Source organism: Macrotis lagotis, chromosome 3, assembly GCF_037893015.1.
Source record: "Macrotis lagotis isolate mMagLag1 chromosome 3, bilby.v1.9.chrom.fasta, whole genome shotgun sequence".
Lineage (NCBI taxonomy): Eukaryota > Metazoa > Chordata > Mammalia > Peramelemorphia > Peramelidae > Macrotis > Macrotis lagotis.
In genome coordinates this window covers 269,133,957-269,278,135 of record NC_133660.1, presented here as the reverse complement: position 1 = coordinate 269,278,135, position 144,179 = coordinate 269,133,957, and the positions used below count along the sequence as shown (strand labels likewise).

Here is a 144,179-nt window from a genome sequence, read left to right as displayed (position 1 = left end):
TGAGGAGGAGGCAAGAGGGACCGGGAGGAGGAGAGGGAGTGGGGAGGGAGTCTACAGCTCAGGAACAGAAGAGCCCCCCCCCAGGACAAAAGGTTCAATAGGTTGAGACTGAACCCAAAGATTCTTCTCCTCCTAGATTAACCTTGCCAGGAAGAAGGTGGAGGGGAGAAAGTAGATGCCCATTCCTAGTGACTGGGAAAGCAGAATCCTGGCAAGCAGAGCATCTGCAAATCCCCTCTCCCCTCTTACCACAGCAGCCCAGGAAAAGGAGGAATATGATCACAGGCATCTTTTGAGACTGATGGGAGAGTTAAGTTCAGGCCCATAGATATTCAATCATCCCTTCTGTAAAGTTATTACACATCCAGCCCAATTGAGTGGCTTTCATTTTCTCTCTTTTTTCTTTCTCTTTTTGGATTTTATTCTGTCCAGATGCTTTCTCAGCTTACAGAGCTAGATAATTATCCTACATTTGGTCCATCCAAAGTTCTTTTTTTTGTTTGTTTGTTTGGGGTATTTATTTTTTATGCTTGTCTCCTGAATTTGATAACTGGATTACTGGGTGTGTGTGTGTGTGAATCACAGTTTTTGTGGATGACAGCAGAAAACATCCATGACTAGGAGGAATAAGTCCATATAAACAAACTAAAGAGCACCAAGTTTCCTCAGGGAGAGTGCTAAAAGTCAGACTTGCTCCAATTCCTAGAGAGCCCCTCCCTCCCAGGCTAAATCTGGGGGAGCTGTCCCCCAGGTCCTGCCTAAGATCTCCCCACATGACCTTGGTAGAGGTTCTCAAAGGTATCTAGAGAGAAAGGAGGTCTTTCCTCTCATTCAGTGTCTAATGCCAGATTTATCTCTTTGCTCACTTTGCTCTCCCTCCCTCCTCTCACAAATGCCTACTTTGCTTCAAGCTGCCAGCTCTGTGGGAGAGGAAGAAACACTCACATTCCAAATCTCCTTAGTGGGATGTTTCTAAGTCATAGGGAGAAAGAGGGGATTGCGGAGTCCCCATATGCCACAAGACATTCTTGTCCTTTATTTTTTCTTCCTTTCTTTATAATAATATTATAACAATGATCATTATAAATATAATTATAAAGAAAAATTATAATTTAATGTATTATAAATAAATTATTATAATTCATTTGGACCTATGATTTCATCAGGATGGAGAACTCCCATATAAAAACTCTCCTCCACTAATTCAGATCACTCACTTGTCTACCTTATAGTCTTAGGAAATTGCCTGAAAGACTATATCCCAGTTTAGACTTGAATTTAGGTCTTCCTAATTCCATCACATTTCATTTGTAATACTATGCCTATCCACTAATATCTGTCTCCCACTTGGCTCCACTCCAGACTTCTCCATTTTGTCTCCACTAGGAACATTTTTTCCCCCTGAAAGATTACATAATCCCTATAACTCATATCTCAATAGTACTTTCTGCCCTTGGGGTGCCATTGATTGGAGGGTGGAGTGAAGACTTCTCCCCTAGGATCTCCATTTAAAGACAATGCCCAAGTTATCTCTCTTCCTTTCCTCCATTTCAGCTTCCTTTTCTGTCTTGTCTTCCTTCATTAAACTGTAAACTCCTTGAAAGCAGGGGCTCTCTTGCTTCTGTATTACCAAGCTTATCACATTGACTAACAAATGTTAATTTACTGACAATGGCTTCCTATGGTCTCTATGATCAAAAATTACTCCCCTTTTAGTTTTTAAAGCTTTTTGCAGAATGGTACCAACCTATTTTTCAAGCCTTGTTAGATATTAGTCCCTTTCCTGGTTTCTATGGATTTAACCCAACTGACCATCTTGCTGTGCTTCATACACATTTTTTCCCCACCTGTGGCTCTTTGTATTTGCCATCCTCCCTGAACATAATATACTTTGTTCTTTTCTTCCTTTCTTAGTATGCCTTATTGCCTTCATCTAGTCTGTCATTCTTTTTCATTTAATTGGATTGTTTAATTTATATACATTTAAAGTTGTGAGTTAAATGATTATATATGTATAATATTTCATATTCTTGTTGTTGGGAAAGAGTGAGAAAAGGGAAGGAGGAACAAACATTTGAAACTCAGAATCTTCCAAAAATGAATGGGGAATGCCATCTTTACATGTAATTGGAAAAAATAAAATAGCAAAGTGCAAAAAAATTTAATCAAGTTATGACATAGGTTTATATTTTCTTCTGTCTTTTATTTTTTAACAAATTAGTTTTTTCTGTATGTACAATATTTTATTTCATCAGTTATTTTAGCTTAATTTATTTTAAGGAAGATTTAATTCCAGTAACTTCTCTTTTTCTCATCCTCAAACCTCTTCCCTTCTTTGTTACCCCTTTCCCTAATATTGGAGTTTTGTTTTATTTATTTTTTGCTTTCTTCCTCTCAGTTAAAGAATCAGGTAAAATAGCCCTTCAACTTCTATGATTTGTTAGTTTTAAAATTTATTTCCTTTCCCTCATTCTTATTATTTCTCTTCCCTTTTGGTTTGAGACTTTTTCTTTGCTTCATGACTCTTAGATTTATTTAATCTTGCTTTAATCTTTGATTCTTCATGAAATTAAATACCCATTTTGAATTCCCTCTTTTAAACTTATGGGTTATTGATATATTCTTTGCTCTGTGGTAGCTCCCTCTTAAAAATATCAGCCCTTACAAGTGATAGAGAGGATAGAGATATTATACCATTTTTTTTTTTAGTTTTTGCAAATGGGGTTAAGTGACTTGCCCAAGGCCACACAGCTAGGTAATTATTCAGTCTGAGGCCAGATTTGAACTCAAGTACTCCTGACTCCAGGGCCAGTGCTCCATCCACTGAGCCACCTAGCTGCCCAATTATTGAAATTTTCTTGTGTCCTTGATTGGACAATTCTTTACTCCCTTTTGTGTTTCCTATGATAATGACTCCCTTCCCACCATTTGCCATGAAATCGCCTTTATGGGGTCCATGACTTCCCACTCTTGGAGCTACCAGTTATACCTAGAATCTTCTCCTGAGGTGGGATGAGGAATCTAAGCACTAAATCCTTGCTGATTATCTCCCTTGTAAAGTGCCTGTCTCTGTTTATAGAATTTCTCTTTCATCCCTCAGGATCCTTCTTCAGTGATATGAATGAGATTTTTCTCCCTTTCCTTTCCCCTGTTTGTATCCTTCAACCATTCTTCTGTAGATTTTCTTCTCTCTGAGTTATGTTGCTGAGATATTTTCCCTTCATTGTTAACCATTTACCTGATTCAGGTACATCACACATTGTCTTCTATCTTATTTCTCTCTTCTTTTCTTTTATGTGCTAGAACCACACACACACACACACACATACAGAGAGAGAGAGAGAGAGAGAGAGAGAGAGAGAGAGAGAGAGAGAGAACAAAACAAAACAAACCAGATAAACCTGATTCACCTGATAGGCAGGTGATGACTGGTTTAATCGATAATGTTTCAGGTCTGTTCCTCCACCACAATTTTCTCTATTTGACTTCTACTCTCTCCCTTGTCTCCATATGTACTTTTAGAGAGAAATCTCTTAACAGTCTCTTTGTTATTGCTATTGTCATATTTTGTTTTCAATTTCATAGGTATCTTTCTTTTTTTCTTATTTTCTGGAATAACTAATTTCATTACCTCTGCTTTTCTTGGTTACTGTATTTGTTTACTCTTCTTATATATTTCTATTGACTGGGAAGACTGCAAAACAAATAATCTGACCAGCTTTGGCTTCCTTTATAGGAATGCTTCAAATACCTCTATTTTATTGAAGATCCATCTTTTTTTCATTAATAGTTAAGCTCAGGTTTAGAGCGTAGGTCACTGTAGTCCACACACTGAGTTTCTATTTTCTTTAGAACACATTATTCCAACCCCTCTTGCAGTTTCTGGTGGGTGTTATTTGAATTTCTTTTCCTTTATTTATTTGAATGTCTTTCTTCTGGTGACCTATACAATTTATTGTTTGTGATTGAAATGATTAAATTTAATTACTTTGTGGCTTATAGGCATCACTACACACTTGGGTTATTGTGGTAGCCTGCTGCTATGTCTGCCTGCTCCAAGTCTCTCCCCACTCCAATCCCTTCTCCACTACACTGTCAAAGTGAATTTCTTTAAGACCAGAACTGACCAGGTCACCCTTATAACTTAATAAACTCTAGTGACTTCCTATCGCTTCCAGGATCAAGTATAAACCCTTCTGCTTGGTGTCCAAAGTCATTTATTACCTAGCCTTCTCTTATCTTTACCATCTTTTTTACATTGTTTACCATTCTTTCTATTTTCAATAGAGTAACCCTGCTTCTTTGCTATTCCTACACTAGCACTCCATCCTCCTTCCAGGCATTTTCACATTCATAAAATACTATCTTTCTTCTTTTCTCCTTCCTAGCTTTACTTGCTTTTTTCAAATCCCAACCAAAATCCCCACTTCTTCAGGAAGCCTTCCCCAACCCTTCATAATTCCAGGACCTTCTCTCTGTTGATTATTTCTATTTCCAATTTATCCTGGATATAGATTATTTCTACATAATTATTTGCATGTTGTCTCTCCCACTAGATTATGAGCTCTTTGGGAACAGAGACCATCCTTTACCCTTCTTTGTAGCCTCAGGGCTTAGTATAGGATCTGGCACATAGAAGACACCTAATAAATGTTTACTAACTGACTGCTTAGAGTGAATTTGTGAAGTCTTTAGACTGACATTTTTAACAAATTCCATGTTCAGAAGTTATGGACCCTTTTCTTGTATTATTTCCTTCATTGTGGTAGTTAGACTTTTTTGATTTGTCATTTTCCTCTGGAAGGGCTATGATTCTTATTTTATTTTTATACAGCCTATCTTCAAGATCAAGGTTTTGCTTGTATAAGAGATCATATTTTCTTTTAATGTTCCTGATTTTTACTTATCCCTTTCCAGATTGTTCTTCATTTCAGTATTTTTTTACCTTTCCAATCCATAGTTCTCTTTTTTGTTTCTTTGGTGAGATTTGCTAACTGTGGATTCAAGTTTCTCTATTCTGCCAGTTATTTCTGATATAAAGGGAATTTCTGATTTTACAAACCCTATTTCTCTCACTAATCAGTAACATACTGATGTGGTTTCTTGGTCTTTCAGTTATCCACAGGATCCCTTGCCTCATTGGTTTTCCAGTTTATTTATAGATGTTTGGAATTGTTTAAATGATCTGGAGGCCATCTTCCCTTTTGCTTTTCACACCTTTTAGTATCTTTCCAATTGGTTTATCTGCTTGGTGTCAAGGTCTTTAACTAATCTTAGGTAATTTCAACCTTTTTTTTCCTTTTGGGTTCCCTGATAACTCACTTTCTGACTCCTTCCTATTTGCATGTGGTTTCTAGGCAGTGCTGGTGTGTACAACTGCCTCAGCTACCTTTCACACTAACCAATCCATATTTCATCAGCCTTGAACTCTGTTCTAAATGACTAGAAGAACTGACCCCAGATGAATGTCATTCCCCTTTATTTCAAGCCCAGTGGTTCCATACCTGCAGGACTAGATAATCCAGAAGGTCCCTTCTAGCACTGTGTGTCTGTTTTGTGATTGCTTATAATCAATATCTTTGTCAAGAATGGAGACCTGAGGGGCAGCTAGGTGGTGCAGTGAATAGAGCACCGGCCTTGGAGTCAGGAGTACCTGAGTTCAAATCCGATAATTACCTAGCCGTGAGGCCTTGGGCAAGCCACTTAACCCCATTTGCCTTGCAAAAACCTAAAAAAACAAAACAAAACAAAACAAAAAGAATGGAAACCTGAACCCCATTCAGAGGCAACTAAAACAATTGCTTAATTGATTGATGTATACTATATCTGGTGGGGGAAGCTTTATCTCTGTGATTGCATCTTTCAGAGAAGCTTGGGTTATTTTAATCTAGCTAAGGGAGACTCACATGCTGAAGGAAAAACTTTAAGGAGGCAAGTTTCTAGACCATGATGGACACTTCTTTGCCATCTATAATTCTTCATTGATTTCATCAATAGGGCCTCTGTGATACCATGCTAGGTACTGGAAATACAAAGACCAAAATGAAAGTCCCTGACCCAAGAAAGCTTACAGTCTGTTAAGGGAGATAAGATGTACACAGGTATCAGTGGAGTGGTTGCTGGGTGACTCAGTGGAGGGAGGAGGATCTGAGTTCAATCAAATTTAGCCTCAGACTGTGTGACCCTGAGTAAGTCCCTTCACCTCTGCTTGCTTTAATCCCCTGGAAAGGGAAATGGTGACCTGTAGAATCTTTGTCAAGAACACCCCATCCTGGGGTCATAAAGAATCAGACAGGACTGAATGACTGAACAGCAACCGTGGATTAGCACATTCACAAATGTTATTCTCCTCTTCTGGAGTCTTGATTGCATGTAATGGAAGGGTCTTGGAGAAATATTGGTGCACGTGTATCCACTCTGTAACTGGTTCTGGTCTGTTAACACTGTGATGAATGGAAGCCTCTTTGACTGATTGTATAACTGGGGGATCTTAAAAGGTATTACCAGAACAGAGCTTTGACCATTCTCAGCTGCTCTTGTTGGGTGGATCTCTACTGATGGTGTGACTCCTTCAGGACTGTCATCTTGTGAGGGAACAATATGTCTAAAGGAGAGGGATTGATGGCAGATGAGGAAAGAACCCCAAAGAGGGAGAGTAATTCATCTTGGGTCACCCAGTAAGTGACAGAGTCATCCAACACTCCCCAGGATCCCTATGTGCATTCATTCCCATTTAAAACCAATGTCTACCTCAGGAGCCAAAAGACACAAAGAGCAAAGAAGGGAGAAGGCTAGACTTCAAATTCCCCTGTTTTTTTTCCCAGGGCCCCCAAGCACACTCCACATTGGAAGCTGAGAATCAGTTCTGGTATGGTTCCATCTGACAAGACTAGAGGCTATAGGGAGGGTCTTGTCCTGGGTTCTCTCAAGAGACCAAGCTGTCAAGTTTGTCCACTGGCCCTGCCCCATTCCCATAACCCATAAGAAAAGACCCTCTTGGAGGCCCCATCCCTCCCTTGCCTCTGCTTCTCTCTCTTCCACAGGAGGTGGTGAAAGCAGACAGAGGGAAATATCTTGTACAGACTCTCCCTCCTCCTCCTGCTCTGACTCCCTCAAGAGGGAAGGTTGGAACATTTGTGGCAGTCTTATACATAATTCAAAAAAAGGGGAGTGGACTCCCCTTCTCTGTCCCAATTTCCCAGAGTTTCCCTCATAACTGGCCCTCCTCACCCTCAGCCTCAAGGCTAGACTCTCTCAGAGACCGTAATCCTAGGAGAGACCTTAAGGAACACCTCAATCAACACCGTCATTTTTGTGATGAGGAATTAGAGATGAAGAATCTGTGGCCCAGGGAAGATAAAGTAACAAGTGGACCACTGAGTGTAGATTAAAACCTAGGCCCTCTGATTGCAAATCCAGTGCCCTTTCTCCCCTCCCTCCCACCCCACCCAGGAACCATGTCCCTTGCATCAATGACCTCTTATGTTCCATAAAAATAATATAGACGGGAAAGCCCTGGGTTTGGTCTCTTCACTAACCTGAAGTGTGACCTTATATAAAGCACATTGAGGCAGCTAGGATGAATAGTAGATAGCACACTAGGCTTGGCTTCGGGAAGCTTAGAGTTCAGATTCTTTCTCAGACCCTTTCTGTTTTTGTGGCTGTGGGAGAGTCATTTAATCTCTTTGTAAAATACTTTGCAAATCTTAAAGTGCTAGGTAAATGCCAGTTATTATCCTCCTCATCCTCATCAAATTTAGAACTGGAGAGAACTGAGAAGCATGGAAACTGAGGCATGGAGAGATTTGTGACTTACCCAAGGTCCCATAGATAGAGTTGTAGAGTCAGGCAACATTTGAATCCAGGTCTTCTGATTCTAAATCCTGAGCTTCTCCTGTATCACAATGCCTCTCAATGCTCAGTTTCCCCATTTATAAGATAAGGACTAGAGTCTAGACTATACAATCCTTTAAGATTCATTCTAGTTGTAGCATTCTATGGTCAGTGATTCCAGAGATCCCCCAGGCATTGATTTCTTCCATCCTAATTGTAACCTAGTGGAAGCCCTGCTTAAAAGACAGAACAAAGGAGAGCTGAGACAGAGACTGTGTGAAATGCTACTCTACCAGGAGCTAAGTCCCCCTCTATCATCTCTCCTTGTTTCATGGAAAGAAACTCTCTACGACAGTGCCTACTGACCACGGAGGGTTAAATGTAGAACACTGGATTTACTAATCAGAAGATCGGTTTGAGTCCTAGAGTGCTGTGAGTCTATATGCATTGGGTTCATTTATTTTGTGGAGCGGCTAAAGTGCCTTAGTGAATAGAACATGGGGCCTGGAGTCAGAAAGACATCTTTCTGAGTTCCAATTTGCCCTCAAACAATTACAAGCTGTGTGACCATGGACAAGTCATCTACTCTGTTTGCCTCAGTTGCCTCAGCTATAAAGTGAGGTGTAGAGGGAAGTGGCAAACCACTTCATTATCTCTACCAAGAAAACCCTCAGTGATGTCATGAAGAGTCAGACACAACTGAAATGGCTAAATAAAATTTTTCATTGTCCTCAGAATACAAGCAGCCTAGCCAGGGTTCTATTAGAGAAGCTAGAAGACAATTTAGATGTATAGTGGAACTAACAAGGGGGAGCAGAGAGACAGGCCACAGATAAACTATTGTATTTGCAGTCAGGAAGACTTTGGCTCAGATCCTGCCTCAGGCATTTGCTAGTGATGTAATCCTGGATAAATCACTTAGTTGCTTTCTGCCTCAGTTTCCTCATAATGTATTCATATCTTCCAAATGTGGAAATGTTATTTATATGATTGGACATGTATAATATATATCACGTTGCTTGCTGTTTTAAGGAGGGGAGAGAAAAATGTACAACTCAAAATTGTATAAAAAGTGACTGTTAATAGATCTATGTGTAGCATGATTATACATGTAGACCTTATGTTGGATTGCTTTCATCTGGGGAAGGGGAGAGTGAGGGAAGGAGAAAAATGGAAAACTCAAAACCTTGCAGAAAAATGCTTGTTGAAAGCTGTGGTCAGAAAAATAAATACATAAATATTTTTTTGAAAAAGTAAATGTTAAAAACTATCTTTACATGTATTTGGGGAAAAAGTACTATTAAGTGGGGAAAAATGTATTCATGGCTTCTAAGTTATATTTCAACTCCAAAACCTACTGAAAGTGCCTTCTCAGGTTTCTTTTACTGGGGTAAAATTTAATATTACATAAATATAAAATTATATCAAATTGAAAAGTATATACACAATTCTATTATCTATATATTTAGATATAAAATTATAACAAATTGAAAGATGTTTCATAGAACATAGCTTAAACAAACTTGAGAAAAGAAGACTTAGAAGGGCGAATAGGCCTACAAAGGCTGACCTTCAGGAGAAGAAAGCTCAGGTTTGTTCTGCTTGGTCTCAGGGGACAGAACAATAAATAATGAAAAAATATAAAGGGGTGGATATAGACTTGAAATAGAGAAAAAATACAGTCAAGTGATCAAGCAAAGACCAATAGACTGGCGAGGCTAGGTGGTGCAGTGGATAGAGCACTGGAGTCAGGAGGACCTGAGTCCAAACCTCAGACACTAAATAATTACCTAGCTGTATGGCTTTGGGCAAGCCATTTAACCCTATTGCCTTGCAAAAAAAAAAAAAAAAACCAAAACCCAACAGGCTGCCCTGGGAGTCAACGAGTAGCACTAGAACCAGAGGGACATCCCATGTTACCACTGCTAAGATCCCTTCCTCTTTCATGCTTCTACCTTCCAAGGTATCACCCACCATCACTGGTGCTCTAGAGGAAGCCTGGACCATCTCCAGAGGGCTGATGGTCAATCTTCAGTGTGACACCTGAGGAAAAAAACTGACAAACATTACACAATCTAGGTTTCATTCATTGTCTTTTTGTCTAAACTTAAGAAAATGATGGAGAAAATATAAATGATGCTGATTTATGGGTCATGAAAGTCAGCTGTTAAATGTTAAGATACCCTGGCCTGTCACAGAGGTGGATGTTACAAATGGCTTTCTTGATGAGATGGTTTCTGTGATTCCGTGAAGTTAAGGGAGCTCATCACCTTCCAGGGACAGCCCTTCCTAATTTGGCAATCTGATTTGACAAACCGGCTTTCTTAGCATGGTGGAGCTGGAGAGAAAAAGATGGAAAATGACATAGTCCTAAAATGACACAGTTTACATTTTGCTCTAAATTCGAGCAGGTTCTTATGTAGTAAAATCTGAACTGCTTTGTTCCAAGATCTATGAGAGCTCTGTGGTTTCTTCCAGCTCTGAAATCCTATGATTCTAAGGAGCCAGATTTTTCAGCCTTGTGCCTTCCCAACCATCCTCTTTAGTTTTGCCCTCTGGGGAAACTAATCAACCAATCAATTGTTGGGCATTTTTTAAACATCTACTATAGCCCTAGGACTATGCTAGGCAATTGGAACACAGAGAAAAATAAATAAAGCAAGGAGTATACATTCTGTAAGGAAGGGCAACATGTAGATATCTAAGTCTATTTAAAATAAATATAAGGCAAGATGGAGGAGTGAGGGAAGCATTGGCTTCAGGGCCAGAGTTGGGGGGGAGATTAGAAAAATCCTTACATAAAAAGTGATTCTTGAGTTGGGTCTTGAGATGTATAGGGAATGCATTTGAACATGGCAGACATCCTGTATAAAGGCATGGAGAGGGACTGTGCCTAATCCTTCCACAAGTACCCTAAAAAGATTTGAATATGGGAAAGTTTTTTCCAATAGTAAAGCCATGAGTACAAACAAGAGCTATCTATATTATTATTAGGTGAAGAAATCAGATAGGGGAGTCAGGGTTCTGGGGGACTGGATTGAATGCTCCCCCATTTCCCTTTGATCCTGTGACCACAGGCTTGCCTTGAACGCCTCCTCTTTTCCTTCAGAATCTTCCCTCACTTTGATTCAGCTGTTTTGGATTCAGAGAAACACATACTCAGCAAAACCTCCCCTTCTTCTTCAGCTCCCACTCCCCTCATTCTTGATTCCTTGAGCCCCATGGGAATATACACATGATAGGGTTATTGTGCTTGTAATTATACTGAGAGTGATGTCATAACAATGGCCTTCCTAGAAGCATGTCAACGTGTCCCTGTTGTTCATAAGCTTGCGTTCTATGAGGAAGGGTGATACTTGACCGTTCTCCCAATCACCCTCTTCCACAGCCCACCACTGACGGAGATGCTTCCTGGTCTGGGGACTAGCAGTTGGTGGTGGGCAGCTTTGGGAACTGGACCTTGTGGCCAAAGGCTCCAGATGGCTCCTTTTGCCTGGAGACAAGGGGATGAGAATAGGGGTGGAGAGAGATTTTGCATTGGGTCTTACTTTGTACAAGCTTTTCTGAACCATTAAAATACAATTGTCCCATGTCTGATGTAGCCCATGATGCATTTATTTTGTGATCTGGGGGATTTGGGGGAAATCTGATTATCTACATATTCCTCATAAAGATGAATGGCCCAGGAACCATGAGACTGATTTTTCTCCTGGTCCTGCCATAGTGAGTTGGTGTGAACTTGGACAAATATAAAATGAGATGGATTTAAACTAGAAGGTATGTCTCAACTAGTCCTATAATTTAAGGTCTCTTCTAGCTCTGACATTCTATATTGTAAGATCTTTCCAACTTCCACAGTCATTAGTTCCAAACATTCTCCCTATCTGTCAGAGAGGTCTATGATATGATTTCAAGAATGTAGATAAAGTCTCTCATTCCCTTCCCCCCAAGGTTAAAAAAATTAGCTTTCCCATTAACCTGTCAACTGAAGCCTGAAAATTCTGCCATTAGTGTTCATTCCTTTGGGGTTAGATTTTCCCCTCTCTTCTTGCGTGCCTCTTAAAAACAAAGGTCTCTAGGAAAATAACACATTCATTTTGTAACACCATCTGTCTAACATTCCGTGTTTGATATTCAAAGATTCCTTCTTGTTCTAATATCTTACCTTCTGAGATCCTCTCTAACGATAATATTCTGTTAGCCTTAGCACAACACAGAGTATAGGAGGCATTTAAAAATGTTTATTGACCAATTGATTAACTGTTTTCTAGGGGTCCTTCCAAGACTTAGTGGATTTTTCTAAGATTTCATCCTAAACTAATATTTTGTGAACTGGATTCTAACATCTCTTCCTGTTCTAAAATTCCAATATTCCATGTTCTAGTAGTAGTAGTAGTAGTAGCAGCAGTAGCAGTAGTAGTAGTAACAGTAGTAGTAGTAGTAGCAGCAGCAGTAGCAGTAGTAGTAGTAACAGTAGTAGTAGTAGTAGCAGCAGCAGTAGCAGTAGTAGTAGTAACAGTAGTAGTAGTAGTAACAGTAGTAGTAGTAGTGATAGTAGTGGTAATAGTAGTAGTAACAGTGGTAGTGGTAGTAGTAGTAAGAGTAGTACTAGTGATAGTAGTAGTGGTAGTAGTAGTAGTAGCAGCAGCAGCAGCAGTGGTAGTAGTAGTAGTAGTAGTGGTAGTAGTAGTAGTAGCAGCAGCAGCAGCAGCAGCAGTAGTAGTAGTAACAGTAGTAGTAGTAGTAGTAGTGATAGTAGTAGTGGTAGTAGTAGTAACAGTGGTAGTGGTAGTAGTAACAGTACTAATAGTAGTGATAGCAATAGTGGTGGTAGTAGTAGTAACAGTAGTAGTAGTAGTAGTAGTGGTAGTGGTAGTAGTAGTAGTAACAGTAGTAGTAGTAGTGGTGGTAGTAGTAGTAGCAGCAGCAGCAGCAGTAGTAGTAGTAACAGTAGTAGTGGTAGTAGTAACAGTACTAGTAGTAGTGATAGTAGTAGTGGTGGTAGTAGCAGTAGTAGTAGTAACAGTAGTAGTAGTAGTAACAGTAGTAGTAGTAGTAGTGGTAGTGGTAGTAGTAGTAGTAACAGTAGTAGTAGTAGTGGTGGTAGTAGTAGTAGCAGCAGCAGCAACAGTAGTAGTAGTAACAGTAGTAGTAGTAGTAGTAACAGTAGTAGTAGTAGTAGTGGTAGTGGTAGTAGTAGTAGTAACAGTAGTAGTAGTAGTGGTGGTAGTAGTAGTAGCAGCAGCAGCAGCAGTAGTAGTAGTAACAGTAGTAGTGGTAGTAGTAACAGTACTAGTAGTAGTGATAGTAGTAGTGGTGGTAGTAGCAGTAGTAGTAGTAACAGTAGTAGTAGTAGTAGTAGTAGTGGTAGTGGTAGTAGTAGTAGTAACAGTAGTAGTAGTGGTGGTAGTAGTAGTAGCAGCAGCAGCAACAGTAGTAGTAGTAGTAGTAGTAGTAGTAGTAGTAGTAGTAGTAGTAGTAGTAGTAGTAGTGGTAGTGGTAGTAGTAGTAGTAACAGTAGTAGTAGTAGTGGTGGTAGTAGTAGTAGCAGCAGCAGCAGCAGTAGTAGTAGTAGTAGTAGTAGCAGCAGCAGCAGCAGCAGTAATAGTAGTAGTAGTAGTAGTAACAGTAGTAGTAGTAGTAGTAGTAGTAACAGTAGTAGTAGTAGTAGTGATAGTAGTAGTGGTAGTAGTAGTAACAGTGGTAGTGGTAGTAGTAACAGTACTAGTAGTAGTGATAGTAGTAGTGGTGGTAGTAGTAGTAACAGTAGTAGTAGTGGTAGTAGTAGTAGCAGCAGTAGTAGTAGTAACAGTAGTAGTGGTAGTAGTAACAGTAGTAGTAGTGGTAGTAGTAGTAGTAACAGTAGTAGTAGTAGTGGTAGTGGTAGTAGTAGTAGTAACAGTAGTAGTAGTAGTAGTAGTAGTGGTGGTAGTAGTAGTAGTAGTAGTAGCAGCAGCAGCAGCAGCAGCAGTAGTAACAGTAGTAGTAGTGGTGGTAGTAGTAGCAGCAGCAGTAGCAGTAGTAGTAGTAACAGTAGTAGTGGTAGTAGTAACAGTACTAGTAGTAGTGATAGTAATAGTGGTGGTAGTAGTAACAGTAGTAGTAGTAGTAGTGGTAGTGGTAGTAGTAGTAACAGTAGTAGTAGTAGTGGTGGTAGTAGTAGTAGCAGCAGCAGTAGTAGTAGTAACAGTAGTAGTGGTAGTAGTAACAGTAGTAGTAGTGGTAATAGTAGTAGCAACAGTAGTAGTAGTGGTGGTAGTAGTAGCAACAGGAGTAGTAGTAGTAGTAGTAGTAGTAGAAGTAGTAATAGAAGTACTACTAAATAACCAGCACTTTAAGACTTAGAAAGAACTTTACAAATATCGTCTCCTCACAAAACCTCCATGACATAGGAGCTATCACATCCATTTTATAGATGAGGCAAATAGAGAATATATAACTTGCCCATGATCAGATAGGTAGCATTTTCTGAGCTGTATTTGAATTCAGGACTCCCCCAAGTCCAACACTCAGATGCCCGTGAGGTATTGAAAGAGAACTAGGAGGAACTGGTCAGTTTGTTTTCAGCTTCTTCTTGGACAAGTGACTTCACTTGTCGGACCATATGATGTCTGGGTGTTTTCCAGGCTTTATATCTGTGACTGTGTTTTCAAGTCCCGCCCAGCCCTAATTTTGATCATTTATAGACCAACCACAAATCACGGAGACCAGGGAATCTTCCTTGTTTGGGTGCCATCTTTAGCACTCAGGTAAAGTCTATGGATCCCACTTCACAATAGTATGTTTAATACCTAAAATAAAAAAATAAGATTAAGAAGAAAGAAATTATATTGAAATAAATATAAAATGTTTCCTCTTCTAAGTTCACAAGAACCCTGCAATCTCTTCACAGATCACTTGGGGGAGGAGGGGTTATCTGTGGATCCCAAGTTAAGAACCCTGCGTGCCCATAATCACAAAGCAAAAAAGGGCCTGCCAGTTCTCATTTTGCCTCATGCAAAGCACCTCCATAGAGCAGGGCTGTGGAGGGGCCTGAGGAGGAGAAAGGAGAAGCGAGGGGTGTGGGGATGGGGGCTGGAAGAGTGGGGAAGGTGGTTGCTGATTCATCACAGCTGTTCAAACAGCCAGTCACACTTCCCCTCCTCTTTTCCTTCCCAGTCCTGTACTCAGCATATCCCCAGCTGGCTCAGTGCCTCTGCCACCTCCCTTGATACCTGTGTTTCCCTACGTAAAAGTCTTCGAGCTTCTCCTCCCGTGGAGTCCTTGGGATTTGATAATGCTAGTAACCTTGGAGCCAGGTGGGGCTGGTGGCCATGCTGGCCAGGATTTGGATCTGGACGAGTTCATAGAAGTCACCAGGTGAAATTCTCTGATTTTACAGATGAAGGAAAGGATGAGGCCAAGAGAGCTGAAGCAGTTCCAGTCAAGGTCACACAGATGGGAGGAGCCGGCATTTGAACCCCAGACCCGACTCTAAATCCAGTGGGCTTTCCACTATGACAACAGACTTCCTTTCCAATTTGGCTCAGATCGACAAACACTCTGTCTAGGGCCTTGCTGGACAAGCAACAATGAATAATGGCTAGAGAGACGAACTTAGAACCAGGAAGTCTAGGACATAAATGCCACCTCAGACAATTACTAGTTGCATCTCCCTCGGCAAGTCATTGAACCTCCCTGAGCTCCTAAGACTCTAAGATTGGGAGGTTTTGTTCCCTTTACTGTTAAAGGTTGAAAGCAGGATCTTCCTTCCCTCTTGGGAAACTACAATTCTAGGAACACAGATTATTTCTCATCCCTTGAGGCTGCATCTTAAGATGAATGGCTGAGTGAGACTGAAGGGAATGACCTTCATGATCTATAAAAATGAGTTGTGACATCAGCTTTCTTTGTCTCTCTCTCTCTCGTTCTGTCTCTTTCTCCTTGCCTCTCTCTGTGCGTTTCTCTGTGTGTGTGTCTCTCTCTGTGTCTCTCTGTCTGTCTTTGCCCCCTCTGTCTCCCTGTCTCTGTCTGTCTGTCTATCCTTCTGTCTCTTTGCCTCTCTCTGTCTCCCTGTCTCTGTCTGTCTATGTCTGTCTCTGTCTCTCTCCCTCTTTCTGCCTCTCTCCGTTTCTTTCTGTCTCTCCATTTCTCTCTTTTTCTCTGTCTCTCTGTCAGTCTCTGCTTGTTTCTCCACCTCTCTCCATCTCTGTCTCTGTCTCTCTGTCTCTCTCTGTCTCTGTCTCTTTGCCTCTGTCTGTCTCTGTTAGTCTCTATCTCCATCTCTTTATCTCTCTCATTCACTCTATCTCTTGCTCTCAGACTAGTAGACTAGTCTGCAACAGAGAAGACGTGGATTCTGGAAGGTAGAATAGATTGGTAGCTAGAATCTATTCTCGTGCACAATGTCCTTCCTCCAGGAGTGAATGATGGAGACATGAAGCAGAAGCACGTGCAAAAGCTGGCATATGTTTATAGTCAATTAACTTGGCAGAAAAGTCAGTGGCCTTTTCCTAGTCCAAGACAAGGCAACAGATGGAGCAAAGATAGAGTTCCTGGAAAAGTACATGATAGAGGCAGACCCATGTGAATTTACTCAATCCAAGCTAAAAATGGTCTATTTTCCGAGTCCCCAAGTCTGAGAGTTCAGGGATCAGACCTTGTAAAGACTAAGAAAAGTCCTGATATTGGACACTTGACATGCACAAAGCCAATGAGTAACTTGGACAGTATAAATCCAGTGGAAAGGGGGATAGGTTTTATTTTATTTTCTTTTAGGTTTTTGCAAGGCAAACAGGGTTAAATGGCTTGCCCAAGGCCACACAGCTAGGTCATTATCTGAGACTGGATTTGAACCCAGGTACTCCTGACTCCAGGGCCAGTGCTTTATCCACTGCGCCACCTAGCCGCTCCAGGTTTTATTTTTTCAATCATGCCTCAGAGTATGTTGATTTTCCTGAGTGACTCTAGGGAGACTGTAGGACCCTTTGGGAAAGAGGGACTCACCGGGGTGTCAGGGTAGTTTCGTTGTTCGGTTGCATCTTTGTGAATGTGATGTGTCACACCAATACCGCCCATGGCAGATATACTGGAGTAGTATGCCATGTCCTTCAGAAGTGGATTAAGGTAAAAAAGAGGTTAAATTTCTTACATAGGGTCACACAGCTAAGAAGTGTCTGAAACCAGATTTGAACTCAGGTCTTCCTGGTTCTAGGTGCAGAATTCTATCCACTGAACCACCAAGCAGTTTCCTAGGCAAAGATTAAGTGACTTATCCAAGGTTCATATCTGAGGTTAGATTTGAACTCAAGTCTTCCTTACTCCAGGCTCAATTCTGTATCAATTAATCAAGCATTTATTAATTATCAATTATTCAATCTTCTATGTACCAGACACTTTTCAAGGTATTAGAATATAAAGACAAAATAAGAAATGACCCTGCCCTCAAGGAGCTTTCATTTTATAGGGCAAAGCTGACATCCTGGGGGTCCATAAACTTGACTTTAAAAAAAATTGGGGGGAACTAATAAATTTGATAACTAATAAAATTGATCACTAGATAAAATTTGATACCTAATAAAATAACTGATAATCTTTGATAAATATTTCAATTCATTATTTTTCTTCATAATATGTATATATTTTATTTTATGAATTTTCAAACATTAATCTGAAAAAGGGACAATCAAAGGGACTCATGAGCTAAAAAGGTGATAATAACACTTAATATAGGGAACATAACATTTAAATGTATCAATATATATCTAAAAGTAGCGTCTTGAGGAAGACACTAGCATCACAGAAGATAACAAAAGGTATCATCTGGAAGGTTTTTCATTGAGCTGAACACTGAAGAAAACTGGGGATCCTACAAGGTGAAAATGAGGAAGGAGAGCTTTCCAGGTTTGATGGAGAGTATTCTTTTCGTTAACTATGTCTTTGATTTCTCTATCTCTAATACTCTGATGCACCCCAATTAGAAATGTCATTTCCTTGCCCTCCCTCCAATTTCCATCATGAAATTCTCTAAAATATAATTCCATTTTTTTTTAGCATTTGTGATTTCATTGATGTAGGAAGCCCCACTCTCTATAGTTACCTAATCTTGATGATGATGATGATAATTATACTTAACTAATAATCCAAAGTAGGCCATGATCAGGACAAACAATCTTATTCTTTTAGGCGCAAGAAAGATTGACATGGTCTGGAATGGTCTATATGGAATGGAAAGGCTTCCTAGACTAGGAAAGAATTGAATGGAGCCATGAAGGTCAGAAAGGTTCTTTGCCCCAGAAAGTCAAAAATGCTGTTGTAATTAGAGAAGAATGTAGATGCTTCTTTGATCACTGGTCCCTTCTTGTCTCTCTCAGGGTCTCGGGATCATGGACAATCTTGGGCTATCCCCACAACTTTGACAGAAAATGGACCTTGTCTCAGAGGTCACATGGCCCTCTATGAAAATTCAGCATCAGGAAGCTAAGGGACTTATTCTTTCTCTCCTGGACAATAGACAGAGGAACCAGAAAGCATATGTCAAATTAGAGCAGTAAGATGGTAGGATTGAAAGACGCCCCAGGAGAGTGGGAAGGCCTGAGGACAAAGCCCAGCTCTGTTACCTTCTCCCACTGTCCTCAGGCCTTCCCACTCTCCTGGGGCATCTTTCGATCCTACCAGCTTACTGCTCTAATTTGACATATGCTTTCTGGATTTTCTGCCTATTGACCAGGAAAGAGAGAATCACATTCCTGGGAGTGACCAAGAATGAAGGGCGAACAAGGGACTCTTAGGGAGGGGCTGTCAAGCTGGAGGAGGGGCTGCCTGAGATGTTCTTGCCGATGGTGACCTTACCATCCCAGGGATGATGACATCATACCACTCTGCTCTGAAGTAATGTTTTGGCAGGTCCTGCTGATCCCACTTTAGGAGGGGAGAGGAAGGAGAGGAAAGAATTATGAGCCAGCAGATCAAATGCAATTGCTGTATAAATATGAGGAAAGGAATCTTGGTCCTGAGCACAAAGAGGTGAACGGTCAAGGAGAGGCCGAGGCCCAAGGAAGGAGGCTGCAGCCAGAGATTGAGGAGTCTGGGGCTGACCTAGGCCAACTCCGGACCTGGGACCCACAATTCTGTCCTTAAGGTTCCCCACCTTGTACTGCAGCGTCCACCTGTACCTTGGAAGCATGGACATGGAGACTCCTCTAGCTGAAAGGATACTTAGAGATTGCCTCACCCAGTTCTTACAGATGAAGAAACTGAGGCCCAAAGAGGTGAATCATCCTATTGTGTTGTTGTTGTAGTTGTTTTTTCTTTCATTCTCAAAGAAAAAGCACATGAATTGGATTTGAGAGGAGGGTTGGGGGAGGGGTGTGTCATCACCAGCTTCATTTCTTCTCTGGAGCCATCTGATTTCAGTGGTCAGATATGGATCAGGACAACTGATGGTCCAGGGTGTGAGGCAATCAGGGTTAAGTGACTTGTCCAAGGTCACACAACTAGTAAGTGGCAAGTATCTGAGATCAGATTTGAACTCAAGTCCTCTTAATTCCAGGTCCAGTACTCTATCTACTGCCCAACTTTCAATTGTAGCATAGTGGAAATGATGTGGAATTTAGAGTCAGATTTGGAGTCAAGGGACCTGGGGTCAAGTCTCACTCTAATTGAAAGAGAGAGAGAGAGAGAGAGAAAGAGAGAGAGAGAGAGAGAGAGACTTTGGGTAAGTTACTTAGGCACAAGGATAAGTATCTCTTCTCTGACTCTCTAATCCACACATGAGAAGATTGACTTAGAGAAGCTTTAAGGTCCTTCCAGCCTAAGACCCTCTGCACCTGTGACCAATAACGTAGAGGCCTCCAAATGCCAAGCCACTTTCCAACTCTAGACCTCCCGTCTCTAGGCCTCAGTTTATTCTCTTTTCCTTTCCAACCAACTATTAATATTCTATGCTTAAAAATGTGTTCTAGCTCTGAAATTCTGTGCTGTAAGGACCCTCCCAGCTCTAGCATTCTGGGTTCTGAGGCCCTCCCGGTTCCGACATTCTCTCCTTCTAGCCCTTACTTTCAACTCAGTTAATCAAAAACATTTATTAAACCCCAACTCTGTCCAGGGTGAGAGAAAGCACAAAAATGTTAGTTTGAGAGTCATGCTGACCCAGGTTCAAATCTTGTTTCTGATGCAGGCTTGCTGAGGCAAGTCACTTAATTGGTCTAAGTCACACGCAGCTTGTTAAATCGATCAGTCAGACTGAGGTCCCCATGTCTGGCCTCAGAACCACCATAACCAACCTCAAAGGCTCTCGGGGCAAATTCAGTCAAATGTTGTGGGGTTGGCAGGCAGGGCCAGTGGCCTATTTGTTTGCAGAAAATTTAATTATTGTTCCTGTTTGGAGTTGGGAGCAGGAAAGAAGAGCCAGGGAGGGGTAGGTTTGCTCATATGCCCCCCCCCCAGAGGACTGAAAAAGTGAAGTTTAAGGATCACACCTGTAATGGGAGAGGAAATGTATTCCATCTGTGGTGGTACCCTGAGACAAAGTCCTATTCCCTCTGGGCTAGTTGTGGCTATTCCTTGGAAGGGCATTCCCCAACTGATGAAATCATGATCTTTGCCATGGCTATTGGAGCCAGGCTCAGGTGCTGTGGTGGGTAGGCACTGAGGGATGCAAAGATAAAAACATCACAGGATCTCCTGCCCATAGGGTGCTTATAGTCTATTTTCTAAGATCATTTCCACCTTTAAACTTGGATGATTCCATTCCTTAAAACTTTACTCTTTCTTTTCCTCAGTTTCTTCATTTATATCATATTTTATATATATCAACAGAAACCAGATATATATATATAAATAGATTAGACATATTACAGATATATATGTGTATATATATATATATATGTGTATATAATTTTATAATATCCTCCTTTCTCCTCCCACCCTCCCCACTTTACCTAGAACCTTTTAGCCTTGGGGGTGGGGAGATCTTGAAGTCAGGGTTGGCTCCCGAGGCTTTCCAGCTTGGCCATCCCTTACTCTTTTCAGGAACGACCATTTCTGCAGACAACACTTTTCTCTCAATAGCACTTCTGGGCAGAGAGAGTCTCCTGGGCTGTCATACCAACCCAAACGGACGCTCATTCAGCACTGTTTCTGAGGGACTGCCCAGTTTACATTCCGCTTCAGCATGACTAACCCAGCTCTTGGCCATCCTCAGTGACCACTGCCCCTTTGTTGGATGGGAAGCATTCCTTTTCTATTTCTGGTCCTTGGGAGGAGGTGAGAAACTGAGTTAGGATCTCTGCTTGGCTTCTGTTGGGTTCCCAGTCCTGGCCTTGCCAACCTCCCTGAGCAGCCAGCCTGCTCCCCTTGGCAGCTGGACACTTACTCAGTTATTCAATGGTTGGTTAGCAATACTGGTTAAAAAATAAGGGGTTATTGTTGGAATCAATGAGAAATTAGGCCCGGTCCTGCCTCCTAGAGAGGTGCCCTCTGATTGGTGCAATATTCTGATAAGAGGAAGCTCACTCTACCCAGCTTAATTCAGTGCAGTTAGATTCAAACAATGTTTATTAAACACTTACTTGGGTCAGACAATGTTCCCAGGGAAATAAATTCTGGGAAAAAAATAAAGACGAATGCTTTCCTTCAGGGAAGGGGTGGGTGGAGAGAGTATGGATTATTCATAGATAATATTTTCAAAATGAGTAAAAAGAAGTTAAAATCTGGCATGAGGAACAGGATGAGGTGGCAAAGTCCAAGGCAGCCTATATCTGAAGTTTGTTCTTTATTTTTGAAGGAGAGCATGACATCAGGATAGTGATGCCATGGCATGCAAGTGAATTACATTTAAGGGAAGGGGCAGTTGTGCTAAGTCCCCAGCCCCACTTTCTCCTCCAAAGCCATCTGGATCCAGTGGCCAGATAGGAATCAGGAGGACTGGAGGTGGCCCTGGGTGCATGGATCCTACAAACAGAACTGGAAGGGAGGAGGATACTGGAGTCGAGAAAGGCTAAATGATGGCATAAGGTCATAGATTTAGAGTGAAAAGGGATCTTAGAGGCCATATACCTTCCCTCTCCATTGTACAAATGAGGAAACTTGAATCAGAGTTAGGTGACTTATTTAGGGTCACCCAACTGGCAAGTATCTGAGGCAGGATTTGACTGATGTCTGGCTCTTCCTGACCCCAAGTCTAGTGTCCTGTGACACCTGCACCAGACCAGGACAGATGAAGGAAGAAGAAGCAGCTCGGCTTGGTGGCTGGACTAGAACAATGAAGGGAGTCAAGGTTCTCTGCAGGAGTGGTTGGATAAGGGGGTATCTTTTCCCATTGCAACCTGGGAAACTGATCTTCAAAGAACCCTGACTCTTCCCTTGCCATGAAACAGGCTTCATTCATTTCCTCCAAGTTTGCTGATCGTCACTAGGCTTGTGGAAGATGTAAGGTAGACTCTCAAGCAGAGGATTTGGACTGTGTCGTGGAGATCATTTCCTCCCCGTCAGGCGAAGAAACTGAAATGCCTCAAGAGGACACACTTGGACAAGACCACCTGGGAGGTAAGTCCCAGAGTCAAAATTGGTGCTTGGGTCTTCTGAATCCAATTGCAGCTATCTTGCCATTACATTTGGATGACCTATTACATCCTGATCTAACTCATGGATTTGGATAGTGAACATTTGTTGTTCTTCACCTGATGGGTTTGATAGGGGCAGCTAGATGGTACAGTGGATAGAGCACTGGCCTTGGGTCAAGAGGACAGGAGTTCGAATCTAGCCTCAGACACTCACCACTTACTAGCTGTGTGACCTTGGTTAAGTATTTAACCCTGACTGCCTTGCAGCTAGAGCCATCTCCAGTCATCCTGATTCCTGTCTGGCCATTGGACCCAGATGACTGGAGGAGAAAGTGAGGCTGGGGACTTAGCACAGTGCCCCCCTCACTCAAATCCAATCCATGTGTCTGTCATGGCATCACCTTTCCGATGTTGTGGTCTTCTTTGAAAATGAAGGACAAACATTATTATTATTAGTGGTAGTTGTAGTACCAGGTTTGACAAACGAACTTGGGCAGGTGAACTTTGATGTTTCCATTAGTGTGTGAGAGGGGGCAGTAGTGATACCTATGACTCCTCTGCGGCGGAAATCAAATTTGGTCAACATTTATTAAGTTTGCACTGTGCTGAGTAATGTAAGCAAAAAAGAGGCCTCCATTCTCAGAAAGATAATATGTGAAAGCTGGGGGAAGAGGGGAGGGAGGTCCTTATGCAAGGCTTGATGGGAAAATCCTGAGTCAGAAGTGAAGCCAAATGGGGTCCACTAGAGAATCGCATTGCCATTTTCAGGAGAGGTTGGGGGGTCTTGGTAATAGTATGAAATATTTCCCCTAGATGGGTAAGTGCTGGGTCAATTGAAAATAAACTGAATGTGGCAGAACTGAAGGGTCCTTAGAGCACAGAACATAAAGTGCCAGACCTGGAAAGGTCCTTACAGCACAGAATGTCAGAGCTAGAAGGTTCCTTAGGATCTGGATCCCAGGATGTCAGGGCTGGGAGGATCCTTAGAACATTGAATGTGAGAGATCAGAAGAACCTTAGAACATAAAATCTCAATGCTAGATGTGACCTCAGAATAGATAAAGTTTTCTGGAAGGGACCTCATATAAAAGATGAGGAAACTGAGGTACAGTAAAGGGAAGTCCTTTGTTGAAGGTCATACAGAAATTAGATCAAATGTGTGACAAATAGCCCCAGATGTTTTTCTACAGGTATTAGTGACCCCCTATTTTATTGGGGGGAGGTTGTAAACAGAAGTCATCTTATATATTGTAATTATAAATTCATGCAAGAGGTGTGAATTTTGAAAGTGACTAAAACTATGGCTTGTCAGGAGAGAAGAGAAGGAGATCAGAGTTAATAATAGGAAACATGAGAGGAGGAGAAGGAGAAGGTAGAAAAGGTCCCCCAAACCCCTCCCTCTAAAAGATGCATTCCTTCCAAAGCTCCCCCTGCACAGGGCGATGAGTTCAATGGAGAACATGTGCAACACATGGGGCTTCCATTCTCCTTTTCAACATACAAGAGTGAGATCAGAAAAAGATCAGCAAGTCCTGGAATTTATCTCTCAGGCTAAGTCTATATGTCTATATGTCTATATGTCTATATGTCTATATGTCTATATGTCTATATGCCTATATGTCTATATGTCTGTCTATCTATTTATATCAATATGTATTTATATAAATATATATATGTGTTATATATATATGTATCTATGTACTTATGTATACATATACACCGTGTGTGTGTATGTGTGTGTATATATATATATATATATATATATATATATATATATATGGAGGGGGTGCCTTTGAAGATTACTGGGTTAAATGATATGGTTTTGAATCTCTCTTCTGTAGTATTAGCTTTGCAAGCATGACTAAATGAACCCTCAGTTTCTCCACATGCAAATGATGGTGTTGGCATTCCTCACATTACAGGATGTCTGTGCCAGTGGAATAAGATAACATATATGGTATTTAATAGAACCTTCTCATCCCCTCAGTATTTCCATCTGTAAAATGAGGGAGTTTGGAGCAGCTGACCTCCAATAGTCTATTTTCCATTTTCTAAGCCCCCTACCCATCTGTCATTTTCCATTTTACTGCCCCTTCTAGCTTTAACATTGTATGTTCCAAGGTCCTGTCCAGTTCTGACATTATACCTTTGAAGATGGCTCCCAGCTTTGCCACTCTATCATTCAAGGTCTAGTCATTTTTACTGGAACACAGAAATAACCGGAAAGGTCCTTGAGCTGCGTTTACTAGGACTCCCTCATTTTCCAGACCAGAAAATTTTCAGGCTTCAAATCTTTCTTGGTCCATGATTCTGGGCTCGTCTGGCCCTTGCCAGTCCTATCTGGGTCAATGTCACTTGCCATCCCTCCAGCATTTGTCCTCTGGATCAGTGCCTAAGGTTATTCCAAGCATATAACAGTAAGCAGCCATTGGCAGGAAGGCAGGACCATCCCTTCCCTTCTCTGGAGATTAAGCAACAGGCAGTTCTCCTCCATGTGGGCTGGATCCAGGAGTAAGGGGAGGAGGAGATCATAATTGGCACTGAACCGCTCTCGCCTTTTGGGAATGACTAGGGACATTCATGGCCCTGGGGGCTGCTGATGCTGGGGAGGAAAGGGCCTTCTGCTCCCTCTGGGTGGCATCTTCCCAGCAGCTAAGTGGAGGGGCGGGGAGGCTGCTTTGTTGAAGCATCCCTCCTACAATGGAGCAGAAGGGTCTTGCTTTAGGCTCCCTGAATATTTGAGTCCATCACAAGCCCTGAGTCATTCTTTATTCCTTCCTTGGCCCATTGCCTTGGAAAGCTCTGCCCAGTAGCTCCACACTGTAGAAGCTAGCCTGGGAGGGTCTGTTGATGAGGAGAAGTTATCCAAAGTGGCTTCCTCTTTGTCCTTTGACACCCAGTTTCTCTGATCCCTACAAACACAGAGATTCGGGGAAGTTTTCCATAAGTATGTATCAATGGTCCTACTGAGTCAGTGGAGCAAGTGAGCAGTCATCGATAGAAATTCTTTCCCTCTTATTGATGACAAAGATATTTGAGAAGGCGCACCAGACAATCTGATCATGAGTGGTAATCATACTGGAACAGAGGACTGTGTTCTAAAGGATCAAGTCACCCAGGTAGTAGGTATCAGAAGCAGGATTTGAATGCAGGTCCTGAGGCTCCAACTGCAGCTCTTACTGCACAAGTAATTTTAGTTTTAGCACTCCTTCATGGTAAGAAAATCTATATGGCATCTTACATGTTTTGTTTTGTTTTTCTTTTTGGAGGTATCTCAGATGAAGAGACTTTACCTAGGATCACACAGCTAGTGAATTTTGATGCCAGATTTGAACTCAGGTCCTCCTGACTCTCAAGGGTCAGGGCTCAATCCACTGTGTACTTTACAAATTTCAAAAGGATTTTCTGAATATTGGCTGTTTGGACCCCTGTGGTGAGATGTGGCTGTCTTCACTTTACACTTGGGGAAACTGAGGCTCGATGAGGTACAGGAACTTGTCCAAAGTCATACAGTGAAATGGGGTCACTAGCAAAGCTGGGCTTTGGACTTGGAGTCCACTGGGTTGGCCAAGTTCAAGGGTCCAAAGCTTCCTCCTTTCTCACCACGCTAGCCCTGCCCCACAGCCAGTGATGCAGAAGGAACCAGATCCTGGCTCGGCATCCCAGGCTGGGTGGCCAAGAGCCGCATTTTGAATTTTCATGAATTTGGAAATCTAGCCAAAACTCTTTCCTAAGCCAGCAGTGCAGCGTGACCCCAAGATTACAATTTACCCTCAAATGATGAAAATTGTTTCCCTTTAAGGAGAATTCAGGAACCCAGCTAACAGCTCCATCTAGTGACAAAATACACTTCCTACCCTTGTCGGGTTCTAAACTGCAGAATCAGAGACTCCAAGGCTGAAAGGGGGGCCATCCATGCAGTCCACCTGCCAGAGTTAAATGAAACAGGAGGCCTCTTTGCAACATCTGGGGTGACAATGGCATCCACCCTTTGTTTGCAGAGTTCTAGTGAAAGGGAATCCCCATCCTCAGAGGCATCACATCCTATTTAATGAGGGGGGTCAAGAATGAACAGGGGGTGGCAGATTGGATTAAAGGCAAGAAGACCTGTATATATGACTCAGATATATATTAGCTGTGTGGCTCTTGGCAAGTCCTTATCCTGTCTGCCTCAGTTTCCTCAACTGGCTAATAATAGGACCTCCTCATACCCAGGGTTGTTGCAAAGATTAAATGAGATAATATTTGCAAACCATCTAGCATCATGCCTCTGACATAGTAGAAGCATCTCCCTTTCTCTTCTTCCCTTCAGGTCCTAGCTAAATTCTCCCCATCTACAGAACACTGGAACTATTCAACCTTAAACTGGTTCCTGCACGCTAATGTTGTCCTGCCTAGAGTTTGTTTATACGGAGTTGTTTTACAAGTCTTCCCCGTTAAATTGTGAAATCTTGGAGAACAGAGACTGTTTTTTTTCCCTTTCTTCATATCAGAATCAGTCACCAGTTAATACATCTTATCAGTAGGGGCTTAATAAAATGTTTATTGATTGATAACCTTGATTTCCCTAGGCAACTCTACAAGATTGTAAGTTAAAAATAGGTTACCCATTCATTGGTGGAGGAAGTCCTCATTCTGGGAGTTCCCAATATGATGATATCAGTGATAGGGGTGGGGGGGGGAGAGGATAGAAGTTTTTTTCCTGCATCTATCTGAATCTTGTATCTAGTTCTGCCCTCTGGAGAAGGCCACATTGAATCCTTCTTTTCTGACAGTCTTTCAAATACTTGAAGACAGTCTGAATCCTTGTCTTGGCTAGATATCCTGATTGCCCTGGGCATGAGTTTAGGAGGCCTTTGCCAGTCTTGTCCCCCCCTCCTCCATACTCCTGCTTATCCAAACTCTTGCCAAAAGGCAGCATCCTGAATTAATTGCAAATCTCCAAACTGATCAGGACCAAGGACAGTGAGACTATGACCTCCCTCAACCTGGAGACATTGGAAACAGAGAAATATTGCTGTCACCATTTAGCAGTGACATAGTGATGTGGCAGTGATGAATGAAAATCTTTGGTCTTCGAGGAGGCAATGGGCTTGCACACCTCTGAGTTCTTGGTAGTGGAATCAAAGAATGTTGGACTTGGGGGTTAAAGACCAAGTCTTCATGTTCCTGATTCCTCAAGAGTGAGTCAGATCTGTCTCTACATTGAGTATCTGTAAAATGAGGCTGATACCACCTTAGAGCAGAGGTGTCAGATCAAGGCAACACTCTCAAACTGAGGCAACACTCTCATCTGCCCAAATCAGATTAAAATCTAATTTTGAAATATTTAATGAATACAATTGAATACAGATGATGTTAATATATGGTTTTTCTAAGTAAATATGTGACTGCAGATAGCTTTATGTAAGGTTCAATGACCCTTTTTCTATCTGAGTGTAACTTCCTCTCTGGATGCCTATCAATTGGGAAATGGCTGAACAAGTTATGTTATATGAATGCTATAGAAACCACGAATGGTCAGACTCTAGAAAAGCATGGAATGAATTACATGAACTGATGCTGAGCGAAGGGAGCAGAACCAAGAGAACACTGTACACATTAACAACAACCTTGTGAGTTGCTCAACTATGAAGGATGTAGCTCCTCTGAACTGCTCAGAGCTAGGCCAACCCTGGGAGAACTGTTATGGATGGCACACCATCCACATCCAGACAAAAAGCAAGACACCCATAGAATAGTGAACAAATTCTATGTTTGCTTTTAAAAAATTTCTCTTACATTTTTTCCTTCCTATCCCATGATTTTCTTTATTTTCCCTTAGTCTGGACTCCTTATACACAAAATGAGTAATATGTAAACATGTTAAGCACAAATGTACGTGTATAATGTTCACTAGACTGTTCACCAATGAGGGGAGTGGGGTGGGAAGGGAGAAGGGAAGAAAATTGTGTAACATATGATTATGCTGGTAGATGAATGTTGAAAAACTTTCATAATGGATTTGGAAAAATAAAATAAAATGTCAATAAAAAGCACCTCCCTCTGGCTACTCTTGACTTATGCATGTTGTCTCTCCTTATTATAATGTAAACTTCTTGAAGACACAGGCTATCTTCAATTTTATGTGTAAAAACTGTGGTACCTGACATGTAGTAAGCTGAATAGAGGAAAGGAATTCAAGTGGAAGACACTCAGGGAAGGAACCATATTGACGACTCTGTCTTTTCCTTGACCCTCTGAAGTAATCATCTGTCTTTCCAAGCCTTTAGGAGATTTGGTCTGAAGTTGGCATTAGTCTACAATTCCTTTGGAACCAGGATAAAAAGAGAGCAACTTTTAGGGAATACTCAGAGATGACTGCTCCAAAGCAGTACATGGGACATAGGACTGTCCATGAAAGGATGTAGACCAAAGCTATAGTTAGTATAAGGTCAATGGGGTTTTGCATCCAGGGAAAATTTTGCATCCAGGGAACAAAGCTTCCATTTCTGGTGGTTGGCATGCTTTCCCTCCTTCTCAACAACCATTTTCCCAGAGAGTCCCCATAATCCTCTATGGATTGTCCCTAGAGCCAAATCTCTTATGTCCTGGGACCATGATGCCTTTCTCTTGCGGCTACTTTTCTCCAGAACCTCTCTAGGACCAGACTAGCGTCCCTCCTGAGTACCAGTGTAAGCACATTGAAGGCAGGGACAGTTTCAGCTTTGCTCTTTGTATTTCTAATCCTTAGCCTTGTGCCTGTCCACAAATACTTGTTGAATCAATTCAAATGGAAAGGAAGCTGTGGGGCTATTCCCCAATCCCTCAACTACTTTTATCCATGTGAAAAAAAAAATCCTAATTATGGCTTCAGTGGAGATGCGGTATTGACACATTCAAAAGTATTTTCGCTTCAATGTTTACTCTCTAAAATGGTGTCCTTTGGTCCCCTGTGATGCTTCACTCTTTCCCTACGAATATACAATGATTTCTCTCAGTGCTAAATCTACAATGGAATAATGCTTTGTATGGGTTTGAAACCAAAGGATATCTGAAACATTCAAAGACTAATATTTAGAAAAAGGATACTTGGTATTTTGTATTTTATTATAAGAACTAATATTTTTCAGTTTATTTAACTGAATCATGCCGCTATGTATTTGGGGTATATACCAGGCGGGAACAAGGGGAATTGCTTGGTAAATAATCAACTAATACAGTAGATATAAAATTCCATACCTGGCTATACTTCCTACGACTACTGAATTTGCAAAATGTTATTCCTTGTTTAATAATAAAAGATATTAATTTTTTCTGACAATATTAATTTGTACAAACCAGAGCAAACTAAATATTAATTTGGATTTTGCAGTCAAATCTTATTGGGAGGCTTTCATTAGATTTCAAAAGATGCTTCACTTTTAAAACAATTTTTCTTTCATACTTCTTTCCCTTAATCCTAATTCCTCATACCAAAAATGACTAATCTATCACATGTTTAACACATATGTTCACCACTGAGGGAATGGGGGTGGGGAAAGGAAGAGTTGAAGGAAATTATGTAACTTAAAAATATATACATATAGATGAATGTTGAAAAACTTTCATAACATGGATTTGGAAAAATAAAATATCAATTAAAAAAAGATTTCAAAAGATAGCTATTTGTAGCTTTGTTTTCACTACTTTAACAGTAAAAAACAATATTTGAATTAAAATTTCTCATGCTCATTCTCAGACTAGATATGAAAAAATATGTTATGTCTGAATAAATTTTTCCTATTTTTAATTTTTAAAAAAGTGAATTCTGGTGTGTTGGCTAGAGTTCTGGGTTTTTAGTAGAAAGATATGATTTCTAAACCTTTTTTAGATGCGTATTGTTATGTGACTGGGTAAGTTACTTGACATCTATCTGCCTCAGTGTACTCATATGTAAAATGGGAATAAAAACAGCCCCTATCTCCCAGGGTTGTTGTTGAGATAATATTTGTAAATGGCTTAATATAATATAGAAATGATTATTCTTTTCTCTTCCCCTGGTCTTTCCTCCTGCCATCAGGTCTAGACTTAGATAACTGGCCTGGATTTTCCTTCTTGAATTTAGCTCCTGAGCTATCCATTACCCCCATCCCTCTTATGGAAGCTGGAAGGGCTGGAGGCAAACATTTAAGGCCCCTTCCCCAAAGTGTGGGGCCTCTCTTGGCCATGAATTTCCACCCATCAATTCCAGGTCCCCATGCTCCCTCTCTCCTTCCAGCTGCTGTTGCTTGCCCCATTCAGCCTCCTGCAGTCAGAGAGGAAACGGCCTTCCCTGGGGTCCCCCATTAGAGGCATCTGAGGAAAAGCCAGAGGTTTGCCTTGTTCATTCACACTTTTCTGGCTGAGGAGGCAGGTGCTGGGGATATGACCTCAGGAAGCAAGGGCAGGGGGCTGTAAAAGTGATACCTTTCCCCAGGCCCATTCATCCTGCCTCAAGCTTTGCTTCCTCTACTGTTTTCACCTGGACTAGAGTTGTTTCCCTTCCCTTCCCATCCACCCAACCCCCTCCCCACTGAGGATATAAACTATGTTTAATCACAGCTTTTTCCTCAGTGATGCGACATGGAGGTGCCTTCAGAGCACAAAGGAAACAGCCCGGTGTAATGAAATGAGCATTGGACCTCAAGTCAGAGATGGAGTTCAAATTCTGAGTCCATCACTATCTCTTCAGACCTCAGTTGTAAAATGAGGGAACCAGACTGATGTTTCTGAGGACTGTGTGATCCTAAAATTATGTGGTCTCTTGATTTAAGGAAAATTTGCGAACGAGTAGAACTATCCAAAAGTGAGCTACAACTTCTCATTCAAGGATTTTCAAACTTTCGGCCAGGGAATCAAGGCCTGGTGCATGTTGCTGTTCTTTGTGACTCATTTGGGGTTTTCTGGGCAAAGATGCCATTTCCTTCTACAGTTCCTTTTTTATCTGTTTTTTTTTTTAATTTTACAAGGCAATGGGAGTAAGATCACATAGCTAATAATGTTTGTCCTTCATTTTTGAAAAGACCATGACATCAGGGAGGTGATGGCATGACGAGCACATGAATTGAATGAGTGAGGGGAAGATGTGCTAAGTCACGAGCTTCACTTTCTCCTCCAGAATCTTATGGATCCAGTAGCCAGATAGGAATCAGGATGACTGGAGATGGCCCTGGATGTGAAGGCAGTCAGGGTTAAGTGACTTGCCCAAGATCACACAGCTAAGTATTAAGTATCTAAGGTCGAATTTGAACTCGGGTCCTCCTGACTCCAGGGCCTTTGCTTTATCCACTGTGCCACCTAGCTGCCCCTTCAGTTCATCTTACAGATAAGGAAACTGGGGAAAACAGGGTGAAGTGACTTGTCCAAGGTTGCAGAGCTAGAGGGTGTCTGAGGCCAAATTTGAATTCAGGTCTTCCTGTCCCCTGGTCTGGAGCTCTATCTCCTGTGCCACCTAGCCACCTTGTATAAAATAAATGGTCAATGAAAGATGACAGATTGATCAATTTTTCAGCAATCTAGAGATTTTCCCTCTTGGGATATGTTACAGGATTTCTTATTCAGTTAGAATTAGACTAGATACCTCTGAAGTCCTTCCTTCTCTGAAGCACTGTGATTCTACAGTTACCCTCTCTGAGACTCAGTTTCCTCATCTGTAAAGTGGGGGAATAAGATAAGTTGTCATAAATTCAAGGAGAATATGAGTTAATATCAACAAGGTAGTGAAGTATAAGTTCATATGGAAGCCCCCTAGATTCCTACCTAAATTAGTTTCTTAGTCATTAGTTCCAAATCAGGAATTCTCAAACTGGGGTCCATGGACAGATTTCAGGGAGTCTGGGAACTGGAATGAGGAAACAAAGTCTTTATTTCAATACAATTCATTTCCTTGGCAGTCCATTGCAAGTTATTTTATGCATTTAAAGACATTCTCTGAGAAAGGGTCCCTCGGCTTCAACAGACTGACCACCATGGGGGGCCACGTCACAGGGCAAGGTAGAGTTAATGCCTGAAGTAGGATCCGGACTTTTAAACTTTATCCCCGTCCAATTCTCCTGCATTTTTGGAGTCACAGGGAAGGTCCCCAGTAGCCCAAGAATTAAAAGGCAAGGGGAGGGTCAGGAAGGACGGAGATCAGTCACTGCACTTGTTCCCCAGGTTGAAGCCTTCCATTGACTGGAGCCCCCTCCTTTTTGTTGAAGACTGATATTAAGTCTCTCCATTAGATCAATGGTTCGGAACAGTGTGCTCCAGAGCCTTCTGACCAATGACTAGCTGCAGGTGCCAATCATTGAGTCAACCTGTTGACACGTGGTACGCTGTGAGTCAACTCTCACAGATGCCCAAGAACACCTGGGTTTGGAAAGCAACGTCAAGACAAGGAGAGAGGGAGGGGAGGACTGCAGAAATGACTGTGACTTGAGGAACACATGAAGTTTCTTTGGCAAAGGCACATTTCATAGAAACCAAGAATATCAGAACCAGGAAGAGCCTTAGATCATAGTACATAGAACATCTGACCCAGAGCAGGTCTTAGAACATAGTTCTTAAAACATCAAACCCAGAAGGGACCTTAGAACACAGCACATAGGATATCATATGCAGAAGGTTCTTTAGAACATAACACATAGAACATCAAAGCCAGAAGGGTTGTTTGTAAAGGTACAACCTGTTTAAGATTATTTGTTGCCATGGGGAGAAGGGAGAGTGGTAGAAAAATGTGAAACTCAAAAGAATAAATGTAGAAATGTAGAAAACTGCCTTTGCTCCAGTCTCAGACACTTAATAATTACCTAGCTCTGTGACCTTGGACAAGTCACTTTTGCCTTGCAAAAAAACAAACACTACCTTTGCATGTAATTGGAAAAAATCAGTACCAGAGGAACCTTACAACTTAGAACATAGGATATCAGACCTGAGGGGGAACTAAGAATCTAAAATATTGGTAATGGAAGGAACTTTAGAGATCCATTTAGTCCAATTTGTTTTATAAAACTGAAACCCAGGAGAGACTTTTCCAAGACCATAGGACTAGTTAGGAGTAAAACTTGGACAAACCTTACTGATTAGTCTTTTAATGTTATTAAATATTTCATATGTGTGCATCATGTTTCCCAAATGTGACAATGATTACTTGAGAAAAGGGTTCAGGTCATTTTTTAGTGTGTGTGCGTGTGTGTGTGTGTGTGTGTGTGTGTGTGTGTGTGTGTGTGGTCTGCCCTTTCCCTTCCCCATTCACCATATACTGCTTTAGATGGGGCAAAAATATGTTGATTTGCTTTGAGTCATAGTTGGTAATAGACTGGGGCAAGGAGCACAGCAGCCAGACTAAAGATACCATTTGGGGAGATGGGAAGTCTGTGTCAATGGGATGGGAGGGAAAGAGGATCTGAGTGATGAGTTATTCTAATTCTTTTCCTATTTGTTTAATTTCCTGTGTTTTCTTCTGATACTTCCTTTACCAGGATATGGCAGAGCAGAGGGGACAGGCCAGGAACTATAGAGCATCTCTCAGTCTAGTCTGTATATATATATATATTTGCATGGGGTCTCTTTGCTTGGTCCTCAGGTTTGGGTGGCTTTTCAAAGGAAATGAAAGAAGATTTGATACTATTGAAAGAATACTGGCTTAGGAGGGAGAGGTTCTGAGTTCAAATTACAGGTCTGACCTTACTGTGTGACCTTGAGAAATTCACATTATTCTCTGTACCTCAATATTCTTCTTTGTAAAATGAGAAGGCCTCCCATGGCCTCTTGCAGCCCTGGGTCTTTGATCCTAGGACCCTTTGTGTCTTTGTCTGGACCGTTTCCCTTTACCTCCACATCCTGGAACTTCTGATTTCCCTTGAAGACCAACTGGAGTGCCATCTTGTTCATGCCACCCCTAGTTGCTTGTGTCTTTCTTCACAAATCTATTTTGCAATTTTTTGTTATCACACTCAGACACACACACACACACACATACAGAGGTTAGATTGTGAATCCTGTGAGAATAGGGAGTATTTCATTTTGTGTTTTTATTTGTGTCTGGCAAATAATGGAGCTTAATAAATACATGGTAAATAGTCATTGTTTTCATTGATTTTCATCAATAGACTATTAAGACTTACAAAACACTTTCCTTTGAAATGACTCTTTGAAGGAGGTAGCTCAAGCATCATCATTCCCATTTTGCAGAGGAAGAAACTGAGCTTCAGCCCATGATCCCCCAGATAAAGCTACTAAGCTATAGAAAACCAGAAAGAATTCTTCCATCATTGTTATGGAAGAATTATTCCACTGAATAATGATGTTGCCAGGAATTTTTTCACTTTCCCTTGCATTAGAACTCGACGATCACATTCTTTATCCATCCACTTGGGCATTCCACAACAATGTTTATGGAGTCAGTAGCAGTAATGCAGAGAACCTCACAGACAAGGACAAATCATTTGTTATCTTTTACTTCATTACTTTCTGGGTCTATTTCTCTCCATTGAGGCCACATAGAAAGCAGGACTAAAACTAGGAATCTTTGTCTTCAAGGTAGGAACTACCAATAGCACCCAGAGCAAGCAGCTGGGAGAACATCCTCACTTGAGGAAGGGGAGACACCACTGGGTGGTGAGGGCATAGCACAATGGGGCAAACATAAGAGCTTACCTCAAACTGCCTCCTAATAGTATTCTATTTTTATCTAATTATTCTTATAAACATTGCTAAATTCTATTGTTTTTGTATTACTCAAGTATTATTGCACCCTTTGATTTTAGATGCCCTGAGACAAAGGTAGATTGCTCTACCCTAGTTAAACCTCTGATTGAGAGTAAGTTGAGGGGTGCCAAGGTGGCTCAGTGGATAAAACACTGGCTCTGGAGTCAGAAGGACCTGAGTTCAAATCTGGCCTCAGACACTTAATAATTACCTAGCTCTGTGGCCTTGGGCAAGCCACTTAACCCCATTGCCTTGCAGAGAGAGAGAGAGAGAGAGAGAGTTGGCCACTGTTCAGCTGTTTCCTTGTCTCACCAGGCCTAAATCAGTGCTCACTGTTGATGAGAGGGTCAGATGTTCTTCCCATTCTGCCTTATGCCCATTCTTATTTCTGCTTTTTGCATCTTATAATATGACCTGACAAAGATCTGCTGTAGACTAAAAAAATCATCTAAGATCCTCTATGAGGCTACACTTTGGGCTTTTCTTCAGGAATGGACCCCAGAAAGTTAATCATGAGAACAATCAAAGTGGACATAGAATGGATCTTTGAGTTCCATCTAACACTATTCCCTCATTTTTCAAATAAGAAAACTGAGACTGTCTTACTCTTAAAATAGCTCTGGGAGGTAGATATTATCCTTATTTTGCAGGTGAGAAAAATGAGGCACCAAGAGGTTACATGCCACCCAGCTTGTAAATGTCTAAGGCTGGATTTGAATTCAGGACTTCCAGCCCAACATTCTATTCTTTGGGTCATCTAACTGCCTGAACTAGATCTTTGATCATTCAGGACCTGATTAGCTAGATCTTTTCCTGACTCTAAGGGTTAACACCTTTAAATACCATAAAATTCAGCTTCCCTTCTTTAACAGAGGGAAAGATAATCCAGAGAGATTCAGGAATTTACCTTGACCTCGAGGTCATTCTGAAATCCCTAAGCTAATCACTATCTATTTTATCAAATTTTTTTATGCTTAGGAAAGAACCTAAAGTAAACCAATCCACTGTCCCAGAGCTGTCCAGGGAGAAGTCCAGTATGGCCAGAACAGATTAAGATTTAATTAGGAAGCATTAAAAATTAAATAAGTAAAAATACAATAGCACATAGATAATGTTAAGAAATGATTTTCTAAGTCAATATGGACCTCACAAGGATCTTTACATATGGTTTGGTTACTCCCATTGTTCTAAGGTACTTTCCGACTTCAGCATTCTAATTCTATGCTCCAGACATCCATAAAGTCCTAATGTCCAAATAGCTTTGCCATACTGTGTTCTATCTTCTAAAGTCCATTCTGGCTCTGACATTGTATGCTTTAAGGTTCCTCCTGACATTTAGTGATTTTTAAAAGTTCACACCCTTTCCTAATCAGGTGTCTCAACTCAGGATGGGCAGAGCTAACAGGAAATGGAGCTAAAGGTTAGGTTGATTGGTTGGTTGGTTGGTTGGTTGGTTGGTTGGTTGGTTGGTTGGTTGATCTTTATTCTTGATGTAGACCAATGGCATCATGAGGGAGATGTCTTGACTTGCGCATGAATTTGGATTTAAGTGAGGCAGAGCTGGGCAAAGTCATCAGCCTTATTGGATGGGAGTGAAGATGTCAGACAACATTATGTGGCTCAACCAACATAGGGTCATCACAGAGCTGCCATATTGGACCAGGATCAACTGAACTGAGTATGGGTATGGATATGGATGGATCTGTACACATCCATAAATATAAACCAGGCTTTGATGCTTCAGGAAGCATCTTGGGTGAGAAGGTCAACTGCTCTGTCCAGCAACCTGGGGAATTGGGATAAGACTTGACAGATAAGGTCATGGCTGACTGCAAATGGAACCCTTCTACCTCAGGTTCACTCCAATCATCATAGTTTTGCAGAAGACCAGAGAGTCTGCAATTGAAAGCTGGAAGAAAGAATCTTCCAAAGGGAAGTTTTAATACAGCAATGACTAGACAATATTTAAGAGGGGCTAGGAAAAGGGATTCCTGTGCAGGGAAGTGACCTCTTCTCAGCCCTGCTTCCAACAAAAATAAAGATCATCCTTCCTCTAGAGAGGACTCTAGAAACTTCTCTAAAAGTTTCTCTAGACTTCTTTTAGAAAAAAATATTCATAGACTATTTAACTAGAAGGATCTTTTTAGATGCTAGGATTAGAGTTTAGGGGTCATTCAATTCAACCTCTTAATTTATAGAGGAAGAAACTGAAACTGAATAAAGTGACTTGGCCCGGGCCCCACAGTAATCAAATGTCAGAGCTGGGATCTCTTAGTTGCTGATGGTCCTCTTCCCTTGATCTCATGTAACTCTCATGGTATGAGAAGAAACTTGGCCTAATGGAAAGAGTTTTTGGACTCAGAATCAGAAGATGTCATCCCTCCTCAATGCCTCATCTGAAAAAATGAGAAACATGGACCATATTGCTTCAAAGTTCCCTTCCTTGTCTATATATATGATCCATGAATTTATGATATTTGAGCCTATAAGTAATTCGCTTTCCTTCTCTAGTTTTCAGATTACTTATCTGTAAAATGGTGGTGGTGGGATAGATTAAATGATCTTTAAGGGTTTTTTTCCTTCTCCATTCTATGATTTAGTCATCTATCATTCTTCCTGGGTGTGTTCACTTTAATAAGGACCTTCTGGAGACAATCAATACCTTTACCCAATGGAGAGAGTTCAGTTTCAGGCAGGATAGAACATCAGTAGGACTTCAATTCATATGTTACGGGATTTGGGAGATAGGAGGATAGAGTACTGAGAAGATAATAACTATGATTAAGACTGGAATGGGAAAAGTAATGCTGTCTTCTTCAAGGTCCTGTGTTCCCCTAGGTGGGAAAGCTAAATGGGAGAGAAATCCTAAAGACCATCACCAAGCAGGGCCATAAGATATATTTCAGAGATCCTCAAATAAGAGCAGAATTGTGGGAGGGGTGGAACCAAGGGAGTGGAGGTAACATCTATCTTTTCCCAGTGGCTTTCCCAGGACATTGAATGGAATTTTGCAGCTGTGGGCACTGGACATTTTCAGAAAATCAGAATCACTTGACACGGAATAGGGTGAATGTGTTCTTAGTAACCTTGTTTCAAGTGGATAAAAGTGAGCCTAAAGACTCATAGAGTTATAAGAAGGCATAGTAACCACGAAATCTATGCTTTCCATTTTTCTTATTAGAAAACTGAAGCTCAGAGAAGCATCTCTTTGACTCTGTATTGATCTTACCATGCCACTCAGTGATGCTCAAGAAGTATCACTGGCTTCCTGTTGTCTCCTGAACCAAATGCAAACCTCTCCAATTGGCATTTAAGTCTTTTCACAATCTGCCAAACTACATTTCCAGTTTTATGGCATGCTCCTGCCCTGCATGCACTTGATGGTTATTGTCTCTTAGAATTCCTACCTTCCTGTAAAGCTAAGTTCAGTTCTAACACTATGTGGAAATTTGCATGATCTCCTTAGAAACTCCCTTTAGGGTCTTCCCAACCCTAAATTGCATTATGTTTATCTGATTTGGTATTTACTTATCTGACATTAATCATGTTTTACATATGTGTGTGGGGGGGTGGCTAGATGGTACAGTGGATAGAGCACTGGTCCTGGAGTTAAGAGGACCTGAGTTCAAATCTGGCCTCAGACACTTAATAATTACTTAGCTGTGTGACCTTGGGCAAGTCACTTAACTCCATTGCCTTGCAAAAAATAATAAAAAAGAATGTTTTATATATATATACATATACCTTATATATATATATACATACATATATATGTATGTATGTATGTATGTATGTATATGAAGAATCTCCCTTCTCCTATAAGTGACCTTTTTGTTCTAAACTGGATGATCTAATTCTGGATGAGCCAGATTTCTAATTGAAGGGGCATTAACCTTTGTTTTATTCTATTCTTCTGCTCACTAAATGTCTTCTAGGCATCCCGGGACATAATGTTTAAAATTTATGAAGTCATATTGAGGTAGGGAATAAAGGTTGCTTAATATCCAAAATAAATCGGGCATGGGACAGTTATTTATTTCACAACTAGGTCTTTCAAAGGTAGGGAATAAAGGATGCTTAATATATAAGGTAAATCGAACAAGGGACGGTAATTTATTTAATATCCGGGTCTCTCAAAGATAGGGAATGAAGCGTGCCTAATATAGAGAGTAAATTAGGTATGGGACAATTATTTATTTCATGACTAGGTCTCTCAAAAGGAGGGAATGTACAGTGTTCTATGGAACAATTATTTATTTCCTAAACACAAAAGAAATGCTCAAAGATTTTAATCACAGTATGATTCAAAACAGTCTTTGCTACATTTCATTTTGGTTCTTCATGGTTCCAAACAGCTCCTATTCCATAGCTTCTAGCAAAATGGGCCAGTTTTGTGACCACCTTCTGGCCACTCTTTGAAGTCTTTTTATCTACTCTAAGAACAACGGTATAAATGCCAGTCAGCTCTGAGCAAAAGGATCCAGGACTTCGAGACCTCTCAAATTCACCAGGTTTCCTCCAAACCTGGACATGTTTATCTCCAGAGAGACAGTCATTCATCTAAAGTCAGGAAAGAATGACTACAGAGGAAGGAGCCACAAACCCAGGCTCAGGTTGGTCCAGGAAGAGCATGTACTTTCACTCTCATGTGTTTATGATTTGGGAGACTGGTAAACAGGACAAGCCAGGGATGTGTGATTCCTGGTGGGGGGGGGGGTTCTCCTTAGGCTGTGCAGATGTTTAAATAAATGAATGAATGAAGCATTTATTAAGCACTTACTGTGTACTAAATACTGTTCAGTATTAGGGATACAATTTAAAAAGTAGGATAATACCTGCTCTCAAGGAGCTTAAATTTTATTTGGGAGAGGGAAGACAGCACATGTGGGTGATTTGGGGTACAAGCCCAGATGAAAAAGTCTGGCTATCTTTCCGTTATAGCAGCAAAGCAGATGGTGACTCTTTAAAGTCATGTATGAAAGTTCCTATTGGGGGGAGGTGTATGTGTGTGTGTGTGATTGTGTGTGTGTGTGTGTATGTGTGTGTGTGTATAAAAGGAACTGAGCCAGGAGGGAGCTGGTCATGGCCTCTGACCAGGGCAGTCCTGGGGAAGGAAACCAGTGGCAGTCACTCCCTCTGATCCCTTGAGTCTTCTATTTGTTTCCCCTTGCCTATCAGGGTGACCAGAGGCTCTCCCAGATCTGGGCAACAGTGGTTGCCTGAGAACTAGCTACCTGTCTGCCTCTCATCCTGGAGAAGAGGATATGTGACTGACATGATTTATGGACCCCTTCCACCTGTGGTTCAGCCTTCTGCTCACCTACCTGACCTCTTTCTCCTGGCCCCAGGGATGAAGAATTTCAGTGGAGGACAAACTTGGCTGGGTAATCCATAGCTAGCTGGGGTCAAGAGACATGCTTGTCCTCTCTTGGTGGAGCAGAGAAGAGAGAGACAGCAGGGTGTATGTGAGCTTAGCCTCTAGTCCCAGGATGAGGAGACCATAACAAGACACTTGAGTCACACGGAACTGGACCCTAGAAGTTGTCTGAAAGAAGCTGGGACCAGTCCTGGATTCAACTGAGAAAGAACAATGTGAAATTCTATCTTCTCTGTTCATTCTAGCCCCCTCTATACATCTTCTGTCCTAGACTGTGAACAACAAGTAATATTATCACCATACTACAGAGGAAGAAACTAAAACATAGAGACATAAAGTGACTTGCACATATCCATGAATCTAATAAGGGTAGAAAGCATGATTAGACCTCATTCACATATTCTTCATATTGTGCCACACTGCCTCTCTAAATGAATTTCATGTTAGACTTTTCTAGGAAAAGAGATAGGTTTCCGTGGATTTATCCATATTTCCTCATAGACAATCTCTGATAACCAACAGGGAAAATTCAAGATGTGTCTGACTGGTCAGGATCAGTAGTGTGGCATTGGGGGCATAGAACAAATTCTAGAATCTTAAAGATAGAAGGCACCATCTGGTTCAAAATGTACCTGAATAGGGATCTCCTCTACAACCATCCTGATGGGTGTCTTTGAGTTTCATACTGTTCATCTGTACCATCAAGTCAAAATCCTGGTAGTTATAGTCTTCCCTTTGTGTCCTCTTCTTCCTTAAGTTTGATACACGATCCACAAACTTTTTCTCCTCCACAGCTACTGCCCTTATACTAGGAGACTTGAATAGATATAGCCTTTCCCTCAAATACTCGAACCACTCGGTTCTTCAACCTACTCACTTTCTTTGATTTACTTTTCCATCCTTCCTCAGTCACACACAAAAACAATCATACCCATGATGATCTTGCCACATTATCCACAAATGCATCAACTTTATATTTAAGAATTCCAAAATCTTATCAGACCATGAGCTATTGACTTTCCACCTGTCCTTATATAACCCTACTTTTGATCCCCATCATGATCCTCTAATATCTTAACCCCTCAATTCTCTACCAGGCCATCTTTCCTACACCAGTTACTCTCTCCTCTTTTCCCTGTCTTGATTCCCTGATGAGCCAATTTAACTCTACACCATTCTTCCCTCTTGAATTCCTAATCCCTTTATAATTTTGTCAATTGTGCTCTGCCAAGCCTTAGCCTTGGATCACTCTCACCATCTGCTGCCTTTGCTCTATGATTGAATGAAGGTGGAGAAAAGAACCCCAAAATTCTGAATTGAGTCCACTATAAATTTCTGTTATGTTATTTTGATTGGGACTTCATTACTGCTAGGAAATCTCTATCTCCCTCATCAACTCTCAATCCCACTGACCCTAGCAACCCTTCCAAACCTCATCCCTCCTCAAATCGTCTATGGCTCTACCTCCCCATAGTCTCTTAGAGAAAAACCTTGCTGCATATTTTACAGAAAAAATTGAGGTCATTCATCATGACATCCCTCTTCTCCCCGGTTCCTCATCTCATTCATATCTCTCAGAAGTCTTCTGACATTATGCCTCCTTCACTCCTTTCTCAAATGAGGAGATAGTATTATCCTTTGCCAAAACCAGCCCTTACCTGCTCAACTGATCTCATTCTATCCCACTTCCTCTATCAGATGGTCTCCTTGGATCTTGTTCACTCTCTCATTTTCAATCTTTCCCTGTCTACTGGTACCTTTCTTCTGCCTACAAACAAGTTCAAGTTTTCCCTATTCTCAAAAAGCCTTGACCTGACCCTGATATCCCTGATATCGTCTAATATCTTGTCTACCTTTTTAGTTAAACTCTTTGAAGAGGCTGTTAACAACAGCTGCCTCCATTTCCCCCTCTCATTCTCTTTTGAACCCTTTGCAATTCATCTTCCAACCTATAACTGCTCTCTTCACAGTGATCTTTCTCAGAACCAATGACCTCTTCTCACTCCTCATTCTTCTCGACAACTCTGTAGCCTTCAACACTGTTGATCACTTTTCCTTGATACTGTTTTTCCCTCTAGGCTTTGGGGCTACCTGCCTCTCTCGGTACTCTCTCAACCTTCTCACTCCTCCTCAATATCCTTTACAGTATCCTTTTTGCATCATTGTCACCTAACTCTCAGTGTCCCAAAAAGATTCTATCCTTCACTTCTTCTGCTATTTCATTTTGCAGAATCGGAACATTATACACAGTAACGATAATACTGTAATGCTGATCAACTCCAAAAGAATTAAAGCTCTAGTTACTCTAGCTAATACATTGATCTGATCATTCCAAAGGATGAAAAATGCTGTCCAATCCCCAGAGAGAGAACTGATGAACTCTGAGTACAGATTGAAAAGGGCAGACTTTTTCCATTTTATTTTTCTTGGGGTTTTTTTTGCAACATGGTTAACATGGGAATATGTTTTGCATGACTTCACACGTATAATTGATATCATATTGCTTGCCTTTTCAATGTGGGGGAGGGGCTGGAGAATGGGAGAGAATTTGGAACTCAAAATGTCAAAGAAATGAGTGTTACAGTACTTCACTTAATGATCGCATCAGCTCCCATGGACTTAATTATCATTTCTCTGCTGATGTTTCTCAGATCTGCCTATTCAACACTAATCTTTGTTGACCTTCAGTATCATATCTCTAACTGCCTTTTAGACATCTTGAACTGGAAGTCCAGGAGACAGTATAAACTCATTATGTGTAAAACAGAACTCATTATCTTTCTCCCAATCCTACCCTACCCTTTTACATCATCCTTTCAGACCTCCAGGCTCAAAACCCAGGAGGCATCCTGGATTCCTCACTATCTCTCACTCCCCAAATCTGAACCATGGCCAAGGCCTGTTGATATGCCCCCCTTCTCTCCTCTGCCCCTGCCCCTACCCTAGCTCAGGGTCTCATCACCTTGCCATGGATTACTGAAATCATCTGCTGGGGGAGGGAGGGAGATCTATCAGCTTACTCTAACATCCTAAAGCATAATGTCAAACTTCATGGGCTTCCTGCCATCTCCAGGACCAAATACCAGCTCTTCTGTGTGACATTCAAATTCCTTCATAACCCAACTCCCTTTTACTTTTCCAGTCTTTTCACACCTTACTTACATACTTCATATACTCCGTTCCATCGATAATAACATCCTTTCTATTCCATAAACAAAACATTCTGTCTCCTGATTCTTGCATTTTCTCAAGTTATCTCCTATGCTTGGAATGTTCTCCCTCCTTTTCCTACTGGCTTCCCTGGTTTCTTTTAAGTCTCTCAATTAAAATCACATCTTCTATGGGAAATCTTTCCCAATCTCTTAATTCTAATGCTTCCCCTTTAAAAACTTAATTTCTTAAAGCATTGTACCTATTTTTCTGTATCATTAGATTATAAGCTTCTTTTTTTTGAAGGTGGGGCAAGGGGTTAAGTGGCTTGCCCAAGGTCACACAACTAGTATTTATCAAATGTCTGAGGATGAATTTGAACCCAGGTCCTCCTGTCTTCTGGATCAGAGCTCTATCCACTGCCACCTAGCTTCTTGAGGGTAGGGTCTGTCCTTTGCTTCTTTTTGTATCCCTGAAGTTTAGCACAGTATTTAGCACATAGTAGGTGCTTATAAATGTTGGCTATACATATTGCCCCCCTCCCAAGACCTCTAGATAACTTCTTACCTCCCAAGTCAACCCATTTTAAATTGGGGGCCTCTCAGACCTAAAGCTTCCACTCATGGCTCCTGGTTCCTCCCTTTAGAACCTTAGAATAAATCGAATTTCTCTTTTCATGACATCCCTTCAAATACTAGAAGACAATTATAATGTCCCCCTTCATTTTTTAATTTGGACAAATCATCCCCAGTCCCTTCATAGGGGAACAAACCTCCAGTCTGTATTGGTGTGATGCTGCCAAGACAACTGTGGGGAGGGAGTGTAGGGGGAAAAGGGGATGCAAAATTCAATAAATCTAACAGATTTTTAGGAATGAATCAACTGTTTGACCAAATGTAGATGTTATGAGAATGATGTTATAAATATCCAATTGGCAGAAAAAAGTTATTATATGACATGGATTCATATCTTCTTGTTCAGGTGATCCAGTTTCTCTCAGAGAGTGTGTGGGGGGGGGGGGAAGGAAAGAGGCAAATGATGGCAATCAAATTCTGACCTTGGCTTCACTAGCCTAAGCACTAACTGCCAAAGTACTCAGATAATCATCACTGTTGCCTACAACTGAACAGCAGAATCCTGAACCTGGAATAATCTCTTCTGTGTTGGTTCTTTCTGACCTTAGATAAATGAGCATCCAACTCCAAATGAACATGTCCCATATTTAAAGGCTACTTGTGAGCTCCATGTTCTCCATGATTCTGGGTTCTTTGGTCTGAGCCGACTAGCTGCAAGAAGTAACAACTTCCTACTCCAGTAATCTTGGAGCCTGTGTCCACCGCCGAGGAGATACAACCATATCTTAGCTGAGCTCATGAGAAGATATCTGGGAACTGTGCAAAGGTGAAATATAAAATCCCTACCAAAAATATGCCTGAAAAAATCTTTTCTGTTTAGATAAATTGAAATGTCAACATCCTGGGAGAGTGTAACGGAAATTATTGCTGCTCTTTGTTTAGGTTTATTTTTCATTTGGTTTAAGTTGATGTTCTGTGCTTCCTTCATGTGTAGAAAATAAATACTTAGCCCATATCTGATTCAAGTGTGTATTAGTATGTCTCCTTCTGAGAAAGTCCTAGCTTGGCATGAGCCAATATCTGAGCTTTAAATAAATCATCCTAGGACACCAGGGTATGAGTATAACAAGTCAGAGGTTGAGAAATAGAAGATCCATGATCCCCATTAGAAGTTAAGCTTCCACGGCAGCTAGGTGGCATAGTGGATAAAGCACCGGCCCTGGAGTCAGGAGTACCTGGGCTCAAATCTGGTCTCAGACACTTAATAATTACCTAGGTGTGGCCTTGGGCAAGCCACTTAACCCCATTGCCTTACAAAAAAAATTTGAACTTTCCCAGAACTAAACCAAGGCAGTAGGAGTGTGTGTGTGTGTGTGTGTGTGTGTGTGAAGGGAGTAGGTAGCATTCCGGCCCTTTGGGCCTAACAGTGGTGATGATTATCGGATCATTCACTCATGTTTTACAAAACTTCTATTTTCCAACCTGGGAGGGAGGCAGTGAAGACATCCTTATCCCAGATAAGCAATCTACAAGATTCAGAGAAGAAATAGTTTGTGTAAGTTAGTTATTCAATTGTTTTTCAGCTGTGCCTCACTCTTCATGACCCCATTGATGTTTTCTTGGCAGATAGAGTGGTTTACCATTTCCTTCTCCAGCTCATTTTACAGTTGAGGAAACTGAGGCAAACAGCTACTAAGTCTCTAAGGCTAGATTTGAACTCAGGGGACGAATCTGGCTGATTCCAGACCCAGGGCTTTGTCTACTTCTTCTCTTAGCTGCCCTTTGTAAGGTCATATAGCTAGTAACCAGCGAACTAGGTCTCTTGTGTTCTGTTGTCTCCCCCTAGACCTCAAGAGTATAAAGAAGTGACTTGGCTATTTCTAAGTTGAACAGAGATGGACATAATGTAGTAAGCGAAGGGTCCTACTGTCCCCTCACCCCAATCCTCAAAAACTCCATCTCCCTAGGATCAAGGAGGAAGTGTTCCTTCCCATAGTGAAGGGAGATGGAGCTAGACACAGACCATGAATAATTCAGGGGATATTCTCTGGAAGCCAACACATACTCTTCTCTGACTGTGAAGAAAATACCTTTGTTGAAAATCTTCCTGGGGGAAGTTTTCTGGCTTTATTTCTCTCCAGACCAGCCAGGCTAGTCATAGGCAAAGATCCAAGGTATGAGATCAATCTGTGTAGGAGAAAGAACCCTACCCTGCTTCACTCCCCTTCAGAATCCAGAGAGCCCCAGAACTCAAGGGGTGAGGGATGATTTCAGGCAAGAGAGATCTAAATCCAGTCCAAATTCATTTATCAAATGAAGGGATGGGTTAATTTTGTTGGGTTAGCTGGCACATAATTTGGAAGCACAAGCCAGGGAAGAATTATCTAAGAACCCAATTTATCCAATTCCATTCTTCTCGTGTTAGAATGTCATCAAGTTAGGATATTTCTAGCCTCTTGGGATGAGAATAGAATAGGATCCTAGAATTTGGAACTTGGCTTAAGGACAGGACTCTAGAGATCATCTAGCCAATCCTCTCATTTTACAGATGGTGCCCAGGGAGAGAGAAGACTTGGCCAAGGTCACATTTAGCTGGAACTAGAACCTTGGATCCTTTGAATTCCAAATCAAGGGCTCCTTCCATTCTATCAGACCAAAAGAGTGGAGATTTGTGCCCTCTCATATATACATTCCCACTCTCCTCACCTGACACACTTAGTACTCCCCTATCACGTAACATTTAAAATCAGCACGAATAATTCAATTTTGCTTTTACCTACCATTTTGGGAAGCTATTTTGACTGCTTTTAGTCACCTGATTTTAAATTTAAAGATTATCCTTTCCCCAAAGATCACTTGACTTAAGGAATGTCACAAAACTAATCCCTCTCCTTTCAACTTTAGAATCTCCAACCTCCTCTCTCCCCTCCACCAATGAAAGATCAGATGTCTCAATCCCTATAAGCCTGTGTTTCCTGTTTTTTCTATCCCTCCAAACTATATATTAACTGTGAAAAACCAAGTTTCTGGATCCTTGGCTGCTGAGAGATTTGGTTTAGTGTTTTTGGCAACCCTGTGCATTGCCAAATAAATCATTTGGATGAAATTTCTTTCTCCCCCTCCCCCCAGAACCACCACCCTTCTCCCTGTCAACCTTTTGTTCCATCCCCAAGCCTACTTCATTTTCCATTGCCAACAATACCCCTATGTCACTCTGCTTGGAACCCAGTCATTTCAAAACTAAACTGAGAAGAGTTGTTCATATTTTAATACTATCTTAAGTTCCCATTTTTTTTAAGAAATTAAGATGATTATCAAAATGGTTAAATAAGAAATTATTAATTATCATAACAATTATTAAGAAATACAAATAAAAATTATCCATATCTTTTGTTCTTACGTCACCTTCATTTCCAGATCAAGGTTGTTCCAATTGTTTAAAAACACAGTAAGACTTTTTGGATCCCCTGAATATCCCTCATCCTCCCCTACCCAGAGAGCCATCCTTCAAAGATAATGAAAAGGGGCAAGTAGGTCAGTCATATGAACCAACAGATCAGCAGAATTTTATAGGGTATGAAATGTTTACCCATCCATCTCCCTACCTCTGCAGGGAAGCTAGAGTGATGAGCTTTCTCATACCTTCTTTGAGAACAAATTGGGTCATCATTGTTACACTAGAGGGAACTCCTTTCTGTGGTACTTTACATTTTGCAAAATGCTTTTGTCAGAACAATACTTGTGAGTTCTGAAGTCCGGCCTCAGACACTTACTAGTTGTGTGACCTTGGGAAAGTCATTTAACCCTGATTGCTTCACATCCAGAACTATCTCCAGGGTCCTGATTCATATTTGACCACTGGACCCAGATGACTCTAGAGGAGAAAGTGAGGCTGGTGACTTAGCAAAGACCCTGCTCCCCACCCCACCCCCAATCCAATTCCTGTGCTTGTCATGGCATCACCTCCCTGATGTCAGGATTTTCAAGAAAGAAGGATAAGCATCCTCACTTAGGAGATAGATAGCAGAGATATGCTATCTCCAGTTTAATGGAAGAAGAAACTAAGGCTGGAAGGGACTCCAGAATATATCTAGTCAACTTTTCTGGAGCAAGAATTTCCTCTCCCACTCCTTGGTTATTTGGGACCTTGGTGGTCATTACGTCCACAGCCCTTATTTTACAGAAGAAACTAAAGCTAAAGATGTGAAAATAATAAATTATTATCAATGACTATAACTCTTTAAGGCTTACAAAGCAATTACCAATATTATCTCACTCTATCCTCACAACAACCCTGGGAGGCAGGCCCTATTATTAGCCCTGTTTTATAATTGAGGAAACTATGGAAGACAGTGACTGGCCAGGAAAACACAGATTGGATTTGAACTCTGGACTGTTTGACTGCAGGCCCAGTGCTCCATCCATCGTACCACCTACCTACCTCCAAAGTTGCCCAAGTAATAAGGGATGATATCAGATCTCAAACTTTGAGTCTGTTACCCTTTCCTCTACACAACTGCCTTGGGCTGTTGCCAAGGGGAATCCATGTTCTAGAATAGCCTGGATCTATAAATCTTATGGACATCCTTTTGGTGCCCAATGGAAATCTGACAGTTGATGGAATCTTTTCAATATTTCTGGACAGGGAAGAGAACTTGAGAACACTAATCTTCTGAGGAGTCATTAAATTCTGGGAACAATTTGTAAGGCAGAATTGTCACATTTTGGGTGAGATCCAGAAGCAGTTGCCCGAAGGGCCATGAACAACACAGAAGCATCCCTACATCCCTGACAAAGGCCAAAAATCCCAAGCAGTCTAATGCTGGTTCAGTCCCAAAATTATGCCTGAGGGGCCAAGCCCTGACCACCAGGGTTGGCTTTTCCTTTTCAAACCAACCCACTTTTTTGTTTTTGTTTTTTGTTTTCTGCAAGGCAGTAGGGTTAAGTGACTTGCCCAAGGTCACACAACTAGGTAATTATTAAGTGTCTGAGGTTGGATTTGAATTCAGGTCCTTCAGATTGTAGGACTGGTGCTCTATCTACTATGCCACCTAGCTGCCCCTCCATCCCAAGAGTAACTTCTAGTTCCATGAGGGCATCTTGCTTTTATGCTACCAGTCTTCTGACCAAGAGTCAAAATGCATCCATATCAGTCTCTTTACAAAGAACACCCTTGTTTGTTTTAAGAACTTCCTCTATTCAGCCCTTATGTTCATTCTTTTTTTTTGCAAGGCAAATGGGGTTAAGTGGCTTGCCCAAGGCCACATAGCTAGGTAATTATTAAGTGTCTGAGGCCGGATTTGAACCCAGGTACTCCTGACTTCAGGGCTGGCACTTTATCCACTACGCCACCTAGCCACCCTAGAAAGAACTTTTGAGGTCCTCTGAGACCACTAAATTCAACCTTTTCATTTTTACAGCTGAGGAAACTGAGGCTAAGAGTGATTTACCCAAGGTCAAAGTGGCAGATCCTCTTTGAACCTGAATTCCTGGCTTAATGTTCTCCATGAGATTTCCACTGTATACCAGGACCTAGAATAAACATGCCCAAGATCATATAGGTACTAAGTGGTAAAATTGGGTTTTGAACCCTGGTCCTCTGATCCCAAATTCAGCAAGATTTCCCCTGCACCAAACTTCCTTCCAGGGGCCTATCAAGAAAATTTCAACTTTGAGTCTAGAGATGACCATCATGGTACCTGCATTGTTGAAGAATTGCCTGTTCCCACCTTTTTTTATTTTTTTTTGGTATCCACTAAACACTCAGCACCTAGATTATTAGCTGGGGGCTTTACTTCCTGATTGTAATATTCTTTTCCAAGGAAGGATGGACCCTTACTTCTAGCTTGACCAAGGGAACAGTCTCATCTGCTGAACTCAAGACTGTAATATTGCTCATGATCATCTGATACCTCCCACCCCCAATCTCCCAAAGCTGTCTTGGGCCCTGATCAAAGATGGCAAGTGGTACCCAGTGAGAAGATCTCTGTCTTGAGTCTGAAGTCAAATTCCATCGCAGCTACTTACTACTTCGATAGGGCCAGTTATATAAAGTCTCTCACTCTCACTTCACCTCTATGTCAAAGGAAAGTCTTGGACTAAATCATCTCTCAATGTCTCTTCAGGCATGAGATCTATAACCTTATGTCTTGGTCTTAATATGAAAAGTTCCCATGTTTTTTGTGGCAGGGAGGAAACAGGACCAGGAATGGAGTCTAGTCTGTCTTCTAGGTCTCTATTTCCCCCACATACAGTGAAACAGTAAAAGAAACCAGCTATATAACCAGAGAGTTTGAACTAGAGGGGGACCTAAAGAAATTATTTCTATAGGCCTTTCTACAGGCCAGGTCAACGGAACCTGTTGGGGAGTGGAGTGGAGTGGGGTGGAGTGATGAATGACTTATCCAATGACAAAAATAGTGATTCTTTGGAGTGGCAATTGGAACCAAGCTCATGAGACTTTTAGTCTTTTGTGGCAAGGGCTTTGCCAGTTGAGTCTTCCGATTTTCCTCCCACATCTTACCTGTCTTTTAGCAGTGCCACATGGGCAAGTCTTTTGACTGCCAAGGCTCAGCCCTGATCATACAGCCGTGACCCCTCCTGGGTCTGAGCCAAAAGGAATTCTAGGAAGACTCCTCCATCATGTTCCATGTTTCCCAGGTAATAGTTTCCCAGGTAACAGATCTTCCAGCTTCAAAGCCCATAATCCAAGGAAGCCAGTTGTTCCTTCATTCCATCCAACCCCAAGGACCATACTGATATCCCAAGTGCCCAAGCATGCCACAACATCACCAAAGGCAATCAGATTTGTTACAAAGTCACTTTATTTGTGAGCTCTCTACCTTTTGTCTAGTCCTGAGTTTCTCAAATCTGAGAACTTCCCCACTCTTGCCTCCACCCCAAGACACTGTGCCTCTTCTCTAGGAAGTTGCCACCTGAAAAAAGGGACCTAACTTCTTAAAGAAGGAAGCCAATTTATTTCCTGCCTCCCCAGGAAGCTACTACTTATAGAAACTTCAGGCTAATTTTGTTGCCATACTACTTTTGAGACCCAAGGTCCATCCCTCCCCCTTTCCCTCCCTCCCTCCCTCTCATCATCCCTCTCCCCATACACATATGTACACACTCATAGCCAGCCACTACTGTCTTCCCAAGCACCCCCCTAAATAGTATTTGGAGTCCATATGAGGAAGACAGATTTCTCCCTGAAATCATGAACCTTCGCCGTCCTATTCTTATGGTTGGGGTACAAGGTTGGTGAGACCTGGTATTTAGCAGCACCAGGTAAGTAAGCCTTTTTTGGCTGCCCAGGCATATCCCTGATCACACAGCCTTGACCACCATTGGTTTTTTTACCAAGACTTGGCCAATGCCATCTTCCAACTGGGTGTCAGTTGGTAACCCAAATCTAGGCACTGAGCAGGGGGCTTTACAAAACAGTAGGGTTCTATTGGAGACGAGTGAGTCCATTCTTCCAAAAGTCACACCTGAGATAGTTGGAGATGGCCCTTTGGTGGCCCTAAACCACAAGCCCTATGTCCTAGTAGCCCCTCAGGGAAGAGGGGGAAAGGGGAAGGCAATGGGATTCCCATCTAACCTTAAGGAAGGAGAAAGGGATACCCATTCTTCTAAATAGCCCATGCCAAACTGTGGCTGGTTAGGAGTGTGAAGGAAATCAACTCTTTGCATTAATAAGAAAACTCTGAAAGGCAATAAAGGAGGAAGGGGACATGGGAAAGGGCAGTGAGGAAGGTCAAAAAGGGATAGAGATAAAAAATACAAGAAGACTCTCCATCTCCATCCAGAACTGAAAGGCAATACCTCTCCCAATGGTCATCTAAGCATTCTGAAAATAGGCCAGGCAGAAAGGGATCAATCATGCCAAGAAGAGCAAATGGAGTTTCTTCAGGGGGAACCTGGGGTCTGGAGCCTCCAGATTTGGGGGAAAGTGACAACAAGAAGAAGGAAAAAGTCACAAATGAGGGAGGGGGGGTGGAATATGATTTGCTGGGACTGTGGGGGCTCCTAAGAAAGCTAGACTGTCCGGAAACCTGCATAGCAGGAGGGTGGGGCAGGAGGTGGTCAGGGCCACCTCAGTACTTGGGGACCTTGCTGTAGTCTTCTGAGTGGACATGTCGGCACAGGCAGATGGACAGCATCATCCCCAGGAGCTGGAGAAACAGAAACACAGGGTCAGACCATGTGGAGAAGTCTAAGCTTCTCCAGGGACTTAAATCAGTCCAAATATTGGCTCAGGAGGCTGTGGCTCCTGTTGAACCAGTCTTTAAACCAGCATTCCCTTACAGCTGCTCTTTTCCTTTGGGAAGCAGGGTCCATTGGCCCTCTTAAAGGGAGTCTAGCAAGTGGATCTGAAGTCAAATGACTCACTTTTGAAACATTCTAAAGCTGAATGACCTTAAGCAAGTCACTTCACCTGGGGCTCAGTTTCCTCATCTGTAAAAGAAGGGGCTAAAGTCTCCTCCAGTTCCAAATCTATGATCTCTCTGTGGGAGTTGGACAAATAACCTCTATGTTCTCTTTTCCATTTTGAATCTCTGACCCCAAACTCTTCCTTTGAATTTAATTGAGAGTTTCGAGATTTCAAAAATGTTTTTGGTCAGTTAGTGAATGTGTCTCCCATGCGCAAAGAGAAAAAAAAACAAACAAATAACAAGCCATGCCCTCCTGGAAGTCATAGTCAAAAGTCTTCCTCCTGTGGGCAGCCTGGTGTTGGGTCTCTCAGAATGCCTATTGCCAGCCCTGTTCTTGAACCTTTCCTGACTGGCTAGGACTTGTCAGAGCTTACTCTCCTCTGGTACAGTCTCAGAGAGCCAAGGAGCACTTCCCTGCCACGATGAGCCAGAGGAGGCAACTCTTAGCGCCATCCATTTGATCATTAGAAAGATGGCATATATTTTGTTCAGATTCAAAGTGGTTGCTCTGGGGGGGGGGGGAGAAGTGGAATTTTAGTTATTTCTTTTTAAAATGTGTCTGTGCCAATCAATTAGCAAAGTTGGTTTTGGCATAGGGATCAGAGTGTGGTTCAAATTCCTGATTGCACTCCAGTCGCCATACTCCCTCCCCCGACTCCTTCCCATCAATAATGCCATCCCATATGTTCATTAAACACATCCTTTACAAAACACTTTCTACTTAATTATCTCACTGGATCCTCATAGCAACCAAGTGAGTCAGGGCAGGGCTGGGCTTATCCCAAAATTCACAGATAAAGAAACTGAGGCTCCCCGAGACTTTTCCAAGACTGTTAAGATTGTTTAGCCATAAAGCTGGACAAGACTTCAGGTCTTCTTATGATCAATTGGGAGCTCTTCCCAACACCATGCTTCCCCATTAGGATCTTATCCCAAGATGAACTGACTGGCTATATTGGCTAATTAAGAGCTTATAAGGGGTGAGAAGTGGGGAAATGGTAGGATTTCAAGCTGGAATGGGTTTTAGTTGCACCTAAATTCATTTTTCAGGATGCCCAAAGAGCAGTAGGGATTTGCCCAAGATCACACAGCAAGTGCACAAGAGAGCTGGGATCTGAACCTTGGTCCTCTGACCTCAAAATTCTTTTCTCTTATTGTTGCCACATGCTTTTCCTGGAGGCGTGAGCTTCAGATCCTCTGCCAAATCAGAACGTGGGAACAAATCAGGAATTCCAAGAATGAGCCAGGGCCAGGATGGTCAAGAATGCCAAAAAGAAAAGTGAAGTTGGGTAAATTCAGATAGCTCACAGACCACAGTGGCAAAAAGGATGAGTTTGGGAACAGAGATTCAAAGTGGGAAAGAGAACACAGAGCATTTTGGTGGAGGTGACACAGAAGGAGCAAGTTCTCTGACTCCAAAGCCAGGGTTCTTTTCCCTGGGCTACACTAGAGAAGGGCTGTTCTGTGAATCTTACCCCCCATCTTTTCCTTCTACCACTGCCACTGTATCAAGTGGGCATTCCTGGAGGTGGATGGGGCAAGAGAAACCAACCTCAATGACAGCCACTCCAATGCAGGCTCCAAGAATGATGCCAAGATTATCCTGTAGCCACTTCTGCACTTTCTCCATGCAACCCTGCATAGAGAAAATATAATTGCATCTCAGAGGAGGAAGAGAACATGGAGGGGAAGACCCATCACCTTAGAAAAATGAAGTCTTTCTCCCCCACTTTGAGGAAGAAGTGAGGGAAAAGAGGTGGCCACCAGGGCTCCACTGTCATTCAAACCCTTTACCCACCGTGGTGTAAACAGGCCAAGCCATGGGATCATTTTGGGTAGTGTTGACGAGGGTGCAGAAGCCACTCCTGACCAATTCCTCTGTGTTTACAAGAGGGGATTCCTCATCACTGCAGGAACAAGGGTAGGTGGTAACTGTCCTGTTCATCAGGTTCTCATTATTTGTCCAGTTTAAAGGGCTGGTCCAGCCACAGCATTTCACCTGTTACCAACACACACAAAGAAGGAATATGATGAGGCTAGAGGTCAGCTCTGTGATGTACAAGGTGTGAATGCACAATGTATGACTTCAGGGTGCAGTGTTTAAGACCAGGCTTTTAGTCTACAGTCTCCTTTGTAGTTCTAATGTTCTCTCTTCTAAGATCCTTTTCAGCTCTGACATTATGTTCTCCTGTCCCTTCAAACTCTGATATTCAATGTTCCCATCCCTCTCAGTTCTAATTCTAGGGTCCCTTTTAGTTTTGATAATTTATATCCTCAGAGCTTTGCCAGATGGAAATTCTGTGTTTAAACATCCTATGTGCTCAAGACCTTCCTAGTTCTTCCACTCTCTATTCTAAGATTCCTCTCAGCTCTGACATAGTGTTCCCTGTTCTTCCCAGCTCTGACATTCCCTGTTCTAAGGCTCCTTCAAGCTCTAACATTTTATCTTCTTCTGTCCTTCCCAGCTCTGACATTCCCTGTGCTAAGACTCCTTCTGGCTGTAACATTTTATGTTCTCCTGACCTTTCCAGTTCTGACATTTCCTTTTCTAAGGTCTCTTTCAGCTCAGACATTTTCCCTTCTCTAGGCCCTTCCTTCCAGTTCCATCATCCTATGTCAAAGATCAATGGCAGAGTCAGAACCATTCAGTCACCTCCTAAGGGGTTCCTCTCTCAGGGGAAAGGAGGAGTTTCCTGGTAGGTAGCAACAACCTTTCCCTCTTCAATGAGGAACTACGGACATCTCCCTGGCTATAGAGAACCAGAGCCTCTAGGAAATGACCCCAGGGACTGAAGCCATGTGAGCTCACTTCATTTTGGAGCCTGGTTCAACATCCACTGAGAGCTAGTGTCTAGATTAGACTGGCCAGGGCAGTGGTGGGCTCAGAGTCCCCTCACCAATCCAAGGAATGCCCAAGCCAGGAAGAATCCATGGACATCAAATACCTTTGGAACTCAGGGGTACTGCCAAATGAATCATAAAATACAGAGCAGGACGGAACCCTAGACATGATCTACGCCAGCCCTTTCATTTTACAGATAGGAAAACTGAGGATGAAAAAACAAGTGCCCTTTTCAAGAAGCAACAAAGCAGGAACAGAACCCTGAATTAAGGGCTCCCATTCTTTCTCTACTATTTAACAGTGCCTCACTAGAGAACCTTTAAGGATCCACTCCTGAGATTCTGTGCCTTACCTTGGATCAAACAGTGAGCACTCAGCTCCCTGTACTCTGCCTAAGAACTACAGCCAGTTTCCCTGGAGGAAGGAAACTGGAAAGAACCCCAGGTAATGGCCTAGGCCTCTTCCAGAGAAGGCATAGGCCTTATAAACAAAAAACTAAAGCCAAGAGACTTTTGCCTAAACCCTGACCCTTCAGAGAGACAAGCAGGGCTAGCCTAGCTAACTGCATTAGCTGCTCCCATATAAAAGGGTCACCATGTCCAGCTTATAGCGAGCACTTAATTACTGTTTTTTTATTCACTCATTTCTCATAATAAATACAGATGTTTTATATTTGCCATATAAAACCATTGGAAGAAAAGTTATTTAAAGCGCTAAATAGTACGTTGCCATTATTATTTCTTTATCCTGAATTTTTCTTTTAAAAAACATTTATATAACTGGTATACCTAGATTTAAAGTAAATCCCATAACTAAATAACCAAGTTGTTTCTTTAAAATGGAAATTAAGATGTGATTATTGTCTTCACAGGATTTGACCATACAAATTCCCTTAAATATCTAGGTCCTCTGATAGCTTTAAATGAATGAATAAGCAAGGGAATGAATGAATTAAAAATACAACGATGGTTTGACTTTCATTTTTGAAGAAGACCATGACATCGGGGATGTGATGCTATGACAAGCAAGTGAATCGTATTTGAGTGAGTGTGCTAAGATACTAGTCTCACTTTTTCCTTCTAAGCCATCTGGATCCAGTGGCCAGATAGGAATCAGGATGACTGGCGATGACATGGTATAGATGAAATAAATGAGGGAATGGATGGATGGATGAATTAATGAAAAGTCATTTATTTGTTAAGAACTTCGAATTCACCAAATACAGGAATCTTTACTCTTTCACCAAGCTTACATTTTTAAATGGGAAGAAAATGCATAGAGGCAAGTGATGATCAGGGAGGAGCATTCTGGAGGAGGAAATCCAACAGAATGGTGATTAGAGTAAAAGGTTAATTAATAAAGATGTCCATGTTGCTAGTGACAGTGTTGATTTATTCTTCTTACACACAGCTTTTTGCAAAGTCAAGGATAGGAGATTGTAAGCTGATGATGATGAAGTTAATTAGACTTGGTCTTTATTAACATACATCTCTTTCCTTATCTGTAAAATAGGGATAATAACCCCTATAGCTCTGACTTCACACACACACACACACACACACACACACACACACAGACACACACACACACACACACACACACACACACACACACACACACAGAATTTCAAATTAGCACTTTGCAAACTAAAATATCATTTTAGAAACAAACTCGATTGGCCTCAAATCTCAAATGAACTGTTCCCTAAACAATCCTAATAGTCTAGAAATGAGTGGTCTGCTTCAGGTGGTAGTGAGCTCCCCACCACTTGGAGATTTCTGGCAAAAACTGAATAATGACTTCTCAAGGATGCTGTAGTAGAGGAGGTTAATGCCTCCTCTGAGGGATGCACTCCCGTAGTCCCTTGCAAAGCTGAGTTTCTAAGTCTAAGCTGCTAATTGACCTTGGATGAATTGACTTATTATCTGGGCATTATTTTTGTCATTTGTAAAAATAAGGGGACTGGATTACAACGTCCCTAAGGTCAGTCAGCTGCGAAATTCACTGAATTAGACATTTCAATGATCATCCAAGGAGCATGCATTAACTCTTGGAGGCCAGCAGAGGGTGCCCTTAGGCTGTTAAATGTGGCCCAGGCTCCCCCACTTCCCTCAAAGCCGCAGAAGGAATCCACAGCTGCCTCCCCGAGATCCCTTCTGGGACTAGTTCTAGGATCTTCTGACCCTCAGAGTCTTGCCCAAAGTCACACAAAAAGGAGAGTCAGCATTCAAATCCAGGTCAGAACCCAGCTCTAATCTGAGAGTTTTCCCGACTGATCTGAGATAATTCTAAAGTTCAACCTTAGAGTTCCTATTCCAGTATTTTAATAGAGATGAGAGGGGAGATGACTTGTCCAAGGACACACAGATAATAGTGGTAGGACTGAGATAATAGCTAGTACAAGTTTCATTTCTAAAAAATATTAAGGTTTGCAAAATACTTTATAAATATCATCTCATTGATCCTCACAACAGATAAGGTAGCTACAGCTATCATTCCCATTTTGCAGCCTAAGAAACTGAGGTAGACAGGTTAAGTGACTCCTTAAGGGTCACACAGCTAGTGAAGTGGATTTTCACCACCCTGCTCCCAAACCCTACTTCCCCCCTCCAGTAAGCTTTCTAGATCACCCATCATAGATTTCATTCTTAAGTTGGACCTAACTCCTCTACTCACCCTCATGTCCCTCTTCTTTGCCTCATTTTTAAGGGGAGAGGGGCATGTGTCCTTATGTTCCTATGCTGGCCCACACACTTACCACCCATAATGTAAAAACAGTGCTCACCAAGACTCAAGAAGGTATTTCATGCATTTTTTTTATCAAGGTAATGGGGTTAAGTGGCTTGCCCAAGGCCACACAGCTAAGTAATTATTAAGTGTCTGAGGATGGATTTGAACTTAGGTCCTCCTGACTCCAGGGCTGGTGCTCTATCCACTGAACCACCTAGCCACCCCTATTTCATGCATTTTCAATTATTGTTATTCTCCAGTCCAGAGTGAAGAAAGATAAGACCTTCTTGTTGAAGCACTCCAATCTAAAAAATGGTGGTCATTCATGACTCAGATCCCCAAATCCAAAAGGTCCTGAGAATACGTGAAGTTCAGATGCCCAGTCCTGCTTCCCTCTCCCGTACCATCATACCTCTGTTTGGACATAATCCCAGGTATCCTGAACAGCTTTCTGTTCCTGGTTATCAGGGTCATAGTTCATCATCAGTTCAGTCACTATGGTGTTCATCTCCTCCTTCACCTGGGGAAGTGGGGCAAGGAAGTATGAGAATCAGATCTACTAAAACCCAAGTTTTGCTTCAAAATTCTCCTCCTCCCTAAATTCTAGTGGTGGGAACTATGGCAAAGACTTTCAGATGCAATGGGAAGAAGAGTCAATGTTATATAGAGACGGTACCAACCTTTCCAAATTGTACTGAAAAATCATCACCAGATCAGATGAACCTTCTCTTCCCATGTCTTCCCTCTTAACCCTCCTCTCCCTGGAAACCTTCCCTCAGCCTCCCACTTGGAATCACCCTCTCCCTTGGGCATCATTCGACACTGCCCCAAAGCTCTCAAGGATCTGTGATAGTATTGACACAAGTTCTTCCTCCACAAATGGATTCCCAGATTTGGAAAGAACTTTAGAAGCCGTCTAGTCTTAACCATATGGAGATCCCAGAGCTATTTCTATAATGTACCTAAGAGATGGTCATCCAGTCCCTCTTTGAAGGAAAAGCTACTACTGATCAGGGGAGTCCATTGCTTTTCTAATTTTCTAAGTTTTTCCATTCTCTCTCTCTCTACCTGCCACCCACTGCTCCTGGTTCTGCCTTCAGAGGCCAAGCAGAAAAAAATCTAACCCTTCTTTCACAGGATAGGAGTTTCCAAAATGCTTACTATTTCTTTTTGACATTTTCTTGGTTTAGCATCCCCAGTGCTTTTAACTCATCTTCATACAGGAATTGTGGTTTTAACACCTCCTCCCCATCTTGCCAACCACAAATGAGTGATCGATCCTCTGAGATTTTGACCCAATGGAAGGTTGAGTGATCATGGGCTATTATTTAATCTTTCAGTGTTCCAGAGAACTCTCTATGACAATAGATGAGTTTCCAATATGTTGCTATTGAGGGAGTTTCCATACAAGGAAATCACAGGTCTGAAGGGAAAACAGTAAGTTATGTATAAAAGATCTGACTCATTTTTCAATGCTATCCCAACTTTGTAGTAAATCTGATAAATGAAAATACTGAATTTTTAAAATGATACATCAGAGGGGGAATTTTGCCCCTTACAAAAGAATTCAACTCAGGAGGCTCTCCAAGTACCCTTAAAGTAGGACTCATACGCAACTTTTCAGGAACATATCCCTGTTAAGGGAAATAGATTTGCATGCAGATGGGTATCATTGTGAAGGGAGAAGCAGTGAGGGAAGTTCAATGTCTTTAGAACTACAGCTTTGTAAGAAAGTAGACTCTCCGGATGTTTTGGGGCCCCTCCAGTCTGAGGCCTCAGACTACCCTGCCTGGTCTCCTTGTTTATAGTAGAAACTAGCCCCCTGAGCATGCTGTAAAACCTTCCTGGCCTGAGGCTCTGGGGACTAGGGAATCCAAGGAAAGTGCCTCCCCCTACCATGGCTGCCTTTCCTTCATGAGAAGCACAAGGGGACAAGAAGAGAAGTTGAGGTTCCTGACTTGGGGAATTTCAGGACCCTGAAGAGAAAAAAAGTGTCTATATTTTCTAGTTCTGGGGTCAGGGTACTGAAATGAAGATTTCTTTCTTATTCAAGAATCTTTAACAGATTAAACACTGATAAATTGATCCAGGCTCATCCCACTCCCAAGAGGAAGCAGTTACAGAAAGAGTGGACTAGTTCAGGTCAGCCTCTCCTAGTGTGGACAGCTCCCTCTACCTTCCCCTGACTCCAGGACCTCCCCTCTCCTTCATGGTGCAGGTCTATACACCTTCCTACATTAAAGGGGTCTCTCAACTTTCTTTAGTTGCGATTGCTTTTTTTTATTGAAATGAATTTATATTTCCTTGTCTCTGTTTAAGTTTTTCATCCCAGGAAGATGTATATAAGGACAAGAGTGTTTCATTTTGTCTCTCTATCCTCACTCGCTGACGTAAGAATCTCCTCCAGTGAGGAAGCTCCTCAACAATGGGAATCAGTCCTTGTTCTGAACTCAGAGAGTCTTTGGGCACCTAAGGAATGAATGGTCTGCCCAAAGTCACCTAGTATCTGTCAGACACAGAACAGGAACCCACATCCTCCTGCTCTTTGTCGCTTTAGTAGGGTGCTTCTCCCAAACAATGAGAGTGGGGCCTCTATAGTGTGTCCCCTTTTGAGAATCCTTCCTACTTTTTCCATCTGATATTCCTGGGCTCACCCTTCCCTCCCATGCTCCATACACTGTTCAGGCCTTTAATCCTGATGTTCTAGACTAAATTCTCCATCTCCCAGGTGCAGTAAGCCCCTACTTCCCCATTTTACAGCTCCAGGGACCCTGAAACAACACAGGGTGATGGGAGCAGAACAGTTTCCACCAAAGGCTCTGCAACAGTCCATGGGCCACAAGAGGGGAGGGGTCAAGTCTCTCTGCCACCACTGGTCACTTTGGGCCTCTCTGGCTTCTTAAGAATCCAGGAATTAATGAGCAAAGGGATCATACATAACGTGGAATACTGCAATATGAGGGGGCTTATATTCACATAAACCCACTGAAGGGATTCTTAGGTGTGTCCATGAGGTGAGAAGAAATGGTCTACCGCTACCTTACTGTAGCCTTTGTTGACCATTCCAGCCTAACTGGTAGAGATCCCTCCCTCCCTCCTTTGCACTCTTATAGAACTAAGTAGCTTTAATAATCATAATAATCTGCATTTACATGGTGCTTTAAGGTTTGCAAAATACTTCACAAATCTTATTTCATTTTATCCTTACAAAAAACCCTTGGTGATAGATTCTGTTATTATCCTCATTTTATAGATGAGGAAACTGAGGTACACAGGAGTTATGTCCTTGCCAAGGATCATACAGCTACTAAGTATTTGAGTTTGGATTTGGACTCATGTCTTCTTTATTCCAGGTCCCTCGGGTAATCCATTCTATCATCTAGCTAACTGCAAAAGAAAAAAAAAGTTAAAAATTCTCTTTCTTCTCCTCCTTAAAGTCCTATTCCTCCTCTTTCTCTTCCTCCTCCTCCTTTCTTCTCCTCCTCTTCATGCTCCTATTCCTCTCTCTTTTCCTCTTCCCTCCTCCACATTCCTATAATGACTTGAGTTTCAACAACCCTGTGAAGGAGTTAATGCAAATGTGGTTATTTCTATTTTACAGATAAGGAAACTCAAGTTCAGAAGGTTGTATATGGTCAAAAAGCTAGTAAGTAGTAGAGTCAGAATTTGAGCCAGGTTTCCTTAACTTCTGATCTAGGGCTAGTTCCAATATACTATTTATGTATCACCTACTGCTGCAGCATCAGTTAATTTAGGAATACAGTTTAACTCACAAATAAGACTGTAACCTTTTTCCCCTGGATGGTCTTCTCCCCTCCATGTGCTCTACCATCCAGCCCCACTGACTCACTGGCTAGACCATGGACACGATGCTCTTTCTGCCATCTCTGTGTCTATGAATTGGCTGTGCTTATATCTGAGCCCCATCTCCACCTCTCAGAGTCACCTTCTGGACTGTCATTTCCTGATCTCATCAGCCCTCTTTTCTCGTGTCCTCCCTCCCTGAGTTTCCCATGCTTCCTTCAAGACCCTCCTCAAAAGTTTTTCCCAGCCTCCCTCTCCCTAAGAATGAATCTCTGGTTTGAGAACACCCTCTCTGGCTATAGTAATATGTTTTGTATATAAATTGTTGTCTAAGTATTGTCTCTCCCCTGACATTAGACACGAGTTCTATTTCCTCTGAGCCTAGTATTCAGTAGGTGCCCAAAAAAATGTTTTTTATTGACTGACTATACATTCTGCAATGTATGTATGTATGTATTGTGTATAATATACACACATACATGTTTACACATGTATAAGTATGTGTATATATTATACACAATACATACATTGCAGAATGTTCACACATGTATAAGTGTGTGTATGTATATGTGCATATTTCCTATCTCAGAGTTTATTTCTCACAGTTGACTGACTATACAATCTACACATATATTTGCACACATATATGCACAATACACTGCATTGCATGTGATAGATAGATAGATAGATAGATAGATAGATAGATAGATAGATATACATATAGATAGATATAGATGCAAGTTTCCCTGACTTCAGAGTTTATATTTCTTATAGGGGAGAAGCTATTTCCCCCAAAGAAATGAAAACCTCTTGTTGCAGTCAGGGAATGTTTCACTTTGGCCTTTGTTTTTCCATTCCCCGGTACCAACTAAATGTTTGATTGACTGAGGGCAAAGACATTGTCCTATTGGAAGCATGAAGAACAACAACTTTCTCTTTGTTGACATTACCCCCTACACCAAACACAAACACTCAACACACTCACACTCATACACATACTCACAAATACTCACAAAATCATACACATACACCAATACAGTCACACACATATGCATATATACCCATTCACACAAACACACTCACACCATACAAATACACACAGACACTCATGCACAACATGCACACACTTACAAACATAAACTTACATTAACTCACAATCATACACATACACCCCCCCACAAGTAGTCTTACAATGCACTCATTCACACTCAAACACACTAGACTCTCTCACACACACACACAACACACTCATGCACAAACATACCCACATTCATACACATAGTCACACACATACATACACACACACTCTCACTCACACAGCACACACTCACCAATACAGTCACGTTGAAACAAATTCAAAATCATACACATACACTCAAATACACAAATAAGAGTTGCACACATAGGACTAGTGAATAGTTATACACACTTATTCACACACAAACACATTCACACTCATACAAATACACATAAGCACTCATACACAAACACACACTCACACACATAGTCACACACAAACACTCACACTCATACACACACTGAAACATTCATTCACAAACATACACATACACTCACACACAAACACAATCATACACATACATCCCCCCACACAAATAGTCTTACACTCAAATACACTCACTCATATACTACACATAAACAATCATATACACACAGTCACACACATTCACTCACACACAAACACATTCATATTCATACACACTCACACTGAAACACTCACTGACAAACACACATATGCTCACACACAAACACAATCATACACATACACCGCCACACACAAACACATACACTCAAACTCACATACACACACACAATACACTCATGCACAAACATACTCATATTCATACACAAACACAGTCACAAGCACACACACACACACACACACACACACACACACACACACACAAAGCAGGAGTTTAAAAAAAGCCTTTTGGCCAGCTATTAAAGCCACATTCATAAACATAAAGGAAAGGGCTCTGAGTTTGGAATCAAGAGACCCAAGTTCAAATCTTGCCTATGATACCTCCTAGCAATGGGCCAATGGGAAGTTACCCTGAGCCTTAGTCCCCCTAGCTGTAAAAGATATGAATAAGATCCATGCATTCAGCCTCTTAGAGCTGCATCAGAAATGGAGATATTATTATCTCGGATCTCAGCCGCAGTTTCCTACTCTCACCCCAAAGGGGAACAGAAAGGATCCTACTTCTTCCTTTTGCTCACTCTCATTGCTGCCCCCTCCACGCCCCCTCCACCCCCGGGGACAGTACAGATGCAGAAACTTGAGGGGAGAGAGAGGTGACAGACTTTCCACTGCGATTCCCCATAGGTGTGAGAAAGATCCTCTCACAGAGGGTTGCTTTGTATTAGAAAAAACTCGTTTCACCACCTGTGGTATTATGATGCATGTATGTTAAGTAGGGCTTTTTGTGTTTTGATTTGGGAAGGGTTGAGAAAGTGAATTGGAAAGTGCCACCCCCACTGAGCAGGTTGTCCAGTTCTCTTTGATGCAAGTAAGTCCAGGAGGGAGAGGAAGGTCTTAAGCTCTTGGAATCAGAGATTCAGAATTGGAAACGATCTCAGAGGCCATCCATAGACCATTGCCTGCATTCTACACATGGGGAAACTGAGTCCTGAGGGAGATAAAATAACTTTCTCCAAGTCACCCAGGTGGTAAATACAAACTTCTCATTTTACAGATGGGGAAACTGAGGCAGAGAGGGATTAAATTGGCTCTTCTAAGTCATAAAATCATAAAGTTAGAGTGGGAAGGTACTTCAGAGGTCATCTAATCCAATCCATTTGTTTTACAGATGAGGGGCCAAGGAGGGAGGGAATTGGTGACCAAGGACAAATTCAAGTCTAGGTCTCCTGATTTCAGGCTCAGTATTTTGCAGGGTTTTTTGGTTTTGGTTTTGGTTTTTTTCATTATGCCATGCTGTTTTGTCTTCTTGTAAAGTCAGAAAAAGTTACTCTAATAAGGAAGAATAGAATTATAGAAAGAAGGCCACCATTTCTCCCTCCACCTACCCTTCCCTTGACCTCCCAAGCTCTGGGCTCTCTCTGCCTTCCAGTAGTGTGTCTAAACTCTGGCAGAGGCTAATAGAGGCCAGGCTGAGAGCATCTTCCTATCCTTTTTTTTTTTTAAGGTTTTTGCAAGGCAACCAGGGTTAAGTGGCTTGCCCAAGACACAGCTAGGTAATTATTAAGTCTGAGACCGGATTTGAACCCAGGTACTCCTGACTCCAGGGCTAGTGCTTTATCCACTGTGCCACCTAGCTTCCCCTTTCCTATCCTTTTCAAGGATTTTGCTTTACTGGGCTTTGCTTCAGCTCAGATTCTTTCTGACCACCAAATTTCCTGACCCCATTCCCAGAGACTCCTCCTATTTTCCACTGCATGGAGAAGAGATGGATATGGATATGCAGGAAAGGAATGGAAAGAGACTCTAGGGGATTTAGAGGCTGGACCAGAGCCTAGTTTAAGCTGGGGGTTAGGTGACCTGCGGTCAGCCAACACCTTCTTGCACCTTCTCCTCCTGGAAGATGCAGTTCTCATGCTCAGCCCTTTTCCTGGGGTGATTAGACAATGTCAACAAAGGCAATTGCAGGAACAGTTTGGGAAGTAAGACACAGATGACCTTCTTTCCTTCTCTATTTTAGTCTGGATTGTTCCAGAAGATAACATGGGAACTGGCAGATAGCAATTCATTAACAAAGAGCATTAATTAGTCACAGGTTACAAAACAATACAAAACAAACCAAACCAAACCAACCCCCCCCCCCCAAAAAAAAACACTCAGCTCCTGCCTTCAAAGAACTCACATTCTAATAGGGAACAAAAAGTCACATATAAGATATACTCAGGACAAATGGGAGGCAATCTCTGAGGAAAGGGACCAACTCTCAAGAAGATCAAGAAAGGTTTCTTGTGGGGGGGTTGGGGTGGGTTGAATTGAAGGAAGTCAGTGGAACTAAGCAGTGAGGATGAGAAGGGATTTGAGTTACAAGGAACAGCCAGGGGAAATGTATGGAGTCTAGAAGGAAAGTGTTGTATGTGAGGAGGTTATTGTCATTGGGTCACAGAGTATGTGGCAGGAGTAAAATGTATGTAGCCTGGAAAGGTAGGAAGGGGCAAAGTTTATGAAGGGTTCTAAAAGAGAATTTTATATCCTCTACCCTATAGGAAATAGTAGTTTAAATGGGAGAGGGCAGACAGTGTTCAGAGCTCAGTTTTAGTTTAACACTTGGATAGTTGAATGGAAAGTGGATTGAAGTAGGGAAAGACTAACCTGAAGGCTGTTACTAGTCTCTAAGATAGGGGTACAGCTGTAGGAATAGGCAATGCACATGAGATATGTTAGGAAGGTGCAAATCCCAAGTCCAAGCCAGAAGACTATGATACATGGAATGAAGGATAGAATGTGAGAAGTCATGGATGTCACCAAGATGGTGATCCTGGATCAAACAAGGTTCGATATTTAAAGAGTTTAAAGGGATCCTGAGACCAAATTTTGTTTAGATTAGCATAGCCAACTCAAAATTCTTCCCCAGAGGAAACGGAAGCAAAGGGGCCATTGTTGGTTTGGTCACGGGCTGTATCTGCTCACCCTCATTCTGGTCCATCTTTCTAGGCAACAGGATAGTACTTACCTCATCTGCATGGATGTAGACAAGGATTCCAGCTGTCACCTGAGCCACAAGAATCAGAAGGAGGACAGCAAAGTACTGGAAAGGTAAAGTAATGACTATGAGGAGTGGGGGATCCACAAAGAGCACCCCAGTAAGCACATGTAAAGTCATGGTCTATGGCATCTATGAAGATCTAGGACTAGAAGGAACTGAAAAACCCACCTAATTGTTCTTCTTCACTTTATAGGTGAAGAAACTGAGGCTAAGACAAGTTAAGTTCACAATGACAGGTCTGGCCTTGCCATGCTATCGATATGATCATTGTGTGTAGGGCATTATACTAGGTCTCATGAGACAAGTCAACCTAAATTCACAAGGAATCTCTCCCATGGCGGTAAGCACAGGACAATGGACAAAGACTAGTTCTGCAAATATCAGCATCTAGGCCCTCCAGGTTGGGATGTGGTAGAAGACAAAGGAGAAAGACAAGATTGACATCTTGGCTTGAAATCACTCACCATCCCCAAGAGGCATTGAATCTCATTGACTGCACCAATACAACCCAGGAAGCTCACAAGCATGGTCATGGCCCCAACCCCAATGAAGACATACGATGCAATCTTCAAGTTGCTTGAGGTCTCTGGGGAAAGAAGAAGAGGGTATGATCATTTCTTCCTTAGTTCAGCCCTAACCTTCAAGTTACTCCAGAGTCAAGAAATGGAAACCAAAGGAGAAACCCACCTGAAAAACCATATGCTTTCACTCGTAGAATGAGTTCTCTTCATGGCCAACATGGCCCCTACATGGATGTTATCATGCTTGGTTTTTGAAACACGGCACATGGTAGGAACTTAATAGGTGATTAGAGAATGAATGACTATCAATCAAAGCAACTTGCCCAAGAATACAATAACAATGATGGTAGCTGAATCTAGGTCTCCTAACTTCATAAAGAGGCAGGACCCTTCAAATTCTGAAATTCCAGGATCCTATGAAAACAATGAAAGGCAGACTGGCCTAGTGGATCAAAAGCAGGCCTCAAGGGTCAGGAAGATCTGGGTTCAATTCTCACCTCTGAGCCACCCTAAGTGACACCAGCCAAGTGCTTCAATTTTTCCGTGGTCTAGCAAATTAAGACACTGAGTTACCACATAGTTATCTATCTGCATGGAAGATATGGGTTAAATAATGAAAATGGACAGCTCTACAGAGGAAAGGACCCTGAGATGGGGAGTCAGTAACATAGAATCTGAGAGCAAAGAAGGACATCCTGTAGGATCTAGGCCATCCCACTCAAGGATATTATCCACATCATCCCAAATAAGTAGTGAACCAGGCTCTTATTGAAGACTTCCAGACAAGAAGAATCAACCATTGTGGAAGGCAAACCATTCTACCACTGGACAGCATTTATGTTTCATTTCTTTCTTTAAAAGATAGCTCTGAAGCTTTTCCATCACAATCAATTATTTTAATTAATTACTTGGGAAAGGGCATTCTCTGGCTATTTTATGGGTTTTTACACTTGTTAACTTTTATCTCCTGCCTATCAAACATCAATGACAGTCCCCTATGCCAAGAATGCTTTCTCTCCTCCATTTCCACCTCTCAAGTTCCCCTGACTTCCTTGAAGATTCAGCTCAAATTCCATCTTCTTCAGGAGGGCTTTCTCCATGCTTTCATACTCTTCATGTAGCTTGTGTGTGTTGATTTCTTTACATGTTGTTTCCCCCATTAGACTGTAAGCTCTTTGAGGACAGGGATTGGTTTTTGCCTTCCTTAGCTCCAGATTTCTCCATAACCTCCAGGTCCTGGTACACAGTAAGCACATAATAAATGCTTATCTATATATAAAGTGATTTCCTGATGGAACAACACCAAAACAAGTGTATTTAGCATGTACTATGGGTAGAATACTGTGCTGATCACTAGAAAAGAAGTCTTGGTGGTTACCCTCATAGGACCTTAGGATCATAGTTTTAAAGCAGGAAGGGATCCCTTAACTAAGTCCAACTTCATCATTTTACAATTGATATCACAAAGTTAGTAAATGATAGAGGCAGGACTTGAACCCAAGTTTTTTGATGAAAGTCTTCAGCTTTTTCCACTCAAGAAAATAAAATGCCAACACTTTATTACATGATTAAAAACTTCAGAAATATTTAAAACAAGGAAATTTGTGAGGTCAGAAGGGAAGGTCATTCCTGGATTTGGGGGGTGGGGTGGAGTCAGGGGAAGCTTTCTATAGAAGCTGACATCTAAGTTGGAATGGGTTGAGGTAGGAAGGGATGGAGAGAGGGCATGGAGACTAACATGAGCCAAGAGATCAAGGATGGAGAAGGAAGTGCATCTTCCACAGGCAGAGAGTTGACCAATTTAACTGGATCAGACAGGAGAAATTAATATGAGTTAGGATTGGAAAGATAGGGTGGCACATCAAATGGTTGAATATCAGGCAGCAAAGTTTGAACTCTATTCTAAAACAGTAGGGAACCATGAGGATTTGGAGTATTAGATCTGTATATAATGATCATAATTGCTAGCATCTATAGAGTACTTTAAAGTTTGTAAAAAGCCATACAAATGTTATCTCATTTGATATTCACAATCATCCTGGATTATACAGATGAGGAAACTGAGGCAGACAGAGGTGAAGTTACTTGTCCAGGTCACATAACTAGTAAATGTTTGAGGTCAGATTTAAATTCAGGTCTTCCCTACTCCAGATCCAGTGTTCTATCTACTATGAAACTTAATTGCTTCTAAAAAAGAGGGAGGAAAAGGTGAAAAATTGCCTTTGTAATTGGTGATGGACTTGTACTTGGATGATTCCAATGGGAATAGAGAAGGGGGATGAGTTTGAGAGTTGGTTTAGAGATAAAATCAACAGGACTTGGCAAATGATGCTAAGTGAGGGAGAGAACATCTCTTGGCCAATTGCATCAGGAATGCTGGGGTAGTCACAAGACACCCTTGGGGCAAATGATGCCATCACTAAGTTCCCCCAGTCCAGAATGAGGCCAGTCTCCATTAGTGACCACAAAGGGTAACTCCCTCCCCACTCATCAACTCGGCCCCAGGCTGGGCTGTTTAGCTGAGGATGACAAACTGCCTCTCTGCCACCCACCTAGCTCCCAGGAAGATCCATGAGGTAAGTACTTGTTTGAGATGCAAGAATCATCAGATGAAAGAGATTGAAGAGACTGGGAGGAGACAGAAAACTTAGGAGATGTGCCTGCCTCAGTTTCCCTATTTGTAAGCTATGGAAGAAGAGTCTTTAATGCCTTAAATCATTTGCCCCAGGTGAAGGGTTGATGAGCAGGTTCAAGGACCAGATGAAAGACTTTAGTGATATCACTTAATGAAGATGACAGGGCTTTTTCACCCCAAATGACCAGTTCAGGAAAGGGGGAGGCAAACCAGGAGAGGAAATGTCTACACAAAATAGACACAAATTGGTCACTTCCATTTTTCAGCAGATGGGATCTTGTCAGAATCAATTACTTCCCCTTGAATATGCCATATTATTTTAAAGGATAGCTCTCTGGAAAGGAGAGTGATGCATGGGAGAAATCAAATGATGCAGAAAATAACAAATACCAAGAGATTCTATTTTAAAAAATATTTTTTTTAAAAAAGAAAAGAAGAAATCCCAGCTACCGTATTCTGGTAAGGGCCAGGGCTCACTGGCCATGAAAGACTCATTGATCTTGCCCACTACACATGCTCAGAATCCTGTAAACCCACCAAAGAATAATTCCCAGAAGTTCCAGGGGGGAGGAAAGCATGGGCTGGGACCCAGAGCCCCTCACCTAGATAACTGCACTGACCTCTTGTTGGTCTCCTTTCCTCTGGTCTTCCCCCTCTCCTAGTCCTCCATCCATTCCAAAGGATGGGAAGAACCTTCTGACTCCAATGAGGGAAGTCACTTGGACAAGATAAATCATCTAATTTCTTCCTGTCTCAGTTTCCTTACTTATAAAATGAGATAAGGTTGTGGACCCTGGGTAAGTCACCTAACCCCTGTCTGCCTCAGTTTCCCCAACTGCAAAATGAGAATAATAATAATAGCCCCTCCTTCCAAGGGTTGTTAACCCTGGGTGAGTCACTTAACGTCTGCCTGTCTCAGTTTCCTCAACTGGAAAATGGAGATAAGGTTGTGGACTCTGAGTAAGTCATCCAATCTGCTGCCTCAGTTTCCTCACTTACAAAATGAGGATAATAATAACAATAATAGCACCTCCAAGGGCTTGTTGACCCTGGGTAAGTCATCTAAGAGCTGCCTGCCTGAGTTTCCCCGCCAGCAGAATGAAGATAATAGCAATAATATTAGCACCTCCTTCCATGGGTTGTGGATCCTGACTAAGTCGCCTAACCTCTGTCTGTCTCAGGTTCCCAACTGCAAAATGAAGATAATAATAGCACCCGGTTTATTGTGAAAATCAATGAAATAATATTTGCAAAGCACTCAGCACACTGGCTGGAAGTAGATATTATAAATTCTTATTCCCTCCCCCCCTGCACTGGTCAACCCAATACTTTGAATGCTCCCCTCCTTAAGTTTCTCTTCTCTCTTCAAGATTCAGTTCATCTTCTGCCTACTCCTCGAGGCCTTCCTGGGTGCCCTCGTGGCCAGTGTCTTACCCCTTCAGACTATCTTTCCTGAATTCTTCATCTATCTTGGATTGGCTAGATGGTTTCCATGTAGTCTACTTCATTCCAATGCATACTCCCGAAGGACTGGGACTGTCTTTTCATATTTCTTTCCTCTCTAACATTCAGCAAATTTGCTGACCTGAAAGAGTTCTGGATTTGAGATTAGAAGACTTGGTTTCAGATTCTGGCTCTGTTATTGATAATCACCTGCAAGGGACTTCACCCATCCGAGTGCAGGCTCTTCCAAACCATCAGGGTGATCCTTCACTCAGAACCTGATCAGTTGTCAAGCTGAGCTTGGCCCCCTCCTTCCAGGAGAAAGAAAATTCCTGGGAAACTCAGGGCTATTTCATTTCCCCCAGGTGCCTTCCGTAGAGTTGCGGCCTTCTAAGTGCTGGCCGAGAGCTCAAATTGAATGACAGTTAAATCAATAGACCTCATTAAGAGAATCGTGGTGGTCCAGGATGAGGGAGATGGCAATACTTGAGCAATGTCTTTGTCATTTGTCCCACCTGGAGGTCAGTTCTGGACATTAGAAGCATGTGAGCATCATTTCAAGGAGCTGGACCATTTTCTCCTGGAGGACATGATTCTGAACTCACCCCCCCCCACAAACACACACAAACACACAAACACACACACACACACACAAACCTCTGAAGATCTGACCTATAGAAGCAGAGCTGGGCTATTCTACTCAACCCCACAGGGCAGAAGCAGAGCAATGGAGGGGAAGACTATGGTGTAATATAAAAACAGAACAGAAAAGCTTAGCCCATGCATTATATATAGTACTGGGGATTCCAAGAGAAGCATGAGACAATCCCTGCTCTCACATAGCTCATGTTCTTAAGTAAGAGAGAGATCATTCAGAGGGGAATGCAGCCGCAGGGAAGGCAGCAAGGCCCCTGAGTCCTTGGAGGGTGCAGGGGCAGTACAGTGGAATGAATGGCCTTATCCATTCTGCAGTGAGATAATGGGAGATACCCGAGCCCCAAGTCATGGAAGGACTTCCAATAAGTATTTCTACAAGTGGGTCAAACTTCTTTAAAGATAGATTCCTCCATCATAGGTGCTGTTCAAACAAAGTCCATTTATGGAGATGTAGTATACAAGGCTCCTCATTAAGGAATAGGTTTAAGCTGAGGCAACTAGCTGCCTCAGAGGATAGAGGACTGAGTTCAGAATTAGGAAGACTGGGGCAGTGAGGTGGCACAATGGTTAGAGCATGGACTCTGGAGTCAGGAGGTGGACCTGAGTTCAAATCCAGCCTCAGACACTTGCCACTTGCTGGGCAAATCACTTAACACCGCCCCCCCCCCCCCCTGTTGCCTCATAAAAAAAAAGAATTAGGAAGATCTGTGTTCAATGTGGCCTTGAACACTTCCTAGCTGTCTGACCCTGGACAAGTCATTTAACCTCTGTTTGCTTCAGTTTCCTTTTCTGTAAAATGGCTATAAAAATGGCCCCTATCCCTCAGGGTGGTTGTGAGGATTAAATGGAAAACATATGTTTTACAAACCTTAAAGTGTTAGCTTTAATGTAAATAAATATAAAAGTTAGTGCTTATCATTGTTAGATGTCTTCAGCGTTATCTTCGAAATCTGATAGTTTAAGATTCTAAATGAGTTACTCAGGGTCATATAGCTGGTAATCAGATGAGCCTGGATTTGGAATTTTGATCTACTGAGTCAGAAGCCAGAATTTAACACTCTAATTTAAAAAAAAATGCCTATGTGCTCAGATAGTCCCTATCTTCAATCTAATAGGGAAAGCAAATTGCAAACAAATATGCATAAAGCAAGCTATATACATGGGACAAATAGGAAATAGAAAAGAAAGAAAACACTGGGATTGAGTGGTTAGGGAAGGCTTCTAGTAGAAAGGGGTTGGAGAATCTTTTTTTTTTTCCTGCCAAGGGTCATTTGGATATTTATAACATTATTCACAGGCCGTTCAAAATGATCAACTTAAAAATCCTAACCCTAAAAAGCTCCTAGTCCCATCTGTGGTCACCTTGGCAGAACCAGTGATTCTGGGGGCCTTCTATGGCTACAAGCTGGAGGTTCCCAGCCCCTGCTGAAGAAGGAGGGATTGCGGTAGAAGAAAGCCAGGAAGAACAGGAATCAAAAGAGAAAAGGGAGAACTTCCCAGGAAAGGGGGGAACAGCCTGAGGGAGATGCCCAGAGCCCAGGGATGGAGAGACTTGTTCCTGGAACCGCCAGGAGGCCAGGGTCACTGGATCAAAGGTGTTGGAGAATGAAGTTTAATAAGCCTGGAAAGGCAGGGGATAGAAAGAGCACTGAGAGAAACACCCCAGGCCCCCAACAAGGCATTATCTCAGGTCTACAGACCATAGGAACGTGAGAGTCAAGACAGGAACATGGGAGGGCTCGTTGGACCTTGCTCTGCTGGCCTGGTGCCTGGGAAGTCCAGGCAAGGGGCCAAGACCAGGGAGTGTTGTATTCTCCTTCCTCCCCTGCCCCCTTCCACCCTACCAGGCCCCAGCAGGAGAGTCCCTTGCAAAGGGCTCAGGTTACCAGAGGGTTGGGAGGAGATAGGGCGCAGCTGGGTGAGAGGGATCCGAGGTTGAGGCAGGAAATCTCCACCCCTTCCAACCCCCCGGAAGGAAGAAGAAAGCTAACCATTGAGAAGCTTGGGCCTGACCAGAATGGGGCCAACCTCCTCCCAGGGGAGCATTGGAGGCAGCTGGCACAGGATGGCCCTGGTTTCCTTGCCCCCTCTTTCGGAGGAGATGCGGCAACAGGTGTGAGCTACTCCCCACCCCTGGCTCAGTGGAGGTTCCACTTTATGCAAAAGCACAGCTGCTAGATCTTCCCTGGCCTGAACCTGTCTTGCAGCTGCTTGGGGAGGAGGGAAAGAAGTGAGAAACCCAACTCTCCGCTGCCTGGGGAGAGGGAGTGGGCTCCAGGGTAGAGGCTTGGAACCAGAACCGTGAAAGAAATGGATTAACTTGCATTATCTGAGCCCCACCTACATGTAGACAAAAATGGGCCTCAGGGTCATGGTTCCTTGGGAAGGACACTGATTCTAGAACCAGGGGACTTGTCTCTGACACATGAAATACCCTTTGGCCTTGGAAAGTCATTGAACTTTCCTGGGTCTTATTTTCTTCATGGGAGGATTGGAAAACTGCCTTCCAAGGTCTCTTTCAGTCCTAGCCATTATCCCTAACCTGTCATCTCTACCCTATGAAGAACAGTGGAAGGGACTTGGGATGTTCAGCCTACAGAAGGGGAGAGGAGGTCATAGAGGCAATTCAAATACTTGAATAATAATCCTACTGAACAGCGATGAAATCTGTCTCATTTATCTTCAGAGGGCTGAATTACAGACAAAAAGGAGATGCTTGAGGCTGAGGAACATTTGGGATCCGTGTCAAGAAAAACATGCTAACAATGAGAGCTGTCCAAAAGTGGGATGAGCCGCCTAGAGAAGTCCTCATTGGATGCATTCAGGAAGAGGAATGTGTATTCAATAAGAAAGGTGTGGTGGAAAGCCTTCACAGAGGCAGGGATGGCAGAACAAGATCTATGAACAGCCAGCAGTTCAATTTGTCTGAAATATAGAGGGCAATGAGGGGAGTCTATGTGACTTAAGATTGGAACCAGAGACTGGAGACAGATTATACCAAAACTGAGCATTCCAGATTTTAGCCCAATGGCCAAAGATAGGGAACCTCCAGGCCAAGGGTCATTTGGTCTGGCCCTGCCACAGCAATTGCAGGTGTATTTAAAATTCAATAACTCTAGAAGATTTTCAAGGGTGAATTAATTAAATGTTTGACCAATTAGAGCAGGCAAATGATGTTATAAATATCCAAATGGCCCTTGGTAGGAAAAGGGTTCCCCACCACCCCTGCTATAGGCAATTGGGAGCCCCAGAAGGTTTTTGACTAGAGGAGTAACTCAGCTGTCTAACTGGAAAAGACTGTGGTAGTTATGTACAAGGAAAGCAGTTAGAAGGCTAATATAGAAATGATGAATGTCAAACAAGAACAATATTGTTGCACATGGCAAATGGAGAAAAGATGGATTTCATGGGGGAAAGCTGACAGCGTAGAGAATGGATCACATATAGACAGTGAGGAAGAGGAAAGAGCCAAAGATGACTCCAGTGTCTCAGGTGTTGGTTACAGAAAAGATGGTAGCCCCATCAGTGGAGAGAAGGAAGCAATAAGTTAGTGTCAGAGGCAAGGCAGTCTTCCAGTCCAGTGCTTTTTCTCCTAAAATGTCACTCTGCTCTTTCAAATAATTGTTTTTAAAAGTACCCTGAGCTCAATGACTTTCTTAAAAACTCAGACCTTCTTTGTTCTAAGAGATGACTCTTTGGTAGAGGAGGGGAGAGGAGAAGGAAGCCAAGGGGAAATCTAAGAGATTGGAAGTACAAAAGATATCAATAAAAATAGAATGTTTAAAAAAAGAACGCAGAACTTTTAGAGATACTGATGCTGAGAGGTATCCTACTGCAGCACTCAGAGAGGACACGCCTTGGAGGCAGGAAGACCCAGGTTCAATTTTTATCTCTGCGGTCATGTGCATATCATATAACTTTGGAGGCTCAGTGTCTGTACAGGGACAATGTCCTAAGCAGGTCTTGATTACTTGATTGATTACAGATGAGTTTTCTATCTGCCACAATGGAGAGCATTTCTACATTGGGAGTGAAATCAGATCTATACTCCCCCCCAAAATCAAGAAACTACCATACCTCTACCCATGAACTATGGCACAGATTCATCACAGTAAATACACAGTAGACAATGACTATTAATGGATAAAACAATGAATATTGTTTTATATCTCCCTGACCCACAAGACATTCCTGGGGACATGGAAAGTAGAAAGCATTATATTCGGAGAGAAACTGAGGCACAGAAAGGTGCCTTTCCTAAGGTCCCATGGCAGGCCAGAATTCAAAGTGAGAAACTGCCTATCTCAGTGTTTCAAGCGCTGGCTATATTATTCAAATATGAAAAGAATCAGTGATTTCTTCTTAGAGAAACTTTTTTGAAATCTATGATTTAATAGATACATCCTGGGGACTTGTCTGAGGCAAAAGAGAAGTGTGTCCTGGCAAAGGTACTACAACTGCAAGAGACAGAGATAGGATTTGAACCCAGATCTTTTGACTCATAGAGTGGAAGGCAACTAAGAGGTCACCTTGCCCAATTCATCATTTTACAGATGCAGAAAATGAGACCCAAATAGGCTAAAAGATTTGTCTAAGGTATTAAGTGTCAGAGGGAGGACTGGACTTCATACTCAGGGTTCTTTCAACTAGACCCCTCTCAGCCCAAACTAAATATTGTGTCAAAAGGGCTGGGCTATCTCTACCAAAAAGAAGCAAACACCCTTCACCTATGTCTTTGGCACATATCCAGTGCTCGATATGCCTCCAGGGGTCAGTGAGGAGTCAAAGCATTCATAATAATAGACCACACACATCAAAACCCAAGGAAATGACCTGGACCAACAAGAACCTCCAGCCTCCATCCTTTCCTCCCTGGAGTGGCATCAGAGACTTACTTCCTGGAGTAAAGAGACTGACCTATGATGAGAAGTGGTCTCAGATGTCTCTCTTGCTCTCGAGGCCTCCCCCTTAACCCAACCAACCCCAGTGGGACAAGCCAAGTGAAAAACTTACGCAGAACAGAGATGAAGCTGCTTCTGTCGGCCAGAATCCATATTCCAAACCCGAGAATCATGCCTCCCAAGAGCTAGAACAAAATTAGGATGAGTTAGATGAGTTAGGGGAACCGAACTCCTGGAAAAGGATAGGGACTAGACCGATGATATACACACATATTTATGCCTGTGTGTGTGTGTGTGTATTATATAAATATTATATATAATACACAGATGTCCATAATATGCATGTATATATCAAACTTCAAAAAATATATATACCTAAATATGCCTACATATATAAGCATAGATTATTTTATTGTGCTTTGTTTTATTGTACTTTGTAGATATTGCAATTTTTTCAAAGTAAAGATTTGTAGTGACCCTGCATCAAGCAAGTCTAAATCTGCCATTTTCCCAACTGTTAACTGTTAACAAGGTCTCGGTATCACAGTTGAATATGAATAGCAATTGTTTCTATTTTGACCAGAAACCTTGAAAGTATTCCCCTCCCAGACTGATTTTTTCCTTTTCTTTTCTTTCTTTTTTTGCTTAGACTAAAAAGGTCATTCTTTGATATTTTTCTTTTTTTTAAATTTTAGAAAGGTTTTATTTATTTTGAGATTTACAATTTTGCCCCAATCTTGCTTCCTTCCCCCACCCCCCACAGAAGGCAGTTTGTTAGTCTTTACATCATCATTCCAATAGTATGCATTGATCTAAATTGGATGTGAGGAGAGAGAAATCATATCCTTAAGGAAGAAACATATAGCATGAGATATAGCAAAATTATTTAATAAGAATTTTTTTTTTTAACTAGCCTAATCACTGAATGGATCTGGGAAAGTCCTAACTTTAAAAAGTCTCCTAGGGTCAACTCAAGTCCTCCTGGTCCATATCTGACACTGGACCCAGATGACTCTAGAGGAGAAAGTGAGGCTGGTGACTCGCACAGCCCCCCCCCAATCCAATTCATGTGCATGTCATGACATCACCTCCCTGAAGTCATGGTCCTCTTTGAAAACAAAGAACAAACAACAAGGCACATTTTGGTAATTCTTCCAATATTTCAAACTTTTTCATCATTAAATCTGGGATGTTGATTTGTGGTCAGTGATCTTTGATATTGCTATTATAATTGTTTGGGAGTGTCATGAATCACAACTATATAAGACACAGAACTTAATTAATTGATTGACTGATTAATTAATTAATTAATTTTGTGTCTGTTTTAATGTTTTGCCCTTCATTCTTGAAGAAGACCATGACTCAGGAAGGTGATGCCATGGCAAGATCTGAATTGGATTTGAGCAAGGAGATGCTGTTCTATGGCACCAGCCTCACTTTCTCCTCCAGAGCCATCTGGATCCAGTGGCCAGATATGAACAGATCCACTAACCATCTATTCCCAAGCTTTCTTCTCCAAGGGCCTCCCTATTCCCAGAGTCACAAGAATACTGAAATTAGGCCAGTTAAATACCCTACAAAGGCCTCAAGTGAGAGAGTCAATGGGCGGAACATACTTCATTTTGTCTTGTTTTAAGAAATTACCACAATCACCCCAACCTACAGCAGCCACCACCGATCAGTCAGCAGCCAACAACACCAAGACTTCTACCAGTAAAAAAAAGATCAAAACTTGCCTAAGGCTCAGATTAGCAATTTTTAGCAAGAATTTTTTTTAATTAAGACATATCTACATTGGATTTTTTTATATAATACTAACATACACAGAGCAAACATAACTTTTATATGCACTGAGAAAAGAATTCATGACTTGTTTTATTGAAATATTTGCTTTAATGCTGTGATCTGGGACAAAACTCACAATATCTCTGAGATTGCCTGTATACATGTAGATATAAAGATTAAATACCAAAATTTTATATATATATATATATATATATATACATATATATATATGATATTAAACACCAAAAATCACTAACCCACTTTTTTAGAGGGGGTATGCAGGCTTGTGACTTCAGGGGCAGAGAACTCCCAATGAGGAAAGGGCTTCCACTATGGCAAATTACCAACTGTGACAAATGGTCCCAGAGAGTTACCTAGGGGCTCTGAACCCCATATTTTGAGATCAGCTCTCAATCCAGTCTTCTGGATAATACTAGCTACAATAACAAGAAAGGCAGTTTCTTCCCCTTGCTGACCTCTGAGGACCTCATTTATAACGATTCATTTAACAGTTCATAGGATTTTAGAGCTGGGAAGCAAACTTTGAAATCCTTTCTTTTTACAGATGATAAAACTGAGGCCAAAAAAGGTCATTTGATTTGCCAAAGGTTAACAATCTATTAAAAATCTAAGAGAGGAGGCAGTTTTCTTGACCCTAAGTCCAACACTAGTCCCCATTCCTTCCTTGAGAATCAAGCAGATAGATCTACATTGGGACCCCACACTTTGATATCCTTTCTTTTTTACAGATGAGAAAACTGAGGCCAAAAAAGGTCATTTGAATTGCCAAAAGTCGACAGTCTCTTAAAGATCTAAGAGAGGAGGCAATGTTCTCGACCCTAAGTCCAACACTAGTCCACAATCACCCCAACCTACAGCAGTCCAGATAGATCTACATTGGGACCCAAAGACCTGTTCTAGTCCCAGACCTGAGGCAAGAGATCATTATATTCTCTCCCCCCCTGCTCATGAGTAAGAATGGTTACAGGATCATAGCTGCAGGGGAGCAGGGTGGTGGTGGTCTCAGTCTACAGTTGAGAAAGTTAAGACCAACAGATTCAATGCCTGAGACTAGAATTGAACTCAGGTCTTCCTGACTCCAGGCTCAAGACTCTATCCACTGTGTTACCTTGAGCTAAGTCTCAGTTTCCTCATCTACAAAAAGGGCATAATAGTAACACCTGCCTCCCTGGGTTGGTGTGAGGATCAAATGAGCATTTTGTAAACTCTTAGGGATTACAAATGTGTTAATAATTACTATTATTTTTGATGGCGCTGTCATAACTATTAATCTATTTGATCTTCACAATAATGCTATGAGAGGTCGCTAGGGCAGGTTTTATTTGTGTTTTATAGATGAAAGAACTGAAGCTTGTGAAAGCGAATTGACTTGGCCAAGGTCACCCAGCAGGCTGATGACCGAGCGAGGAATGAGGCCACAGAACTGAGTCACGGCTTCATCAGAACCAGGAGCCACCTGAGAGGATGTCTATTCCAAACCCCTCCTTTAAGAAAGGACACTTACCCCAGTGGCTGAGTTGGGATTCAAACTCTGGTTCTCAGACCTAAATCTAACACTTATTTTGACTCATCTAAGCTGCTGTTGTTGGGGGATCTCTTGTAGATGCCAACTCTGGGGCAGGACACTTAGATCTCCAGAAAGACTCTTCTTTAGGGAGACAGATCAGGTAGGGAATAGAAGGGGTGTTGGGCGTGTGAGATGAGATCACTTGGTGTAGGAAACAGGGACCGTCACAGGACTCCCCATGTCTGCAGAACACAATTGGTAGGAAGTAAGTGGGAGGGCCCAAAAGGACCCCGGTTTAGATAACAAACTCAGCTTCTTCACAGAGAAGAGATTTCATCTGGGGACCATCCAGAGGCCAAGTGATACCTCCAGATGCCCATTCTGTGAGCCAGACAATCCTTGGGTCATACAGAGCCCCTGAAACTTTCCAGGCCATTGTCTTAGCAGGAACCTCCTAGATTATGAAAGGGAAATGGGCACACTGGCTCCTTCAGACAACAAGGAAGGATAACACCCCTTCTCTCAAAAACCACACTGACAAACAAAAAAAGGGTGGGAGCAAGGGGCGGAAAAAAAAATAATCATAAAAAAAATTGAGCCCATATTCTCCAGACTCCTTAGTTGGGGTTAGGAGTCAGAGAAAGGAAATGGCCCCAACTCCCAACCTCCCCAGGCAGCTCTTTCTGTAGGCTAGCTCAGGAGGGACACCTGCAAGTTCAACAAGTCCACCCAAGTCCATCAGAGCTGAGTAGGCTCAAGTCAAGGTCAAATCAGTGAGGAGTTCAATTTGGAAGCCTGGGGACATTGGGAGGGGGAATCTTTCTGTGTCTCAGGATTCAGGCAGGTCCTCTCTAGGGTTCCATCACTCCTGAATTTGAGACCCTACCCCAAGGTCCATGGTGGGAACATGGTCCAGGGGAAGGTTCAGCTACTTCGGCTTCTCTAGCACAATACAATCCCATGATTCTGCAGTCTTTTACTTAGCAACTGCTCTATGCAAAGCATTAGGAGAGGTACAATGTTTAGTTATTTCACATTCATAAATATGAAATAACACAGACATATATCTATGTACAAATATATGTGCTTGTATGAAGAGAGAAAAAAAGTCAGAAGGAAAAAGAGAGTGTGTGTGTGTAAGAGAGAGAGAGAGAGAGAGACAGAGACAGAGAGACAGAGAGAGACAGAGACAGAAAGAGAGAGAGAATACATTCACAAGATCACCTTGAAGGGTTAAGAAAGCACTGATGGTTGTACTTCCTTCTCAAAGAAGATCATGACATCAGGGAGCTGATGCCAAGTACACAAATTGGATTTGAGTGAGGGGGGACTGTGCTAAGTCACCAGTCTCACTTTCTCCTCCAGAGCCATCTGGAACCAGTGGCCAGATATAGATCTGGATGACTGGAGATGGTCCTGGATGTGAGGCAGTCAGGGTGAAGTGACTTGCCCAAGGTCACACAGCTAGCAACTGACTGGACCATTCAAGACCTTCTGCAGAAGATGATGGAGTTGAGTCTTTGAGGATGGAGAGCTTCCAAGTTTGGGAGGCAGGGTATACAAGTGCTGGAAGGAGATGGGAGGGGGAATATTGACTGGTTGGGCAGGACCTTAGAGCTTTTGGAGGAAGGTACTGTATGACAAGGTAAGCCATAGTCAGGTTGTGAAAAGTTCCAAGTGCCAAACAGAGAAGTTACAGTCCACTATGGGAATAAACAAAGGATTCAAAGTCTGAGGGAGATGAGGGGTGGAGAGGAAAATGGAGGCGGAAGTTGGTCTCTGCCAGATGAGTCTGGCAACAGCTCTTAATCAGTCCCATTCTAGGCTCCACCTTCTGTCTGGGCTGGTGCCTTGGTCAGATAATGAGCAAGAGATAGAACCAGGACCTGGGAGATCAGGTCACTCACTGGGCATGCCCCAGAAAATGAGGTCTCCTTGACCTCCCTCCCCCAGATTTGTGTGAGCCCCAGTTGACACCTGACTCTCCATCTTGAACAGAGGTAATAGAGAGGATGAAGGGGGGACTCACCAACTGGTTGAGCCCTTCTCCCCCCTTTTCTCTCTCCTTCCCTATGCAGGGGCCTCCATTCCTCCCATGCATGCCAGACACCAGATCATTCTTCTCAGGGGATTTCCTATACAGAATGAGCAGTGAAACTCCTGAATAGAAACCCAAGCAGAAAATCATCAAGGCCCATCTAGGGCCTCTGGAGAGTAAAGGACCATAAGTCCACTCTATTCTTTGATGTTTCTAATCTTTTTAGACAACAGGGCTGCTCCCCAAGTGGCCAGCACCCAAGATACCTTCCCCTTTCCCTAGTACCCCACAAGGATCGACAGGAATTGGGATCAGAGAGCTGGAAGGAATTTTCAGAAGTCATGTCATCCAATCCCCTTATTTTATGAGGCCCAGAAGATGTTATAACTTCCTCCTTTTGAAAGTCATCCTACGACCGTCAAAGCTCCTACCATCAAAATATAAGCTCCTTGAGGGGAGGAGCTGTCTTTCTTTCCACTCATACTTGTATTCCCAGGCTGGGACATAGTAGTCACTAAATAAATGCTTGCTGACTTATTATACTTTCTGCACTATGGTTCCTCTCTGTTCCAGTAATGGGATTCTTTTAATAAAGGAATGATTATTTTTCCTCTCTTATAGCACACTGCCGGGTAGTTCCCCAAAACAAGATCATTTTCCCTTATTTTGACATTTTGATGGATGTGAGTGGCCACTTGGAGTTATTCCAATTTGCACGTCTTTAAGGTTGAAACTTTCTTTTTTCCAAGTGTTTAGTTGCAATCTGTACCACTTTCTTTAACAAATTGCCTTGGCAAAACCTAGAGTCAGGTTGTGAAAAGTTCCTAGAGGTTTTGCCTCTGTTCAAGATGGGACCTCTCTCACTTTTGCAGGAGGGGTGACGAGATGTCTGACCATCCCTTCTATTAAAGGTCAAAGACCTCCCCAATAAGGCAGCACGGTGGCAAGAAAGTCGACCTTGGAGTCAGAGGACCTAGTTCCAACCCCCAGCTCTGCTAATTACTGCTTGTGGAATGTTAGGCCAAGATGTTGTGCCTTTCTGGGCCCCAGTGTCCTGTCTACAGTATGGGGGAGGGGTGGGAGAAGACTTGATGATCCAGGGTCTCTGCCAGCACTACATCCATGATTCTATGCTTCACAGGTCCCTTCCAATTCAAGGTCTAGCATCCCATGGTGGCTGTCAAAACCTCATTGTGATGAAGCAATTAGGTAACACCGTACCTAGAGTATTGGTCGGGGAATGATCAGAAAGAATTGAGTTTGAATCCTGTTCAGTCATTTCAGACTTCTACAGCTCATTTTACAAATGAGAAAGCCAAGGCAAACAGGGGTGACTCCCCCGGGGTCACTCAGCTGCTAAGTATCTGAGGCTGGATTTGAATTCAGCCATAATATGTGTTCTGGACTCCAGGCCCAGCCCTCTATCCACTGTGCCACTTTGCAGTCCTTAGAGTTTAACATTTATTAAATGTGTGACTGGACTGATCTCTTAATCTCTTGCAGCCTCTATTTACCCATCTGTAAAATGGATGATTGTCAAAAACACCTCTCTTACCGGGTTGTTCTAAGGACCAAAATTCCAAATGAGTACCTGAAAGAATATGCAGCTTTTTCAACACTACATAGCAAATAGCTCTGAAGTGGCCACTGGTATCCATCAAAATGTCAAAATAGGGGGAAAAGATGCCTATCTTTGCTCAGAGAGCCACCTGCCCATGCACCTCGGAACAAGTAATCTTAACCTTGGGCTCTGTGAACTTTTAAAAGAGTGAATTTGGATAACTCCATTTTAATAGAATTGGTTTCCTTTGCAACTCTTTGAATTTCATTTTATGCACAGAAAAACATTTTCCTGAGGGGGTTCTGCCAAGTGGCAGAGGTTCAGGATATAAAATGAAAAAGAAGATAGTTCTGCAAACCTTAAAGAGAACCATATGAAAGCTAACTGCGATCATTATTCTCATCATCCACAATTCCACATCATGGAACCAGAGTTCCTCCCACCCAATACTCTTGGGATCCAACCAGCTGTTGTCCCAAAAGGGCAGACTGCTCTCTGCCCCGGCACCCCCAGTGCCCGCCTGGCCTACTGGCCCTTTAAGGCAGTCAGTCCTGCCAGAGCAAGGAGCCGGAGCCCAGCTGCTGCACGTCACCCCTGAGCTGGGCCAGGAGAGGCCCCCATCCTAGTCTTGGTGGGGTGAGACCGGCTGTGCAGTGCTGGGGCCGGCAGTTCAAGGCCCCCCTCTCTGCCCCCTTCAGCTCTCTGGGGGAGTTTGATGGAGGGGAGGGGGATCTTTTTTTCTCTTCTGCCTTGTCTTCCTCTCCCCACCATACAAAATGTGGGAAAATACTTTGGCTCAGGAGCTGGAGTCATTCTGTCCTCTCCCTCCCCATCCTAGCAGCTCCAGGCCAACTCTTTGTGGGCCCAGAAGGCTAGTCCCAGGGCGGGTAGGAGGGCACAGTGCCCAGAGCTGAGCCCTGGGGAGGGAACCTCAGCTGGGTTACTGCAGGGCAGGGCAGCGACATACCCATTGTGTGATTGTGTGGGAGACAAACAGAGGCTTCCCTGCCCTCCCTGGGCCTCAGGACCTGCTGAGGCCAAGCCAGAGTCCAGGCAGGAGCCCCCAGATTTCCAGGGTCCCCCTCCTTCCCTTTCTCCTTTCTTTACTCCCACCAAATACTCCCTGGAACAACCATGAAATCAGCATAATTGGTAATCTTTGGGAACTGGGAGAGGCCCAAGCTCCTAGGAACAATGAAAGTTCATAGGATAATGGATTAAACCCTGGGAGGGACCTTGAATACCATCAGGTCCAACCCTCTCCTTGGTAGAAGAAAATAAAAGCAACAGGAAGCTGAGGCCCAGGGGATAAGTGACTTATCCAAGGTCACACATGTAGAAAACAGCAGAACAGGGATTTAATCCAAGTCCCCTGATACCAAACCCAGCACTACAAGATGGGCCTACCTGTCTTCCCATGACACCAGCACCATCTCATATGTAGCAACAGAAGGACTGGCTCCTTTTCAAGGGTCTCCTCAAGGGTGCAACCTCCTTCAAGAGGCCTTCCTGACTCCTCAACTATTGTGTAAACACACCACACACAGACACACACACAGACACACACACTTACTTTTTGATTTCATATAGAGATTGCAAATTATTTACTTCTATGTCAACCTGTTGAATGACTGAGGGTAAAGTCTGTTTCATTTAAATATTTTATCCCCAGTCAATCAATCAACAAACATTATGAACAATACATAAAACATTAGAGTGTTTACATAGGTGAGAGCAACCCCTAGACACACATACACACACACACACACACACACACACACACACACACACACACACACCTTTTGATATTTTATAGACCTTGCAGTTTTTCTATGTCAACCTGTTGAATGTTTGAGGGTAAGTTCTGTTTCACTTAAATATTTGTATCCCCAAGCAATCAATAAACATTTATTATATACCTACTATATACCATAACTACATAAAATATTTGACTATGCACATAATGGAGGGCAACTGCTCTAACCCCTCAGAGTAGAGATGGTCCTTTAAAAATTTATCCCAGGGATGTCAAAAGCCACCCTATGACTACTGCTCAGTGGAATTTTGGTAGCTTCAGGGCAGGGGTATTCTCTGTCTGCCTTGAAAGGGGGAGGGAAACCCCAAACCCTGGGAAATAAGATCCAGATGTGCCACAGAGCCAACATCTGGGCTTCTGCTCCAGCAGACTGGCCCTCTGGCCTATAGGGGCACAACAAAGGCTAAGGCATATTAAGGGGTGACAAAACAGAAAATGAGGAAGATGCCATTCAGGACAGTTACCCCAAAGGTGCCAGCTGGGCTCCTGGGTGAAGTCCTCCCTGCAGTGAGGCCTCCCTTCCCTGCGGGTGTCTGAGTTCTATTGTCATGACAGCACATGGGTTTTGGCTAACCATGAAAAAGGAACCTTCCCCCTCAAGCCTCAAGCCCAGTAGGGCAATGACTCAGAGTTCCCCAAAACATGAGATAGAACTTTCCTCACTGGGGAAAGGAACCAAAATTGAAACATGAGAGTTTGAGGCAGAAAGAGATGCGACTGGGGGAAGAGAAGGGTAAAAGAAAGGGTAAAAAAGTGAAAAAAAAGGCAAGTCAGGAAAAGGAAATCAGAGGGGTGACAGGGCCTGCCTATCAGCACAGGTCACAGGTCCTACACCAACTCAGGGTTCCCCACCCCATACTGCATCTCCTGTCTCCTCATCTTTAATTCTCCCCTGGTCCACATAGTTCCACTCTCAACAGTCCTCTCCTCCATCCCAAGTAAGATGCTTTCTTTTACCCCAAATTAAAGAAGAAATAACCAGTTCTTGGCCTTGGCCTCTGAGGATGGGAGAAGGTTTCCCATGGGAGGGAAATGGAGGAGTGTTTGATGTACTTACAAAGAAAAGCAGATTGAAGAGGAAGAGAAAATACTTGGTGACTTTGATGCAGCCGGACCCCATCCTTTGTCACTGTCACAGGCCCTAGGGAGAGGAGAGAAGGCAAATGAGTGAGATACTCTTGTCAAGGATGTCTGTCTCAAGATGTTGTCCCAGGGCTATTGGGAGCTCTGGTCCATCAGGGATTCTAACCACTGGGGCCACCAATATCCATTCCACTAAAGATGGATAGTCATAGATAGAACCAATACTCAAAGCTCGTCCCATACATGATGGGAGCAGTGTGGTAAAATAGACAGCAAAAAGCATACGATTGGCCTTAGAGTTAGAACATAAGTTCGAATCTCACCCCGAGACTTTTATAGTTCTATGACCATGGGCAAGTCACTTTAACTTCTGACCTTCTGTTGCTTCATCTGTAAAATGGTACCACCTATCTCATAAGATTATTGAAAGGAAAGGTGCTTCACAAACCACTAATTCTGTGATCCGATAAAATAGAAACCTGGACTTGGAACCAGATACTTACTAGCTGGATGACCTTGACCAAGAGACTCACCCTCCCTCACCCCAGTATCTTCTGAAAATGAGGAAGCTGAATTCGATGATAAATAAGGTCCCTTCCAACCCTAAACCTATTATCCTATGAACTTTAAAGTTGACAAAGCATTTGCCCTCTGGCAGCCTCATGAGGTGACAGTGAAGCAGGAATATCTACTCTCTTCTGGGGAGGAACTGAGAGACTTGCCTCAGGTCACACAGTCACAGGCAGTTAAGGAGGGAGTTGAACTACAGACGGCTTTCTCAATAGAACCTCCTGGCCTCCCTAATCCTGCAGGTCACAAGAGCTGGAATATGTAGAGATATGTGGAGATCCAGACTGTCTGGAGACCAGGAAGCAGGGAAAGTGGAAGCCAGCAGCTGGCCTCCCCAACATGGAACAACTGGTCTGGCCCCTTGGAACAGCTGCAAGAGCTAGGAGGTGAAGGGGTAGAGAGGAATGTGGGCCCTGGCTGTGACCTGGGCACCAGAATCGAGTCCCTTTCCAAACACCTGTCCGATTGTTGGTGAGTCACCCAGACTCCAGTCTTTCCCCCCCTCCACCTTCCCAGACCCTTGCCAAACCTCGGGATGACCCAGAGCACCAGGATAAGGAGGCCAGTCTTAGTGTTTATCTTCTTCCTTGGCAGGAATGGAGAAAAAATAGAAAGAGCTCTGGGAAATTTTTCCTTCCTATGGTCCTCAGGGGACCCTTTTCCCTACCCACTTTGCTCTGCATTGAGATGCTCAGGATCTAATGCTCAGGCAAATGGAGGGGGGTGGATGTCACACTAAGATCATCTTAGAAATCCAGGGTTGGTGACTGGACATTGGAAAGCCCTATCCAGAATTGCCTTCTACTCCATCCCACAACTCAGAAGAGTCCAAGACCCAGAGCTTTCCCCTTTAGTCTTGTCTCACTGCCTACCTCTCCAAGAAGGCCTCCAGGCCCAATTATTGGGTTTCATTTACCAATAGTCTCAGTCTCTTAATCTTCTATCTCCTACAGGAAATGGGTGGTTTCCCCTTAGACTGCTGTTACTTTCCTTTCTATCAAACAAAAATTTTGTGATCTTGGCAACATAATCAGGTCATTGTATATACTGGAGGGGAGGTCAGGCAAGCAGGTGGAAGCGTTCTCACGGTCAGGAAGGCGCCTTAGAAATCCTCCAAGCCAGCCCCCTCATTTTACAGATGAGGAAACTGAGGTCCACAGAGGGAAATACCTTACCCAAGGTAAAGCAGAGAAAGGGATTGAAAGAAAGTCTGGTCCTTGGTTTCAAATCCAACCCTCTTTCCACTATCTTATATTGTGCCCCAAGTCCCATAACTTCCTCATACAATTAAATTGATGGGATTTAGAGCTGAAAGCAGACTTAGAAGACTAGGGAAAGAGTACCTACATTGTATCAGAACTGTGCTAAGCACACAACCTTGGGAGATTGGTGCCATCACAATCTCCATTTTAAGTTGAAGAAACTGAGGAAGACAGTGGTTCGGTCACCTCTTTTGAATTTGGGTCCTCCTGACTCCAGTCATGGTGTTCCACCCACTATACCACTTGGTTCAAACCCTTTATCACACAGATGGGGAAATCTAGACTTAGAAATGTTGAGGTTTTGCCAAGGTGATCAAGGGCAGGATTAGACTCCAATTTTCCTAGCCTCCCACCAGGAAATACCACTTCCAATACTTCCCTAAGCTCCCTCAGGGACCAACCAGAGCCTGAGGAGATGTGCTAACAACTCTCTCTATATTTCACAATATATGCTGAGTATAGATGCTAAGCAAGTTTATTTTGCCTTGTGTTGGAATTTTATCAGTGTGCGGAACCCCCAGAGTGGAGACCTCTTCTGCCAAGGCAGACCAGCACCAGCTCCTCAAGTTAGGGGGCCTTAGTTTCCTGAGGGTGCTTAGAGATTAAGTAAATCACCCAGAGTCAGAAAGGTCCTTGGACCATGGCAATAACTTGTTCATTGGTCTCCTTGCATACTTCAAGTCTGTCCCATTTTTGTCCATCTTCCTTGCTGCAATCAAGGTGATTTTCCTTTCATATATATATATATATATAAAATCATGTCTCTACCCTCTCTAATTCACTCCAGTGGCTTCCTATTTTCTCCAGGACAACAAATAAAAAATCTCCTTTGTTAAGAATTTAAAGCCTTAACGCCTGGACCCCAATCTATCTTTTAAGTCTCTCATCATATTTCCATCAGGCTCTTCTGGTCCAGCCTTCTCCCTCTCTTGTCTTGGTGCCATTATATCAACTATCTCCTTAGGCGTGGAATGAGCTCCATTCTCACTTCAGGTTCATTCTTACCCTACAAGATATACCTTGTAGCCTTTCCCCATTCCCTCACTAGCTAGTGCTCCAAAGTTCTCTTGCATTTAACTACCATGAATTTATTTATGTATTTGTTTATCTGTTTGTTTTTCTCTTTTATTTATTTTTCCTTCTATGTGCAAAGGTAGTTTTTAATGATCATTATGAATTTATATTTATATTTTTTATATTTATCCTAAACTCACACCTCTATACATAGACCCACATCTGTGTGTAGGTATATATATTTGATTTTATAGATTTATATATGCACATGCATTTATTGGAATTTATTTCCTCCCCCAAAGTAGTCCATTCCCCTTTTGGATCATCACAGAGTTGGAACCTATCTTTACATTTTCAGTAGAAGCTTTTACACCTCAGGAAATCAGGACTCAAACTACTGTTTTGTTGATTATCTAGACTTAAGAAAGTAAAGGGGAAAAAATTATGAATAGTGCAGATTAAGTTTCAAAGTGTGTTCTGAGTACAATTCCCCCCACTTAGAGCCAGTTGTTAAACATTTACCAGCGCATGCTCCTGGATAAATAATTACAAGGAGGAAATATATCCTTCAGTGGAAATTTGCCTTTTTTTGGTAACTTCCACTCATTGTTTCCAGCTCTGCCTCCCTGGAAAGAGATGTTGGCCACCAAGAAGGGGTCAAGTTTATGAGGAACAAGGGCAGTCAGCTAGGAACTCCACTGGGGCCAGAAAAGGATCAGGGGCAAGATCACTTGGGAAGACCAAGACAGGTCACTCAGCTGAGACTAGGAATGCTAACTTCTTTTTAAATTTTTTTTTTATTTCATGCAATTGGGTTAAGAGTGACTTGCCCAAGGCCACACAGCTAGGTAATTATTAAGTGTCTGAGGTCGGATTTGAACTCAGGTCCTTCTGACTCAAGGGCCGGTGCTCTATCCACTGTGCCACCTAGCTGCCCCATGGAATGCTAACTTCTTGAGGATCTCTCTAGGCTAGAGCATCTGGGCTAGAGAATTGGGGGTGTGGAAAATCTCCAACCTGATCCATCCAGGTCTCCTGACCTTGCATCAAAGAGCTGAAAGGGGCCTCAGGGACCATCTGAGACATGTTATTAGTAGATATTAGTCGATATTTATAAATTATTTACATGGCATCTCTTCCCATTAGAATATAAGCTCTTTGAGGGCAGGGACAATGTTTTCTTTTCTTTGTATCACTGGGCTTAGTTAGCAAAGTGGCTGACACTAAGAGCTTGGTTAATACTAGTTAACAGAAAGATTACTCTAGTCCTATTCATTCATTTAGGCCCTAAAACTGCTTAAAGTCACACAGGTGGTTAATTGACTGTACAGATTATCAATTGACCTAGCCTAATCCCAGAGCTGTGAATTGCCAGAGAGCAATCAAAAATAAAATAAAGGAGCCCCTTATCTGACCAGATGTTCCCGCTCCCTAACCTCTTCCAGTCTTCTCTGTGAGCTTTTGGTTATCAGGCAAAATAACTTCTACAGCAGCTTCCCAAGACTTTGTTTCTCATGGATTCCAGCTAGGTTGAGATATACATCCCATAAAATACATCAGCTGCCCCTCTTGGGCACTCCAATACTTTGGTGCTGAGTGGTAGTCCCAATTGCAATTCCCTTGCCTTCATTAAAGATCCCAGGTTTTGCTCCTTTGGTAGAATTCATTAATTCAGATTGACAATGGCTAGCAAAGATAGGATTCAAGCACAAGTCACACCATCATTGATTTAGAACCAGAGTAGAAGTGTCAAACTCAAAGTCCAATTTCCTAATGCACTTAAGCCAGTTTAAAAAATGGAATTGGAAAGTGTTTAACAAAATAAATAAAAATACAATACAACATAGAAAATGTTCATTTGTGGTTTTCTAAGTCAATATAACTAGATGGCTAGTCCAGAGTCAGGGATATTCAAATCAGACTTCAGATATTGGGTAATCCTAGGCAAGTCCCTTAACCCTGCTTGCCTCAGTTCCTTCATTTGTAAAATAGGTTGGAGAAGAAAATGACAAAACGCTCCAGTATTCCTACCAAGAAAGCCCTATGGATAATAGTGTAGTGCTCTGGTCCATGGGATCATGACAAGTCAGACACAACTGAACAACAAGTTAATATGTAACACAGAGGAATTTTTCTTTGTGAATTTGACACCACTGCCTCGGAAGACATCTTAGACCCATCCCCTCATTTTACAAGTGAGGAAACTGAGGTCTCTCAAGGTTCAGCAATTTACTCAAGGTCAAATAGGCAAAATTTATCCCTTCCACACCCATAAAAATACCCTCAGACCTCGGTTAAAATAGATTTTTGTTGTACTCAGAAAGCTTAGTTTCGCTCGGGGTTGGTTTCATGATGACTAATTATGAAGAGGTAGTCCAGGAGACAGAAAGAACCCAAAGCCTTTGGTCTAGGAAGGGTGCTTCCACTTTTCCATCACAATAACCTCTGAACCGGTCTAACACTTCATGTCTACCCCACCCACCCACCTCAGTTTCTAGGTTAATTCCTGGACTGAAATAAAGTTTGTCTTCATCAAGTTGGATAGAAGATCTAAGAATCCATCAACCTAAGTTAAATCCCAGCTTTTCTACTTTCCTATCTCTACTGAGTCCCTCAGTCTCTCTGGGACTCAGTTTCTCTTCTATGAAGGGGACCAGGGCTGTTGAGCTGAATTATCTCTAAGGTTTCTCCTAGCAGAAAATTTCATGACAAGCCAGTAAGTAATGCCTGGCTGGAGGTGTAGGTTCTGTCCAAGGGAAAAACCACAGACTTCCCTAGAAAGTTATGGCGAGACAAGCTAATTCCTTCTCTTTATGGTTTGAGTATCATTTTCTCAAGGTCACACAGTTAATGACAGAACCATGTTTCCTCATAACTAGGGTTCTCTCCAATATCCCTTCTCATCTCAATGGAAACTACAGTCTCAGATGGGTCCTATCACCAGGGCAGGACATGGGACAAGGACCTTCCCCTATGCTGGAAAGGCCAGAAAAGAGTTACAGATGATTCATGCTTCACCAATGTATTTCCTTCAAGTTCAGACATTTCTACCTCATGCCACCAGCAGCCAAACCATGCTTGGTGGAAATCGGAGTGGGTGGTGCAGAATGGGCAAACAAGGAGGGCAATGATCTCCCCAAGGTAAGGCAGGGACTGGGCTGGGAAAGGAACGTGGGCTCCTCCCCAAAAGGCCAGGCTCCCTGCCAGGAAGACAAGTATGTCTGAATCACAGAGAGCATTAACATGGGCTTTCATCTTGGGGCTAGGAAGCCTGCAAGATAGAAACCCTGACTATTCTGAAGACTAAGAAGGAGGTACTCTGGGTTAATGGCACTAAGTGAATGGCAATGTCTCCACCGGAAGGTGGGGATGGGGTAAAGGAAAGAAAAGTTAAATATAATAAGAGGTCATTCAAATACCATTTTTCTAACAATTGCTGATCACAAAAATTAAAGTTTTTAACAGAGTGGTCTCAGACATGACCATGTATAATAGAAAAAATGGGAGATTTGGAGTGAGGTGATAAGTTTAAATCCTGTCTTTGTCATTGTTTAGGCAAATTATTCCATCTTTCTCTGCTTCAATTTGCTCTTCCATATAATGATTGATGACCCCAAAAATCCTCTGATCTTTCCATCTGTGATCCTACAAATCACTTTTCATAGAATTGGAAGGAAATTCAGAGGCCAATGAATTAGAATCCATCAATTTAAAAATGGGAAAACTGAGCCTCAGAGAGGTCAGTTCACCTATGACTCTATGGTACATGGTGCCTCTTGGCAAAACAGGAGAATGGGATTGCAGTTATCACCAGTTTTACATATGACGGAACTGAGATCTAAAAGTTAAGTGACTTGTTCAAGGCCATACAGGTAGGAAGTATCAGAGGCAGAATTTGAACCCAAGCTGTTCCTCACTCCAAGTCAAATATTTTTCTATCTTACATTGCCCTAACTGGAAGCTTAATGTAGCTCCATTAAAAAAAAATATTAAGGGGCGGCTAGGTGGCACAGTAGATAAAGCAGCGGCCCTGGAGTCAGGAGTACCTGGGTTCAAATCCAGTCTCAGACACTTAATAATTACCTAGCTATGTGGCCTTGGGCAAGCCACTTAACCCCATCTGCCTTGCAAAAAAAAATTAAGTACTCACTATTTCAATATAATGTTTTCTTTTTAATAGCATATATTTTAAATATTTAACAACATGAGCTTCATGGGATGACTCAAGGAGGACTTGACACTTTAATAATAATTTTTTTAGAAAGAACTTCTGGGGGCAGCTAAGTGGCGCAGTGGATAGAGCAATGGCCCTGGAATCAGGAGGACCTGAGTTCAAATCCAACCTCAGACACTTAATAATTACCTAGCTGTGTGGCCTTGGGCAAGCCACTTAACCCCATTGCCTTGCAAAAAAAAACAAAAAAAAAGAAAGAAAAAAAAGAACTGCTTTATGATATGTGAACAAGCACCTTTTTCTTCACTTTCCCACTTAATCTGCCTTCACTAAAGACAAAATTTCACAAATGTGTATCTATCCCTTTCTACTTTAGGTTCCTTTGTAACTGTGACTTTTTCTTCTCACTTGGATGGATCAAACAACCATTGTTGAAGAGATCCATCCTGGATGAAAATAAATGACATGGGGCAATAGAAAGTCAACCAATTAACAACGAACAATGTTGGTTTTTAACTTAATAAAGATAAAGCACCTGTCTATATTTCTTTGAACAAGTGGAAAAGTACCAAAGTCTGAGACTATGTTCATTATTGATTGCCATCACTCTTCAGTCATCTGACTAAAGTGACTGCCTTTCAGTTCATACTTTATGTGTAGAACATGAAACTGAGGGTAGGGGTGGGTTATACAATGGGTGAAAGCAATTTGTATCAATAAAAAGTAATTGGTAAATGCTTCCCTTCCCCCTAAAGCAAAGAAAAAGAAGAGTTAGGCCAGGGGATCCCTAGATCAAATAAATTGACTCAACAGCATGGGGCCAAAGATCCCTTTTCTAGAACCAGACCCTATGATTTTTCATATCTTCTCTGGGGCTGTCAATATATTAAGTATATGTAGCAAATATTTATTAGACACCCAGTGGGGGAAGGGACAGAAATAAGCAACTAAAATGCACCATCACTGTGCTAGGTTTTGAAAATACAAAAACAAAACAAAAAAAAAAAGTCCCTGCCCTCCGAAAAGATATAGTCTTTCTACTGGAGAAGGGTTATAATAGGGTACAGTAATTATGTAAGTAAATGCAAACTGCATAGGAAGTAATACAAAGCACATAGAAAATAATTTCACGAGATCGAAACAAGTTAAGGATATAGTTAAGCCTACAAGCTGGTGCCAGGTGCTAGAGTTACAAAACCAGAAATAGATGACGCCTGCCTTCAGGGAGCTTACTGGAGGTAGGAGAGGTTCAATGTGTACCTAAGTAAGTGAATACAAAATATATACAAAGTAAATACAGATTAATTTTGAGAGGAAGAGAGTGCTAATACTTGAAATAGAGTTGCAATACTGTAAACCAGTAATGAAATTCCAAATACAGGATTATTTGGAGAGAAAATGAAGCTCTAAATCCCCCCAACCCAGAAAGTCTGGCACACATTTCTCATTCTGCTGGCCTGGCAAATCTACAAAGTGGACCCTAGTGGGTCACAGAATCTCAGTGTGGATGGCAGTTTCAGTCCAAAACAGGAACTTGATAGACCTGGGTGGTGTGCTCCTTAAACTGTCTTGATAAACCAAACTGATGCTCTTGGGGTTGGTGAAGGTGGCCACAACTGGCTTTCAGATTAAGGGAGAAGCCACAATGAGACAGTTACTAGGGAGGGAAAAGGGGGTGTAAGTCAGACTGATAAAGATTTTTCAACTATGATGGAAGTATCCATTTATTTCCAAGGGATAGGTAGGGGGCAAGGGTGGAAGTAAAGGGACATAAAACTTTTTCCAGGTTAAGACCTTCCCCTCCTCCTCATCCAGGAGGACAGGAAGTCAGAGTTATAAATTTAAGTCTGGCCGCTAGACCCAGGAAAGCTGGTGACTTTGCAAGCTCTCCCTTATTTAACTCCGATTCACTTGCATGTCATGGCATGATCTCCCTGTTGTCATGATCTTCTTCCAGAACAAGGACAAGCAATGACAACCTCTTTAAGACTGTCCCATACTAAGCCAAACTACACCAAGAAGATGGGGAGCTGCAGATCCAAGAGTCATGGGGTCAGGGCGGTTCCATTAGATAATGACAGAACCAAGGGAAGGTCCCTGAATAACACAACACCAGCCCTAAGTTAGGGCAGAGATAATTTTTTTTTTCAAAAAGCCTCATTTCTAAAATTTTGTTTACAGCACACTTTTTCTTTTGGACCCTCCTTTCACCTTGGGTTGGTTGGTTGGAAGAAGACAGAATTATACTAATATATTTTGACACCCATCTGTGTAACAAACGTTTTCTCCAATAACCCTGTAAGGTAGGAAGTGAAAGCATTCTCTATTTTATTAGCAAGGAAACCGAGGCTGATACTCAGAAAAATGAAGTGACTTTCTACTTGTCAAAACTGAAATTTGAAGCCAGGTATTCTGAGTTCACATCTGTTCCACATAGCCAAGGCCACACCCAGTTCTGAGTCCAATATCCTATTTTATAGATGAGGGAAGTAAAGCCCAGGCAAGTAATTCATCCAAAGCTAGGCAGGTGGTAGGTGTCGGGGTAAGGATTTCAACTGTTTCTTGGTTCAGATTCTTAAGATTGTTATGGAAGATAAGTGTCTGGTAAAAAAGACATCTCCTTAGTGTTTGGCCCTGGAAAAAAAATTTCCCCTTTAATCACTCATTCTTCCTTCCCTCCAAACAGCTACAAAGGCCATTCATGTCACAGTCATCTTTGTGCAGCACTTTGTGCAGGCTGCTTTGAGGATAGCTCTTTGCAAACTCTCACATTCTCATCATCCCCTTCTTTAACACCCAGGCTGGTGAATCTGCCAATGGCTGAGCTCTGTTTTCTATCTCCCTCCTCTGTGGCATGTCCCGATAGTCATGGGTTGGAATCTCCTCCCTCCTCAGCTAAGGCTTGGAAAATGTAGTTTCCTTCAAAGGTCAACCCAAGCTCCATATTTTATGGAAAGTCTTTGGCTAGGTGGATTCTCTCCCTTTCTTTACATGACAAAGTGAGGTAGTGCAATTCAGCATTTGATCCTACAACTTAGAAGCTTGGGGAGCTGCCTCAGTCATGGGGAGGCTAAACAACCAGACTGACGCCCCACTACCAGTATATGTCAGAGTCTGTATTGCCTCAAAGGTCAAGCTAGCTTTCCTCCCATTACACTAGACTACCACTCTTCAAAATCATATTTTGCTGTTATTATTCATTTTCAGTCACGTGTGACTCTCTGTGACCCCTTTTGAGATTTTCTTATGGTTTGCCATTTTCTTCTCTAGGTCATTTTACAGATTGAAGAAACTGAGACAAACAAGGTTAAGTGAACTGCCCAGGGTCAAATCATATTGCATTTATTTATAACACAGAATCTCAAAATCACTGATTTTAATTCAAGATATCTTGGAGGCCAGAGTACAACCCCTCCTTTTTTTACAGATAAGGAAACTGAGGAAGAGAGAGGTTCAAGTGACTTGTTCAGGAGCTGCTCATATATAGTCAACCTACCAGCTTGTTGGATTAAATGGAAATGTGAGACTGCCTCAGATGCTGAAAGGAAATATGGGTCAGTAAACAAAACAATAAACAGACCACCAAAAGGAACTGACTGAAAACAAAACAGTGGAGAAGCTCAAGAGCAGGGACAGGGAGAGGTTGGGGAAAGGAAGCTCTTTGACTCAGGAGGAAGTTTATTACCTGTCAAGAGGCCCACACAAACAGAGATCCATGTGACCAGAGCAGGTCAAAGTCTGCATGGCCATAGCAGAGCAGCTCTCCCAGCCCCTCCCTGGGTGTGCTGCATTAAAGAGAAGGGTTGGATTTGGGGGGATAATGACGGGGTGGGGGTGACTTCAAAAACTCTGGAAAGATTGTGATACTGGTTGCTTGTATGGTCATGGGTCTTCTCTGGATCTCAGTTTCTCCCTTTGTAAAATAAAGACTCACTAAGCTCTCTTTCTGCTTTGGAGTCAACCTCTGAAAGTCAGATATGGAGGAAGAAAGAATCAAGATCGTCTGATTCCTTCATTTGAGATGAGAAAACTAGGGCCCAGAAAAGCAGAATAATTTGACCAAAGTCTCATGGGTAAGATATGGCAGAGTTAGGTTTTGAAGTCATGTTCCCCAACACAGGATTGAATGCACCTAGAGTTAGGAAGATCTGAGTTCAAATCAGGCCTTAGAAACTTCCTATCTGTATGACCCTGGGCAAGTCACTTCACAACTTTAGCTGAGTTTCTTCATCTATTAAAAAACAAAAGAATGATCTGGAGAAGAAAACGGCAAACCAGTATCTTAGCCAAATGGAATCAAGGACACAACTGAAAACAACTGAATCACAATTAGCTTCCTCACCCACCCAATTCCAATTTCAATGTTCTTATCACTCAACCATGCTCCATTTCCTTCCTGCTAAAGATGCCAGACAAGTTTTGGGACAAAAAAAGGAAGAATAAGTGGCATTATTCTTCCTCAACTCAGGGTCTTCCACAAATAAGACCTCCACAAACAGAAATTTCCTACAGGAGGTCAGGGCTCCAAGGACAAAAAAGCAACTGTCCTGGTAGGGGACCTGCTGCATTCACCTGATTGATGATAAATGACAAGATATGACTTTCCAGTTTATCTGCCAACCCATGTATTGGCTCAGCCCCACAGAGGCATTCTGATCTTGTACCAAGGGAAGCCTCCTACCACTTCATATCTTACTGAAGGTACATGGGGCAAAGGAGAGTCACTATAAGATAAAAAAAATAAATTCAAAAAAATCTAGAATACTAAAGATTTAGAATTAGAAGGATTGGATTTGAATTTTAGCTCTCTAGTATGTGTGTGACTCTATTTCTTCTTCCCAGTCTTCTTCTTCTTCCTTCTTTTTCTTCCATTGCACCACTTAGTTGCCCTCATGATAATCCCTTCTTAACCTCAGTTTCCTCAATTATAAACCAAAGAGAGTGGCTCAAGAGATTCTTGAGGTTCTTTGTTGACAATAAATTACCTCTATAGTAAATTATAAGGGAGCTCACCTCAAGGGGTCTAAAGTCTACGATTTATGTGCCAATGATTTCTTATCACTATGGAGATAAGAACATCCTTCTAGCTAATTTCCTCCCCCAAAATGATCTCTGTCCCTGGTCAAAAGCCAACAGGAAGTTAGCATCAAAGACTTGTTTTTTTCTATCTAGGATCAGAACTGGATGGGGTCTACTGTCTTGGGCCAATAAGCTTAAGGTAGCCCACACTGCCCAGCACAGAGCTTTGGGGGTTTGCAAAGCAATATGCATGCATAATTGATCTGATCCTCACAATAACCTTTGGAAGTAAGTAGGGCAAGGATCATCTTACTGAGAGCTAGAGCACCAAGGAAGCTCAGTGATCATCTATTCTGTTGAACATTTTATTTTTATAAATAAGGAAATTTATTTTAGAAAGAAGAAATTATTTTAAAATAATATTTGCATAAAACAACATAATTAATATAATTATGAGTATAATGTAATATATTATAAATAATATAAATAAGTGAGATCCAGAGATAGGGAAGTGATTTGCTCTTAATACTTCAGCTAGTCTTTGGTAGAGAGAATTTGGATCATAGAATCACTTGAAAAGACCCCCAGATATCATTTAGTCCAAGATCCTCATTTTATATATGGGGAAACTGAGGCTCAGAGGAGAAAGGACTTGTATAAGCCTGAGTAAATGCATATGAACTCGCATTTGAACCCAGTTCTTCTGACTCTGTTAGATGGTCTTTTCAAACCATTTGAGGGCATTGTGGGAAGCTGGAGGGAAGCGAAAGTCCCCTCCAGAATGCAAAAGCAGTGGAGGTATCTTCAAAGTAATCAGGCCCAGTTTTGAGGACTAAAGGAGGCATTTCAGAAAAAAAGCATCAGAATCTAAATGAAAAAAGCCAAACCCCAAGATTAATCTGAATCCAACTTACTGATGAAAGTTAATGGATCCTTACTGAATACCTGGCTAGGTCTATTGGGGACACAAAATTTCCAAGAGCAAATTTTGGGTGGAGAATGGAAACAATCAAGAAAGACTGTCAAAGTCCTGAGAAGGACATCAGGATGGTAAGGGGCATTGAGACTGGAACACAAGAAACTTAAATGAAGGAACTGGAGAAGTGTAGTCAAAGGTGTTAGAGATGTAAATGATATTCTAAGCAAACTTGCAGATAAGATATGCACCAAGTTAGAATGAATAACTAACACAAAAGTTAGGATTCAAAAGGTTCTTGGTACTAGGAGGTATGAGATATTCATTAAGGATAAATGTCTTATTCTTTGGTTCAAAAAATCAACTTTATAAATCCAAGATGGAAGAGGCATAGTTAGACATTAGGTAGAAAGACTGCAAACATAGCACGAGTCAGGAACGGGATGGGGCTAACCCAATTTGTGGAGAGGAGAGAGAACAAGGTGATGAAGCTCTCATGTCCACAGCACTGAAGGATATGATGAAAGAACCTAGGATGAATGTGCAAGGAGAGAAGGCTCAGAGTTGGAATACAACTTTTGCTTGGCCCCAGAAGTCAGAACACGGAGAACTGGGTGGAAGTTGAAAGGTGCAGATTTCCACTAAATTGAAGGAAACACTGCCTAACATTTCAACGTACCCAAAAGCCAAATGGTGGGTTTCCCTTCACTGAAGTGCTTCAAGTGAAAAGTAGGAAGAATGTTATAGAGAAGACTCCTTTCTGGCTATGGGGTAGGTTAGATGATTGTGCCTGGCCCATTGGGAAGATAATGGATATTTGATTGGGAGTCTGAGAGTATGGGTTCCAATCTCAGTTCTACCACTAAGAATCCATGTGACTTTAGACCTAATTCGGGCCTATATCCTATTTGCCATTGGACCTGATCTCAGAATGGTTTCAGATCATTCACTCTCCCTCCTTTTTTAGGGAGGTCAGAATCTAGCCCATAATCTTTTATCCAACCCAATCTCTCCTCACTACTGGTTAATATGCCCTCAACTCAAGCACTCTGGTCTCCCATCTCTTCAACCTCCTCAACCCCCATGAGCTAACCCCCTTTTCTCCACCCAAGAAAACCCAAGGAGAGCCACACCTGTGATTTAATCATTAGTGGCAATTATTAGACCTCCATGATCCCAAACTAATATCCCATCTTTATTTAACTACAAAATTCTTATCTTTCCATATCTCCATCTTCCTTACTCCTTGGAAACCTATTTTTATTTCTCAGAATTGACCTCTGATCACTTCATTCTTTGTTCTCCCAGTCCATCATACTTGTGAGAGTAGCCTACAAATTCTCTATGACCAGGGAATAGGGTCCTGCAATTGGAGTCAGGAAGCTGGGACTCCTATCCCACTTCTGACATTTTCTCATTTGTTAAGCCTTGGGAAGTGAGTAACCTCTTCTGTCTCCATGTTTTCTTGTCTGTAAAATAAGGAGTTTCAATTCAAAGGTCTCTAAGATTCTTTCCAGTTCTGAATGGACATTTCCTGTTTTGCCCCCACTTTCCTCCCTTTAGAATTCTGACCTCAAACGGAAGCAGTTCACCATTCCATTATCCAGCCTTGGATCCATCCCTGTACCCCTTGCCAAGCCCTAACACTGGTTCCCCTTCCATCTACCTTCTCTATTCCTACTTTCATGCTATGCTGAAACCTCTTAGAAGAATTCCTAAGACTGTGCTGCCTAGAGTCTCTGCAAATTTAGTTTTATCTAATCTCCACCCTCCACCTCTGTCTTTCCCAACATTACTGCTGCCCAGTAAAGTCTCCTGGCTTTCTCTTACTCTCTACAGAATCCTCTTGAGCAGCTGCCCCAAACCTCTTCTCCAGTGACCTCCAACAATCCAGATCCATTCCCAATCAGTGGAGTCTCATCTCCCACTTGATTGAAAAACCAGGTCTTGAAGCACTCCCTTTTCCATCAACCTCAATTCTCTTCTCCTTTTACCAAGTCTCAGAGGAAAAGGTGACCTTTTTCCTGATTAAGGGAAACCCCTTTAGATGTTCCTTGATCCACTCTCCTCCCTTGCCACCATCTTTAATCTCTTTACCCACTGGTTCCCTCCTGCTGTGTAGCATCCCCAGATTCCCTCTATTTTTTTTAAAATAGATTTTTATTGATCTTTTGTTTTATATTAACCTAAACTTCCTCCTAAACACTCCCTTTCCTTCCTCCCAGAGAGCCATCCCTTTATAATAAAGGATTTAAAAGGAGAAGAAAAAGAGGAAGAGAAAACAAATTCAATTAAACCAATTAAATTTAATTCAATTCAATTAAACCAACCAATCCAATTAAATCAACCAATATTACAGAAAAACATGACATTATAGACAACAGTATGTGGACAACACCCCACCCAACTTCTGTAAAGGGGTAGGGACATTCCCTGTATGCTTCAAAAGAAAACCCTTCCCTTTACCCTGTTATCTTTACTCACCTCCCTCTCATAGCCAAACCCACAGAAATAGCTATCTTACTTCACTCCTGCTGTTTCCTTTACTCCCACTTGTTTCTCAACTCCTAAACCTTATTTCCAAACCAGCCTCAAATGAGACTGCTCTCTCCAAAGTTAACATGGATCTTTCATTGTTAAAACCAGTTGGTTTTTTGTTTTGGTTTTTGGTTTTTTGGGGTCTGGGTCCTTCTTTACCGAGATTTTGACCCTCTTCGCCACCTACATACTCCCTCCTCTCCGGGCTCTCAGGACATTACCCAAACCTGGTTCTCTTCCTACCTCTCAGGCCTATCTTATTCAGTTTCCTTTTTGACCTTCTATGCATATTCCCCACATTTACCTCATGCCTCTAGCCAGGGTCCTCTTCTTTCTCTGCACTCTCTCTCTGTTATGACCTCATTAGCTCCCATGGGTTCAATGAGCATCTCTGTTTCTGATGATATTTGTCATTCATTCTCAAAGAAGACTATGACCAGTACATGAACTGGATTTGAGGAGGAGGGTGCAGTGATATGACAGCAGCCTCACTTTCTCCTCCAGAGTCATCTGGGTCCAGTGACCAGATATTGAACAGGATGACTATAGATGGCCCTGGATACAAAGCAATCAGGTTCAAATGACTTGCCTAAGGTCACAGAGCTAGTAAGTGTCAAGTGTCTGAGGCTGGATCCAAGCTCTCATCATGCTGACTCCAAGGCCAGTGCTCTATCCACTGTGCCACTTAGCTGCCCTTCATCTCTATGCAGATGATTCCTACATCTATATATCCCACCCCAGTCTTCTTCTTGAGTTCCATATTACCAGCTACTTGTCCAGAGGCATCTCAGACTCATTATATCCTAAATTGAACCCATTATCTTGCCCCTTAAATTTGACCCTCCTTACTTGGTTTAATTTCTCTTGATGGCACCATCATCCTTCCGTCACCCAGGTCTAGCAACTAAGAAACCATTCTCATTTCTTTACTCTCTCTTACCAACATCTGAGCATTTGTAAAATTTTGTCAATTCTATCTGCCTGTGCCCTTTACTTCCCTCAAAGTCAATTTCAGGGGACTCCAGTCTCTCTCTCCAAGCTAATGGATATTATTCTTCTCACACTTACCATATTCCATCTTGACCTTCTTGGGGTTACCAGTATGTGGCTTCCTTCAATTCCCAGACAAAATCCCACCTTCTAGAAGAAGTCCTACCTCAATTCTTCTTCATTCTAATACCTTCCTCTGTTGATGATGTCCCATTTATCCTTTATATATCTTCTATTTCCATGGTGTTTGTATATTATGAGCTCCTTGAAACCAGTGTCTTTTCTTTGTTTGTATTCTGGGTACTTAATCATCAGTGAATATCGATAACTGGCATTCTACTTCCCATGCCTTTGCACAAGATTGTCCCCTAACCTTCCTCTCCTCTGGCCTAGTTCCTAGCTCCTTAGGACTTCTGCCACCTCTGATATGAAGGCTTTCCTTATCCATTCCCCTTCCTCTCTCCCCTCCTCACCAAGTCACCACCGTCAACTCCTGAAGGCAGGGGCTGGTTAATTTTGGTTTTTTGTATTCTCCACAGTGCTTGTGCATAATAAATACTTTCTAATTTTGAATTGTGTCGTGTGACCAGGAAGAGGGAAAGAGGAACATAAAGAAAATGTTGACATGGGAATTGGGGTCACCAGAGTTCATGATGGGAATTTGACTCTGAACTAATTGGGTCAGAGGGGGTTCCTTTTAAGATTAATCCTCAGCAAGCAGGGAACTCTTGATGGTTCCTGAGAAGAGACTCTCTCCCACCAGTCTCACTGGTAGAAGAAAGGACCCTTCTGCTTGCTGCCTTCAAAAGCCTTGTATTTTCTGCATTGTGGATCCTGTCTAACCCAAGTTCTCTGGAGATAAACACTTTAAAGGGAACCTAATCAATTATAAAATATGAACATTAACAATAGGCCCAAACTATTGGGATATAGGAAGAATCCTGGTTTTCAAAGAAGTTATGACCCAGGTGAAGAGACACGAACAAGATACATAGAATCTTGAGTGTCAGAGCTAGGAGGATCATGGACCTAGAACGGGAAGGGACCTCTGAATCCATCTAGTCCAATGCACTCATGATACAGATGGGTCCACAAATATTAAGTGACTCACCCAGGGCCTCACAGGCAAGCATCAAAGGCAGTAATTGAATACAGGTTTTCTGAGTCCAGAGTCAGAGAGATTTTCTCTTATATCCCATAAAAAGTCCAAGAATTGGGGTTTGAACCTAAGTCTACCGTACTCAACTGCCTTTCCAAAAAAAACCCAAAACCTCAAAGTACCAAAGTTTAGAATGGAAAGATTCCCTAGAATTCTCCTATTTTGAACAGAGAAAGGGGGAAAATCCATTTTTTCATACCCATAGGTCTGGATAGGGAAACTTTATCTTCTAGAGGAGGGGAAACTCCATGTCCAAGACAGATTCTTTCTGCTCAAAGGAAAGACAAAATGATTCCCACAATTGTGGAACCTGAGTCTGAGAGAAAGAAAGGGGAAGGTCATGAAATATTCATTTATATAGTGCCTACTATGAGCCAGGAACCTCACTACTCAGTAGGGTAACTTCTGGTTGATGGTTTATTCCTAATTCTTTTGTCAGCATAGGAGGAAAAAAAAATCTCAAAATCTATTTTCTGTCTGAGAATGACTTGTACTCTACTCTCCCAAGCAAGGTGAGAAGGGGTTAATGGCATTGTACTTTCATCCCAGGGTAGTGAAGGAGAGGTTTTATTTCCATAATAAACTGCCTGGAGCAGACTGAGGCCTGGGATTACAGCCTTGAAAGGCACCCAATGACTGGGTAATACTTAACTCCTTGGTTCCCAGGCCAACAGCCCATGTTTAACAAGCCTGCTCAGAGGAGGAAGTCTGTTGGCTTCCCACTTGGGAGGGACCTGGCCCAGGCTCAGTCCACCAGGCAGAAGAAACTACCCCTAAGTTTCCCTTCTTTCCTTTTGCCTCATCAGAATTTCTTCCAGAGGAGCTGAGAAGTCTGGGGTCTGGTGAACAGAGCTCATTCCCCAACCCAAAACCTCAGGGCCTCCCTAGACCTAGGAAAGAATGCTTTGGCTGGGGCAATCTTTGGGGAAAAATGCAGAAAAAAGAGAGAGAAGTCTGAGGACTATTCTTAGGGGCTTGGGGAGGAAGGGGGGCAGAGAGGAAAATCAGGGAACTGGACTCAAGGCTGGATCAGATGATAGACTGGGAGTATGGAAAGCCAACAGCTTCATCCAAAGTAACTAGGTAGGAAGAGCCTCTGATTCAGGCAATGCTGAGCAAAGAAAAACCTCTTCCAAGGAAGGAATTTACACTCTGGAGGAAAAGAAAGTGGGCCTCCTTTGCCATTCCCCAAAGCCCAACCCCAACATCTCAACAACAAACAACAACACATCTTGGGCCCTTTCCAATTCTCCCTCCTTAGCTGAGCTGGCTTCCCTGTTTCCTGGGGCCTCCCCCCACCCCACCCCAGCATCTCTTCTCAGCAGCAATAACAACAAATCTTGGCCCCTTCCCAATCCTCCCTCCTTAGCTAAGCTGGTTTCCCAGATTCTTGGAACCTCCTTTCTCTCCCCCCAACCCCAACCCCAGCATCCCATTTCAACAACCAATAAACAAGCAAACAAAATCTACAAATATTGGACCCCTCCCAATTCTCCCTCCTTAGCTGAGCTAGTTTCCTAGCTTTTTGGAACCTCCCTTCTCACCCCACCCCCCAAGCCCCAACCCCAGCATCTCATTTCAACAACCAATAAACAAACAAACAACAAAAAATCTTGGATCCTTCCCAATCCTCCCTCCTTAGCTAAGCTAGTCTCCCAATTTCCTGGGGGCTCCCTCCCCATCCCCACCTCCCAGAACAAAGTTATTGAGAGTAGGAAGGGGGAATGTAGGGTGGGACCTTTAGCAGCCCCACTCTTCAGCCCAGCCCATTACTGAGGCAGGAAAAAGGAGACACCTGAGGGTTGCTTTCAGAATTCTGCAAAGGTCCTTTTGGTGTTGTCCAAAGACTTCAGGATTACCCTTTCCAATCCCCTTCCTCCTAGCTCCCCAGGAAATAATTGAAGGCTCCCAGCATCCATTCTCTTCTTTCTAGCCCAAGCCCCTCCCTCATATTTCTTCACAGCTCCCAGGCTCTAAGCTGGTCGCTCTGGGCTGATCTCCACTCCCTCTCCTATAGAGTAAGGACATTAACCATTCAGAGTTTTCTGGGCCTTTCACTGGCTTCAATCACATTTGTCCATCCTCCTTGTCATCATTCCTGATAGGGCTTGCTTTCTACAATATCTCATTTGACCCTAAGAAAAATTCCCACAGGTGAGGCCATTGGGCTGTCCTCTTCTGCTGAGGACAAGAGAGACTAAGCAATTTGTCCATGGGCAGGCAGCATGCTGAGGAATCAGAATTTGAACTCAGACCTTCATTACCAGTCCAGATTATTTCTACCATTCCCTCTTATCTTATTTGAAGTACAAAATTCCCACCATTTCATTGACCTTCGGGTGAAGATGAAACCAGTTAGTATAGGGAAATCAATTTTTCCAGGGGACAGCCACTAAGTCAATGGGGGAGAAAGGGGATAGAAACAAGGCTGCCATCCCCCCCTCATCCCACTCCTTACAATCATCCTCAGTAAGGCAGGAGGGTGTAATGGTCAGTGTCACTATTTTTTTTAAATTTTTATTTATTTAAGGCAATGGGTTTAAGTGACTTGCCCAAGGTCACACAGATAGGTAATTATTAAATGTCTGAGGTCAGATTTGAACTTAGGTCCTCCCAACTCTGGGGCTGGTGCTCTATCCAGCTAGCTGCCCAGTCAGTGTCACTTTTGACAATACATTGCTGTCTTCTGAATAATCCCTCCTCTCTAAATTTTTATGGTGCTGTTCTCTCCTCGATCCCCTCCCATTGGTCTGACCACTACCCCTCAATCTACTCTGCCAGATACATTAGGACCACTCCCCATGGATGCTTCCCAATGACCTCTGTCCTTCACCCTCTACTCTTCCTCACACTGGAGATCTCCTCAGCTCTTGTAGGTTCAATTATCATCTCGATGTAGACAATTTCTAGAGTGATATATCCAGCCCTCTGCCAGGCTCATCAAAATTACCTCTTATTTGGACATCCCTAATTGGATGTCCCAGAGGCTTCCAAACAGAACTTTATCTTTCTCCCCAAATCCTCTCCTCTTTCTAACCTTCCTATCACTATCAGGATTAAGAATGCTGTTATATTCCTTGTCACCTAAGTTTGAAAGCTAGGTCACATTGCTTTTGAGTGTTCCTTTTCTTCCATTCCCCTAACCACAACCCTGGCAAAGACCCTATATCATCTCTTCTCCGGATTATTGTGACACCCTTTTAAAGGATCTCCCTGCTTCAACTCTCTCCTCACTCCTAGCCATATTTGTCTCAGCTGCCAAAGAGAGCTTTCTAAAGTATAATTTTGACTGTGCTAACCCCTACCCAGTGAGCACAATGACTCCCCATTGTCCCTAGGATCAAATATAAAAAACCCTGCTTGGCTGTTAAGGCCCTTCACAACTGACCACTTCTTACCTTTTCTGTCTTCCCAGACTTCAACCCCCTCCAAGTCCAGATATATTGGCCTCCCTAGAATCCAATCAGTACAATCCCTCAAACACAACATCCTGGCTGCTTTTTCACCGGTTGATTCCCTCCTCACCATCATCTTCTGGATTCTCTGGCTTCCTTGAAGAGAGAGTTCAAATCTCACCTTCTGGAGGTCATTGCCAGTACTCCCCTCCCCTCCTCCCCTCATTAAAGCCTTCCCTTGAAAGTTCCTGTCCATTTCTGCTAATTATATCTTGTATATACACAGTCACTTGCCATATTATCTGCGCCATTAATATGGAAGTGCCTTAATGATGGGGAACATTGCTTTTGCCTTTCTTCGGACCCCCAGTACTTAGCACAGCGACCAATATTCAGTCAGCATTTAATCAATGCTTGTAGGTTGACTGACAAGCTCTGTGCTTCATTCATTACCTATGACTTGCTTCAGTTTCTTCAAGGATGTCAACCAGATGACCAGATCCCTTCCAGTTTTAAGGATGAGAATGTCCTAAGCCAGCTCCCTTCCAAGCTCCAAGTCCAAGCTGGGAGACTGGGCAGAGAACTTTATTATTCTCTTAGAAAAGAGGCCCATCTGGTTCAAGAAAGTCAAACCATCTGTTGCTTGGCCTGGGCCATTTGGCCCCGCCAGGACTGGGCACAGGGAGAATGTGTATCAGGCAGACAAGGCCTGGGAAATCCCTAGCACCTATTGTATCCATACATCTGGATGGAACTTGGGTTTACCTCTCTGATGGGAAAAGACCTTCCAACTGGAAGAGGACTTGCTTGGGAATGTCACCAAGCAGTAGGGCCCCATGCTTCTCCCCATGGAATGAGGATATCTGAGGAGCAATTCATCAGGGATCTAAGGTGAGGGGCTGTCTAGATTTGGATCTAATTCTGTCCCATTCCAGAGGAGACATTGAACAGATTATCTAATCAGCAGATAGATCCATTATCCTCAGGAGAAAAACCATCCAATGCCTGAGATTCCACCTAGATTTTTTAATCTAAACCAGGCTAACTCAGCTCTCTACTCAAAGCAAATTCTTTAAGTAACCCTAGTTTTTTTCCAGGTTATTGGAATGACATTATAGGGCAGTACTTCACTTGTTCATTTTACAGATGAGGAAATTGAGCCTGCCTGGGGATCCTTAAAAACTTGGGTTCAAATCCCACCTTGTGTTATCCTAGAGAAAGATACAATGCCCCCAAATAAATCCCAAAGATAATAAGATTACAGATATCTGCCTTCCTTAGGGGAAGTTTATTCATCCAGGAGTTTCCTCATCCCAGATGAGGAAAGATAAGAGTTTTGTTTTGAACTTGTAGAGTTTAAGAACCTAGGGGAAGTCCAAATGAGAGGTGATTTTGATGAACCTGGCAAAAGGCTGAATATATCACTCTAGAACAAGTTCCTCTCCTGGTTCCTACAGTTATTTCCTTCCTCAGTTTCCTAATTTATTATGAATTGAATAAAGTGCAAATGTTATTTTACTTGGGATTCCTAAGACCTGGATTTAAACTTTGACTTTGCCATTTGGAAGCCTGGTTACTTCAGGACAATCATTCTACATATCTAAGTCTCAGTTTCCCCAGCTGTAAAATAATAAAGACATAGCTTAATGGATAGAGTGCTAGACTTGGAATCATGATGACTTGAGTTCCAATCATTCACCAGATTATGAGTTCTGTGTCCCTAGACAAGTAATTTAATTTCACCTTAGTTATCTCATCTGAAAAATGGGGATAATAAGAGAACCCATCTCAAAATGCTTACTCCGAGGGATCAGATAAGATAAATGTATATAAAATGATTTGCAAACCCTAAAGCACTACAATAAATATCAGTTATTATTGTGATTATTCCCTAGCTCATAGATTGTAAATTGCAAAATACCATAGAAACGAGGGTTATCATTAGATCTAGAAGCATACAGCATGGACAGAAAGAAAGAGGAACTGAAATCACAGGACCATAGAGCTAGAAGGGCCTTTATTATATTTTTAAAACATAGAGACTTTTTCTTTTCTTTTTTTTTGTTCCAAATTCTCTTCCTCTTCAACTCAATGAAAAAGCAAAAGAAAATATTCATAGTTATGCAAAATAAATTTTCTGCATTAATCATGTCCAAAAAAAAAAAGAAAATAGGCTTACATTTGCATACCAAGGCCATTATCTCTCTAAATGAAGGTGGATAGCATGTTCTAGAAGGGACTGTTGTGGTGGTGTTCTTTTGTTTCAGTTGAGACCAACTCCGTTGATGCCTTTTGGCAGAGATCCTTGAGTGGTCTGCCACTTCCTTCTCAGACTCAATTTTACAGATGAGGAAATTGTGGCAACCAGGGTGAAGTGACTTGCCCAGGATCACTTTAAAGGTTCAATAATCTAACACTGCCAATAGGATGTCCCTTCTGGCTCTAGATTTATGATCCTATGAAAACCCCTTTTATCTCATTAGAAATAAAGGTTACCTTTGATGAATAATTCATTTTCCCAAGTCTGCCTTTAATTATAGGCTGTGGATATTCCAAAGGTATTTAACCAAGGTAAGTTCCCAAGGCACAGAAGCATGTTTACCTTCATCTCTTGGCTATATTTCTAACCTACATATGATATATGACATAGCATAAGGTTACTTTTCTGTATCTCATCTCCTTTTCTGGGAATTTCTATAATCTGAAATACTCAAATACTTCCACTTCTTAGTCTATCTATCTACCTACCTACCCATCTGTCTGCCTATTATCTGTCTGCCCATCATCTATTGATCATAGTATATGTGATGGAGATATATTGATTAAAAATCAAAATGGAGATGGAAATAGAGAAAAATAGAGGTATAGAGATATACCACTCCATCATTCCCTCCTTGTCAACCAGCTATCTAGGGTCACTGGAAATTAAGATTCTCCAAAATATCTCAGGAGATGTATATATTAGTCAGATGAAGGTAATCAGAACTTATAACATCATCTAGATTTCACTTGGCTAATTAGTTTTTATATAGCCTTGAATGGAAAAGTGACCTTCATCAGGAAAATTGCTTTTTTTTGCCAGTCTGCATTACTTGGGTCTTTGTATTGTCTTGCCCATGAGAGTATTTTTCTTCATAGCAATGGTTATCAGCTGTTTTATATTGTTGACTTCCTCATTCTCCTTTTGATTTCAAGAAACTTATCCTATCTACACTATAGAGGAACCAAAAATAATCTCTTCAGCTGCCATGTCTCTCTGAAGGTTTTTTCCCTATTTGGGGAAGATGAGGCTGTTTCAAAACAATAATTTGTCGTTCTAACAGTTTTTTTTTTTGTTTGTACTTTCCTTTGTGCTTTGCTGAGACTGATCCTATTTCATTGTGGGCTTAAATGATCCTAAAAACCTTTAACTTGCCCAAACCAACAGCTACAGTAATGTCTCTCGTGGTTTTTGAAGTGTGCTCTTTAAAAGCTCAAACTTTCCCACATTTTCTTTGGAATTCTATCCATCTTTAAAAACCAAAGAACTAAATATACAACAAAACAGCGTAATGAAACACAAGTACGTGGCCATGAAATCCAGCACCCACACAAAATGAAAGAGTAACGAAAGGTAAGGAAACCAGTCCAACCCAGACCCCTGATCAAAATCGGATGTTCTGAGTCATCTGAATGTTAACAGGAGCACAAATGCATGACCACTACTATCACAAAATGGAACCATAACAAAGTCATGGCTTATCTCAAGGAATCTATACATCACTGAGAGCTCGGTTTGTGATTTATCTTTTTACTTGGTGGTTAAGTTCCTTTCCCCTCCCTCCCCCAGTCTTTACTCAAATGCAGCATTTAACATAGAACTCTCTTGGCATTTTAAGAGAAGTCTGGTGGATGACTAAATAAATTAATTGGGGGGAGGGAAGTCCAATAAGGGAATTGATTCAAAAATAACAATTTTCACCAATACTGATGAAAATCAAACCATTAAATATTCATGTATTCACAGGATTTAGAATGTCATGGCAGGGAGGGACCCTCAAATGGAAGATGTCAGAGTTGGGAAAGAGTTTAGAACCAAGAAAATAGAAAGTCAGAAATGGGAGGGATATTAGAATCTAGACAAAGTTAGAAGAGGGTCTTAGAAATGAGAGCCTAAAATGTCAGAGCTGAACATGAAATGTTAGAGCTGGAAATAACGGCAGAACATGGAATGTCAGAATTGGAAAGGATCTTACAACATAAAATGTTCTTAGAGCCTAGAATGTCAGAGTAGGAAAGCACCTTAGAACATAAAATGTTAGAGCTGGGAAGGACCTTGGAACATAAAATATTAGTGAAAATGATCATACAACATAGGTTGTCAGAGTTAGAAGGGTCCTCAGAACTGAGAATCTAGAATGTCAGACCTGGGAGGGGCTCTGAACATAAAATGTTGGATATTATTGCAGGACATAGAATGCCAGAATTGGAAATGACCTTACAATCTCAAATGTTCTTAGAACATAGAATGTAAGAGCTGGAAGAGATATTAAAACAATAAATGTCAGACCCAAAAGGCACCCTAGAACATGGAATGTCACAATTAAAAGGGGACTTAGAACAAAGACCCAAGAATTTCAGAGCTAAGAAAAAGCTTAGAACATAGAATGTCAGAATTAGAAAGTACCTTAGAACAGAGAACCTAGAATGTCATAACTGGGAATATTAGACCTGAATGGCACCTTAGAATACAGAATGTAAGCATTTGGAGAGATCATCTAGTCCAAAGACCTAACTTCATAGGAAGGAAGGAAACAAGCATTTATTAAGTGACTACTATATATATATAGGCATCAAGCTAAGCACAATACAAATATGATTTCAGCTGATTCTTGAAATAATTCTGGGAGGTAGATGCTATTAATATCTTCATTTTACAGTTGAGGAAACTCAGATTGACAGAGATGAAGGTAGCTTTTCTGGGTTACAGAGAGTTATTATAATAATAGTAATGGCTAACATTTGTGTCAGATACTTTGACTCCTCCCTAGTTCAGTTTCTCTTTCCAGTACAGGCTAGATTCCACACACCTGTTTTTTTAATGGAACTGTTCTTTCTTCTTGTCCTATGAGAAAAAATGGTATATATATAGAGAAGGGAAGTGATTTCCTCAGCATCACATAGTAAACTGAAGAGCAAATTTAAATTAGAATTCCAGCTGTCCTCTGTATTTGCTTCCACCAGAATACCATCAGGGTTAAGCACTAGGAAGCAACATGAGTAGAGTATTTGGGTGGCTTATTCTTTAGAGAAGAAAACAGTTATATTATATAAGCAGCCAGCATGATCTGGGCCCAACCCAAGGTTTCCAGGACAGAGGGAAATCCCATGAATTCCCCCATTCATCCACTACCAAGCAAAGGGAAAGTACTTCTTGTGGCTTCCTGGGCCCTCAGACAGGTAAGATAGCTACCCATTTTGACTTAGGATTAGCTTTTACCTCTGCCATCTCTTACCCAAGGAAATCAAGTTTCCTTGACTCTGTTCTGGCCAAAGTTGAGGGACTCTTGCCTCTATCCTAGAGGGGAGATAGATTCCTTAGCCTTAAATCGAAGAAAGCTAATGTCTTATTCAGAAGGAGCAGGGACCGGACCAAAGTGAGCCAGAACCAAGGCATTGGGAAGGAGACTTTTCTAAACATGGCCTGGGGATGATTCTGGTCAGAATGTAAGCTCTTTGAAGGTATCTTTGTATTCCTACACAGCACAGTGTTGGACATATGGTGCTTATTAAATGCTTACTGAAGTGATTGGTGAAATGGAAGCACACTGGCCTGAAAGGAGAGCTGAAATCTAGCCTGGGTTCCCTCATTTTGTTCTATGTCATCTTCTAGTTTAATGGAAAGACTAGATTTGCAGCTAGGGACCTGGGTTTGCAACCTCTGACCAGTCACTTCCCCCATTCTAACCTCAGTTGCCTTCTCAGCAAAATGAAAGGGTCAGACTCCATGACCTCTAAGATCCTGAATGACAATATATAGGCATCTGGTGTTCTCAAAGGAAGAAATCCTGGCTATCAATAGCTTCATGAAAAAAAGGCTTCAAGTCACTATCAGAAAAATATAAAACAACCCTTGGAATGCTTTGGGTTTTGCCTTTTACTAACAATAAAACCAAACCCCAGTTCTGAGATTTCACTTCATACTCATTTGGCTGGCAAAGTTGAGAATAAAAGTATAATGACCAGTGTCAGGAGGGTTATGAAAACCCAAGCACAGTGATGCACTCTTGGTAGAAGCATGAACTGGTCCAATTATTCCAAAAAGAAATTTGGAACTTGCTCCAGAAACTCACTATACTGTGCATATCCATTGACCCAGGGATACCCACAAGGAAATTTTTTTTTAAGAAAGGAAATTGGTCAAGACCCATGTGATCTAAAATATTTATAGCAGCTCTTTTTGTGGGAGCAAAAAAAAATGGAAGCTCAAAGAATGGTGCTCATCAATGAAGCTAAAACACATTATGATATATGAGAGTGGTGCATACTACTGTGCTCTAAGAAATGGTGAAAGGGACAGACAGAGAAGCCTGGGAAGACCTGGATGACCAGATACAGAGTGAGGTGAACAATTTATACAATAACAAAAGCATTGTAACAAGTAACTTTAAAACTCTCATCAATATAATAATCAATGACTTTTCCAGAAGAGAAAGGATGAAACTCCTACTCCCAACCTCCTCACAGAGACATAATAGACTCAAGACACAGAATGAGTCAGACATTTATGGACATGACCAATGTGGGAATTTGTTTTAACTGTCTATGCATGTGGGACAGGGATTTTATTTTTCTTTTACTTTTTTCCAATGAGGAAAGGAAGGAGGGAGAAGAGAAAATAAGTGCATATTAATTTTGAAAAGAAAATTAATTTAAAAAATAGATTGATCTATGAAGCTAATTCTTTTCTCTATGCCTCAATTTCCTTAGGACCAGAAGAGATCTTGGAGGTCACCTTCTCATTTTACAAATGAAGAAAGTGAGTCTCAGAGAGATTAAACTGCCTTCACAGGATCTTAGAAATAAGGACTTCATAGCTTTTGTGATGAATTTATCCTAAAGAATGTGATCCACTCACGACAAAGCTGGTGGTCTTGGAACACAGACTGAAGCGCATTTATTATTATTATTATTATTATTACATTTTGGGGGGGTTGCTCAGGGCTGCACAGCTGGGTGATTGTTGGGTGTCTGAGGTTGGATTTGAACCTGGGTACTCCTGACTCCAGGGCCAGTGCTTTGTCCACTGTGCCACCTGGCTGCCCCTATTATTATTATTATCATTATTATTATTATTAATCATTTTATTTTATTTTGGTTTGGTTTTTATTTTTGCAGGGCAATGGGGTGGGGGTGGCTTGCCCAGGGTTGCACAGCTGGGTGATTGCTGGGTGTCTGGGGCCAGATTTGGGCTTGGGTGCTCCTGACTCCAGGGTCGGTGCTCCATCCACTGTGCCACCTAGCTGCCCCTATTATTACTGGTTTTTTTATTTTAATTTTAATTTTTTTCCTCTTTATTGCTCATGAGGGTCTATATTTTTTGGGGTAGGGGGTATTATGTTTACTCTTAAACAAGAGTATTTTAGTTATGTATAAAAAATGTACAAAAATAAAACAAATATAATAAATATATATTTATATATATAATATATAATAAAAATAAAAGAAATATAATTTTAAAAAAAGAAATAAGGACTTCATTTTGCCAATGGGAAAATCTAAGTCTTAGAGAATTCCCAGAATCACAAATTTAGAGCTAGAAGGAACCTTAAAGATTATCTGGTCTAACCAAGATCACATATCTATTAAGTAACTGAACTGGGATTTGAACCTAGATCATCCAGCTCCATGTAGGGCAGTCTATGGGGGCGGGGGTTGGCCTAGCTGATACTGAAGGATTACATCCAGCCCTGCCTGCCTAAGATTTTGAAGTTCCCCACCAACTTGTATTTTCCATTTTATTATTAAATCCTGAGCAGATCTGCCTTGCCTAACCTAGTGGGAGAAATCAGCATGGTGCTAGGTGGGAGACAGTTAATTCTAGCAGGTGAAACTTCCCTGGGGCATAACTCCCCACAGCATTTCACAGAACAGCAGTCCCCACCCCATCTCCTCAGGGTCAGCAGCTGTCTGCCAAGGCAAAGAATGGAGAGTGCCAGCCTAAAACAGGTCAAACTGCCATGCCTGGCTTCCTGTCTGATCCTCACAGAGGATCAGACTCATAGTGGGGGAGCCATGCTCAGTTGCCTTCCGGATCTGCTCCAGCACTTAGTAGTATTAACATCAATTTAGTTATAGGAATATTAAAATCAGAAAGGAAAATTTAGGTCAACTCTGATACTCTGCAGATGAAGAGTCAAAAGCCCAGGGGGGGCGGGGGGGTGGTGGTATGGATTTACCCAACAAAATACAGCAACACAACAGTAAACTGGGGCTGGCACCCAGGTATCTTGGTTCCTGGTCTCTTATGTATAGCTCTCAGAGGCCACTATTCCTAAAATATATTCTCAGCTTAGAGGCGGCTAGGTGGCATAGTGGATAAAGCCCCGGCCCTGGAGTCAGGAGTACCTGGGTTCAAATCCGGCCTCAGACACTTAATAATTACCTAGCTGTGTGGCCTTGGGCAAGCCACTTAACCCTGTTTGCCTTGCAAAAACCTATATATCTTCTCAGCTTGTTGTGGGGACCAAGAGCTGAATTGAGGATCTTCCCCCAAGTCTGGGGAATCAGCTAACATCATATCAGGGCTAATATTCATTAATCCAGTGATCCTCTTTCCAAAATACCATAAAAGGTTTCCTAGAACACCAGTGACACAAAGAAATGGATACTGAATTTGGAGTCTGAGAACATAGGTTGAAAGTACCTGCATGACCTTGGACAGGTCACTTCAGTGGGTCTTGACTTCCCAATTTTTTTTTAGGTTTTTGCAAGGCAAATGGGGTTAAGTGGCTTGCCCAAGGCCACACAGCTAGGTAATTATTAAGTTTCTGAGACCGGATTTGAACCCAGGTACTCCTGACTCCAGGGCCAGTACTCTATCCACTGTGCCACCTAGGCGCCCCTTGACTTCCTAATTTTGAAAAATGAGAGGAGAGGTTGAACTATATGACCTCTTAGTTTCCTTCTAGCTCTCAATCTATGATCTAATGATCTTAATTTGCATGCCTCCTCTTTGATAGTATCTGAAAAGAAGCTTGGCAAATAAACAGCAACAATATATTTGTATCACATTTTATGGATTTCAAAGTTTTGCCTACTATTTTATCTGATGCTTACAATGACCCTGTAAAGCAGGTGTTCTTATTCTGTAAATTATATCAATAAGGAAACCGAGTCAGATAGAGATTAAATAACTTACCTAAGGTGATGTAGCTAGCAAGTAAGTGGAAGACTCAAGATTGGAACGCAGATATTCCTGGCTCTGGACCCAGCACTCTCAACCTACAACATGATTAAAAAAAAAGCACTAGTTTTGAGGTCAGGGAACTTTGCTCTGGTTCATAAAGCTTTGAGTCTGAACAAATCACCTTGCTTTTGGTTTCCTCATCTATAACTACTCACCGACAGGGCATTTAATGGGAAAGAAAGTGGAGGTTGGGATGAAAGCTGAAGTCCTTTGAGGTAATGAAACCTTGAAAAGCTTATAGAACTAGGAATTATTATCATTTTTATGTAATTTACATCATGAACATTATTTCTTGCCTCACACTTCACTGGGGTGAAGGGAACACCAAAGTTTCTTCAGCCTTTGGCATAGGGCCTTTCAGAACGTTCTCTTCCCTAGTCTGGCCACCATGATCTTAACTTGCCCAAGGCAATAGCTAGATGTGTATAATTGACTTGGCTGATGTGTCTCCACCTTGATGGTTCGGTTTTTGAATTGTGTGAGTGGAAAAAACCAGCAATGGCAGGAAGACTTGAAAAGAAGGAGATTTCCTATCACCAACACAGTCCATAGGCATGGGCAAGAAGTTTTCTTCTAGATCTTTATATATGTTCTCTAGACATTGGGAAAAGACTCATGGGATCACACAACAGCAGATTTGAAAAGGACCTCAGCAGATCATCATGTCGAGCTTTGGTCTGGGATAGATTCCTCTGTATCCAATGCTTCATTGGTCATCCTACATTTGATGGAAGACCTCAAGTAATGGGTGACTCCCTCCTTTCCTTTTTTTTTTAAGTTTTCTGCAAGCCAATGGGGTTAAGTGACTTGCCCAAAGTCACACCACCAGGTAATTATTAGGCTGAATTTAAACTCAGGTTGTACTAACTCCAGGGCCAGGGCTCTATCCACTGAGTCACTTAGCTGCCCCTGACTCCCTCCCTTCCAATGCTGCCCACAGTCCCCATCAGGGGACAGCTGTGATTCTTAGAAAGTTTTTTCTGACAACAAGCTAAATGTATCCCTCCCTAACTACCACCTAGTTCTAGTATTAGTTGTAAGCCTCTAGGCTCAAGTGAAATCTAATCCCTTATGCTTATGGCAGGTGCCTGCCCTATGATAGGGGCTCATTAAATGATAATTGAATTGAATTTTGTTCTGACAATGCATTGAATGCATGAAGACAACTATATCCTTCCTCTCTACCCTATTTCCCTGTCTTCTCTTCTCCCAGGGTCTTTCCCCTCAGGTCTGAGGTCCCTTAGCCACCAGTGTTCCTATGATATCTCCCAGGTACCTGGGGTTTATTGTACTGGGTAATGTTTTCCTGGTAGAGACAGGGACTGAAACTGAAGCTCATCGCCTCCTGCCCTTTCCTCTAAACTCCACAGCTCCCTGCCACTTCTTCCTTCACCCTTGGGAAAGGATTATTCCCATTCACCTTTCTTCCTCTCAGTTGGATCCTGGCAGGCACTGGGGGAGGGAGGAGGGGAATATTATTAAATACTCAAGAGTCACTGTAATTTTAATGGTGTCGTCACTTCCAAAGGGAAGTCGGGAAGAGTTGGATTAAAAAGGTCAGCTATAATTGAAAGGAAAAACAGAGAGACACATCACACTCCCAGAATCTATTTCCATCCCTATATATTTTGCTAATTTAATATTATGGAATGTTGAGACCTTCAAAGAGAAGTTAAACTTTCTGGCAGATCTCAACAAGTCTCTGGGAAAGACTGCTTCCAAATATCAGATCCTCAAGACAGCTTTAAAAGATACATGAGCACCAACCTTGGAGTCAGGAATACCTGGGTTCAAATCTGACTTCAGATACTTAATAATTACCTAGCTGTGTGACCTTGGGCAAGCCACTTAACCCCATTGCCTTGCAAAAACCTAAAAAAAAACCAGATACATGAGGAATTCATTGTATGCTTAGAAAGAAAAGTAAATGGTACCAAACAGAGACCAGCAATTTAATGTACAACCTTCTTTTCCGGTTCTTTATGTAGATGGAATCATTCATTTTCTTTGGTATTTGCTAAATGTAAAAAAAAAAAAATGTTAACTAGCTATCAGGCCCCTGGGAGATTTTTAAAGCTAAGATTCCATATCCTAAGAGAGACTTGGGAGAATTTCAAAAAATTCCTTGGGTAGAAATCTTAGGATAATAAGAATGATGATGACAATAATGACAATAACAGAAATAACAACGATGATGTGTGGCGGTGGTGATGATGATAACAACAAAAATGATGATAATGACAGAAAAAGAAGAAAAGAAGGAAGAAGGAAGAAAAGGAGGAGAGCGTGCTTTACCGTGCATATCAGGTGCCAAAGATAGTATTTGAACTCAATACTCTCCTATCTTCAAGATTCTCCCTCATGTCATAAACCCACAATGCCTCTCTCTCCTTAAACATATACTGTCTTGCACCATTTCTCTTAAATACTTTGTATTATAAATTCCCTATCTACAAAGAGTTGGATTAGATCCATGTGGGTAGAAGGTGGGGAGGTAGCTAAATGTTTCTTTTATCTCTTGTTTTCACCCCCCACCCTGTACCTAGCAGGGTGCAGGGGACCCATACATCCTGCCATGAAAAAATATCCATTCTCTTTCCAAGTCAGGCCTAGAGAACATTACTGAGCCTTTTTGGTGATTGAGTATCTTGTCTAGACCTCAGGGCTACATCTCTGATCATAAATTCTCATTACCCAGTACTGCAGACATGGGAGAATGCAGAGCATGTCCTGACACCAGGACAAATCTTGGAAAATTCTTTTGTGGAATCATTCCTTGCAGTCCAACTCCTGCTGCCAATTTTCAGCCACCTCTTCAGAAGAATCAAATGCAGAAAATAGTTCCTAAGAACATATTTGCTGAGCTAACTCTCTCTTTCCATTGGACAGATAAGAAAACTGAGGCCAAGAGAGATTAAATGATTTTGAAGCTAAACTCAAGCACCACATCCTGAGGTCTTCACCGATACCATATCCCCCTGCTACTGCCTTTTACTTCCCATTGTAAAATATTTTGTACCAATTGATATATGTGAAAGAAGTTAAGCTCCTTGAGGACAGGCATTTCTTTTAAGTCTATCTCCTCTGTAGTTATTGATTGAAAACTGATTGATTGACTAGCCCATGGTCACACCAGAAGCAAATGGCAGAGTCAAGATTCCGAACTATGTCCTCTCATTCAATCATCAGTTTCTTCTACAATTAATTATTAAGGATCTACTATTGATGAATTATTTGTATTTGTGTCTCTAGCACCTGGGACAGCGTAGCAAACATAGTAGGTATATTTGTTCTTTGATTGCTAATCAGGCACCAAGATGACAAAAACAACCTGTTCTCCCTACCCCCAAACAATCCTTGGTCTCAAATCCTGAAATCCTTGACTCTCTGAAGGGGGATGGGAGAATGGTTTGTGACAAAATAATATGTATGAAGCTATGGAAACATAAACTAGACCAGTAATATAAAAATCTGCCAAGTCTGCCCATAATACCAGGATGCTTCTAAGATCCAGAAACAGAGGTTTGGAGTTGGCTGCCAACCCAAGGAGTCCTTGCAACTAGACAAGTGGGAATCCACTTGGACTTAACCAAGAGTTCCTTCACTATAGTTCCTGGCAAGAACAGGAGGTATATGAGGTCTGTTAGGCAGATATTCTAGAGATGTAGGCCAATCCATCCCTTGGGCTCCAGAGACCAGTCCCCAGGGTGGTACAGAAAGGGAACCAGCAGAGATCATAATCCCCCAAAGGCTAGCTCTCAAGAATTTGAAAAGTAGTCGGCAAAACCCAAATGGAGTCAAGAAATCTTTTAAAAGGTCAGTTTGGTACAATGGAAAAAGCAAAGAATTGGGAGTTCAAGATCCGGGATGAGAAACCCAGCTTTATGTGACCTTGACAAAATCAAACTCTTGGGGAGAGGATAAGTGAGGAAAGAAAACTTTATGGGTCTAAGTGACCAATGAAACAAAAACCATAAACCCCAGAAAGAGGTACATCTTTTTGAACAAAGGTCAAAATGCCTTTCACTGACCTTCAGTTTGGAGGAAGTATTAATGTTCTTTTCTCAGGAGGATAAAGTTCAGAGATCACAAGATCTGTCTCACTCAGAAACACAGAGTAGAATTCTTCCTTCCCAACCCCCATTCCCCAGAAAATTCTTGTTAACATGGAGCCAAAACAACTGGGAAAACATTTGGGCTGACAATACCCTGTCCTTCAGTCACTGTCAATGGGATGAAAGGTAGCTAGGTTAATCCCTAAACCCAGACTAGGGTTGAGGGGCTTATCGAGGTTGACCTTCTCTCTAACTTTTCATCTTCAAGTGTTGATGAAATACCTACTATGACTTCAATGTACCATTTGATATATACATGTGTATATCAATCTATCTATATCTATGACTATATCTATATCTATAACTATATCTATATATGTATCTATGTTTTTAAAATCCAGGATCATTGAGCACAACTCCCTCTGTGGCTGAATTCTCTCTCTACTTTGCATGGTCCATATCTCATACCTGAACTGCTCTCCTTCCTCATCACCTCTGCCTTGGAGAATTCCTAGCTTCCTTCAAGGCTCAACTCAGGAATAAGTCCCTTCACAAGTCTTTTCATTTCCTGATCTCCAAAGGCATCAGCTTTCTTCCTCAAAACATTCTGTCTACTTATCCATCCATCCATCCATCCATGCAGCTATCTATCTATCTATCTATCTATCTATCTATCTATCTATCCATCCACCCATGCATTTATCTATCGATAGATCAATCTATCTTTTGACCTATCATCTATCGATATATTTAACAATCTATCTGTATATATACACATGGATACATAGATAATACATACATATATGTGTTTATACAGTCTCTGAAGGAGGGCATTAAGGGGATTAACTGAGTGTAGAACAAAATAGGGCAGGGACACATCTAGGTATGTGTATATATATTTATACATATTGCCTGCATATACATGCAGTACATACAATGTATATATGTCTATCCCTACCCTAAGGTTCCTTTCAGTTCCAAGACTGTGATCCTAGACCTTGTAAGTAATAATCAAGGGCCTGTTCAGCTGAATTTTTCCCCTTGTTGTGGTAGCCTCTGGCTTACTCTCCAACATACATAGGAGATGGGGAAGAAATAGAAAGCCCAGTTACTGCTCTCCAGATCTTGATTATCTTCTCAGACAGTCAGGCCCCACAAACCTGAAAGAGTGAGTTAGAAAAGACAGTAGACTTGCCAGACATAGATAAGTGTTATATTTAGTCATTCAATGAAGAAAGAAATCATGGAGTTGGAAGGAGGAAGAGAAGGCTTTGTGTAAGTGGGGGGCCTTCAATAGGCTTAGAACAGACTGAAATGGGGTTGGGGAGCTGGAGGAACAAAGAATAAGCAAAGACAAAAGGTTCATGATGAATCTGATATCATTACTACCCCCTCCACCACCATCATTATCATCATCATCATCATCATCACCACTACCACCACAATCATCATTACCATTCCCACATCCCTTGTTCCTCCAGATGTATTCTCCTTTCATTGGAATCATAGATTCAGGAGCAGAGGGAACCTTAAAGGTCATCTAATAATTTGACTAAGGAAGCAATGGAGATCCCAGAGAAGCTAAATGATTCCTCAGAATCATATAGTAGGCAATAAGGAGGGCCAACAGTCTGGATTCAAACCCAGGTCCTTTGACTCAGAACCAGTTGTCAGACAACTTATTTTAAGCTTCTTCCCTCACCACCTCCAACACTCTCCTCCTTTTTATTCCCCAAAGACCAACTTACTCCATTGCATAGGCAGTGAGTCAGAGCTCAGTGGGGAGACCCCAGTAGTTAGGAAAAAAACCTACAGGGCTTACAGCCCTGAGGAATGAGTCAATAACCCAACCATCTCCTCTATATGAAATCAAATAGGATGGCCAGCTGACCTTTTTTTTTCTTAAATATTGGCAGAAGGAGGGGGTGTTGAGGGAAGAAGGCAGAGAAACAAAAAGCTTCTCTCTGGTGTTTATGATTTGGTTTCCAGCCCCTCCTTCCTCAAACCTTCCAGCTTTGCCCGGAGGGGAGCTAGGGCCAAGCTGCTGTCATTAAGATTAAACCCAGTCCACTCCCTACAAACATCTCCCTGGCCTGGTGGAGAGCTAGGTGGGCAGAGACCTTCTCCCAAAAGAAAATCTATTTCTAACCAGCTCAAAAACAAATCCAGGACATTTTATTCTCCCAGATTAAATCAGAAACTCCCACCCTCCCCTGAAGCAGCTTCCTATGGAAGGGAGGAAACTGAAGAAATTGTTGCCCTCCCCACCCCACTCAAAGGGGTGGGTGGGGGGAAATGGGAGGATGGGATAGATTTGAAGAGAATTCCTCCTGCAGTTCTGTTATGTCCAAGCAGCATAGTTACCATACAAAGTATATTGAATTTTTTCAGAATAGCTAGGGAGTGCAGTGGGTCAAACACCAGCCCTGGAGTCAAAAGGATCTGAGTTCAAATGTGACCTCAGACATATGACACTGACATTCAGGGCCATCTCGTTATTCATATCTGACCATTGGACCAAGATAATTGAGGACAAAGGGAAGCTAGTGACTTAGTACTGAAACCCCTCACTCAAATACAATTCACTTGTTTGTCTTGGCATCACCTCCCTGAGGTCGTGGCCTACTTTGAGAATGAAGGACAAACAACAACATTGGATTGGAGACAGAGGAACCTGGGTTCCGATCCCAGCTCTGCTCCTTAACTGTGTGACCTTGAGGAAGTCACCCTTCTTTTCTGAGCCTCAGTGTGCACATCTGTAAAAATGAAAGGGGCTGAAGTCTAGACTGTGCCTTCCTTCAAATTATTTTTTTTGTCTTTGCAAGGTAAGGGGGTTAAGTGACTTGCCCCAGGTCACACAGCTAGGTAATTATTAAGTGTCTGAGGTCAGATATGAACTGAGATCTTACTCTACCCACTGTACCACCTAGTTGCCCCAATGAGCCTTCATTCAACAAGTATTTATGAAACATATACTGCCTAATTGTTGGGAACCAAGATGAAAATTAATAGAGATCTGTCATTTCCGATACAAACCTCCCTTTTGGTTCTGTTACTTGCATATGGAAATGAACGCTTTTGTGTTTAGTTCAGAATAAAAAGATTTTTTAAGGGGATATTTTTTTCTTTTTTTGTGGCCTTGCCCTCACTTGCTGGCTGATGTTCCTGACAGTTCCAAATCCTCCTGGTGATGGTCAGGGAACTCCCTGCATGTTGACCAATAGGCACGAGATTTTGTTGGCAGCCTGAAGGAGCCGGCCCCTCCCTCTCGGCTGAAGCCACTGTTAGGACAGGTGGCACAGGTGTCTTTGCCAGAGGAATGTTATGGGTTAGGCTCTCCCAGATGACATCCTCAAAAAAACTCAGTCCCCTTCCTGCATAGTAGCAGATCCCCCCCTTTGAGGCTTACCCGCCTGGCCAGAATGAGGACAATTGAAAAGGAAATGACCCCCTCCAAGGGATACTAATGCCTGAGCTGGTGGTCTTCCTGGCAGGGAGGATGTGCTAACTGCCACAGACTTCTGAAGGGCTTAGGAGATATCTAGAGACTCAGAATTAAATGATAATCTAGTATCAAGTCCTACCCTCAAGTCCTACCCTACCACACTTATTAGCTACATAGTCATGGACAAACCCCTTTGCTGGTTTCCCCCTTTGTAAGGACCTAGCTCACCTGAGGACTTTGAGGATTTAAAATATCATGGCTATAAATTCAAATGATCATTCTTCTTCACCTGAGCTCCCACTAAGCCCTCCAAGCACCTCTCTAAGACGAGTAGAAGGGAATCCCAAATTCTTAAGGTCTCGCCAGGCTCAGAATGTTTAAGAATGCTGCCTCTAGGGCAGCAAATTATTCCAATTTTCCAGACCTCAAAGGTCCCTTTCAGAAAAAAAAATATTTTTTTTCCCCTCTCTCCAAAGTTTTCTTCCAAATCACCAAAAGTATCAGTGGCATTGCATCTCACCTGTCTTATAAATTTTTCTATTTATTTCCAGAGGCTGTGCTAATCATCTTTTTCCTGCCTAAGGAAAAGGCTTTGAGGGCAGGGATGCACATTTTATGCAATTCCTGTTTCAAGAGATCTACCAACAGAGGAGATCAGTCCTGCAGTTAATAACAGTTAATAACTATTTATGCAATGCCTACTAGATGTCCAGGTCCTTTATAAATAGTTTCATTTGATCCTCCTAATTTCTGGTGGCAGCAGATAGATTTCAGCATCCAGTGGAAAATGGAATCGGAAAAGTTTATAGGATTTGGGATCTGAATTGGGCCTTAGAGTTCATCTAGTCCAACTGAGGCAACTAATTTCATTTGACAACTGAAACACCCAGTCTATCAAAGGGGAAATGACTTGTCCAAGGTCACACAAGTAGTAAATAACAAGATTCAAATGCAAATCTTGTGATTCCAAATTTAGCATTCTTTCCTCTAGTCTACATTTCTGTTAGTCCTCTCCAAAGACTAAGAAATCCAATTTTTCCATTATACATGGCCCACAATCTCACCCACTTCTGTAATGTCTGAGTGGTAGAAGGGGCAGGGAAATTCAAAGGGTTGGGAAAAAACCTAACATAAATACAGATATCTCTCCTTCTTAGAGTCAGACATAGCCACTCACTCACTCTATGTATGGGGGAAAACACCAAAGGAGGGTTTCTCAACTATCAACTATCCTCTCCAACATGAGCTGACTCTCAGACTTCACTTCAAATATCACTTGTCCACAATCCTTGGCTGCCAGGCCAGACAGAAACTAGCCAGAGCTCTTTAAATCTGACTCTATAACCAGGTTCCAGCTTTCAAAAAGTACCACTTTTCAAATGACCTGAGTGTGGCTGATCATAGTCCAATGGCCAGAAACTTTCCAAGAATACAGACATCATGGGCAGGCCCCCAGATGGTCCTGTCTTTGAATCCAAAGCCCAAGCTGAGACAGTTTCCAGGCCATCTCCATTTGCTGGACTGGTATATCCACATTTCTATCTGATAAGAAGCAGTCAAGGCCCTGCTAGCCTGGCCTCCAGGCTGTGCTCACCTAGAAAAGTCCCTAGGGCCTGGGAGGGTTGTCAGGAAACACCGGGGAGAGTTTCCAAGCAGAAACCTTTGGGGACCCAGCTAAGTTTACTGGAGCAGCCAAAGGGAGGCCACTTGGGTTGATTACTGCCCAGTCACCTCTGCTTAAATCTCTGGGGTTCCGGGGCTCCACAGAGAGAACTCATAGGACATATCTATAAGGCACCAGTGCCAAGAGGGTGAAATAACTAAATTGGGGTTTCTGGGCTGTAAACTTAATATGCCTCGGGCAAAGGGAGAAGAAGGTACTTTACTCAGGTTTACTCAGGAGAAAAAGAAAGGGAAGCTGAGATAAGGAACGAAGTGGCCCAATGGAGTCCAGAAGAACCTGATTCAAATTCTTATTAGCCATGTGACCTTGGGGAAGTCATTTGACTTCTGCTTGCCTCAGTTTCCTCATCTGTAAAGTGAATAGCACCTACCTCTCAAAAGTTAGGGTGAGGATCAGATGGAAATAATATTGGTCCAGTAACTGCCTGGGGGAGGTCTGGCTGATCAGGATTAGCACTCAGATCTCTGAACTCAAGGTTCATAGCATTTGAGGACTCTCAAAGTAAAGGAATCTCCCAGATAAAACAACAGCAACCCAAAGAGAATTCTTCATTCTATAGACGAAGCTACATTCATACGTAAATACATGCATATTTTACTGGTGCCAGAAACTCAAAAAAGTCCTTATGTGATCTATCCCCCCCCCCCCCATTTTCTAGATGGTCCACAATACTCCAGAGACTCCAAATTCATCTTTCTGTCAAAACTGGCTCACAAGGCTGGAAGATGTAAGGCTAGAAAAGACAGTATCTAGTCCGACAACTTAATGTTTGGAAATTGGGGTTCAATGATCTCTCCAAGGTCCCATGGGTAATGACAAAGTCAGCATTTGAATTCAGATTCTGTGGCTTCTGTCATCTTTTTTTAAAATTTTCTTTGTTTTTTCCCCCCTTTTACAGTAAAACCCTTCCCAAGGAAGTCTATGAAGCCTTGGGGATTGTTTTGGTGGGATGAGGAGAAAAGAAGGGGCTCTTGAGATAGTGGGGGGGCTTCCATAGCGGGGCCCATCCGAGTGTCCCAGCTGGCATTGTGTCTGGAGGGAAACTGAGGCTAGGCGCCCCCACCTCCCTGCTCCGTGGCCCCCGGAGGGAGGGGAAAGGGAAGGCGGACTGGCAGTTTCGGGGCCCCCCCAGCACCCGCACCCCGGCTCCTCTCGGAAGCCGACCCTCGCCGGGAGTCCCTCTCCGTCCTTCTGGCCACCCCAGGCGGGAGCGGGGGCCCCGCTTACCTGCGGCCGCCGCTGCTGCTGCTGTCCCCGGGGCCGGCCCTGCGCCCGCTCCGCTCCGCTCCGCCGCTCCGCTCCGCTCGCGGTCCTGCCGTGTGCCCGGCCCGGCCGCCTCTGGCGCGTCCTGCACGGGGATCGCATCGGTCAGGGCCCCCTCCCGCGGCCGCCCCGGGAAGGAGCAGCCTCTCTGTCCAGCCCCTCCAGCCCGCAGCCACGCCTCGCCCCCTTCGGGTCCGGGCAGGAAGAGGCCCGGCCTCTGCATCTGAGCAGCCTCGGGGCCCCATCGTGGGGGGTCGGCGCCCGGAGAACCGGGGGGGCCTCTCCGCGTGATGACCGGCGAGCTGCCCTCCTGGACCCTCAGTTTCCTCCTCTGCAAAGTGGGGGCAACGGCACCGGGATCCCCGGCTGCAAAACCTGCTTTGGGGTGCGATTCTAGGGGCAGGGCGCCCCTCATGACAGTGCAGTTGGTTGCAGACATCAACCCCAAAATAGTGATGTAGGTGCGGGGCAGCTTCCCGGCCTCAGAGCGGAGGTTTTATATTGACTTAGTGGGAAGAATTCCTAGGTGAGTGGGATTCCCCGAGGGGAGCTGAAGCCGGACCCTGCGGGTCTCCCTAGAAAGGAGGCGTGGGTCAGGACCTCCAGGGAGGCGGAGGCCAGGTGCCCGGCAGCTTGGCAGGTTTGGACGGCTTCTGCCCTTCCCCTTGCCTCGGTGTTCTCCCGGGGCAACGGGCCTCAGTGTCCACATGGGGGGGGTCAGTCAGCCAATCCACAAACGTTTACTTAGGGTGCTCTTCAAAGCGTTAAAGAAAAAAGCAAAACCAGGGTCCCAGGGACCCTCGAGAAGGGGGAGGCAATATGCAAATGACTGTGTACATACAAGAGAAATGTATGTATTGTCTATGGGATAATCTCCCAGGAAAGGAATGCGTTGGGGAGGGAGGAGCGGGAAAGTTCACTGAGTCTCCACAGAAGTCCAAAGAAGCCAGGAGACTGAGGTAAAGGTGAGGGGTGACCCAAACCTGAGGGACAGCCAGTGGGAACTCAACTCCAAGGCATGGCTGTTTCCTCAGCCAAGACAGTTCATCTGAGGAGTTTTCAAAAGTATATCCCGAAGCCTCATTGTCTCTTGTGTCACTAATTCTTTTCCTTTCTCCACTTCCTTTTTCACTTTTGTCTGTGTTGAGTTAGGCTCTGGAGTGACTTCCCAAATCCCCACACTCATGGGCAGGTAAGGTCTCTAGATGGCTACATCTCCTCTCGGGATTTTAGAATTATCACTGAAGAGTTGAAGGCGAGAGGATGGATGTCTTTCTAATGCTCAACCTCATGAGCCCCCACTAGTGTGTTTCTCTCCATTCTTATCAGTTGATATCAATTACTCAGTTAGACTACAATGGACATAGTACAAAACATCTCCCATTAAATCTATAATAAATGTATCATAGATTCTCTTACTAACGTGAAAAAGCCTTGAGTGAGAATAATTGTATGATCTCCTCCAAGATCTTAATAAATGTCCGATAGAAGTGTGTGTGGTGCTCAGGGAGGGCTGTGTTCAGGTTTTGGTGTTCAGGCAGGACTTCCTTTTCAAGGTTGCTAGCCCTTCTTTGTTTTCCACCTTTTGTTTGACGCCATCTGTTGCCCACCTCTCTCCTGTGGTTTGTAAAGGAGGATTTATTTAAAAGAACCTTCTTGACATGAGGCAACATAATATTGTGATAGAATAAAAGACCAAGGTTCAGGGTCTTTAAACTTACTAGTAGAGATAGAATCCAGAGGACAGTAGCCTCCAGCTGAAAGGGAACCCTTGGCAGTCCTTCCAAGATGACTCTTGGAAGTCCTTTTCCTAGACTCCTCAGGGTGTTCCTCTTAAATATAGTATAGCTCTTCTGAGCTCTTTGCAAAACCCTGAATCTACTTCTCTTTGTTGTCAGTTCCCAATGGAGTCGCTATCTACCATGAAGCACTGCTGTCCTTAGGATATTGCTTGGACACCAATGGGAAAAAATCTACATTTCCCAACCAAACTGGGGGGAGGAATCCTAGGCTGAAGCTAACTCATTCTCCTTCCTCACTAAGCTATTCCTTATCAGGACATTTGATTGGAATGTTCTCTTCTGGTTTACCACTTATCCCAAATCTCCTGGGTTCTGAATTAATGTCTGGAGTTTTATACATATTTTATACAAGCCCCATCCAGAAAAATGACCATTTGGGACAGACTTCCTCTCACTTCAGTTCCTTCAGTGACATCCCAGGACCTTTCACACTTAGTATAAATTTTCCATTGACTGAGTTATGTTTTTACCTGGCTAAGGGGTGGGGTGAAGTCTCTAATCATTTAAGTGAGGTGAGGCAACTGATGGTCAGGATCAGTCATCCCCATCTTTATGATTGCATCAGTGCCTGGTAAGTGCTTAATAAGCGGCTGTTAGTGAATTCACACCTGGACTCAGAAAGTTGTGCTTTATCCTTCATTCTCTAAAAAGACGATGACATCAGGGTAACTGATGCCATGATAAGCACATAAACTGGATGGGGGGGAGCTGTGTTGTCACCTGCTTTACTTCCTCCTCCAGAACCATCTGGGTCCAGTAGCCAGATATGATCAGGACAACTGAAGATGTCCCCCAATGTGCGACTATCAGGGTTAAGTGACTTGCCCAAGGTCACCCAGCTAATAAGATTCAAGTATCTGAGGTTGAATTTGAACTCCCAGCCTCCTAACTTCAAGGCCAGTACTCTATTCACTGTGCTACCTAGCTGCCCCTCGTAGAAAGTTACCTGGATGGTGAATAGTTAAGATACTACTCACCGCTTTGCTCATAATAGTCCAGTTCAGTGGACTGAACTTTTCTGAAATTCCTTTGTTAGAGAACAGACCAGGTCACTGTTTGGTATGTGAGGAAAATCTATCGGAAGGAACCTTCCTAGCACAAGGCACACATAGTGTTGTAATAGGACAAGGGACTGGACATCACTTGAACACAGTTATACAGTCAGGGACAAGTCTAGAACCCAGGTTTTAGAATCCTTCTCTTCCCTCAAGGCTCTCCGATCAGGTACCACCTCCTTTGTAAAACCTTCCTGGTTCCCCTAGATGAAAGTGTTCTTTTTCTAACCTGAGTCACACTACTTCTCTGGAATTGTATGATGTCCTCCTCCAGGGTCTTAATAAATGTTTAATAGAAGTATGTGGGGTGTTCAGGGAGGACTAGCCCCTCTGGTGTGAGGGCTTGCCAAATCCTGCTCACCCACCTTTGTGTCCACCTGTTACCCAACTCTCACCTGTGGCTCTAAAAAACTGTAGCGTGATCATTGTCCATACTCAGTAAAAATCATCTCAACTGCTGAGCTAAATCAGTTAGAGGGAAACCCATTGCAGAGTTAGGGTGATGTCTATCCCAAGCAGGTGAAGCATCTGAAATGATCAGATGAAAATAACTTGTTCCACTGAACATGGAGGCAGATGAAGCAGATGAAACAGGTGGGGTTAGAGTTTGATCAGACATCAAAGACACCAGGGTCATCATCAGTTGTTCTTTGTATTGCTACTTTGATTATACTTTGTGGAACTCTGTCTCACTTAAATCCAATTCACAGGAAATTCAAGATATCACCTTTGGTGTCACTGGTCCTCTTTGGAAATTAAGGACAAATCACAAATGTTTAATAAAGGGAACTGAAGTGAAATGAATTGAATTGAAAGAACGATGACGTTGGACTCAGAAGACCAAAGCTTCAAATGCCATTTTGCTCATTACTTGGGACTGTGGCAAAATCACTTACCTTCTTTGTATCCTCTCAATTTTTTCTGTAAGATGAGGGGCAGGAAGAACCAGTGCTCATGTGGTCTGTGATCTCTAAAGGTTCTTTCTCTCTCTAGGGCCCAGAACTTCCCCAGATCTGGAAGGCAGGGCTTTAGAAATTAGGCATGGTGCCTGGACAATAGTAGGTGTTTAAATGGAGATTAGTGGAATTGGATAGAAGTTTTATCCAACAGAGAGAGGCCCCCAGACATTCCTCACTTCCCACTGCTCTCCATTCTGCCCCTTTCCCATTTTCTCATAGCAGGGGGTGGAGATGTTTGTTATGTGACCCAGTGTCTGGCCAGGCTTCTAGCTTCTGTCCAAAACCATCCCACTCCTAAGGAAAAGGGCATCCATTCCCTCAGTTAGTTGTGAGCTAGTAACACAATTAGAGATAGTGGATAAAGTTCTGAATCTGAAGACAAAGTGACCTGAGTCCAAATCCAACCTTAGATACCTAATAATTATGTAACATTGGGCAAGTCACTTAAATGCTGTTTGCCTCAGTTTCTTCATTTGTAACATGGGAATAATAATACCCACTTCCCAGGGTTGCTGTAAGTTAGCTCATAAAAGATTTCTGTAAAGCTCTCTGCAAACTTTTAAGTATCATTTAAGCATTAGCTATCCTTGCTACAAGTCTGTGTGCCTGGGTTCATCCATTTTAGGGATGGTTGGCCACCTCAGGGGGGTCATCTTCTGGACTGCCTCCCATGTCATATTATTTGCTTGGCGATGTACTCTCCCCTAGCAATGTATGAAGATGAGCTAAATCATGTTTCCAAGTCTAGTCATTTGGGTTTTTTTGTCTCCTTATTCAGCAAATACATATTAAACTCCTAATGTAAGCAAGTTCAGTGCTAGGCACTGCAGAAAAAGATAACCTTGACTGCTAGTTGCTGTCAAATAATTTACATTCTAATGCTGTAAGAGACAAATAAATGGGTGGAGGGAGTTGGCGAGAGGAGTCAGGGAGAGGCCGGATCTGTGGTCACATTGGATAAAGAGTCCCTCCTTAGGGAACTAAGTCTTTATCAATCCAGCTCAGCCCCAGCTTTGCCAATCATAGAACAAAGTTGCCTGGGCCACTGAGAGATTTGTCCCTCAAATGACAAAAGCAAGATTTGAACCCAGATCTTCCTGAGATGGAGGCCAGTTCTCTTTCTACTAGAATAGAACTGCTTCTCTGCTGATAGCACAAAAATGACTCATATTTCTATAATGCTTTTAAGGATTGCAAGGCACTTGGACCATGCTTGGCTAATTTGATATTCACAGTAACCAGTTAAGATAAATGCTATAATTATTGCCGTATAAGCAACACAACTCAAGTTCAGAGAGGTTAAATATTTTGCCAGGTTAAGACACAGCTAGTAAGTGTCTTATGCTGCATTTGAACCCACATCTTTTTTGACTCTCAGTCCAGTTTTCTATCCACTCTGACAAAATGTCACTACTAAGGAAGGAAGAAAACCAACATTTATTAATGTGCTTTCTAGTTTCTATGTACTGAGTACAGTGCTAAGCACTTCACCAATATTATCTCATTTTATACTCACAGAAACTCTAAGAGATAGGTGCTGTTATTATCACCCTCATTTTACAATTGAATAATGGAGGCATTGATTGGTTGTATGACTTGTTCAGGTTTGGGGCAGGATTTGAACTCTGGTCTTCTTGATTCTAGGTCCAAGGCTCAGTCACCCGCAGGATGGTCAAAATAAGTGCAAACAGGAGACCCAGCCTAAAAAAGGAGGATAAAGGGGATGATTGAAGAAAAGTTCATTTTTAATTTAGGAGGAGGGGAGGTTGGTCAATGTAAGTGACATCAAGGAATTCTTTATAGAAAAGGGAGCATTGAGTTGGACCTTGAAGGATGTCAACCTAAAGATTAGGGATCAAAGGATGGAGTAAGGAAGTCCCTTTCAATCATAGGAGCTGGCAGGAGTAAAGACACTGAGATAGAGAAGGGAAAGATGAGAAGGGAGGATGGAAAGAAGCCTGCTTCAAAGAATTTGGATTCTTCACATTTCACATTTCTTATGGTGCAATAATATTCTGTTTCATCTGCATTTCACAATTTGTTCAGCCATGTGGATTAGACATGTGAAAAAGCCCAGTTTTTTGATAGGAATATTTTTGCTATTTTGTTAGGAATATTGTTATGAATATTTTGTACATTTTTAACAGCATATTTAGAATATATTCTTGGTGGTGGAATCACTGAGTCAAAAAGTTTGACCATAACACCATATTGTTTTCTCAAAAGGTTGCACCAGTTCACAACCCCACCAGCTCTGATAGCATGCCTGCCTATTTCTTTTGAGATAAAATTCATAGAATTTCATCAGAATAAGTTATCTTTGTCAGTGCAATGGTCCTGAAAGCTAGGATTAAATATTTCTATTTTGTTCAGTAGGCAATGGGGATTCGTTGAAGGTTTTGTATTGTTTTGAGCAGAGGGGTCACATGATTAAAGGCTAGTTTGGGGGAAGTTGTAAAACTGACTGGAAGCAAGGTTGGTTATATTAACAGAGGTAGAAGAGATGAGGATAGGAACTAGAGCCTTAGAAAGGGAGGGGAAGGAAGGAGTAAGATGCAAAGGATTCTGGTGCCTTTCAGATCTCTGGTAAACAAAAATGGGAAATTACTTTTTTTCATCGGACCGGGAAGAGAAGGGGGTGTTTGCAATCTCCCTGTTTTTCAGACATAGAAATTAATCACAGAACTAGAGAGTAGGAAGAGACCTCTGAGGCATTCTGGTCCAGTTCCTTGGTTTTACAGTTGAAAATGAGTACCAGAGAGTAACTTCCTGAGATCATTTTGATATCAAGCCTACAGTAGGACTTCCTTTGAATCCTAGACTTCCATACCAGTGTTCTTTCCTCTCTACATACTATACCCCAAGTCTCATGGATTTTCTTGTCATTTCTAATAACAGTGCACAATTGTTTAATTAATTAATTAAATTTATTTATTTAATTAATGTGTCATTATTTTCCTCAGTTTACAGATGAGAAAAAAGTGATTTACCTAAGGTCACATATCTACTAAGTGTCTGAAATAGGATGTCCAGTGCTCTCTTCTTTAAATGAAAAAATGTTTCTGGCCAAGTTGGCAGAGTAAAGGCAGGGACTCATCCCAAGTCCTCCCCCAAACCACTCAAATATCTTTACATAATGACTCTAAACAAATTCAAGAGAGGCAAAACCCACAAAAAGTCAGTGTGAAACAATTTTCCAGCCCAAGACAACTTGGAAGATCAGCAGGAAGGGTCTATTGCATCAGGGTAAGAGGAGCACAATGCAGCATGGCCATCCCAGCTTGGACCAGCTCCAGTAATCCAGGAATAGGCAGCAAGGTGGCTGGATTAATGGCAGCAGTGGCAGTTTCCAGACTTCTCAGCTCAGAGATTGCCAAAGACAACTTGGAAAAGCCTTGCACTAGAGTGAGAGTAGAGCACAGTCCAGGGCAAGCCTAAGCAGCACAGAAGCTACCCCAGCAAACCAGGAGCAGCCATTGGGAGCAACTGATCCAGTAGAGGCAATGTTTCTGGAACTCTCTTGGACCACAGACAGAATTTGTCAAATGAAAAAGATACAAAAGCTCACTAAAGAAAATAATTCCTTAAAATCTAGATCTGAGTAAAGGGAAGCTAATGATTTTGTGATCAAACAAAACCAAAAGAATGAAAAATTAGAAGACAGTGTGAAATATCTCATTGGAAAACAATTGATCTGAAAAATAGATTCAAGAGAGATAATTTAAAAAATTACTGGTCTACCTGAAAGCCATGATAAAAAAAAAAATAAGAGCCTATACATCATCTTTCAAGAAATTATCAAGAAAACTTCTCAAGAACTAATCAAGAAAAAAGCCAAAAGGTAAAGTAAAAACTGAAAGAATTCACTGATCACCCCCTGAAAGAGATTCCCAAATGAGAGCTCTCAGGAATATTATAGGGGTGGCTATGTGGCACAGTGGATAGAGCACTGGCCCTGGAGTCAGGAGTACCTGAATTCAAATCTGGCCTCAGACACTTAATAATTACCTAGCTGTGTGGCCTTGGGTGAGCCACTTAATTAACCCCATTGCCTTGCAAAAAAAAAAAAAGGAATGCTATAGTTAAATTTTAAAGTTCCCAAATTTTAGAGTCTCCCAAGTCAAGAAGAAAATAATGCAAGCAGGCAGAAAGCACAATTCAATTACTGTGGAACCATAGTCAGAATAGCATAAGATTTAGCAGCTTCTACAATAAAGGAATTACAGAGCTTGGAATATGATATTCCAGAAGGAAAAGAACTTGGATTACAACCAAGAATCATGTACCAACAGAAAAAAATATAAGCATATTTTTTTAAGGGAAAAGATGGACATTCAAAGAAATTGGGAACTTCCAAACTTTCCTAATGAAAAGACCAGAGCTGTACAGAAAATTTGTTCTTCAAATATGAGACTCAATGAAGCATAACAAGGTAAACAGGAAAGGCAAATCATAGGGATTTAATGATGTTGGATTGTTTATATTCCTCTATAGGAAGATGATACTGATGACTCATATGAACTTTCGCATTTATTAGGACAGTTATAAGGAGCATATACAGACAAAGCAACTGGATATGAAGGGATAATATCTTAAAAAGTCAGAGTTATTAGGTGAGAAGGGAAAGGGGGAGGTGGCATGGACAAATTATTTCATATTAAAAAAGCAAGAAAAAACTTTTGCCATGAAGAAGAAGAGGGAGAAGGTGAGGGGGGGAGTGAGGGAACTTGATTCTCATAAGTATTGGCTCAGAGAGGGAATAACATGTACATTCAACTGGACAAAGAACTCTATCTTATCCTACAGGAAATTAGGAGAGAAAAGGGATGATAGAAAAGGGAATAGTGATGGCAGATTGTGGGAGGGGGGCAGTTAGAAACAAAATACTTGAGGGTAGGATGAAAGAAGAGAGAGAGAGAGAGAGTAGAACAAACAGGGATGGGAGAAATAGGATGGAAGAAAATACAATTCACAATAGCAACTGGGGGAAGTTTCTCTGATAAAGGTCTCATTTCTCAAGCATAGAAAATTGAGTCAAATTTACAAAAAATAAGAGTCATTCAAATGATCAAAAGACATGAACAGTTTTCAGATAAGGTTATCAATTTTTTTTTAAGTTTTTTGTAAGGCAAATGGGGTTAAGTGGCTTGCCCAAGGCCACACAGCTAGGTAATTACTAAGTGTCTGAGACCGGATTTGAACCCAGGTACTCCTGACTCCAGGGCCGGTGCTTTATCTACTACACCACCTAGCTGCCCTGAAGTTATCAATTTTTAAGAAAATGTGTGAACAGGGGTAGTAGAGCACTGGCCCTGAAATCAGGAGGACCTGAATTTATATCCCATCTCAGACACTTAATAATTACCAAGCTGTGTGACCTTGGGCAAGACACTTATTCCCATTGTCTTGCAAAAAAGGAAAAATAAAATAAAATAAAATAAAATGTGCAAGCACACTTTTCCTTGAAGAAATAAAAATCAGCTCAATTATTCTATTGCATTGACTAATAGGACAGAAAGGGAAAAAATGCTAAATGTTGGAGGAGGGATGATAAATGTTGGAGGGAAAATGAGACAGTAATGCATTGTTGGAGGAGTTATGAAATGATTTAACCATACTATAGAGCAATCTGGATATGCCTGAAGGGCTATAAAGCCATGCTTACTCTTTGACCTAGCAATGCCACTATTAGGTCTGTATTCCAGAAGAGATGAAAAATGTGAGGAAAAGGACTTATATGTGTAAGGATATTTATAGCAGCTTTTTTCTCATGGTAAGGAATTGGAAATTGAGGAGATACTCATCAGTTGGGGGTTGGCTGAAAAAATTGCGATGTAATTATGATGAATGCTATTCTACTGCTAAAAAAAATTGATGGGCAGGATGCTCTCAGTAAAACTTTGAAAGACTTAGGTGGGCAGATGCAATGGGAAATGTACTGAATACAAAGTAACAGCAGTATTGTAGAATTAACTGTGAATGACTTAGCTTTTCTAAGCAGTGCTGTGATCCAAGACAACTGAAGGAGTTATGATAAAGAATGCCATCCATCCCTAGAGAGAGAGAGGAAGCTAATGGTACCTGAATACAGCCTGCAACATATCTTTTTTTTTTACTTTATTTTTATTGCTTTTGGGGGAGAATCTATTTTCTTTCACAACATGACTATTAAGGAAATATTTTACATGACTACACATTTTTCACATATATCAAATAATTGCTTTCTCAATGAGAGGGTGGGAGGCGGGAAGAAGGGAGAGAATTTGGTACTAGAGTTTTAAAAATGCTAAAATGAATGCTAAAACTTTTTACATGTTTTTACACATAAAATAAAAAATTCAATTAAATTTTAAAAAATGTTTCCCCATTGCCCAGTGGCTAAAAACTATGATTCTTAGCCTGGGCTTCAAGACCTTTTGCAGTCTAGCCTCAAACTACTTTTTTCCCTGAGCTAACTCTACTTCCCTGTACATGTACCCCCTCATTTTTCCTGCCTAAAACCCCACCCCAATCCTTTCTGCCTATTGAAATCCTATCTACCATTCAAGACCCAGCTCATATACCACCTCTGAAATTTCCTCTGATCTTTCCCTTCCACTTTCTTCTCCCTCCTCTCTCTCTAGGTTAAGTATGAATTCTCCCTCCTCCAGCCATCTGTAAAACCTTATTTGTCTGTCCTGTGGGAACTTATTAATCAATAAATCAAATAACAAACACTTATTAAACCCCTACTATGTACTGGGAATACAAAGATAAAAATGAAAGAGAACTTCCTTTCCATATCCCATTTTCCCTTGATTCTGCATGATCTCCCCTTTTTTTGAATTATTTCAGAGTAGGACTGTACCTTCTTTCTCTTCATCATTTACAACCTCTAGCATAGGGTCTTGTACAAAGTAGGTGCCCCATAAAAAGTGAATTGAATGAATGAATGTATAGATGAATTAATGGCATTATAGTAAAGGGAGGGGAGGAAACTTCTCTAGAGAAAGGACATCCAGGTTCAAATATTACCTGCTGTTCCAATAAAGGCAAATCCTGTGCTCTCTTTTGGTTTCAATTTCCTCATCAGTAAAATGAAGATTTATTCATCTTAAATTAATTATTATTAATTATTAATTAAATGATTATTAAGAAGGTCCATTCTCATTGCCCACAGACACATGGCCCACTTAGATTAGTTTTACCAGTTGCTAATGGAAATCAATACAAGGATTTTCCATCCTAGGAGCTCATCCTGTCTAGAATCAAGAATCTAAACCCTGTCCCCCCCAAATTGTGGAAAGGTAATCTTAGAGTCCTTGTAGAACAGTGGATAGAATGAATCCTGACTTTGGAATCAAAGGAGCTGGTTCAAATTCTAATTCTGCTACTTACCATCTCAGTGACATTAGTCAAATCACTTTCCTTCCTGGTTTTCTCATCCATAAAAGGAGGGGATTGCTCTGGATGACCTTCCAGCTTTAAATCTATGGTCCTTTGGGGCTATGTGTCACTTCTTTGACCTGTCAATACAATATGGCAAAGAGATAGTTAATTGGTCTCTCCTTAGGCATCCAGGCATCTGTCTTCCTGATTTAACTTTTTCTTCAAAAACAGGAATTCCTCAGATGAATGAGGCGCAGCAGGGAATATGGCCTTTAATTTCTTCCCAGGAACCTCTCACAGAGTCTGTTGGCCTCAAGGCCAGGTACAAAGTATCCTGCATTTTTAAGTCATCACATCACAGAATCCGAGATTTGGAGCTGGGTCATTTAGTCTAGCCTTTCTAATTTTACTGAGGAAACTGAGACTTGCCTTGACCAAGCTCTCACAGGTTGGAGAGGTGATTTGAATCTAGGTCTTGTAACTTCAGAGCCAAGGCTCTTTCGATATTATCTTCCTCAGTTGGGAGACACGGATTCCCGTCTCAGCTCTGTGATCCATTCATTATTGGTTGGGCAACATAGTATGGTGAGAGAACATTGGATTTGGAATCCAAGGACCTGGGTCAAATCTCACCTCTTCTACTTTTTAATGTGTGACTCTGGGAAGATCACATCCCTTTCTGACCTCAATTCCCCGCTCTGTTAAATGAGGGAATGGAATTAGGTGACAATCTCTGAACTAATTCTAGAAGTAGATGAATCTTAATCCCCCAAAATGGTCCTTCAAAGAACTTGGCCAGCTTTGGTGGGGTAGTTAGAGTTTGGGTTGGAGAAGGAGGAGGAAATACAATGTACAAGACACTTTCCAAAAGTCCAAAAGACATGGAAGCAATCTCATGTTGCTAAATGATGTGATGACTAGTCTTCTCAGCCTAGCAACTGAGCCAAATAAACCCTCTGCTCTCTTGTGGTGAAATGGAGAAGTGCAGGAAAAGGTTCATCAGGAATTTAAGAATCTCTCATGTCGTGAGGTTTTTTATCTCATTTGGGGCTCCTCTCCATGAAGCAGACCATGACTCTGACTTCCCTCTCCCCACTACATTTGACCCCAGCTCTTCATCACAGATTAATTCATTTTCTTGTTCATGTTACCCCCCACCATTGTAGGTTTTGCCTTACACTGATATACAGGTTGGCGGACAGGGATGACTCTTCCAATGGATAGTCTTCCTCCTCCTATTAAATGAATCTTATTCACAAACTATGGTATTCCTATGGTGGCTAATTCTGGCTCAAAGTCCTCTATACACTTCCATGTGATGTGACTGATGCTGATACAGCCAACACCTCCTAGCTATGATTTCTCTCCTGGAACTTCTTTTCCCACCAATCCCTATGGAAGCAAAGGCTGAACCCACTTTTCCCACTGTGTTTGGAGGTCCTCTGTACCCCAATCCCTTCACTCAGACTGTCTTCTACTTTCACATTAGTCCACTCCACAGGTGTTTTTACCCTTAAAGAGTTATGATTCTTAAATATTCTCCTTTTTGATAGGCAGAGTGTGGGTCGTCAGTAATGTTGAGTAGCAACCTCTCCATAGCCTCTTCCCCAGCTCTCACTAATTCTGTCAGATTGGAGCCCTTGATTTTTCCCTTCAGAGTTTTAGGGTAGATCAAGAGACCTGGGGTGTTTCTTGTTCTGTGACTCACAAGCCCCCATTGGGTATGCTTCCTATTGATTATCCTTAGTCAGATTTAATTAGTTTTTAGAAAAGGGCTATTACTATTATACATCCTGCCTTTTCAAAGAGGAACAATGACATTATGAATAATATCTTGACTTATATGTAAATTGGATTTAAGTGAGGCAAAATTGCCCAAATTTCTCAGTCTCACTACTATTTTTCTCCAACATCAATGGCTTGGGATACAGTGGATGACTTTCTAAGGAGGTGTAAAAGGGAAAACTGGTATAAAAACCATTCCCCTCCCCCACCAAAAATTCTGAAAAAACTCTTTTTTAAAAATTTTTTTTATCTATTTAAGTCAATGGGGTTTGAGTGACTTGCCCAAGGTCACACAGCTAAGCAATTATTAAGTGTCTGAGGCAGGATTTGAACTCAGATCCTCCTGACTCCAGGACCAGTGCTCTGTCCTCTATCCCTGGAAAAACACTCTCTTACAATTTCATAAAGGCTTCAGGGGGAAAGTAGACTTAAACTTAGCCCTTTCTTCCTTATGGAGATTTCCTTAGGTTCGTTTTCTGGGGAACCCTGAGGGCTGATTCTCTCCTAGAGTTCTGGTACTTACTTTCCTGAGTGTATCTTATTTGTCCTTGGCATGTCTCAGCTCTCAATGCAGAAACTGCCATCAGCTACAACTGTTTTGGGAACACTGTTACCTCCAGTGATGGAAGGTTTACTAAAATACATAAGTTCAGAGGGGTGTCCGATTTTTTTCAACCAATAATAATACATTTCTTGTGACATTTTCTGAGTTCATTTAATGATCAAAGTACTTCTCACATCAATTTAAAAAATTGTTCACTTCTGAATGATGGATTCAATAGAAGCATTCGGCTTTCACTGGTTAATTAGAGTTGGGGGTGGTTATGATAACCTTCCCCCACCCACAATAGTGTAGGAGAAGGAAAGATGGCTCAGGAGTCAGATGACATGGGTTCATATCCTGGATCTGTTCCTTAATCACAATAAAAACAGTAACATCTCTGGAGTGAATTCATTAAACTCATTATTTTCTTCAATTCTTACAATCAATTTGTGAGATAAATTACTAAAATAATTATTTCCATGTTATAGATGAGGAAACAGTCTTGGAGAGATTAAATGACCTGCAGACTCATAGTTACTGTGACAGATGGGGTTTGAATCCAAACTCCATGAATTTGGAGTATTCCATTTCTATGGCAAAATTAACTTTGTGACTTTGGAGAAGTCATTTTTTCTCTATGAGTCTCTTGTCCCTTTGCTTTAAAATGAGGAGGTTAGACTGGATGATGTCCAAAGTCTCTTCTAAGTCAAAATCCCCAAACCTTCTATTGGAAAGGAAACTCCTTGAGGACAGGAACCAGGTCATGATTTTCTTCATGTCTCTTCCAATCAAACAATAACATAAGCATTTATGAAGAATTTACCATTTGTCAGACAATGTATGATTTGAAAACAAAGAAAGACACAGCACTTACATTTATAAATTATAATCTTTGTCAAGAAGACCAGAGTTAAGAAATGGCTTTGGAAACGTTCTATCTGTATTATCCTGAACATGTCAACTGACCTATCTCAGTTTTCTCCACTATAAAATAAGGATCGTAATAGTACCTATCTCAGTGTGTTGTTGAGAGGATCAAATGAGATACTATTTGTAAAACAATTTTCACAGTGCTCATCACATAAGAAGTCACTTTATAATTGTTTTTCCTTGTTTCCTTTGTTGAGTTAGTCGCTGAATTCAGAGGCTCCAAATCCAAATCAATCTATTCATTCCTAAGTACTTTTTGATTTCTCAAAGGATCAATTAATTGATTGACTTGACAAATATTTAACAAATACCTACTCAGTACTTTTGGGATAAGGCTGCTGCTGAATATTTTAGCTGCTGATGAATATTTTAGCTTTAGCAACTTCTTAACTATTTAAAATTTACTAATTAAATAATTATATGATACTATATTAATGTATTAATATAATAATTAAGCTATATAACTACAAATAATTATTAAACTTTTATTGATGACTTTTTCATTTATATCACAATTGATTTCAGGGATGCTCCTCCAATCTACCCAGAAAGCATTCTATCCTAAGGAAGAGAATTGAATGGACCTAGGAACCAAGTATGGGTGTCATTTCCCACCCATAGTCCTTTTTTAAATTTTTTTTTAGATTTTTTTCAAAGCAATGGGGTTAAGTGGCTTGCCCAAGGCCACACAGCTAGATAATTATTAAGTATCTGAGGTCGGATTTGAACCCAGGTACTCCTGACTCCAAGGTCGGTGTTCTATTCACTGCACCACCTGGCCGCCCCTACCACCCATGGTCCTTTCCTCCTCCCAGCTTCTCCAAGGAAAGAAGAGAGATACAATTCATCTTTTCTCCAGGACTAAGATTGGCCATTATAAATTCTAGATAGGATTCCAGAAGTCATCAAGTTCAACCTTCTCATTTCAGTTGAAGAAACTGAGACTGAAGAATGTTAAGCAATTTCTTAAGGGTCTGCAGGAGTAAAGTTCAGGGATGGGAATTGAACCCACATCCTCTAATTACAGAGCAGATGCTCTTTCCATTGTATTACTTTAACTTTGTTTTAATAGCCATTTAAAAACATTTCCATAGCATTAGAACAATCGTCATTCTCTCTGCATCGATTCACAAAAATCTCTGGTGTTTCTCTCATCATAGTCTTCATTTCATATGAGGCAATAATAGTCAGATTATTTAGCTGTCCCCCAGCTAATAGGCATCCATTTTGTTTCCATTCTTTTCTGCTACAAAATGTCACCAACTACTCTTTTTTTTAAATTTTATTATTTTTTTTAGGGCTTTTTTTGCAAAGCAAATGGGGTTAAGTGACTTGCCCAAGGCTACACAGCTAGGTAATTATTAATTGTCTGAGGCCAAATTTGAACGCGGGTACTCCTGACTCCAGGCCCAGTGCTCTAGCTACTGCACCACCTAGCCACCCCAGTCACCACTACTCTTTTTTTTTAAATTTATTTTATTAAAGATATTATTTGAGTTTTACAATTTTCTAGTCACCACTACTCTTGAGAGCAATCCATGACATTGGGCTAGGCACTATATAGTTTATGTGTTCCTCGAGGGCAGGGACAATCTTTTGCCTCTTTTTGTAATCTCAACACTTAGCAGTGACTGCAACATGCTAGGCATTTAATAAATATTTATTGACTGATACCCACACCAGAGAATTGGAGATCTTTGTACTTTTATGTAGACACTGCCTGAGAGATAAAGATGGACAAGACACAATCGCTATCTTCAAACAGTGTTCTGTGGAGGGGGAGGGTCACATTAGACATATTAACAAACTAAGATCAGAAAAATTAACTTGCACATTATTGACCCTGAGGACATGCCGGAGCATTAATCACAGAATCCTACATTTAGACATGGAAAACTATCAGAAAAGTCATTTAGTCCAACACTCTTCTTTGACAACTGAGAAAATGAAAGTCCCGAAGAGAGCGACTTCCCAAGGTCACCAGCTACTAAAGGACAAAACAACTCCAATATCCTAAATCCGGTTCCAGTGCCCTTTCTAATACCCCACAGTACTTTTCTTGGATTCCAGACCAGGACCCTGTTGCTAACTCATTCTGTGACCTTGGGCAAACAATTTCTCCTCTCTGGACTTCAGTTTCTCCTCTGTGTAATGTAAGTA

At 42.0% G+C, this 144,179-nt stretch overlaps 1 protein-coding gene across 1 annotated transcript; it reads right to left on the bottom strand.

The window, feature by feature from the left end:
* Positions 1 to 51,257: 51,257 nt before the first annotated feature.
* CD82 (CD82 molecule) lies at positions 51,258 to 127,629 on the bottom strand. Its single transcript, XM_074230512.1, has 10 exons — positions 127,541 to 127,629; positions 117,082 to 117,164; positions 86,619 to 86,702; positions 76,946 to 77,018; positions 67,141 to 67,262; positions 66,644 to 66,718; positions 58,585 to 58,692; positions 54,399 to 54,599; positions 54,153 to 54,236; positions 51,258 to 52,339 (listed from the first exon to the last, which is right to left on the bottom strand). Exons 3-10 carry the CDS (start codon positions 86,679 to 86,681, stop codon positions 52,262 to 52,264), a joined length of 804 nt encoding a protein of 267 aa, XP_074086613.1. The 5' UTR covers positions 86,682 to 86,702; positions 117,082 to 117,164; positions 127,541 to 127,629; the 3' UTR covers positions 51,258 to 52,261.
* Positions 127,630 to 144,179: the final 16,550 nt, after the last annotated feature.

Coding starts and splice junctions, on each gene's coding strand:
- CD82 (XM_074230512.1), bottom strand. CDS start 86,681: ATGGGGTCCGGCTGCATCAAAGTCACCAAGTATTTTCTCTTCCTCTTC. Junction 66,719..67,140: donor TTCAATGCCTCTTGGGGATG/GTGAGTGATTTC, acceptor TTACCTTTCCAG/TACTTTGCTGTCCTCCTTCT. Junction 58,693..66,643: donor TCTACATCCATGCAGATGAG/GTAAGTACTATC, acceptor CCACTTCCCCAG/GTGAAGGAGGAGATGAACAC.